General features: G+C 43.0%; 1 protein-coding gene across 1 annotated transcript; it reads left to right on the top strand.

Annotated features, from left to right (window-relative positions):
* Window positions 1–73,489: 73,489 nt before the first annotated feature.
* LOC132899078 (mucin-5AC-like) lies at window positions 73,490–132,153 on the top strand. Its single transcript, XM_060940715.1, has 48 exons — window positions 73,490–73,577; window positions 75,423–75,684; window positions 75,825–75,939; window positions 78,225–78,315; window positions 78,850–78,956; window positions 79,048–79,264; window positions 79,418–79,546; window positions 79,625–79,742; window positions 80,371–80,509; window positions 83,161–83,271; window positions 83,552–83,621; window positions 83,740–83,877; window positions 84,116–84,280; window positions 85,748–85,842; window positions 85,922–86,048; window positions 86,143–86,398; window positions 86,499–86,551; window positions 87,567–87,667; window positions 88,255–88,406; window positions 88,635–88,773; window positions 90,047–90,157; window positions 90,407–90,586; window positions 90,688–90,927; window positions 91,022–91,178; window positions 91,287–91,415; window positions 92,222–92,369; window positions 92,445–92,488; window positions 92,649–92,834; window positions 93,423–93,790; window positions 94,064–94,141; window positions 94,198–94,355; window positions 94,866–95,042; window positions 96,619–97,270; window positions 97,652–98,920; window positions 99,134–101,427; window positions 101,773–104,897; window positions 106,027–106,274; window positions 106,669–106,852; window positions 109,564–109,652; window positions 109,890–110,031; window positions 110,118–110,187; window positions 110,296–110,407; window positions 111,134–111,302; window positions 111,761–111,801; window positions 113,295–113,679; window positions 119,982–119,998; window positions 120,179–120,274; window positions 131,998–132,153. Exons 1-48 carry the CDS (start codon window positions 73,490–73,492, stop codon window positions 132,151–132,153), a joined length of 13,698 nt encoding a protein of 4,565 aa, XP_060796698.1.
* Window positions 132,154–144,179: the final 12,026 nt, after the last annotated feature.

Here is a 144,179-nt window from a genome sequence, read left to right as displayed (position 1 = left end):
GATGGACGCGTGGGAGCGGTGGCGGGTCGTGTGCCTGGCGATTCTTTCTGTGGAGGACATTGAAGATATCTACCTATTCAGAAGCATGATTACAGGACTTTTGCTGATTGGATTAGGCATTGCCCTAGTATATCGAGGAAATCAGACAATGGTGACAGCTGTTCAAAGCCCCACAAAGCTGCCCGATATGATTGGAGTGGTGGGCAAAGCTGTTGGCACTCAGACTGTGGACATTCAGAACTTGACCCACAATATGGTTGTTATCTTGGAGAAGCTTTCAGCTTTGCAAGGAATACGTTTTTCGGAGACCAATTTGAATTTGAATAGAATGGACAGAATGGACAGATATGGACGAGCGGTGTGGACGTGCAAAGACTGTGTCTGGAAAGACCAAACAATTTATATCTTATCGACATTCGGCTCCCTGAGACAGCACCGGCCTCGGTTCAGGCCGTTGCTGAGGAAACATTTCCCCCAAAGGTCACTGCCGGGAGACACTCTCGCATTCCTCGTATTCCTTCTCTAACTTTCAGCGGTCGCCATTTTTACCCCCAGTGTGACAAGCGGGTGCATGACCAGCGCCTTCATGGCTGCAGGAGTGTACGGCTGCTTGCTTGCGATGGATTACCTCCTCCCCTCAAGTCCCGTGTTTAAAGTGTACTTGTGTTATTGTGTGCTTATGTGCAAAGGTTTTTTAAATGTTCCCACACTGTACTCCTGACAGGAGCATAGTGGGGGGGGGGGGGGTGTTCTTTTTTTTCCTTCTCTCTCCTCATGTTGTGTTTCCTTTTATCTTCATCCCTGTCTTCCTGTCCTGTCTACCCTATGTCAATTGTATGTTGTACATGTACGGACAGGTTGACGGCTAATTTCGCTGGTACATGTGACTAGTGACAATAAAGGGCTTATCATTATCATCATATATATATAGCACAAATTGCACATTGGCCAAGAATAGTTCTATTGCACATTTGAGTTTAAAGCCATGATTGCTTTGGGATAAAAACTGTTTTTAAGGCGGTTTGTCCTGGTTTTCATTGCTCTGTATCTTTTGCCTTATGGCAAAAGCTAGAAGAGACAATGACCAGGGTGTGAAGAGTCTTTTGAAATGTCCATTGCTTTCCTGCAGCATCTGGAGGTGTAAATCTGTTCCAAGGTGGGGAGGGGGCAGCCTATTGTTTTCTCTGCTGCCCTAATGACCCTGTGGAGTGCCTTCTTCTCTGAGGATGTGCAGCTGCCATACCATACACACAGTCCGTACATGAGCACACTCTCTATGGAGCAGTGATAGAAGGCCCGGAACAGATCTTGGGGGAGACAGGTCTTTCTGAGGATTCTCATAAAGTACAGTCTCTGCTGCACCTTATTCAGCAGCTCCTTGGTGTTGGCACTCCAGGTTAGGTCATTCTCCAGTTCAATGCCGAGAAACCTGAACACCGGGACCCTCTCCACACAGACCCCATTGATGATGAGTGGCTGGATGTCAGCTTTGTTTTTCCTAAAGTCAATAACCAGCTCCTTTGTTTTGGTGGTATTGAGGAGCAGATTGTTGACTTTGTACCACTCTGACATCCGCTCCACCTCGTCCCTGTATGCTAGCTCACCCGCCTCGCCCGAGATGAGTCCAACCATGGTCGTGTCATCTGCAAACATTACAATCTTGTTGCTAAGGTGGGTGGAGACACAGTCATACATGTAGAGGGTGTAAAGGAGTGGGCTAAGTACACAATCCTGTGGCTAGCCGGTGTTCAGGCTGAGAGCAGTGGAGGTGTGGGAACCCAGCTTGACCCACTGGGAGCGGCCTGACAGAAAGTCCAATATCCAGTTGCAGGTGTGTGGTGGAACCCCAAGGTCCGCCAGCTTGGACACCAGTCATTGTGGAAGGATGGTGTTAAACGCCAAGCTGAAGTCCACAGAGAGCATTCTGGTGTAGCTCCCCTGCTGCTCCAAGTGAGTCAGTGCAGTGTGAAGTGCTGTGCATACAGCATCCTCTATGGATCTCTTTGCTTTGTAAGCAAATTAAAGAGGGTCCAGCTCAGCAGGCAGGCAGGCAAGGATATGACTCCGCACCAGTTTCTCAAAGCACTTCATGATGACAGGTGTAAGTGCCACTGGGCGGTAGTCATTCAGGGTGTTGATGTTAGGTATTTTTGGCAGTGGTACAATGGTTGAGGACTTAAGGCAGGATGGGACAATGGCCTGAGACAGGGACTGATTAAAAATCCTTGTGAGGACTCCAGCCAGTTGAACTGCACAGTCTTTCAGCACCCATCCCGTCACACCGTCGGGTCCTGCAGCCTTCCTTGGGTTCACCTTCCTCATCACCCACCTCACCTCACACTCCTCTACCGTGAGTGTGAGGCTGCTGTGGACAGGTGGCTGTGATGGAGCTGCTGTTGATGTCACCTCAAAGTGGGCAAAGAAGATATTCAGCTCCTCTACCAGAGAAGAGTCTCCCTCCATGGGTGGGGGGTTGCTGGATCTGTAACTTGTGATGTGCTGGACACCCTGCCACACCTGCCTGGTGTTGTTGCTCCTGAGCTGGTCCTCTATCCTCCTTCTATATGTTGCCTTGGCCTCATGGATGCCTCTTTTCAGGTTGGCTCTAGCTGCACTGTAGAGTGCCTTATCCCCCAACCTGAAAGCAGTGTTCCTGGCTTTCACCAGGCTCTGGACCTCCTTTGTCATCCAGGGCTTCCTGTTGGGATAAATCCTTATACATTTGTCCCTGGTGACATTGTCTGTGCAGAACCTGATGTAATCCAGGACTGCTGTAGTGTGGTTTTCCAGGTCCTGGTGAACAAAAATCTCCCAGTCGGTTCTTTGGAAGCAGTCCTGTAGCTGGAGGGAGGCATCCTCAGGCCATGTGCTAACAGTCTGGGTTGTAATGGGAGCTTGTTTCCAGAGGGGGGTGTATGCAGGGATCAGAAGCAGGGACATGTGATCAGACTGGCCAAGGTTTGCTAGGGGTTTAGCCCTGTAGGCCCATCTGATGTTTGTGTACAACTTGTCCAGTGTTTTTTCTCCCCTGGTTGTACACTTTGTGTTGATGGAATTTGGGGAGGACTGCTTTCAGATCAGAATGATTAAAGTCCCCAGAAATGATGTGAGCAGCCTCGGCATACTTGTTCTGTTTGTTGCTGATGGTGTCGTGCAAAAGCCCCAGAGCCAAGCTAGCATTAGCATCTGGTGCTATATACACAGCAGTGAATAGTACAGCATTAATCTCACGGGGGAGGTACAAGGGTCTGCATTTAATTGTCATGAACTCCACATCCAGAGAGCAGTGTCTAGCTCAAATGGGAGATTGTTCCAGTTTGAGGGCAGCAGCGATAAAGGAACTGTCACTTGTATTCGAGTCATGACTGTGGTACCGAGAGATTAGTAATTGAGGATGAGCCAAGTGACCTGCGAGCAGAGTATGGTTTAAGCAGATCAGAAATCTACTATGGGGTTAGACCACTGAATGCTTTAAAACAAACAAAAAAAAGAATGTTTTTAAAATATCAACTCTGTACTTCACTGGTAGCCAGTACAGCTGAGGCAGGATGGGAGTGATGTGCTGTCTTTTCTTAGTTCTGGTTAATAGTCTAGTTGCTGCATTTGGGACCATTTGTAGTCATAAAAGTTGAATGGTTCAACCCCAGACACAGAGTATTAAAGTAGTCCAGCCGAGAAGTTTTAAAAGCATGGATTACTGTTTCCAGGTCTTTTGGGGATAAGTGACTTTACTTTTGCAATATTTTAAGATGGTAAAAACTGCCTTTAACAACATTACTCAATTGTTTATTGAAATTCAACAAGCTGTCTGTAAAAACACAGATTTTTAACCTCATTATGCAAATTAGCAGACAGAGGACCAAGAGTAAAGCTGAGCTGGAAGGTCCAAAAATTATCACTTCAATTTTCTTATTCAACTGAATGAAATTTCTTGCCATCCAGCATTTGATAATTTGATTATGCCATGATAAGGGATACATTTATTAGGGATAAAATTAACTTGTATGTTAAGTCTTTAATTTTCTGTAAAGCTGTTTTGAGACAATTTCAGTTGTCAAAAGCGCTATACAAATAAACAGATTTGACTATACAAGCTGTTGATGACTTCATTTGATGTCCTCCACACAGCTAAACAGGTTCATAATAGAACATGTACTGTCAGATGAAACTGGTAGGTAAAACTGTTGTCTGCATAGCAATAATATGAGCTGTTATATTTTTCAACAATTAAGCCAAGAAGAAGCCTGTACAGTTAAAATAGGAGAGGTCCCAAAATGAAGCCTTGGGGGATGCCACATTTATTAGGAGCAGAGGCAGACAAGTAATTTCCATTTTGACCGAGAAGCTTCCCTCTCTTAAATAAGAGTTAAACCATTTTAAAACCATTTAACCCTTCAGACCAACTTCATCCTCTAGGTGTCTTATGAGGAGGTCATGGTTAATTATGTTGAAAGCTGCGCTGAGATCAAGTAGGACTAAAAATTTCACAGGAAGTAGAGTTGACAGTGAGGAGGATATCATGGTGTACTCTTAAAAGAACAGATTCTGTGCTATGCATGGCTCTAAAACCAGATTGGAACTTGTCAAATTTTAAAAGGGTATTCAAATAAGATGACATTTGGATGAGGACAACTTTTCAAGAGTTTATGAAATAAAAGGTAGCTAAGAGATGGGTCTGTAATTTTTGTGGTCATTAAGACCAAAGCTAGGTTTCTATAAGAATGGCTGCACAATAGCATGTTTAAAACTGGCAGGAACAATTCCATTCAATAAATAAATAACTGTTTAATGGCTAGGATAAGGGGGCAGAGTGTAGAAAAACCTTCTTAAAAAGCCACAAAGGTAGACTGTCTAGGAGCAATAAGTAGGCTTCATATGCAAGACCACCTCTGATAGCTGTGAGGATGGTACAGAGCAGAACTGTTGGAGATGGCAGGTTGAAGGATGAATCTCTATGGGCCCAGAAATGGGGAGAAATGCTTGCTCTTATCTGGTCTATTTTATCAATGAAGAAGTCCTTGCAGGATTCATTAGAGATAGAGACAGTGACACAAGCAGTGGCAACAGGATTTAAGATTGAATTGATAGTATTGAACAGTATTTTAGGTCTGTGTGCATTTGCATTAATTAGTTTAGCTTAATGTTCCTTGGCTTTCTTCACAGAGCTTTGATATATTTTTTAAACAGTCTCTAAAAATCTTAAGACACTCGCAGTTTGCCTTTCTTCCAGTTCTGCTCAGCTCTTCTACAGGCTTGTCTTAGGGAGCGGGTGGAGTCATTCAGCCAAGGGTTAGGCGCAGCAGTTTTCTTAGTTTTTTTTTTTTACATTACATTACATTACATGACATTTAGCAGACATGCTTATCCAGAGTGACATATGAGTGCAAAAGTCAGGTACGTGAATTGCTGAACTTCTAGACAAGAAAGTTCTAGTGCCAACTGAACAAGTGACAGCAATACCTAGTGTAATATGCTGTTGAAGTACCAATACTTAAACAGCCAAGGAAACAAACCAACCCCATAAAGTACAACTAAATAGAGAATTTAAAAACAGCTAACCCCAGGCAAGATAGTACACAGCCTGGGTTGGTCTAGACCAAAACACAGTTACACAGTGGGCAGGGAAGAAGGGGGGAGGTGCAGCCTGAAGAGGTGAGTCTGCAGTCTGTACTTGAAGGTGGTCAGGGAGTCAGCAGTTCTGACCTCAATGGGAAGGTCATTCTACCAACAGGGAACCAGGACAGGCAACAGTCTAGAGTGGGCTGGGCAGGAGCAGAGAGGAGGGGTCAGGCAACCAGTAGTAGCAGAGCATAGGGATCTGGCTGGCATATAGGGGTGGATCAGACTCTAGAGGTATGCTGGCCCTAACCCCTTGAGAGCATGGTAAGCTAGTATCAATGTCTTAAATTTGATGCAAGCTGCAATAGGTAGCCAGTGCAGGTTGGCAAGCAGAGAGGTGACATGGGAAGAATGATGGAGGTTGTAGGTGAGCTGCAGCATTCTGGATGAGCTGCAGAGGTCTGATGGCAGAAGCTGGAAGGCCAGCAACAAGAGAGTTACAGTAGTCCAAGCGGGAGAGGATCAGTGCTTGGACCAGGAGCTGAGTCAAATAGGTGGTAAGAAAAGGGCGGCTCCTTCAGATGTTGTAGAGGAGGAATCTTCACATCCAGGTCACTGCAGTGATCGCTGAGAAGAGAGTTAGTCAAACACAATCCCCCAGTTCTTTGCACTGGGTGAAAGAGATGTACCCCAGGGAGATGAAAATGTCCAGGGGTGGAGAAAATGGGGCAGGAATGTAGATTACCTCTGTCTTGCCTGTGTTGAGCTTCAGGTAATGGTTGTCTTTCCAGTTCTGGATGTCACGCAGGCAAGCAGAGATGTGAACAGAAATCTGTGTGTCAGAAGGCAGAAAAGAGAGAGAAACAGTTGGGTGTCATCAGCATAGCAGTGGCAGGATAGACCACGAGCAGAGATAATCAGGCTGAGAGACTGAGTGTAGATGGAGAAGAGAAGCAGAGCAAGGACCGAACCTTGAGGGACACCAGTGGCAAGTGGGCATGGTGCTGATACAGTATCGGACCAGGTAACCAAGGAGTGATCAGAGAGGTAGGACTTGAACCAGTCTCAGGCTGTCCCACAGATCCCTAGAGCTGATAAAGATGACAAGAGGATGGGGTGATCAGCAGTGTCAAATGCAGCAGAAAGATCAAGGAGAATCTGAGGAGAGGGAGACAGCATGTGCTGCATGAAGTGCCTCACTAATGGAGAGAAACACAGTCTCAGAAGCCAGACTGGTGAGGATACAGGAGGTTGTTCTATAAGAGAGGGAGGGGTGTGGAGAAAGAGGAGAGTTGGTTAACAGCACATTCAAATGTGTTTGACAGGAAGGGGAAAAGAGAAACAGGGTGGTAGTTCTGGATTACAGAGGGGTCTAAGCTGTTTTTTTTAAAGTAGAGGAGTGATGTGGGCCCATCTGGAGGATGAGGAAGAGTTAACCACAGAAGTGATAAATAGGAAGATGTCAGGAGTGATGGTCTGGAAGAGAGATGAGGGGCTAAGGTAACTTTATTTGTACTCGAAGGTAGATTTGGTTGCAGGCAAAAGTAGCAAAAGCTTACACAGACAACAAAATACTGACCCACAGCAAACTTATACCAACAGCCCAGTACTGGACAGTGACAGCGGACAATAACAAAACAAAACAAGAACAACAAAAGCACAAACGTGACAAACAGACAAGTGCTCCAAGCAAAGATATGAAGAAGGACAAATAAACAATAAATATATAAATATGTGTAAAAATCACAGGGGGAAAACCTTAAAATATTGGACTCATGTGCTATTCAATGTGTTAATAGCAGAGGGGATAAAACTGCATCTATACCTCTTAGTTTTGCAGGCTGGCATTAGGAACCTACGACCTGAGGGGAGAGGCTGAAATTCACCATATAGTGGGTGGGATGTATCGTTTAAGATAGACCCCGCTAGTCTCTGCAACTGCCTACTGTAGAGAGACTCCATGTTGAGCTGTGGTTCTCCAATTAACTTACCAGCCCACTTCACAATCTGATTCAGGGAATTTCTGTTTTTGAGGGGTAGGTTACTGAACCATGACACAAGGCTAAAAGACAGAATTGACTCAATAAAACATCTGTAAAACATGGATAGCAGCTTTTTATCTATGTTAAAGGATGACAACTTTCTTAGGCAATGTAGGCGCTGGTTCGCCTTTTTATAACCAGATTCACAATGTGCCACAAAGGTGAATTTACTATCAATTGTGGTCCCAAGATATTTATAATTGTCTACACATTCCACTACCTGACCTTTTATGGTAATTGGTTCTTTATCAGTGGTGTGTCTCCTAAAGTCCACATACATGTTTTTTGTTTTAGAGATGTTCAGTTGTAGAAAAGACTGATCGCACCAATCTACAAACTCCTGAACAATTGGACCATGACCCGTGTCCTTGTCCTTTAACAGACTGACAATAACTGAGTCGTCTGCATATTTCAGAATATATCGGTCCTCCCGACTACTGCGACACATATTGGTGTACAGGATAAACAATAGGGGGGACAGAACACAGCCTTGAGGCGAGCCCGTGGAGGTAGAAATCTGGTCAGATAGCACTCCATTGACCCGCACTCTTTGTGTCCTGTTAATTAAAAAGTGCAGCACCCAGCCCAAAAGGTTCCTGCTCAGTTGGAATTGCTCCAGAAGTCTTTCGATTAAAACATGGGGCTGAATAGTATTGAAGGCAGAGGAGAAATCAATAAATAATAATTGGGCGTGTGCTCCCTTGCCTTCTAAATGCTTTAAAATCAAATTCATCAGGGATACAGTTGCATCCTCAACGCCTCTGTAGGGCCTATATGCAAACTGAAATGGGTCAAGATCGGACTGGATATTCATTAAAATAACATTTCTTACCAATTTTTCAAACGCTTTCATTACCAGTGAGGTCAAAGCAATTGGCCTAAAATCGTTTTGGGCTTTGGGACACCTAATCTTGGGAACAGGAACAATTATTGCATCTTTCCAACATTTAGGGACATGTCGATTTTTTAAGGACTTATTAAAAATGTAATTAAAAACTGTACACAATTCGTTAGAACATAGCCTAAGCACCCTACCACAGATATTGTCAGGACCACAGCTTTTGTTTGGGTTAGTAAAACGTAGGGCCTTTTCAACTGAGCCCTTATTTATTTCATAATGATGATCCTGATCTGTTAAATTATGGAAAAGTTCCTGTTGTTCTTTACTAAAATCATAAGTATCAAAACGACAGAAAAATGTATTAAGGCCATTGGCAAGATCAGCTTCAGAGTCAAAATCTTCTAGAATAACAGTGTTTACATTCTTTGGGTTGCTAATACCTGCAATGGATTTCATGCTTGACCAGGCTGAACCCAAATTGTTAGCAACCATTTTATTTTCCACCATTGTTTTGTAATTGCTTTTAGCTCTCAAGATTTCAATTTTCAAGTCCTTGGTGGCTGTGTGCAGTTCCAAAGCAGTCCCATATTTGAAAGCATATTTTTTAGCCTGTATGTTTTTAGGCTAGGGTCAAAGGCACAGGTGGTCAGACAGGTGAGAGAGCAGGAGCTAGGAGATATCTGAGGTGGAAAGAGGTGAAAAAGCAGAGAGCAAGGGGGAAGAGACAAGGAGGGTGGGGGGGAAGAGACAAGGAGGGTGGGGAGGCAGGTATGGTGAAAGTTGTGGATGGCCATGATCTTTTCCTCAAAGAAGACTGCAAAGTCCTCTGCAGTGATGCATGGCTGAGGTTCAGCTGGTGGGGAGTTGAGGAGAGAAGACAAAACAGTTGATGGTTGAAGATGGAGGTGTGAATTTGAGTGCTAAAATTTTATCTTGGCCAATTTGAGCAAGGCTGTGAACTGTGCAAGGAGGGACTAGTAGCAGAACAGGTCAACAAGGGCCCTGGATTTTCTCCACTTCTCTGCTGCACATAGACTGATTCTGTTGGAGTGAAGGTGTTTCAGACATCCAGGGACTAGGAGGGGAAGATCTTACTGGCCTGGAGACAAGAGGAGATAATGGTGTCCAATGATGAGGAGAGCAGGGAGGATGCAGCAGATTCAATGGTGAGACTGGCAAAGGATTCAAGTGGGGGGAGGGAGGCAGTGACAGAGGAGGCAAGAGAGAAAGGAGAGAGGGAGCAGAGGCTACAATGGACTGTAACAGTGGAGATAGGAGGAGAGGGATGATGGATAGAGGAAGGAGGAGATGAAGTGGTGGTCAGACAGATGGAGGGGGTAATTGAGGCAGAGCAGTTTCTGAGGAAGACCAGATCAAGAAGGTTGCCAAATTTATGGGTTGGAGGAGAGTGGAGCAGGGAGAGATCAAAAGAGTGGAGTAGGGGAAGGAGGACAGCAGAGTGGGAAGCTTCAAGGTGGAGGTTGAAGTCTCCCAGAAGCATCAGTGGGGTGCCAACTTCTGGCAAGGAGCCGAGTAGGATGTCCAGTTCATCACAGAAACATCCCACAGGGCTGGGAGGGCAATGGACAAAAATGACAAAAGGTTAACAGGAGAAGAGACTGAAATGGAATGAAATTCAAAAGGAGGAGAGAGAGTGGAAAAGGTGAGAACCACCATGACAGAGGTCAACAAACCAGTGCCACCACCATGATGACCAGATGGGCAAGGGATGTGAGAGGTGTTGTCAGGTGAAATCCAGGTCTGTCAGTACAAGGATATGGAAGGACCGGAGGGAGGCATAGGCAGTGTTAGGACTGGGACTATTTTGGCCTCTAGAGGACGCTGTTATTTCCATCTTGTCATGTTTGTTTTGGCCTCTAGAGGCCACCACTGTGTTTTTGTGTTTGTCTTCATTGCCTGTTTCCTGCCCCGCCCTGTTCCTTAATTAGTGTGTGTATAAATACCCCTCTGTTTGTTCCCTTGTCACGGAGTCTTTTTCCTATGCTATGCCTGTTAGTGCTAGTTCCCTCTGTTCCATGTTCCTTGCCTGTGTCTTTGTGGTTTTTGTACTTTGCTTTCTTTTTGGACCTTTTTGAATTTTGTTTGTACCATTTTTGAGATCTTCTGAGCGTTTGCATTTTTGCCTTTTCTTTTCTTATTTTTGGACTTTGAACTTTTGGATATTTTTTATTTTCCCTTTATCTTCTGAGCTTTTGGATTACTTTTGTTTTTTGCCATAGATTGTACATTATGTAAATAAACTTTTTGATACTTTTCTACTTCCGCCTCACGCCTCTGCACTTGAGTCATCCCCCTGGTGGCCCAGTGGGGGTTTGCTGGATTATCACACCAGCAAACCAGGTTCGAATCCCAGCAAAACCCTAACAGAAAGACTCCATCATGACCGACTCAGCAGAGGCTTCTTCATCTGTCTACCCGGCCAACCTTCAGGGAATGATGGCTGTGTTAACACGCCTCGGATCCACCATGGACACTCATGGACGGACTCTCGCAAGCCAACATGAGGCCCTTGCTCACCACGAGGTACTGCTTCAGCAGATTGGGAAAACCTTGGCACAGCTGACTTCTCTGCTCCCATCTCTTCTGCCTGCTCCTGCTCCACCATCCGCTCCTGCTCCAGTGCCTCCTGCCATGCTGCCTTCTTCACCTCGTGAACCCAGCCTTCCTGCACCACAGAGATATGACGGCAAGCACAGTGAGTGTCGAGAGTTCCTTACCCAGTGCCAACTCACCTTTGAGCTTCAGCCTACCACCTACACTACGGATCGCCGCAAGATTGCCTTTGTGATAACCTTGTTAGCTGGTAAGGCGTGGGCCTGGGCCACTGCTATCTGGCAGAGACAGGGACCCGAGTGCTCTGATTTCCAGCTGTTTACTGAGGAGATGCTTCGTGTCTTCGATCAAGCAGACATCAGTAAAGACGCAGCCAGAAAGCTCATGTCCATCCGGCAAGGGGGAAGCGTCGCAGACTACGCCATCTCGTTCAGGACGCTTGCAGCAGTAAGTGGATGGAATGAGACTGCCCTGGTGTCAGCCTTCCACCATGGTCTGTCTGACCCCATGAAAGACGGTCTGGCTTCTATCGGATGCCCTAGTGAGCTCGAAACACTGATCTCACATTCTACTCATCTGGACAACAGGATGAGAGAACGCAGCCAAGTCCTGAGCCTCCCTGGCCTCCCTGCCTCTACCTGGAGCCCGTCTACCTCCTCCAGTGACTGTCCAGAACCTATGCAAGTGGGTCATACTCGCCTCTCCGCATCTGAGAGGGAGCGCAGAAAGAGGGACAAGTGCTGCATCTACTGTGGCAAGCCTGGTCACTTCCGAGCATCATGTCCCGAACTCTCGGGAAAAGGACCGCCCCGTCCAGCCGAGGGAGGGTTGTGACGGGGCCTACCCTCTCTCCTGAACTTCCTGGCCAAGGAGTTTACATCCCGGTCTCCATCTCCTGAGGTGAGTCCATCCACTCTTGTCAAGCCTTGTTAGACTCCGGGGTGGCTGGAAACTTTATGGATGTTCACTTCGCCCAAAGTATCAATGTCCCGACTGCACCTCTTGAAGTCCCACTGTCTGTGTCTGCCCTGGATGGCCAAGCCTTAGGTGACGGAAGTGTCACCCAAGTAACTTCTCCAGTCTTCCTCCAGTCTCAAGGTCACAAGGAAGAAATATCCCTGCACCTGATTCATTCACCTGAGTTCCCAGTGATTCTAGGCCTTCCTTGGCTTACCTGCCACAACCCTCGCATAGACTGGGTAACAAGCCAGGTTGTGGAATGGGGCCCTGCGTGCCATGCCTCTTGTCTGCTCTCTAGCTCTCCTGTGTCTCCTGCCGAGCCCCCTGATCTCACCGAGCTATCTCAAGTTCCCACAGAGTACTAGGATTTGAAGGAGGTATTCAGCAAAAGCAGGGCCGCCGTTCTTCCTCCGCACCGGGCCTACGACTGTGCCATCGACTTACTCCCTGGGACTACCCCTCCTCGTGGCAGACTGTTTTCCCTCTCTCAGCCAGAACGCAAGGCCATGGAGGAATACCTCAAAGACGCCCTGGTCTCTGGGTTCATTTGACCCTCCACCTCACCTGCTGGTGCCGGCTTCTTCTTTGTCGGCAAGAAGGATGGGGGGCTCCGACCATGTATTGACTACAGGGGCCTGAACAAGATCACTGTGCGCAACCGATATCCCCTTCCGCTGATGTCCACAGCATTCGACCTGCTCCAAGGTGCCACCGTCTTCACCAAGTGGACCTACGGAACACATACCACCTCATCCATATCCGACAGGGAGACGAGTGGAAGACTGCCTTTAACACCCCATCTGGGCACTACGAATACCAGGTGATGCCCTTCGGACTCACCAATGCACCAGCTGTTTTTCAGGCCCTAATCAACAACGTCTTGAGGGACATGATTAATCTGTACGTTTTTTTCTACCTCGACGACATCCTTATCTTTTCCAAGACCGTGCAGGAGCACCGCCACCATGTCCGCCAGGTTCTCCAGAGGCTGCTACAGAACAATCTGTTCGCCAAGGCCCAGAGATGCGAATTTCATGTTCCTGAGGTCTCTTTTCTGGGTTTTATTGTACGGACAGGCCAACTCCAAATGGACCCAGCCAAGACCCTGGCCGTCCAGGACTGGCCCACTCCCAAGTCCATCAAAGAGGTTCAGCGGTTCTTAGGATTTGCTAACTTCTACCGCAAGTTTATCAGGAACTTTAGTTCTGTAGCAGCACCCATGTTGGACCTCACCAAAGGGACAGGTGGATCTTATGTCTGGTCTCCTCAGGCGGAAAAGGCATTCAAAGACCTCAAGCACCGCTTCTGCACAGCACCCATTCTGGTCCTCCCGGACACCTCCCAACCATTCATCGTGGAGGTGGACGCCTCGGACAGTGGTGTCGGCGCGGTGCTCTCTCAGTGTTCGGAAGGAAAGCTGCACCCCTGCGCATACTTCTCCCACCGCCTGAGTCCTGCGGAGTCCCGGTACAATGTGGGGGATCGAGAACTGCTAGCGGTCAAATTGGCCCTTGAGGAGTGGAGGCACTGGCTGGAGGGAGCGCAACATCCATTCCTGGTTTGGACGGACCACAAGAACCTGGAGTACCTCCAGCAAGCCAAGAGACTGAACCCACGACAGGCTAGGTGGGCCCTGTTTTTCAGTCGGTTTGACTTCACCCTATCGTACCGCCCCGGCTCCAAGAACACCAAACCTGACGCTCTGTCCAGGCTGTTCTCTGCCACTAACAGGGAGAGTGAAGTCGGGCCTATTATCCCTATGTCCCAGATTGTGGCCCCTGTCTGCTGGGGTATTGAGGAGGCCGTCCAACAAGCCCAATGCCAGGACCCCAGTCCTGGGACGGGGCCACCGGGCCTCTTGTACGTCCCACATCAAGCCCGGGCCAAGGTTCTCCAGTGGGGTCACTTGTCCCCTCTCACCGCCCACCCGGGAGCTTGAAAGACCCTGGACTTTTTGAGAAGGTGCTTCTGGTGGCCTAGCTTGGAGAAGGAAGTGAGGTCATTCTTCCTTTCCTGCGAAGTGTGCACCAGAAGCAAGAACCCATGACAGCACCCCCAGGGTCTCCTGCATCCTCTGACCATTCCCCGGCGTCCCTGGTCCCACATGGCAGTTGACTTCATCACGGGTCTCCCCGAGTCACAAGGTAACACTGTCATATTGGTCATTGTTGACAGATTCTCCAAGGCCTGCCGCTTTTTACCACTGTGTAAGCTCCCTTCTGCTCTTGAAACTGCTAAGCTATTATTCACTCATGTCTTCCGAGTCTTTGGTCTCCCGCAGGACATTGTCTCAGACTGAGGGCTCCAGTTCTCCTCCCGAGTGTGGCACGGGTTCTGCAAGGTCATCGGAGCCACTGCCAGCCTCTCCTCTGGGTTTCACCCACAGTCCAATGGCCAGACGGAGAGGCTCAACCAGGACCTGGAAGCCACCCTACGAGGCCTGGCTATGGATAACCCGACATTGTGGAGCACCTGGCTGCCATGGGCAGAGTACGACCACAACACCCTGCAGTCATCGGCCACCAAGCTGTCACCATTCCAGTGCCAATTCAGGTTCCAGCCACCTCTGTTCCCGGACCAGGAGGAGGATGCGGGGGTGCCCTCGGTCAACCAATATGTGAGACGGTGTCGCAAGACCTGGAGCAAGGTCAGGAAGACCCTCATCCAGACCTCCAGAACCAACCAGACTCAGGCCAACCACCATAGAAGACCTGCCCACGCTTTCCACCCTGGTCAGCGTGTTTGGCTGTCCACTAAGGACCTTCCGCTGTGGGTGGAGAACCGCAAGCTTGCTCCTCGCTACATTGGCCCCTTCAAGGTGGTGCGCAGGGTGAACCCTGTCGCCTACCGGCTCCAGTTGCCCCGGACTCTGAGGATCAACCCCACATTCCATGTTTCCCTGTTGCGGCCCATACTGACATCCACGTATGCCCCTGCCCCTAGGAACCCCCCACCCCCCCGCATCTTCCAGGGTCAGACTGTGTTCACCGTGCATCGCCTGCTTGACTCCCGCCGGGTCCGCGGCGGGCTTCAATATCTAGTAGATTGGTAGGGCTATGGCCCTGAGGAATGCTGTTGGGTCCCCGCCCGGGACATTCTAGATAAAGGACTATGCCGGGACTTCCATTCGGCCCATCCGGATCGCCCTGGGAACGTCAGGAGATGCTCCTGGGGGGGGGGGGGGGTCCTGTTAGGACTGGAACTGTTTTGGCCTCTAGAGGCCACTGTTATTTCCATCTTGTCATGTTTGTTTTGGCCTCTAGAGGCCGCCACTGTGTTTTTGTGTTTTTGTGTTTGTCTTCATTGCCTGTTTCCTGCCCCGCCCTGTTCCTTAATTAGTGTGTGTATAAATACCCCTCTGTTTGTTCCCTTGTCACGGAGTCTTTTTCCTATGCTATGCCTGTTAGTGCTAGTTCCCTCTGTTCCATGTTCCTTGCCTGTGTCTTTGTGGTTTTTGTACTTTGCTTTCTTTTTGGACCTTTTTGAATTTTGTTTGTACCATTTTTGAAATCTTCTGAACATTTGCATTTTTGCCTTTTCTTTTCTTATTTTTGGACTTTGAACTTTTGGATATTTTTTATTTTCCCTTTATTTTCTGAGCTTTTGGATTACTTTTGTTTTTTGCCATAGATTGTACATTATGTAAATAAACTTTTTGATACTTTTCTACTTCCACCTCACGCCTCTGCACTTGAGTCATCCCCCTGGTGGCCTAGTGGGGGTTTGCTGGATTATCACACCAACGAACCAGGTTCGAATTCCAGCAAAACCCTAACAGGCAGAGATGAAATCAGCCTTCCACATGGCAGACTGGCAGTTCCATAGTCCAGCAGTGATCCAGAAGGTGTCAATGGAGGTAGCTGGAGGGTAGATGAGGTTGGAGAGGCATCGTCCTTACATGGGACCATAATGACAGAAGTGCCTCTTGTGGGTGAGACCACAAACAAGAATGTTGTGAAGACACATGGCGAGCAGGTTATGGGAGATGTAGGAGAGAAGTAGAGATTTTGGGAAGGGGTGACAAACCACACTAAAAGCCCAGCTAATTAGCAAATGAAAAACAGCTGATTGCTTGTGCAATCTAAACTGATGGGCAAATCCCATCTCATAGCAAAGCAGATGTAAACACAAGGAGAAGCATGTGCCTAACAAACAGTAGATAAGCAGAGTTTTCAACAGGTGCAAGCAGCATGTCATCTGGGTTCCTGCTCATGTAGGGGTAGAAGGAAATGAGGGCATAGACATATTGGCAAAGCAATCAGTGAAATCACAAACAATTCATCTGCAAATTCCATTATGTAAAGCTCAGGATAAAACCATCATTAAGAATCATACAGAAAAAGTATGGCAGGAGTATTGGGACATCAGTGATACAGGAAGACATCTCTACAATATACTAAAGCATGTGGGTGTTGGGAGAAAGGTGGGGAGAAACAGAAGCGAGGAAACCATCATCACCTGTCTAGGAATAGGCCATACAGCACTCAAAAAGACACTTCATGTAATAGGAAAACATCTGACTGGGTTATGCAGACATTGTAATCAGCCAGAATCAGTGCAGCATGTGGTAGTGGAGTGTGACTTCTATAAGGAAGAGAGAAAGAAACTAAGTGAAGCACTTAAAGAAATAAAGCTTAACCTCACACTAGAGAATATCTTCAGTAAGGCATTATGACATATATATGGCCAACTAATAACATTTTTAAAAGAAACCAGTGTAATAGAGAATTTAGGTTTTTTTTATTTCTTTTCCTGACAATCTTCTGTTCCACACTCCAGTCCAGTAGGTGGCAGTTAAGCTGGCTTGCCAATTGCCATTAAACCCAAAAGAAGAAGAAGAAGGTACAAGCGGCAGAAAAACAGTGTTCCAATCGCAAAAAACAATTGGCAAAACACAGAAAACTTTGCCTGCTCTAAAAGTAATCTGAAGCTCCAGTAGCCAACTATGAATGCACTCAACTTAATTTTAAAGGGACTACACAGTTCAAGATATCAGAACAGAAGGCATTAAACAGGGTAATTAACTCTTCATTGTCAGTACAGGAGGGAAGGGCGGTCAAGATGCGAGCTAACTGAGTAAGTATGAATGTGTTGGAGAAATATGTGGCTGTGGCTGGGTTTATACAATGGGCCAGGGAGTGAGGCTGGGATGAGGTGGGAGTAGGATGGGACAATGAAGATTCAAACACAATCATAAGATGATCAGAGACACCAATATCAACAAATTCAAAGTTGAACACAGAGAAACCAGAAGATAAACAAGGTCTAGTGTGTGGTCCTTCTGATACATTGAACAAGAAACTGATTGAGAGATTAAAATAATCTGAGCTCTAAAAATTCATTGACCATGGGTTTTGATGGACAACAGACATGAATGTTAAAATCCCCTAATATTAAAAGTTTATCAGAATGAGAGACCATGAATGATAAAAGATCAGATAACTTTTGAATAAAATTACTGTTTGTTTTAGGTGGTCTGGACACTAATGCACATAACATAGGAATAGTGGCATGGGTCTTTAGGAGTTGCACCTCAAAAATAGAGTAGACACCTGTGGGTACAGATCTGCATTTAAAACAGTTATTAAAAACAGTGGCTAATCCACCACCATGAGCAGTCATCCTTGGTGAATTCAGGAAGCTACAATTGGGAGGGCAAAGATCACAAAAAAGGGATCACCAGCAATTAGCCAGGTCTCAGCTACAAATAAAAAGTCCAGCATATGAGATGAAAAGATGTAATTTAAAATGAATGTCTTATTTGATAGTGATCTAGTGTTGAATAGAGCAAATTTGAAGTGGGGGAAATCCAGTTCTTGTATAGTCCACACTGACGATGTATCCTTGCAGAATGTTAATGAATGCAGATTTGCACTGCTAACTCCGCTGCTCAAAACTCTATTTGCAGGGAGAGAGCAAGGAAATCAGTGGACTGGGATTTGGTCTGCAGATGGCAAAGGAGCAGAGTTTGGGCTCAGGGATAAAAGATTGCCAGCATTTATGCCTCCAGTTCTGTATTTTCTAGTCGAGGGTAGAGTGGGCACAGTAGACCATATAGTGGGGATGATGCCATCAACTGATTTTGTCTATTGACAAAATTTGCAGTGAGAGCCTCTGTGTATGTAACGAGGATGGCGAGTGATGCCTAGATTGACACACAGTTTGTAAATGTCAGCAGATAAATGGAGAGATGACAAGCTAATTTTAATAGATCGACTGCAGAGTAGGAGAAACCCATTGTCACATGTTGTGTTATAAACAATCCACAAGTGCAGATAATCCACAGCATTTGACAAATGATGAAGAGATTGAGGCTATCCCAGCCTATGCTACAAAGACACATTTTGAACTTCCCAGAGATCACCAGGCTAGTTGACTAACATGTAACTACATTAAACCTCGATAGGCCAGCAGTCGATGGACACACAAAGACTAGCAATAGTCAAAGAAGGCAGGGGTAACTACCAGCTCTGGGCACAACACTATACCTAGCATGAACATGAGAAAGGGGAAATTTACACATGTATACAGGGCAGCCTGTGGTGTCAGTGGCTGAGAAGGCTTGAGTTTGGCTGGTGTAAGCCTTAGCATCACCCGCAGGAGATAAAACAAATCCAGTTTATGGGTTGTAATCCAATATTTAATTCAAATTAGAAATCCAGTAATGACAGTCCTTAATTTAGGTGAAGTCCATGAAAATAAATTATTTCAAATAATCCCTAGGCAGAAAGTTAGAAAACTAAAAAGGTAGAGCTTAGTTCCAGTGAGCAGCAGCAGACAGAAACACCAGCTTACATTCCCAGAAGTCCAGAAACCAGTATCAAGCAAAAATTCAATACACTGCTTCAAATGTTATCTCAAACAGTATACAATCACTTTTCTTGAATGTAAATCAGGGTCCAAGTGCTCCCTCACAAGCAGCACCCCTACTGCACAATGTGTGAGGGTACAAAAGGTCTACTGGATCCACTGTACATCCACAGAGGGTACCTACTGTACCTAATATACATCTATAGAATGTTCCTACTGTACATCTACAGATGGTACATAATGTACCTACTGTACATCTGCAGAGGGTACCTACTGTACATCTATAATGTACCTATTGTACATCTGCAGAGGGTACCTACTGTGCCTACAGTACATCTGCAGAGGGTACAATACCTACTGTAGCAAATATACACCTAGAGTGTACCTACTGTATATCTATAGATGGTATGTACTGTATCAACTGTACATCCAAAGAGGGTATGTACTGTATCTAAATCAAATCAAATCAAGTTTATTTGTACAGCGCTTTTAACAATAAACATTGTCGCAAAGCAGCTTTACAGAATTTGAACGACTTAAAACATGAGCTAATTTTATCCCTAATCTATCCCCAATGAGCAAGCCTGTGGTGACGGTGGCAAGGAAAAACTCCCTCAGACGACATGAGGAAGAAACCTCGAGAGGAACCAGACTCAAAAGGGAACCCATCCTCATTTGGGCAACAACAGACAGCCTGACTATAATATTAACAGTTTTAACAGGTATAACCCTCAACTGTCCTCATGGGGCCGTCCTTCACAGGAGTGGGGCGATAAAACTCCAACTAGACACAGGGCACTAGGATGGATCAAGCAGGTCCGAGGGGCAGAAGAGGCCAGCATCTCAATCCTAGGATCAACATGTAACTCAGAGGGACAGATGGGGGGGGGGGAAGAGAGAGAGAAAGAAAACACGTTGTTAGGTATGCCCTAAAAATGACAAGTATTAAATCTGTGTGGTAGGCTCGCAGAGACGAGAGTCTTTACATCAGGCATAACACACAATGGCATGTTAATATGGTAAAATATATGTAGTGAAAATTCATTATGTCTGATAATTATAACCATTCTTTTAAGTTCGTTTCTTAAGACACGTATTTTTAAGTATGTTACCTCGCTTGTTGACGGTTTCGGCGAACACTTCCGCCTTCTTCAAAACAGTGTCTTAAGAAACGAACTTAAAAGAATGGTAAAATATATCATGACCTGCTCTGGCTGGATGCTTGATTGGGTGATGGGAGCACACTCCTCAGCAATGATGAGATGCAGATGGGACCCTTAGGGCTGGCCAAGACAATTCAGTTACATTTCACCGGGTCTGGGACATGTGACAGAATGTCTGACGGCCGATTCCCTGCAGGCTACGATAGCCAGTCGAGGTCTCCACCGTCTCCACCAAAAGATTTCCTGTTGACTCCATGTAACTCAGAGGGACAGATTTGGATTTGGGGTGGGGGGGGAGGGAAAGAAAACACAGGTGGTTAGGTATGCCCAATGTCACCTGAATAAGTAGGAACAGTATACATATTGCACCGAGTACAAGCAGGGACTCCGGCAACTAACTATGACAGCATAACTAAAAGGAGAGAGCCAGAAGGTAACACAGGCATGAGGGAGCCCCGGGACATAAAGCAGCCAGCCACTACACCATCAACAAACTCGAGTGAGCAAGTGAGTGGGGACTGACAGCATCCATACATCCCAGTTTACCAAAACACTCTATGTCTGAGGACCCTCCAGATCTACTCCTTTACCTCATAAACACCATTAACAAAAGGCTTGACTAAACAGATATGTTTTCAGCCTAGACTTAAATGCTGAGACTGTGTCTGATTCCCGAACATTACTTGGAAGGCTGTTCCATAACAGTGGGGCTTTGTAAGAAAAGGCTCTGCCCCCTGATGTAGCCTTCACTATATGAGGTACCAGCAGATAGCCTGCACCTTTTGATCTAAGTAGGCATGGCGGGTCATAGAGGAGCAGAAGTTCACTCAGGTACTGTGGTGCGAGACCATTTAGTGCTTTAAAGGTCAATAGTAGTATTTTATAATCAATACGAAATTTGATTGGGATCCAATGCAGTGTGGATAAGACAGGGGTGATGTGGTCATATTTTCTAGTTCTAGTAAGGACTCTTGCTGCTGCATTTTGAACTAACTGGAGCTTGTTTATGCACTTATTGGAACATCCATACAGTAAGGCATTACAATAATCCAACCTGGAGGTAATGAAAGCATGGACTAGTTTTTCTGCATCATGCAATGACATTAAATTTCTTATCTTTGCAATATTTCTGAGATGAAAGAAAGCTATCTGGGTGATGTTATCAATGTGAGTTTCGAATGAAAGACTGGGGTCAATAATCACTCCGAGGTCTTTTACTGCTGCATGTGAAGAAACAGAAAGGCCATCCAGAGTCACTGTGTAATCAGAAAACTTACTTCTAGCTGTATGTGGTCCTAGTACAAGCACTTCAGTCTTGTCAGAGTTATCTACTGTACATTTGCAGAGAGTCTTCTTCTTCTTTTGGCTGCTCCCGATTAGGGGTTGTCACAACAGATCTTTTGTCTCCATTGCTCCCTGTCTTCTGCATCCTTCTCTACCATGCCTGCCACTTTCATGTCCTCTCTCACCACATCCATGTATCTCCTCTTTGGCCTTCCTCGTTTTCGTGTGCCTGGCAGCTCCATCCTCAACATTCTCCTTCCAACATGCTCTGCATCTCTTCTCAGGATGTGCCCATACCATCTCAGTCTCATCTCTCTTAGCTTAATTTCCAAGCTCTCCACTTGTGCTGTCCGTCTGATGTGCTCATTCCTTATCCTGTACAACCTTGTCACTCCGATCGCAAACCTTAACATCCTCAACTCCACCACCTCCAACTTTGCCTCCTGTCTATTCATTAAGGGTACGGTCTCCAATCCATACATCACAGCTGGTCTCACTACTGTCTAGAATGTACAGTAGGTACCCTCTATAGATGTACAGTAGTTAAACTCTATAGAGTTACAGTAGGTACCTCTGCAGAGGGTACCTACTGTAAATCTATAGAGTAACTACTGTACATCTACATAGGGTACCTAATGTACATCTATAGATGGGATATACTGTATCAACTGTACATCCAAACAGGGTATGCACTGTATGTACTGTACATCTGCAAAGGGTACCTACTGTAAATCTATAGAGTTTAACTACCGTAAATCTACAGAGGGTACCTACTGTACCTAATGTACATTTACAGAGGGTATTTTATGTACATCTACAAAGGGTATTGTGGCAGTGGGGGCAAAGTAGAGCATCGGCTGTGAATGGCGAGGAGGCAGGTTGAACCAGCAGGTAACGTGATGAGGTGCACCTGTGTAAAATTACTGGCTGTCTATTAACCTGTGTCTCTGTGTGTCTTTTAGGCAGTCAGGAATGAGAGAGAGTGAGCTGTGACACCCTGTTGGGTGTGTTTGCTTGGTGAAGTGTCATTGAAAAGTGTACTAAAATAAAAGAACTCATTTGTTCTGAAGCCTGCTTCCCGGTCCTCTGTTTTCCAAAGCTAGAAAGTTGTTACACTGGTGCTGAAACCTGGGATTGAGGAATTAATGCTGCCATGGGATCCGACCCAGTCCAAGAACTCCTCAAAACACTTGCTGACGACGTCCAGTGCCAGCAGCACACCCTCGTCGCACTTTCCATTGACCTGGACCGGCACCTCCGGGATCTGCTTGAAGCCCAGGCAGAGGACCAGCAAGTGATACGGAGCTGGGTCCAGGCTGCGAGTGCTCCAGCTGGCGTTCCTGCACCCAGCATGCCTGTCCAGCTGATGAAGATAGGGCCACAGGACGACCCCAACACCTTCATCGAGCTGTTTGAGCATGTTGTGGAGATGAGCTCTTGGCCAACCTCTCAGTGGGCAGCTTGTCTTCTGCCGCTCCTATGGGGGAGGCCCAGCTTGCGGCTCGACAGCTCCCAGCATCCAGCATGATGGAGTACCCCTACCTGAAGCGAGCCATCCTACAGCGGGTCAGATGCAGCCCAGAAGAGCAGTGTCAGCGTTTCTGCATGCTGGCTTATGGCAAAGTGGGCCAGCCATTCACCTTCACCCAACAGCTCCGGGATGCCTGCCGACAGTGGCTTCTTGCTGGCGAGTGTGACGTCGAAGCCATCATCGAGTGAGTGACACTGAAGCAGTTTGTTGCTCAGCTGCAGAGTGGATCATCAGCATGGCTCCAGTGTCTCCTAGTGATGTCGCTGAAGGAAGCAGCCCGACTGGCTGAGGATCATCTGATGGCATATCTGGAAGCAGGCTCTGTGACAACTCTCTCAATCACTTTCACTTTCTTCTTCCCCCTCTCTCTCTCCTTGCCTCTCCTATATCCCAGCCCTGCAGAAATGGGGGCCAACTCCCCCAAAACCCACTCTCTGCACCTGTGTCTATCCCTGTTTTTCCACTCTCCCTTCTCCTTCTGTGTCTGTGCCACCATTAACCCCCTCTCTCTCTCCACAGATGAACTACTCCATGCCCAACAGAACTGCGAGCCAGCCCAGGCAGGTCTGTGAGTGCGGAGGGAAGGGGAATCAGCACTTCCACAAGTAAGCAGGACTACTGGTTCACATCCCTGATGCACTTTAGGCTTCTCCTGATCGAACGGGGGTGTACCAGATAACTGTGAGTATTCAAGGGGGTACACATCAGGCTTTGGTGGATTCAGGTCATAATCAGACCTCCATACATCAAAGCCTGACTCAATGCAGGGCACGAGGAAATACACATGGTGAAGGTTAAATGTGTGCATGATGATATACACAAATATCCGCTGATGCCCGTCATTATCCATTTCCAGGGAGAAAAGCATAGTGTAGAGACTGTGGTTAGTACAAGTCTCTCTCACCCATGGATCCTGGGGAACAATTGGCCCGGGTTTAAAACATGAATGAAAAAAATGGTAGTGGGTGAGTCCTGCAGGAGCATATCACAAGGGAATCCCACTGCAATGTTGGCTGGGGAGGGGGTCTTGGGCTCATCTGCATCAGCTCCGTGTCATGATGACACAGAGAATGGGGAAAGTTCTCCTCCCTCTCTGGGGAATCCCTTAGGGGACTTCCCATTGGAGCAGGTGTGTGTCAAGTCTCTGAGACACGCCTTTGACCAAGTGAAAGTAATTGATGGCCAAATGCTCCAGCCTAATGTTGCGCTTTCCTTCCCGTATTTTTCTATTATGAAGGATAGGCTGTATAGAGTGATGCAGGACACTCAAACTAAAGAAAAGATGACACAGTTGTTGGTCCCAAAGAGCTGCAGGGAACTTTTATTCTATGTGGCTCATTATAATCCTTTGGCTGGGCATTTAGGGCAGAATAAAACACTAAATCGTCTCATGGCCCATTTCTATTGGCCAGGGATTCGCACCGATGTGCGCATGGTGGTGTGTGGCTTGTCACAAATGCCAGCTGGTAAATCCAGCAGCCACACCAAAAGTGCCATTGCACCCATTTCCACTGATCAAGATCCCCTTTGAAAGAATTGGTATGGATCTCACAGGGCCATTATATTGATCTGCATGCATGTATCACTTTGTATTAGTCATTGTGGATGATACAACACAATATCTGGAAAGAGTGCCTCTCTGCAATGTCTCAGCACACAGTGCTGCGGAGGCACTCTTTCACATTATCTCCCAAGTTGGGATTCTGAAAGAAATTCTGACTGATCAAGGCACTACGTTTATGTCACACACACTGCACGAATTATACACATTATTGGGGATTAAATCAATTCGTACTAGTGTTTGTCATCCGCAAACTGACAGGCTGGTCAAACGATTTAATCAAACACTTAAGAACATGATTCATAAGTTCGTTCATGGGGATGTTAAAAATTGGGACCTGTGGCTCGACCCTCTGTTGTTTGCAGTGCGTGAGGTCCCACAAGCCTCCATCAGGTTTTCCCCATTTGAATTGCTGTATGGGCTTGGGGCAGTTCTTGTGTATGGGCAGAGCACAGAAGATGGCACGACAGAGCTCAGGTTGATAAACCGTTTTATTGCCACACTTTTCAGTCATAACTTAGTTTGAAAACACAGACACACAACCGGCGTCTGGTTCCGGGGAAGCTCCTCTGCTCTCTGCTCTCCCTCTTTAAATAGGGCGTGGTCACTGGGAAGACACACACAAACACAGGTTAATTGACGTCAGGTGTAGTGATTCTGCCACTTATCTTCCCTGACTCCGCCCTCCTGTCACAGACCGGCACTTGACCACGCCCCCACTGCCACATACCCCCACCGCCCGACTCAGGCTGGGCGACCGTCTGGCCTGCAGCCGACTCCCCCCCCCCCGATGGGAGAGGAAGTCCACCACGACCATCTGCGCCCCCGGCCTGTGGACCACCTTGAAATTAAAGGGTTGGAGTGCCAGATACCAATGGGTGATCCGTGCGTTGGCATCCTTCATGCGGTGAACCACTGGAGGGGCGCGTGGTCCGAACAGAGGGTGAAAGGGAGCCCCAGCAGGTAGTACCGGAGGGCGAGGACCCTCACACACCGACAGCTTCCTGTTGATGTACAGGACGGGGCGATCCTCCCCCTCCACCTCCTGGGACAAAACCGCCCTCTGTCCGACGCATCAGTCTGCAACATAAGGGGGAGAGAAAAGTCAGGGGAGTGTAAAAGTGGCCCCCCACACAGTGCAGCCTTTACCTCAGAAAAAGCCCGCTGGCATTGCTCCGTCCACTGGACCGGATCTGGTGCCCCCTTTTTAGTCAGATCAGTCAGCGGGCTGGTGACGTCCAAATAATTAGGTATAAACCTATGATAATAGCCAGCCAGCCCCAGGAACTGTCTCACCCCCTTTTTGGTCTTGGGCCTCGGGCAGGCCGCAATTGCTGCAGTCTTGTTAATTTGGGGACGCACCTGCCTGTTGCCCAAGTGGAAGCCCAGATACCGTACTTCCACCCGTCCAATTGCACACTTTTTTGGGTTGGCTGTGAAGCCCGCTCGCCTCAGCGACCTAAGGACGGCCCTTAGATGTTCGAGGTGCCTCGGCCAGTCATTACTATAGACGATGATGTCGTCGAGATAGGCAGCCGCATAGGTAGCATGGGGGCAGAAGACCCTGCCCATCAGCCGCTGAAATGTAGCGGGCACCCCAAACAGCCCAAACGGAAGTATGACGAATTGGTGTAAACCAAACAGTGTGGAAAAGGCCGTTTTTTCTTGGGATAGTGGAGTCAAGGGGATCTGCCAATATCCCTTCGTCAAATCCAGTGTCGAATAAAAGCGAGCAGTGCCAAGTTGATCGAGCAACTCATCAATACGAGGCATTGGGTACGCGTCAAATTTAGTCACCGTGTTGACTTTTCTATAGTCCACACAGAACCGGACCGACCCATCAGCCTTGGGTACCAAGACCACTGGGCTGCTCCAGTCACTGTGGGACTCCTCGACGATGCCATTTTGAGCATGGTCTCAAGTTCTTCCTAAACCACCTTTTTTTGTGTTTGGGTAGCCTGTAAGGGCGGCTACGCACTACCACCCCCGGGGGCATCTCTATGTGGTGCTCTATGAAGTTAGTGCGACCGGGCAGGGGCGAGAACACATCCGAAAACTCGGTCTGCAACTGGGCGACCTCCGTGAGTTGGGTCAGGGAGAGGTGGTCTCCACAGGGGACCAGAGAGGTACGTGATGCCAATGCCCCTTTTTGAACCTCCGGTCCCAGCTCCACCTTCTCCAGAACCACCGACACCAACACCACGGGGACCTCCTCATTCCAGAGTTTAAGCAGATTGAGGTGGTAAATCTGTAGCCCCCCCCCCCCCCCCCCCCCCGTCCATTCACCTGGGCATGGACCAGGTCAGCGAATGGGGAAGACTCCATGGGGCGGTTCAGCGTTGGTGCTCCAGTCCCGGGTTTCGGCACCACTGTGGCAGTTCTTGTGTATGGGCGGAGCACAGAAGATGGCAGGACAGAGCTCAGGTTGATAAACCGTTTTATTGTCACACTTTTCAGTCGTAACACAGTTCTGTCTGTGTTCGAAAACACAGACAGACACACACACAACCGGTGTCTGGTTCCGGGGAAGCTCCTCTGCTCTCTGATCTCCCTTTTTAAATTGGGCGCGGTCACTGCGAGGACACACACAAACACAGGTTAATTGACGTCAGGTGTAGTGATTCTGCCACTTACCTTCCCTGACTCCGCCCTCCTGTCACAGACCGGCACTTGACCACGCCCCTGCTGCCACAGGGTGCAAGCCCCATGGTGTCTTAGACATCATGAAAGAAAATTGGGAGGAGGGGCCTTCTCAAAGTAAAAATGAAATTCAATACACTCCTGACCTGAGAGCAAAACTCCATGCACTGAGTCACATAACCCAGGAGAATTTGCTACAGGTGCAAGAACGTCCATCCTGCCTGTACAACAGAGGGACACGGCTAAGGAAATTTGCACCAGGAGATAAAGTTCTCATTTTACTGTCCACCTCAAGCTCAAAATTACTCACCAAGTGGCAAGGGCCCTTAGAGGTCACACAGACAATTGGGGAGGTCAAATGGCCAGATGGGGTGACACATGTCAAATTTACCACCTCATTCTCCTGAAACCGTGGAGAGAGGAGGTTCCTGTGTCTCTGGTGATGGTAGTTCCAAGAGGGTGGAGCTGGGACCGGAGGCAAGTCCAAAAAGCGTGGCCCAATTCACCCCGGTCCCCTGTGGAGACCGCCTCTCACCATCCCAGAGAGAACAGGTAATTAGGTTGCAGGAGGAATTCTCCGATGTGTTCTCGCCCCTCCCTGGTCGCACTAACCTCATAGAACACCACATTGAGACCCCCTCAGGGGTGGTGGTGCACAGCTGCCTGTATCGGCTCCCTGTCCACAAGAAAAATGTGGTTCGGGATGACCTTCAGGCTATGCTTGAGAAGGGTGTAATTGAGGAGTTGCACAGCAACTGGAGCAGCCTGGTGGTCTTGGTTCCCAAGACTGACGGGTCGGTCCAGTGCTGTGTGGAATATAGAAAAGTCAATGCAGTGTCAACGCATATCCGATGCCCTGCATTGATGAACTGCTCAATCGGTTAGGCATAGCTCGCTTTATTTGACAAAGGGATATTGCCAGATCCCCTTGACTCCATTATCCCGTGAGAAAATGGCCTTTTCCACTCCATTTGGTTTACACCAATTTGTCACCCTTCCTTTTGGGTTGTTTGGGGCCCCTGCAATGTTGCAGCATCTCATGGACCGCATATTTTCCATCCCCACAATGCATATGCGACGGCCTACTTAGATGATATAATAATTTATAGTAATGATTGGGAGCAGCACTTACAATATCTGATGGCGGTTCTGAGGTCGCTGAGGTGCTCTGGGCTCACAGCAAACCCGAAGAAGTGTACAATTGGGTGGGTGGAAGTGTGGTATCTGGGCTTCCACTTGGGTCATGGGCAAGTGCATCCCCAAATTGATAAGACTGTAGTGATTGCGGCCTGCCCACAACCTAAGACCAAAAAGGGGGTGAGGCAGTTCCTGGGGCTGGCTGGCTATTATAGGCGGTTCATGCCTAACTTTTCGGATGTCACCAGCCCGCTGACTGACCTCACTAAAAAGGGGCATCAGATCCAGTCCAGTGGATGGAGCCATGTAAATGGGCTTTTGCTCAGGTAAAAGTGGTTTTGTGGGGGAGCCTGCTGTTGCATTCTCCTGACTTTCCTCTCCCTTTTGTTTTACAGACTGACATGTTGGACAGAGGGCTGGGGGCTGTTTTGTCCCAGGTGGTGGAGGGGGAGGAGCATCCAGTGCTGTACATCAGCCGCAAGCTCTCAATGCGAGAGTCAAAGTACAGCACCATAGAAAAGGAGTGTCTGGCCATCAAGTGGACGGTCCTCAATTTCTGCTACTACCTGCTAGGACACCCATTCACCCTCTGTTCTGACTATGCCCTGCTACAGTGGCTCCACTGCATGAAGGATGGCAATGTGCAGATCACTCATTGGTATCTGGCCCTTCATCCCTTTAAATTTGAAGTGGTCCACAGGCCAGGGGCACAGATGGTGGTGGCAGATTACCTTTCCTGCCGGGGGGTGGGTGGTGGTGTATGTGGCAGCTGGGGCATGGTCAAGCATTGGCTGTGAATGGTGAGGAGGCAGATTGAACCAGCAGGTAACATTTGATGAGGTGCACCTGTGTCAAATTACTGGCTGTCTATTAACCTGTATCTCTGTGTGTCTTTTAGGCAGTCAGGAATGAGAGAGAGAGAGAGAGCTGTGACACCCTGTCGTGTGTGTGTTTGGTGAAGTGTCACTGAAAAGTGTACTAAAATAAAATAACTCACTTGTTCTGAAGCCTGCTTCCCATTCCTCTGTTTCCCAAAGCTTGAAAGTTGTTCCAGATACCTACTATACCTAATGTAAAGCTACAGTGTACTGACTGTGGATCTAGAGAGGGTACCAACTGTACATCTACAGAGGGAACCTACCTTACCTACTGTACATCTACAGAGGGTACCTACTGTATATGTAAAGATGGTACATACATTACGTGCTGTACATCTATAGAGGGTATCTAATATACTGACTGTACATCTACAGAGGGTACCTACTGTATATCTACAGATGGTACATACATTATGTGCTGTACATCTATAGAGGGTATCTAATATACTGACTGTACATCTCCAGAGGGTACCTACTGTACCTAATGCACATCTATAGTGTACCTACTGTATATCTACAAATGGAATGTACTGTATCTACTGTACATTAAAGAGAGTATGTATTCTATCTACTGTACACCTGCAGAGTGTACCTACTTTATAGAGTGTACCTACTGTACACCTACAGAGGGTATCTACTGTACTTAATGTATATCTACAGAGTGTACCTACTATATATCTACAGAAAGTATGTACTGTACTTTCTATAAATTTGAGGTTATGTATTCTATCTAATGAACATCAACAGGGGGTACCAACTGTACATATACAAAAGGTTCTGACTGTGCCTTCTGTACATCTAGAGGGTACCTACTGTACATCTACAGTGAGTACCTAATGTATTTATTGAACATCAAGATGGTACCTACTGTACCTAATGTATATTTAGTGTACCTACTATACCTAATGCACATTTAGAGAAACTACAGTACATCAATAGTGTACCTACTGTACATCAAGAGGATACCTACTGTACCTAATGCACAGCTATAGTGTACCTTCTGTACATTTAGAGGGTACCTAATGTACTTATTTAACATCTATAGGGTACCTACTGTACCTAATGTATATTTAGTGTACCTACCGTATCTAATGTACATTTACAGAGAGAAACTACAATACATTTATAGTGTACCTACTGTACATTGATAGTGTACCTAATGTACAGCTAGAGTCTACCTTCTATACATCTACAGAGGGTACCAACTGTACATCTATAGAGTACATCTTCAGAGGGTACCAACTGTACATCTACAGAGGGTACATTCTGTACATCTAGAGAGGGTACTTACTGAACATCTAGAGTGTACCTACTGTACCTAATGTACATCTATAGAGGGTATGTTCTGGATCTACTGTACATCTGTAGAGAGTATCAACTTTACATCTATAGAAGGCACCTATTGTACCTACTGGCAATTTTTCCTGGGACATAATTCCTATCTTTGAATTGTTTGCCCCGAGTCTTTTTTCATGTCAGCATTTAATCTACAATCTTTTTCATCGTTTCACAAAATGTCCCACTATCATTTTATTTTTATTGTATTTTTTACATTACCTTCTGCTGCATTTTCATTTTTCTCAAAGAACGCCAAAGACAGCGAGTTTTTCCTGTGCAAAGACAGCAAGCGGAGGCCATCCACATTGGATCAGCTTTAATATCAACAAATCTTCAAATAACGTACCTAACCCATCGATCATGGAACACAATCAGTTTGTTCAGTGTGTTGAATGCAGGATGTTTAGTCATTCTTCCTCCATCATCAGTAATAGCTTTATTTGTGATAAGTGTATATCAGTTAGCTCTCTGACAGAGAAGATTGCAACTTTATAGGTTTGCATCCAGACTATACTGTGGGTGGTAAAAGAGAGCAACTGGACTTGCTTGAAGATTCTTGAAGACGTTTCACCTCTCATCCGAAAGGCTTCTTCAGTTCTGTCTGACTGGTAGGGAGCATCAGGTATTTATCCTCTCATGGATGAAAAGCTCATCTAAGGTGTCATTCAGTGCGTTTACATGCACATAGAAAAAATCTAATTTCTGCTGTTGCTCGACTGAATTCGAAGTTCTAAATGCCATGGAAACACCTTAGCTAGGCTGAAATTGAACCGAACTTGATTTCTCGTAATCGAGCTACACAACCTAGATTATGCGATTTTTGCCAAGCTACTTAGTGCATGTATACCCTATCGAGCTACGTAGTCAAGCTACTTACTTCAGCACTGCCCCTTCCGGGAGTGACGAGACCACAAGCGGGAAACACGACAACCTCGGTCGGCATGACAACAGTAGTAGCGAGCAGCAGAAGAGGTCAGGAGGAACAAACGAAGAAGAGAAAGTGGCGAGCAGAAACGTGCACTTCTGGAGCAATGAGGAGACAGAGTTCATGCTCATTCAGCTTAAGGAGTTGAATATATTAAAATTCATGGATGGGAGAAAAACGCGCAATGGAAAACACGGAACTGATAACTTTGTTTACACTCTTGAATAGCTCTTCTTCATGACGACAACCGGAAGTGTACCAACACGATGGGGCGTGTAGCGTCACCTGTGGCTCGGGTGCACAATGTACCTCACACAATAGCTCGATTTCCTTGTGTGCATGTAGGATTGGATTTCTCTGGCACCCCTGCTGGGACCCTTTGCTCAATTACTGACAGCAGCTCGATTTGGATGTGCATGTGAACATACTGACTGAGTCATGCTGTTGGTGTGGGTCACTGGGGGCTGGTTGTGAATGGCCTCGAGAGTCGTTAGGATGATCAATGGATTGCCCGTTAGGGTGATCAATGGAATGCTGATTCTCTGTTCTCATGTGAGTCACTGAAAACATCTGGGTTTTGGTGTGTATTCAGTTGTCTGGGAAGTGTGCCAAGGACTGCATTGTAGGTGGCTGATAAATGATGTCTTAGACCCCCACCTCTGTTCAGTGATGTCCTTTTTCTCCTCAAGAGCAGAAAAAGGAACCCACTGGAACACAAATTGGAACAGTAAAGTTGCAGACCTCAAACTAGACTCAGATGAAACCATGGTTTCCTACGATGTCATTTCTCTGTTCACCTGCATTCCCACCACAGAAGCAGTTGAATCTGTTAAAAAATGACTCCTTCGAGACAGCACCTTATTGGATAGAATGAACCTCACCACGGACAAGGAGGATAACAGGAACAAATGCAAGAACATTGTCATTCCCTACATTTCTGGTCTATCTGAGAAACTCAGGAGAATCTTCTACAAACACAACATTCCGGTACATTTCAGACCCAGTAACACCCTGAAGCAGAAACTGGTCCACCCTAAGGACAGATTACCCAGACACAAACAGGACAACGTAGTGTATGCCATTCAGTGCAGTGAGGAATGCACGTATATTGGGGAAACTAAACAACCGCTTCACAGGCACATGGCTCAACACAGGAGAGCCAGTTCCTCAGGCCAGGACTCTGCTGTCTACCTTCATCTTAACAACAAAGGACACTCATTACAGGATTGCAACGTGCGCATTTTAGCCAGAGAGGATCATTGGTATGCGCAAGGAGTTAAAGAAGCCATTTTTGTCAACCTGGAATGGCCATCACTGAACAGAGGTGGGGGTCTAAGACATCATTTATCAGCCACCTACAATGCAGTCCTTGGCACACTTCCCAGACAACTGAATGCACACCAAAACCCAGCTGTTTTCAGTGACTCACATGAGGACAGAGAATCAGCATTCCATTGATCACCCTAACGGGTAATCCACTGATCATCCTAACGACTCTTGAGGCCGTTCACAACCAGCCCCCAGTGACCCACACCAACAGGATGACTCAATGACACCTTAGATGAGCTTAGATGAGAGGATAAATACCTGATGCTCCCTACCAGTCAGACAGAACTGAAGAAGCCTTTCGGATGAGAGGTGAAACATCTTCAAGAATCTTCAAGCAAGTCCAGTTGCTCTCTTTTACCACCCACAGTTTACTATGACCTGGATGACTGAGAATCTTCACAGACATCCATCCAGACTATAGAGAGGATAAGTGAAAACAAGAGCATTGTAGTTGCTGTAGGGGAAATTCAAGAGGAAGAGTGTCAGGGTGTTGCCGGTGGAAATCAGAGATGAGGGTTGGGTCCAAGATGAACCTGGCAGGCACCCAACTTCTCTCCTCGGGACTGTAACCTTCCCAGTCCACCAGGTACTGGAGTCCTCTGCCTCACCGCCACACCTTCAGCAGTTTCTTGACTGTGTAGGCCTTGCCGCCATCGATGAGCCTGGAAGGAGGAGGGGGTTTGGAGGGTGGGAGCAAAGACCAAGAGACCAGAGGTTGCATGGTGAGTGGTAGTGCCAGTCTGATGGAACATGGGTTGATTACCTTTTTGATGAGGAAGGGTCTTAGGTACCTGGGAGCCAGCTTGCGGGAGACGGTTCTGAGTGGTAGATGGCATGTGGCGAGCATGACTTGTTGCCCCACCCGGTAAGTGGGCACCTTAGAGCGGCATTTGTTGGCCTGCCTCTTGGATGCTAGGGTGGAGTGAATGAGTTTTCTCTGGGCCAATGCCCATGTCCTCCTGCAGTGGCATATGAAGTTCTGTGCTGAGGGTATGGTGACCTCCTCCTCTTGGTTGGGGAAGAGTGGTGGTTGGTAACCTAGGGAGCACTGGAAGGGTGAGAGACCTGTGGCAGATGAAGGAAGAGTGTTATGAGCGTACTCGATCCAGGGTAGGTACTTACTCCAAGAACTGGCATCCCTGGATGCCATGCACCTGAGTGCAACCTACAAAGCCTGGTTTGCCCGTTCTGCCTGGCTATTGGTCTGTGGGTGGAAGCTTGAGGAGAGACTACAGGTGGCCCCAATGAGTTTGCAGAAGGCCCTCCAGAACTGTGCAGTGAACTGAGGACCCTGGTCAGAAATGATGTCGGTGGGTAGTCCATGTAGGCAGAAGATGTGGTGGACAAGTAATTCTGCGATTTCTTTGGCTGAGGGGAGCTTGGGCAGAAGGATGAAATGGACAGTCTTGGAGAAATGGTCAATGACAGAGAGGATGCACGTGTTGCCACCTGAGTTGGGGAGTCCTGTGACGAAGTCCAGGGCGATGTGAGACCAAGGTTGATGTGGAGTTGGGAGGGGTCTTAGCAAGCCAGCAGGGGGTCAATTGGTTGTCTTGTTCTGGGAGCATGTGTCACAGGCTGCCATGAACTCCTGGACATCCTCCTTGATGGATGGCCACCAAAAGCGCTGCTGGATGAGTGCCAGAGTTCGGGCGGCTCCTGGATGACAGGCCAGCTTGGAGCCATGACCCCACTGCAGTACCTGGGTTTGCACAGGACAAGAAACAAACAGATGGTTAGGAGGAATGTTGTTGGGGTTACCTTCATTGGGGTCCTGCTCCAGGGCCTTCTGCATGAGTGTCTCAACCTCTAGAATGGCGGCTCCCACCAGGCAGCATGGAGGAAGGATGATCTTGGGTGGCTTAGACTCCTCTTGGTGTGAGGAAAACATCCTGGACAGGGCATCGGGTTTGATGTTCTTGGAGCCTGGATGGTAGGAGAGCGTGAAGTTGAACCAGGAGAAGAAGAGAGACCAACGGGCTTGACAGGAATTAAGGCGTTTGGCGGAATTGAGATACTCCTGATTCTTATGGTCGGTCCAGACTAGGAAGGGGAGCTCCAACCCCTTGAGCCAGTGCCTCCACTCCTTCAAGGCTAGTTTAACAGCCAGTAGTTCTCGGTCGCCAATGTTGTAATTCCGTTCGGCTGGGGATAGCTGGTGGGAGAAGAAGGAGCCTGGGTGGACCTTGTCGTCACTGGCCCTCTGGGATAGTATAGCTCTGACCCCTGACTCAGAAGTGTCGACCTCGACAATAAACTGCTTGGTAGGATCGGGTATGGTAAGAATGGGTGCCATGGTAAACCTGTGCTTGAGCGTGGAAAAGGCTTTCTCTGCTTCCTCCCCCCACTTGAATTGAATTGGTCAAGGTCAGGGCTGAGAGCGGTCCGGCTGATGTGTTGAAGTTTCAAATGAAGCACCTGTAGAAGTTGGCGAATCCTAGGAAGCGCTGGAGTGCTCGTCTTGAAGATAGGATAGACCAATCAGCAACTGCCTCGAGCTTGAGAGGGTCCATTTGGATCCTTGCTGGGGAGATGATGAATCCCAGAAATGAGACAGAGCTCTGGTGAAATTTGCTCTTTTCCACCTTGATGAACAACTTGTTCTCTAGCAGGTGCTGGAGCACCTGCCGGACGTGACCCTGATGTTCCTCCAGGGAGTGGGAGAAGATCAGCATGTCATCCAGGTACACGAAGATGTTTAGGAAGTCCCTTAAGACATCGTTAATGAGTGCCTGGAAGACTGCGGGGGCGTTAGTCAGGCCGAAAGGGACCACAAAGTACTCGTAGTGACCAGTGGTGGTGTTAAAGGCCGTCTTCCACTCATCCCCCTCCCTGATCCTGACAAGATGGTATGCATTGCATAGATCTAGCTTGGTGAATACCTCCCTGGAGTAGTTCAAAGACCGTAGTCATGAGCAGTAGTGGGTAGTGGTTCTTGACCATGATGGCATTGAGACCCCAATAGTCAATGCAGGGGTGGAGCAACTTGTCCTTTTCCACAAAGAAGAATCCCGCCCCTGCTGGGGAAGAGGAAGGATGGATGATCCCAGCTGCCAAAGATTAGGAGATGTACTTCTCCATGGCTTGCCTTTTGATGGAAGAGAGAGAGTAGAGTCGTCCTTTGGGTGGTGCTGTCCCAGGTAGGAGGTCGATTCCACAGTCATAGGGTCTGTGAGGAGGGAGGGACACTGCTTGGGTCTTGCTGAAAACAAGTTTGAGATCCAGATATTCCAAAGGCACGTGAGAGAGGTCGGGAAACTCGCTGGCTGAAGGTTTGGCAGGAGGCAGAGCAGAGTTCAGACAGGAAGCTAGGCAGGACTGGCTCCAGCCTAGGATGGTGTTGTCAGCCCAGTTAAAGTGGGGGTTGTGCTGCATTAACCATGGTAATCCTAGGATGATGGGTACATGGGGGTTGTTCATGACGTGAAGCTGGATGGTTTCTGAGTAGTTACTGGAAATCCTTAGGGTGGGCGGGATGGTAAGGTGGGTAATGCCAGTGCCATTGAGTGTCAGGACAGTGAGAAGGATGTCAAGAGCAAGTAGCGGGATTCCCAGATGCTTGGCAGTGGCGGAGCAGATCAGGTTCCTGTCCGCCCCTGAGTCGACGAGGGCCTGGAGGTGGTGATGCTGGTTGTCATGGATAATGATGACAGGAAGTAATGGATGATTAGCGGGGGACTGGTTCTGAGCATTGCCCACCAGGGCCCCTTGATTCACTGGTGGGCTCGTCCATTTAGCGGGCAGGCTCGGCAGATATGTCCCAGCTGACCGCAGTAGAAGCAGGCCCCCATGCTCCGCTGGTGATGTCATTCCTCTGCTGACACCCGAGCCCAGTCTACCTGCATGGGTTCGGCGGATGCAGCGGGAGGTGGAGAGGAGGTGAATCTGGGGTGGTTCTTCTCTCTCCTCCATTGCTGGATCCATCCAAGCGTTGATGCAGTTGGTGAAGTCCATGAGGCTGGAGAGGTCTGATGGCAGTTCCCAAGATACCAATTCGTCCTTGATGGCGTCGGACAAGCCGTGCAGGAATGCGTCGGTCTGGGCATTCTTATTCCAACCGCATGAAGCTGCCACCGTCTGGAACTCGATGGCATAATCTGAGGTAGACCGGGACCCCTGCCACAGCTCCATGAGCTCTCTGGCCACCACCCAGCTGGACAGACAGCAGTCGAAAGTTTGCCTCATCTCCTCGGATAAATCCTTGAAACTGGAACAAAAGGGTACATTGGCATCCCAGACCGCAGTTCCCCACTCTCTGGCCTTGCCAGTGAGGAGTGTTATTGTATATGCTACCTGGGAGTGTTCTGTGGGGAAGGCCAGAGATTGCAGTTCTAGGATCAATGAATATTGGGACAAAAACGGTCTGCAAGTACCTGGTTCTCCATTGTCGGACTGAGGTGCTGGAAGTCTCAGTTTGTGGAGAAAGGCGGTGGCAGGAGCTGAAGTAGGAGACAGCTAAGGAGGGTTAGGCATGGCTTGACAGTGCTGCATCTGCGTGGTGAGAAGGTTGAGTGTGTTGGACAGGGTGGCGAGGTTCTGGGTAATTTGTTGTAGGTCTTGTTGGTGGGTCCCGAGAAGAGTCCCTTGCTGCTGGATGGCCGTTCTCAGATGGGTAAGTTCCGCTGGATCCATGTTGGCCAGAATGTACTGTTAGGGCTGGTGGAGGTATGGTGAAGTTAGGATCCAAAAAGAGAACACAGACAGTAATCCAATAAATAAGATGATTTAATACAGGGAAGATAGGGTGTGGCAAAAGACAAACAAACAGGACAAAAAAACAAATAGCAAAAATAGTCCTGGCAAAATGAGAACAAACAACTTGACAAAAACATGAGACAGGCAAAGACAAAAATGGTAGCACAAAAAAAAACATAAACAAGAAAAAACCCATAGTGCAAGAAACCATGAACCAGCAATAACCCTTAGTGCAAACAAACAAGAACCAGAAAAACACTAGTGCAAAAACCATGGACAAGAGAAAATCGCTAGAGAGAAAAACCATGAGGAGCAAGAGAGGCACAGAAACGGCTAGAGAAGCAAACGGGAAATTCTGGCAAAGTCTGAAAATGGCCTTTAAATAAGCAGTAGTGAAAACCAGGAAGTGAGTTCAGGGGAGAAGGAATTCCTGTCCTGGATCCGGATCAGCAGTGGTGTGAGAGATCCGTAATCTCTGGAGTGGATGTCCGGGGTGGAGCATGACACATGGTCTCAGAACAGGCCTAGTTAACTTGTGACAATCCAGAGCCAAGGCCAGGAAGCAGACAAACAAGCTAAACTGACTGTCTGCTAGCTGCACAGAGCTGTCACGCATGTTCCACTATAGTGAGACTGTGTCTGTTCCCTGTGTGAGACAAGAAAGTAGAAGTACTCAGAGTGTTTGTTTTTAGGAATGTAATTAACAGCCATTGCCAGCACCTTTGATCCAAAGGTAGGACTTTTAAATACTAGATCTCTTACATCAAAGCACCAATTGTTCATGAACTTATTACTGATCAGGAGTTTAAGGGACTGTGCTCAACAAAAATGTGAATTAAACCAAATGAGTATGTAGGACTAAATGAAGCTTGTCCTCCTGGTTACAGTTATAGATGTGAACAAATTTATTGGTACCCTTCATTGTCACCACTGCCAAATCCAATCTGGGCTTGAGGCGAACCATGTTTTGTTGACTTGGCCAGAATTGCAGCAGTAGAGTGGCCAGTTCCTTTCTGTGCACTCACATACACATTCACACCTATGGGCAATTCAGAGTAGCCAGTGCATGTCTTTGGACTGTGGGGGAATGACAGTGCTAACCACTACACTACCATCCTGCCCATGTTGATACCCTTACAGCTTGTGTAAACAATGCTTTAGTCTTTCTGAAAAGTAATGAAATTAAAAGCAATTTTCTCATGTATATTTGCATGCCTTTGTTATGTCATAGAGTAAAGCAAAAAAGTGTGAAAAGAAATTATTGTTTATTTTACAAAGATATTCTAATGGACAGATTTGTTGTTACCCCTAGAAAAGATTATAAATAATTGGATTATAGTGATCTTTCAAACTAAGCGTTTAACCTTCATTAGTATCATAGGTGTATTCAATCTTGTAATCAATCATTCAGTCTATTTAAATGGAGAAAAGTCATCACTCTGTCATTTGGTATCGTCATGTGCACCACACTGGACATGTACCAGAGAAAGTAAAGGAGAGAGTTGTTTGAGGAGATCAGAAAGAAAATTATACACAAGCATATTAAAGGCAAAGAGTGAAGCAGGGAAATGTGGAAGGGCAGATGGTGGTGGATTTTGCAAAGAAGATGGAAATGGCTGTGGTGAATACATACTTTAAGAAGAAAGAAAAACAGAGTAACATATAAGAGTGGAGGAAGGTGTTCTCAGGTGGACTATATTTTATGTCGGAGATGCAAGCTGAAAGAGACTGGAGACTGCAAAGCGATAGCAGGGGAGAGTGTAACTAAGCAGCATTGGATAGTGGTTGGGAGGATGATCTTGGAGGTAAAAAAGAGAAAGAAAGAGAAAGCTAAACCAAAAATCAGATGGTGGGAGTTGAAGGAGGAAGCTTGTAAGTCAGAATTTAGCGATATGTTGAGACAGACACTGGGTGAAGAGTTATTGGATGATTGGAAATTTGAGCGTAGCATATTTCTGGCAGGCCATAAAGTCAAGCTCAGCCCTCAATCTCAGCTACATCAGCTGACTGCAGCTGATCTCAAGCCAGCCCACATCAGCTGTCAGCTTAGCTGATTCCCTTCTAAGCATTCTATTGGCAAATCTCTCATATTTATTTCTTATTTAAGCTGCTTTAACCTGCCAACCTTTTACTGCTTCTTCTGCAAGCTATTTTGCAACCCACCTTCACCCCAACTCCTCCCCTTTCATGCTGTCTGGGTTTAATCAATTCTGTATTATTGATGCCGGCTCACAAACCAGTCCAGACCACCTTCTTCCATCGCTCCATGGTCCAGTTCTGTTGCTCATATGCCTATTGTAGGCACTATCCTTGGCAGAAAGGAGTCAGCATGAGTGCCCTAACCAGTCTGCAGTTCTTCAGCCATACAAAGCAAGCTGTGATGCACTATGCATTCTAATACCTTCCATCATAGCCAGCATTAGCTTTTTTTATTTTTATTTTTTTTAGCAGGTGTGCAGGGTGGCACGGTGGTGTAGTGGTTGGCACTGTCGCCTCATAGCAAGAAGGTCAGGGTCCAAGCCCTGTGGCCGGTGAGGGCCTTTCTGTGCAGAGTTTGCATGTTCTCCCCGTGTCCGCGTGGATTTCCTCTGGGTGCTCCGGTTTCCCCCACAGTCCAAAGACATGCAGGTTAGGTTAACTGGTGACTCTAAATTGACCGTAGGTGTGAATGTTAGTGTGAATGGTTGTCTGTGTCAGCCCTGTGATGACCTGACGACTTGTCCAGGGTTTACCCCGCCTTTCGCCCATAGTCAGCTGGGATAAGCTCCAGCTTGCCTGCAACCCTGTAGAACAGGATAAAGCGGCGAGAGATAATGAGATGAGCAGGTATACAGGTGCTCTTCTGTGGTTCTGTCCTTCCTTGGACCACTTTCTATGATGATCACTGCATACTGGGAACACCCCCTGACCTACAATTTTGGAGAGGTGTTGACCCAGTCATCTAACCATTGCACTTGACCCTTTTCAAAGAGGCTAAGATCCTTAATCCATGCATTTTTGTTGCTGCCACCCTCCTGCTTTAGCTGTTCCATGCAGGGAGCTGCTGTCCCTGCCTTGCCGTGCTTTCCAAGTAACCACGTGGAAGAGCAGGGAGGTCCCATATTCCAACCTTAACCAATGTTACAGTGGGGCAAAAAAGTATTTAGTCAGCCACCAATTGTGCAAGGTCTCCCACAATTATTGTAATTTTCATCATAGGTACACTTCAACTATGAGAGACAGAATGGGGGGAAAGAATCCAGGAAATCACATTGTAGGATTTTTAATGAATTAATTGGTAAATTCCTCAGTAAAATAAGTATTTGGTCACCTACAAACAAGCAAGATTTCTGGCTCTCATAGACCTGTAACTTCTTCTTTAAGAGGCTCCTCTGTTCTCCACTCGTTACCTGTATTAATGGCACCTGTTTGAACTCGTTATCAGTATAAAAGACACCTGTCCACAACCTCAAACAGTCACACTCCAAACTCCACTATGGCCAAGACCAAAGAGCTGTCAAAGGACACCAGAAACAAAATTGTAGACCTGCACCAGGCTGGGAAGACTGAATCTGCAATAGGTAAGCAGCTTGGTGTGAAGAAATCAACTGTGGGAGCAATTATTAAAAAATGGAAGACATACAAGACCACTGATAATCTCCCTCGATCTGGGGCTCCATGCAAGATCTCACACCGTGGGGTCAAAATGATCACAAGAACGGTGAGCAAAAATCCCAGAATCACACGGGGGGGACCTAGTGAATGACCTGCAGAGAGCTGGGACCAAAGTAACAAAGGCTACCATCAGTAAGACACTACGCCACCAGGGACTCAAATCCTGCAGTGCCAGATGTGTCCCCCTGCTTAAGCCAGTACATGTCCAGGCCTGTCTGAAGTTTGTTAGAGAGCATTTGGATGATCCAGAAGAGGATTGGGAGAATGTCATATGGTCAGATGAAACCAAAATAGAACTTTTTGGTAAAAACTCAACTTGTCGTGTTTGGAGGAGAAAGAATGCTGAGTTGCATCCAAAGAACACCATACCTACTGTGAAGCATGGGGGTGGAAACATCATGCTTTGGGGCTGTTTTTCTGCAAAGGGACCAGGATGACTGATCCGTGTAAAGGAAAGAATGAATGGGGCCATGTATCGTGAGTTTTTGAGTGAAAACCCCCTTCCATCAGCAAGGGCATTGAAGATGAAACGTGGCTGGGTCTTTCAGCATGACAATGATCCCAAACACACCGCCCAGGCAACAAAGTAGTGGCTTCATAAGAAGCATTTCAAGGTCCTGGAGTGGCCTAGCCAGTCTCCAGATCTCAACCCCATAGAAAATCTTTGGAGGAAGTTGAAAGTCCGTGTTGCCCAGAGACAGCCCCAAAACAACACTGCTGTAGAGATGATCTGCATGGAGGAATGGGCCAAAATACCAGCAACAGTGTGTGAAAACCTTGTGAAGACTTACAGAAAATGTTTGACCTCTGTCATTGCCAACAAAGGGTATATAACAAAGTATTGAGATGAACTTTTGATATTGACCAAATATTATTTTCCACCATAATTTGCAAATAAATTCTTTAAAAATCAGACAATGTGATTTTCTGGATTTTTTTTTCTCATTTTGTCTCTCATAGTTGAGCTATACCTATGATGAAAATTACAGGCCTCTCTCATCTTTTTAAGTGGGAGAACTTGCACAATTGGTCTCATCTCATCTCATTATCTCAAGCCGCTTTATCCTTCTACAGGGTCGCAGGCAAGCTGGAGCCTATCCCAGCTGACTACGGGCGAAAGGCGGGGTACACCCTGGACAAGTCGCCAGGTCATTACAGGGCTGACACATAGACACAGACAACCATTCACACTCACACCTACAGTCAATTTAGAGTCACCAGTTAACCTAACCTGCATGTCTTTGGACTGTGGGGGAAACCAGAGCACCTGGAGGAAACCCACGCGGACACGGGGAGAACATGCAAACTCCACACAGAAAGGCCCTTGCCGGCCCCGGGGCTCGAACCCAGGACCTTCTTGCTGTGAGGCGACAGCGCTAACCACTACACCACCGTGCCGCCCTGCACAATTGGTGACTGATTAAATACTTTTTTGCCCCACTGTATGTCTGTTGTCATTGATGCCTGCTCTGTTCTATACCCTATGGGGGTTTGCTGCAGCTCTCTCTACTTTAGCCTTTCCATGTAGGCACATGGTACGGCAGGGAGGTGTGCTATCCCTGCCCCAAAGCTTTTTATGTATGCACGTGGAAGGGCAGGGAGGTCCCAGAAGAGAGCCCCCCATCAATTACAACTTCTTGTAAATATTGCAATGTAAATAATGTTCCTTGATGAAAATGGTTCTAACAGAACTATGGCAAAAGTGGTGAGGGAGACAGCAAGGAAGGTGCTGGGACTGACATCAGGGCAAAGAAAGGAAGACAAGGAGACTTGGTGGTGGAATGAGAAAGTCCAGGAGAGTATAAGGAGGAAGAAGTTGGGAAAGCAAAACTGGGACAAAAAGAGAGATTAAGGGAGCAGACAAGCATACAAGGAGATGCAAGGGAAAGCAAAGAGAGCAGTGGCAAAGGCAAAAGAAAAGCTGTATGATGAGCTATCTGAAAGATTAGACACTAAGGATGGAGAAAAGGACATGTACCAATTAGCAAGACAACGAGATCAAGCTGGGGAGGATGTGCAGCAGGTTAGGCTGATAAAGCATGCAGATGGAAATATGCTGACAAGTGACGAGTGTTTGTTAAGAAGGTGGATGGAGTACTTTAAGAAAGCTGATGAATGAAGAAAATGAAAGTGAGAGAAGGTTGGGCGAGGTGGAGATAGTGAATCAGGAAGTACAGCAGATTAGCATAGAAGAAGTAAGGAGAGTTATGAAGAGAATGAAAAGTGGTAAGGCGTTGGCCCAGATGATATACCCCCATACCCCAAATGGAGGTATGGAGATGCTTAGGAAAGATGGTAATGGACTTTTTGACTAGATTACCAATATCTTGGAACGTGAGGGGGTGCCTGAGGAGTGGAGAAGTATAGTGGGACCAATATTCAAGAACAAGGGCAATGTTCAGTGCTGCATTAACTACAGAGGCATAAAGTTGACCAGCCACAGCATGAAGTTATGGGAAAGAGTAGTGAAAGCTAGGCTAAAAGGAGAGATGGAGATATGTGAGCAGCAATATGGTTTCATGCCAGGAAAGAGTACTACAGATGCAATATTTGCTTTGAGAATGTTGATGGAAAAGTATAGAGAAGGCCAGAAGGAACTGCATTGTGTGTTTGTGGATTTAGAGAAGGTATATGCCAGGGTACTGACAGAAGAGTTGTGGTACTACATGAGGAAATCAGAAGTGGTGGAGAAGTATGTGAGATTGGTACAGGATATGTATGAGGACAGTGTGACAGCAGTGAGTTGTGCAGTAAGAATGATGAAGGCATTTAAGGTGGATGTTAGATTGCACCAGGGCTTGGCCTTAAGCCCTTTCTTGTTTGCAATGGTAATGCACAGGTTGACAAACAACACCAGGCAAGAGGCCCCATGGACACTGATGTTTTCAGATGATATTGTGTTATGTCATGAGAACAGAGAGCAAGTGGAAGAAAACTTAGAGATCTGGAGGTATGCACTAGAGAGAAGGCGAATGAAAGTCAGTAGGAGCAAGAAAGAGTACATGCACATGAATAAGGGTGAGGACAGTGGAATGGTACAGATACAAGGAATAGAGGTGTTCAAAGCAGATGAGCTCAAATATCTGGGGTTAACTGTACAAAGTAATGGCAAGTATGGAAAAGAAGCGAAGAGAATGCAAGCAGGTTGGAATGGATGGAGGAGAGTGTCAGGAGTGATTTGTGACAGAAGAGTGAAAGGGAAAGTATACAAAACAGTAGTCAGAGCAGCTATGTTGTGTGGTTTGGAGACAGTGGCACTGACAAAAAGACAAGAGGCTGAACTGGAGGTAGCAGAGTTGAAGATGCTGAGATTTTCATTGGGAGTGACAAAGGTAACCAGGATTAGAAATGAGTATTATAGAGGGACAGCACATGTAGGACACCTTGGAGACAAAGAGAGGTGAGATTGAGATGGTATGGACATGTACAAATGAGAGAGCCATGGTATATTGGGAAAAGAATGCTGGAGATGGAGTTGCCAGGTAGAAAGAAAAGAGGAAGCCCAAAGATGAGCTTTATGGATGTGGTGAAGGAGGACATGAGGATGGTTGGTGTGACAGAAAAAGATATGGAGAAGAGGAGGGGATGGAGGAACATTATCCATTGCGGTGACTCCTAATGGAAACAGCCAGAAGAAGTTAAAGGCAAAGACTATAAGACCATCTCCAAGCAGCTTGATGTTCCTGTGACTACAGTTGCAAATACTATTAAGAAGTTTAAGTTCCATGGGACTGTAGCCAACCTTCCTGGCCATGGCTGCAAGAGGAAAATTGACCACAGACTGAACAGAAGGATGGTGCCAATGGTAGACATCTTTGTTGGCCAAGGACAACTTCATACATCAATGTCTGATTGCACCATCTGTCACTTTTTGAGTGACAGTGGGCTCAATGGAAGGACTTCATTGTTGAAAGAAAAAAAAAAGCCAAACTGGAATTCACTAAAATGCATATTGACAAGCCACAATGCTTCTGGGGGCATGTTCTTTGGACATATGAGACAAAATTCAAGCTTATTGGCAAGTTATATCAGCTTGATGTCCACAGTAGAAAAAAAATGAAGCTTTCAAAGAAAAGAACACCATGTTTACTGTGAAATGGCTTGTTATGATTTGGGGCTGCTTTGGTGCATCTGGCATGGGGTGCCTTGAATCTGTGCCAGGTACAATGAGATCTCAAGACTCTCAAGGCATTCTGAAGTGAAACGTACTACCTGGTGTCAGAAAGCTCTGTCTCAGTCACAGGTCATGGGTCCTCCAACAGGATAAAGACCCAAAACACACAGCTAAACACACTCAAGAATGTCAAAGAACAAAACACTGGACTATTCTAAAGTGGGCTTCTATGAGCCCTGATTTGAATCCTATTGAACATATCTGGAAAGAGCTGAAACATACAGTGTAGAGAAGGCACCCTTCAAACCTGAGACAGCTAGTGTAGTTTGCTCAGGAAGAGTGGGTCAAACTACCTGTTGGTAGATGCAGAGGTTTCACTGGGAGTTACAGAAATCATTTGCTAGCAGTGACTGCTGCTAAGAGTTGTGCAACAAAATATTAAGTGAATGGTACCATCATTTTTTTCCATGCCATTTTCATTTACTTTATGTAAAATATTCAGTTGAATCAAGAATCAAGAATCAAAACTGTAAAGTTCTTGAATTAAACACTAAGACAAAGGAAATTCTGTAAATGAATATTTCTTTACTTCACTCTCTCGAACACATTACAGATTATGTTCCCCGCCTTCTGGCTTCTTCCTCTCTCGCTCCTTCCGCTTCCCACCTTTCTAGCTTACCCCCAAACAGTAAACCTAGTGCCCCCTTGTGGACTGAATTAAACAATGAACATAACATCATTGTGAATCATGAACATTACAACACTTTTTTTTTTAAAGTTCAAATTGTGAAATGAAATTATCCACATTATTCAAAGTCAGCAAGATATGATGGGGGCCCTCTGTTCATCCTGACTGGGTATCTGCGGCCAGGTGACTGTGACCCTGGAGGGTCAGGGGGTAAGGGCTCTGGAGTTTGTCCAGGAAGGATTTCAGTCCAGTCCATGACGTCTTGTTGACCACTCATGGCTCTTGGATCATGTGACTGGGCAGAGAGATTTCCATTTGCTGTTATGGGTTTGAAGTGGGATGAGTTTCTGGTGATGACATGATTGTTGTTTTTGGCTGTCACCATAGAACCTTTTATGGCAACAATTTTGTATGGGTGGGGGTTGTAGGCAGGGCATAGCTTCCCATCTTTCTTTTGACGACACAGGATGAAGTCACCCACCCTCAATGTCAATGGAGTAACATGGCGCATCCTGTCCGCATGTCGTTTCATCCGTTTCTTTGCCAGGGCATCTGCCTGTTGTATTGGTACAGCAGTTGGACACCTGATGGCGACAGGAGGATCAGGTAACTTGATCTGAAGGGGCCTCCCAAATAACACATCAGCAGGAGCCAGGCCAGTTGAGCAGTGAGGTGTGGCACGATAATTGCGAAGGAAAGCGTACAAAGTCTGTTTCCATGGGCGGCGTTCCACATGTGTTGCATGTATGGCCTTTTCAAGAGTGCGCATGAAACGTTCGGCCTCTGCATTAGCCTGCAGCCAAAGTAGAGTTATTTTCCTATGTCTGAAACCTAGGTAAGTTGCAAACTCTGAGCTTTGGAAGGGTGGGCCATTATCGGTTTTGACTTCTAGAGGGATCCCCAATGTTGAGAATATTTTGTCAAGTTTGGGAATGGTGGCCCTGGCTGATGTAGATTGCAGAATCTCTACTTCTGGATACCTCGAGTATTCATCAGTGACCACCAAAGGGTAATCACCAAAGGGGAATGGACCACAGAAGTCAACACCAACTTTTTCCCATGGTGATGATGGCAACTCAGACATGCAGAGTGGTTCTCGTGTGTGAGTGACTACAACCGCCTGACATGGGATGCAGCCAGCCATCATGGTTTCCACCTGTCTGTCAATGCCAGGGAACCAAACCTTCTCCCTGATCAGTTTCTTTGTTTTGACCAGTCCCTGATGGCCTTCATGTGCAAGTGATATTGCTCTGGACTGTAGAGAGTGGGGTATAACAATTTTCGTGCCCCATAGTACAGTGTCATCAGTGGCTGTCACGGTCAGATCATCTTTGACTTTGTGGAATGACTTCAGGGCAGCAACGTCGACCCCATCAGCAAAGTCTTGTGTTGTAGACAGCGAGTCCCATGCATTTTGTTTGATAATGTTGATTACTGTGCCTAGTGTGGGGTCAGCCTTTGTTGCCTCCTGAATTTTTGTGAGTGTCATTGCTTTGGGGACAGCATTCACAGTGACAAAATTGACATATTCTTCCACTTGTTGTTCAGCATTTGAGGCACCCAGAGAGATATGTGACACGTGTGCAGGGTGGCGTGACATGTAATCTGCTGGGTTGTCTTTGCCAGCCTTGTAACGGACTCTGTAGTGGTAAGGTTGGAGACGTAGGCTCCAGCGTTCAATACGAGCAGGCGGCTTAGATTTGGGGTTGTTGAAAATCCATTCCAAAGGTTTGTGGTCACTGACAAGGGTAAATGGTGCCCCATAAAGATGCATGTGAAAATGTTCACAGCCCCACACAATAGCAAGGGCCTCGCGTTCCGTTTGTGAGTATTTTTGTTCGATGGGTAACAAAGCTCTGCTTGCATAGCTCACCACCCTGGCTGGTTCATGTGGGCTACGTCTCTGCGCCAACACAGCTCCAAGGCCCACGGGACTTGCATCCACCACTAGTTCAGTCAGTTTGTATGGGTCAAAATATGTCATGACTGCATCATTTGACAGGCTTTGTTTCAACTTATCGAGAGATTTTTGGTGTTCCTCTGTCCAAGTCCAGCATATATTCTTTTTTGTAAGCTCTCTCAATGGCTGTGTTATGGTGGCGAAATCTTTGACGAAACGGGCACTGTAATTTGCCATGCCAAGAAGACTGCAAACCTCGCCAGCATTGGTTGGTGCAGCAGCATCATGTAGTGCCTGAACTTTTTTTGGATCAGGAGAGAAACCTCCATCTGAGAATGTGTATCCAAAGAAGTCCAGAGTAGTTTGTGCATAGGAGCATTTGGCCTTGTTTAGAGTTAGGTTTTTTTCTTTCAGGCGTTGAAGCGTTGCTCTTAGGGCTGTGTCATGGCCAGCCTTCGTTGTGCCGAGCACTAAAATATCATCACAGATTGATGACTCCTGGGATACCATCTAGGGCTTGCTGAACAGCATTTTGAAATACTTCAGCTGCTGATGACACTCCAAAACTCAGTCTTTTGTATCGTCTCAGTCCTACGTGAGTGGAGAATGTTGTGATGTATCGCGATGATGGCTCCAGCTCCAACTGATGATAGCCGCAATTTAAGTCCAATTTTGAGAAGAATCGAGCTCCATTGAGTGCTTGTATTACATCGTCTACTGTAGGTGTAATATGTCTTTCTCGTTCAATGGCTTGATTTGGTATCCTCATATCTACGCAAATGTGCACTGCTTCTGGGTCTTTTGGCTTTGGAACAGGAACAATGGGAGAAACCCAAGGAGTGGGCCCGTCCACCTTCTCAATGATGTCAAGTGCCTCTAAACGTTCTAATTCGGCTTCAATTCGCTTCCTGACATGAAATGGCACTCTTTTGTGAGGTTGCGTGACTGGAGGAACATCTTTCTTTATATGTAGCTTGACTTGAAAGTCCTTTAATTTTCCTATCCCATGGAAAAGGTCAGCATACTTGGTGAGGAGATCTTCCACTGTATTTGGCTTTGTATGGTGAGAAGTTTCTGTGAGTTGCACTGATTGCTGTGGCGTAAGGAGTGTGTTGGCGATTTTGATCAGTCCCAACTGACTGGCAGTGTCATAGCCAAGTAAGCTACCATTGTTGCCTCAGAGTACATGGAAAGTGGCAGTTGTGAACTTTGACTTGGATTCTATTAGTGAAGTAAATTTCCCTAAGGTAGGTAGGGGTTTGCATGAACCGTAGGGAAAAATAGGAACTGTACATTTGGTGAGTGGGGGTTGATGTCTCAGTGTTCAGTAAGTTGCTTCATCAATGATATTCACAGTTGCCCCAGAATCAAGCATTACTCTTACATTGCAGTCACTAATTTTTACTTTTGCATGTGGGAGATTTGTTTTTGATCGACCAACTGTGTACACATACTCCTCAGAGGACTCTATGTCTGCATTGCCTGCTGCTTGAGGTGTGGTGTTGCCATCTTCACCGGTGTGCACGTATTGCACTCTCTGTCTCCCTCTGGTGTTGTTTGTTGGACGTGTAGAGCGACAGCATTTGCTAAAATGTCCTTGCTTCCCACACGCGTTGCATGTTTTTCCCCGTGCTGGGCACACCGTGCCCTCCCGGTGAGGAAAGGGGCCAGAACAGTTGTAGCATCTTTTCTTTTCCTGCCCTCTTCTCATTTCTATAGCCATAACGTCGTCTCGTGATTGTTCTGCTGTTCCCTGTCGTGTTTGTTCCATGCCTGATGCTTGGATTTCAACAAGTTCCATGGTCCTGCCGAGTAACAGCAGTTCCTTCAATTTCAGCTCTGGTTTCTGTAGTGCTTGACGCCGCAATTTATTGCTCATGCACGTCTGAATTATCAGGGTTTTGATCTCTCTTTCAATATCAGGAACATTGCGGGTTGCTACTAAGTGCCGTAGTCTCACATGATAGGAGTCAAGTGTTTCTCCTGTTAGTTGTTTAGCCTGTCTGAATTTGTATGTCTTGTACTCAATGTTGATTTGAGGAGAGAAGTACTCACTGAGTGCTTTCGTCGCTTTTTCGTAGTCCTTCGCCTCTCCGGTGTCTGTAGGGTTGCCACCTGTGTCTGACAAAAATCCTGGACATTTCAACCATCCAATCGACCTTTTTGCTTGTAAGCAATGGCGCCCTTCGCACATCTAACCCAAGACAAAAATCGCCCTTCTACGCTGAAATTGTATTGCTCTAATTAGTAAAAATGATGCCTTTGCTAGTTATTTGTTTAGTTAATTGCTTTACATAATATAGCAGGTCTTCATTATTTTGGTTTATTTCCAACAGTTTTTGGTTGTGGACACCTGGGGCCAGTAGTGGGCACAGGTAAAAGGGGAATACATAATTAAGTTCTGTTTGTTTGCTTATGTGGAATAAAAATAAATAATCTAATTTTTCATTGTATCTAAGAATACCTGAATGTAACAATGTAAGGTGTAGTGTCAAACAGCTTACCTGATTGCTTAGAGTGTGGTGTGTGCTTTGCTTGTGCTTGCCTGTGCCTCTGCTGCTTGCTGCTCTTGGCTAAACAAATACATAGGAGGACATGTAACTGATATAACTGGGCACATACAGTACATACAGGAGTATGTACTACACTATTTCATTTAATTCACCAAAACCTTACCTAATCTTCCATTTATATTTGGTGTTTTTCTTTGCTGCTGCTATGAGTCCTGGCTGATTTTCAATGAATGTCTTGAACTCAGTACAGGACAACTGAAAGTTTAGCCTGACTTGAAGCTCAGCCTTCACCATTACAACAGAGAGTCTGTTTCTTTTATCAGTCCAAGCATCCTCCATGTGCCCCTTTTCCACCAAAGCAGTTCCAGGGCTGGTTCGGGGCCAGTGATTAGTTTGGAACTGGGTTTTCTGTTTCCACTGACAAAGAACTGGCTCTGGGGCCAGAAAAACCGGTTCCAGGCTAGCACCAACTCTCTGCTGGGCCAGAGGAAAGAACCGCTTACGTCAGTGGGGGGCGGAGTTGTTAAGACCAACAACAATAACAAGACCACGAAAGATCGCCATTTTTAAGCGACGAGAAGCAGCAGCTGTACAAACGCGAAGTCATCCATTATTATTATTAATGCTGTTGTTGTTGCTGCTTCTTCCGTGTTGTTTTTGCTTCGATATTCGCACCAAGGTTTATGTAAACGTAGCGGCATAACTGACGTATACAGCGACGTAAGTGACGTATACAGCGACGTAATGATGTATTCAGCTACATAATGACGTGGCTCCGCTTAGCACGGCGAGCTATGGAAAAGCAAACTGGTTCTCAGCTGGCTCGCAAGTTGAAATACACATTTTGCCCATCATGTACAAAAAACCGGGACATTCAGTGTCCCGGATTTTTTTTTTTTTCCGGGACAGACCATGAAAATCCGGGACAATCAGGAAAAACCGGGACAGGTGGCAACACTAGGTGTCTGTGAGTGTGTCAAAGATGTCCTGTACTCTCTCTCCGGCATAATGCAAAAGCATTGCATGTTTCCGTGTATCATCCTTTATATCCAGTGCAATTAGAAAGTTTTCAAATCGCTGCAGCCACTTCTTCCATCGGATGGATGAATTTTGTTCCTCATCTACGTCAAAACTAGGGAAAGGTGGTAATGCTTCAGCCATGTTTCATCTTTTGTATCTTCGTCGCCAGTGTAAAGTTCTTGAATTAAACACTAAGACAAAGGAAATTCTGTAAATGAATATTTCTTTACTTCACTCTCTCGAACACATTACAGATTATGTTCCCCGCCTTCTGGCTTCTTCCTCTCTTGCTCCTTCTGCTTCCCATCTTTCTAGCTTACCCCCAAACAGTAAACCTAGCGCCCCCTTGTGGACTGAATTAAACAATGAACATAACATTATTGTGAATCATGAACATTACAAAAAGCAACATTTGATTTGTGTTAAATATCGAATAAGCTATAATGGATGCCACTAACGTTTGTCAATTTCAAGTTCTTTCAGAGATAGTTGTGGGTTATTTTTTTCATGGAAGAGTACCAATAAAATTGTCCATGTCTGTATATACATCAGCCTCATTTAACTAGAGGAGGAGGCATTGCAGTTATTTATAATGATTCTCAAGGTATCACACAAAAACCTGGTCATAAATTCAATGTATTGCTGTCATGTTTCACCCCGGACTTCCACTCTGGAGATTTATTATCTCCCAGTTCAGCGCTAATCTGGATCTGGGATGGGACTTTCATCTTGCCAGCATTCGCTTCCTGATTTGCTCTGCTGTGTATAAAAAGGCCGTTCTCAGAAGGGGACCTTGCTAGAACATCTCATTGTTTTTTCATGTCATCTCTGTGCCATTATTGCTTCTTGGATTTTTGCTCTCTGTTTTGCCTGTTTCTTGTCAGATTTTGCACTACGTTTTTGTCTTTTTTCATGTTTGTTGTGTTATATTTTTGTCTCAAGTTTTTTTGTCTGGACTATTTTGTATGCTAGCGTTTTTTTCCTTGCCTGCCTTGTTTTTTTTTGTCCCTAGTTTTTTCTGGATTATTTTTGGTTTATTTTTTACTCCTATTAAATCTTTTTTTATTATTGGATTTACTGGTCTGTGTTCTGCTCTTGGATCCTACTCACCACCCTTAACAGTACGTTCTGGCCAACATGGATCCAGCGGAACTGAACCATCTGAGAACGGCTATGCAGCAGCAAGGAGCCCTCCTCGGGACCCACCAACAGGAACTCAAGCAGATCACCCAGAACCTGGCCACCCTGTCCAACTCACTCAACCTTCTAGCCACATAACTCCAGCACTCCCAAGCCATGCCTACCCCTGCCCAGCCACCTCCTTCTTCACCTCCTGCCACCGCCACTCGCCATGAACCAAGAGTTCCTTCACCTCAGCCCTACAGTGGGGAACCAGGTACCTGCAGATCTTTTCTGTCTCAGTGTTCACTGATCTTGGAGCTACAACCTATGGCTTTCCCCACAGAACGCTCCCAGGTAGCTTATGTCATCATGCTCCTCACTGGCAAGGCCAGGGAATGGGGAACAGTGGTCTGGCACGCCGACGCGTCCTTTTGTTCCAGCTTCTAGGAGTTCTCTGAGGAAATGAGGTGAACATTTGACCACTCTCTGTCTGATCGGGAAGCAGCTAGGGAGCTGATGGAGCTGCAGCAGGGGCCCCGATCTACCTCGGACTATGCCATCGAGTTCCGGACATTGGTGGCATCATGCGACTGGAACAAGAGTGCCCAGGTCGACGCGTTCCTACATGGCTTGTCTGATGTCATCGAGAACAAAATGGTATCTCGGGAACTGCTGTCGGACCTCGCCACTCTCATAGACCTTGCCAATTGTATCGATGCTCAGGTCCGACAATGGAGGAGAGAGAAGAGCCACCTCAGTTTCAACTTCTCTCCACCTCCCGCCTCGTCCGTCAAACCCATGCAGGTAGATCGGTTACAGGTGTCAGCTGAGGAAAGACTGCGCCGGCAGAATATGGGGGCCTGCTTCTACTGTGGTCAGCAAGGACACGGGGCCTGCTTCTAATGTGGCCAGCAAGGTAAGGTATTAGGCAGAGACCCGTCCACCCGTAAATTTGACGGGCGATTGCCGATTTCAACGGGCAAGTATACACACAGACGGATACTGAAACGGACGATAATGCCGAAAATTTTCGCACATGAATACTCCCACATGTCATCCGATAAATCCAGTTATGTTCCGCCCACACACGGACTGGCCATCGGGAGTAGCGGGAGTTTTCCCGGTGGGCTGGTGGTTCAGCGTGGGCCGGCGGAGAAAAAAAAAAAAAAACAGTTGCGCGCTGGCCTTTAATATGATAAGCAATGTTAACAGTTTCTTTAACAAACTGTTAACATTGCTTATTACAGTTGCGCGCTGGCCTTTAATATGATAAGCAATGTTAACAGTTTGTTAAAGAAACTGTTAACATTGCTTATCATATTAAAGGCCAGCGCGCAACTGTTTTTTTTTTTTTTCTCCGCTGGCCCACACTGAACCACCGGCCCACTGGGAAAACTCCCGCTACTCCCGATGGCCAGTCCGTGTGTGGTTCCGCCATCATTTACAAATCGTAAGAAACACAGTTTAATACGAAAAATACTGAAAACTTGAAATGAAAAATCAGAATATTTCATCGTTTCCGCCATTTTGGCCCGCACTGAATCTTGTAACATGCGGACTGAATAAATCGCGAATTCTGATTGGTCGAAAATTGCCAAACACCCTGCGTTGTAGTTTCCTCTTTCTTGGCGGGAGAACCGCATTTTTTTTTTGCTGACTCACTCTTCTGGATCAAGATGAATCCCAACAAACGCCCCAAATTGAATGTGACAAAAACTGATTCGTTTTTCCACAAAAAGACAGAAAAGGTATGTGTGATACATTGATTAACAAGGGGGTTTCATTGGGGTATGGTAAAATAGAATACTGTTGGGTTTTTTTTTTTATTAAATACTGTAACTAGATCAAAAGATTATATACAATTCATTGTTGTTTATTTTCTTTTCACTTTTGTTACCAAATCAGACACCATACATACATCTGATACATTCAGGAGTGAAACTGAAAAAAATACAAAGTAAAAATATGCAATATTTCTGATCAAAAATTACACGCCATTTCACCCTGAAAATGTCCTAGAATGCAGGAAATGAAGTCTAAATTTCAAAAATTTTCTGGGGGGGTATGCCCCCAGACCCCCCTAGAGGGACTTCGCGCCTGCGGCGCTCGTCTTCGCACCTGCGGCGCTTATCAGGATTATATAAAATATTATTTTTGACTGGTAAATTTCTTTTTCTGCCTAATACCCTACAGCAAGGACACATCTGCCAAGCCTGCCCGCTAAAAAGGACAAGTCCACCAGTTAATCAAGGGGCCCTGGTGGGCAATGTTCAGAACCAGTCCCCTGCTGACCGACCGTTGCTCCCCATTATCACATGCAACAACCGGCATCACCATCTTCAGGCATTCATCGACTCGGGGGTGGACAGGAACCTGATCTGCCCCGCCACCGCCAAGGATCTCGGAATCCCGTTACTCACCCTCGAGGTCCCGCTCACCATCCTGACACTCAATGGCACTGGCTTGACCACCATCACTCACCTCACCACCCCGCTTACCCTAAGGATTTCAGGCAATCACTCCGAAACGATACAACTTCATGTCATGAAAAACCCTCACGTTCCCATTATTCTTGGACTACTCTTGTTGATGCAGCACAACCCCCACTTAAACTGGACTGATCACACCATCTTAAGCTGGAGTCCTTCCTGGCTGGCCTCCTGCCTGAACTCCACTCTGCCTCCTGCCAAATTACCACAGCCCTCAGCCAGTGAGTTTCCCAACCTCTCTCACGTGCCTCCGGAATATCTGGACCTCAAGCCAGTTTTTAGTAAAACTCGAGCAGTGTCCCTCCCTCCTCACAGGCCTTACGATTGTGGGATTGACCTCCTGCCCGGGACGTGTCTACTCTCTCTCACCTGCTGAACGATAGGCCATGGAAAAGTACATCACGGCGTCACTGGCAGGGGGGATCATCTGCCCTTCCTCCTCCCCAGCAGGGGTGGGGTTCTTCTTCATCAAAAAGGACAAATCACTCCGTCCCTGCATTGACTATCGAGGTCTCAACACCATCATGGTCAAGAACCGCTACCCACTACTGCTCATGACCACAGCCTTCGAACTACTCCAGGGAGCTAAGGTGTTCGCTAAACTGGACTTATGCAATGCCTATCACCTAGTTAGGATCAGGGAAGGGGACGAGTGGAAGACGGCCTTCAACACCACCACAGGCCACTATGAGTACCTCGTAGTCCCTTTCGACCTGACTAACATGCTCGCAGTATTCCAGGCATTTGTTAACAATGTCTTGAGAGACTTTCTTAAGACCTTGTTGTCTTCATTTACCTGGACAACATCTTGATTTTCTCTCACTCCCTGGAGGAACATCGGAGTCATGTCCGGCATATTCTTCAATGCCTGCTAGAGAAAAAGTTGTTAGTTAAGGCGGAGAAGAGTGAGTTCCACCAAGGCTCTGTCTTGTTCCTGGGGTTCATCATCTCTTCAGCAAAGATCCAAATGGACCCCCTCAAGCTGGAGGCAGTTGCTGACTGGCCCACCCCATCTTCGAGACGAGAGCTCCAACGCTTCCTGGGGTTTGCCAACTTCTACAGGCGCTTCATCCACGACTTCAGCACAGTGGCCGGACCTCTCTCAGACCTGACCTCGACCAAGATCAAGTTCAAGTGGGAGGAGGAAGCAGATAAAGCCTTTTCCAGGCTCAAGCACAGATTTACCACAGCACCCATTCTCACCATACCCAATCCAACCAAGCAGTTTATTGTCGAGGTCGACGCTTCCAAGTCAGGGGTCAGAGCTATACTATCCCAGAGGGCCAGTGACAAGGTCCACCCATGCTCCTTCTTCTCCCACTGGCTATCCCCAGCCGAACGGAATTACAACATTGGCGACCGAGAACTACTGGCTGTTAAACTAGCCTTGGAGGAGTGGAGGCACTGGCTCGAGGGGTCAGAGCTCCCCTTCCTAGTCTGGACCAACCATAAGAATCTGGAGTATCTCAAGGCCACCAAATGCCTTAATTCCCGTCAAGCCCGTTGGTCTCTCTTCTTCTCCTGGTTCAACTTCACGCTGGCCTACCACCCAGGCTCCAAGAATGGCAAACCCGACACCCTGTCCAGGATGTTCTCTTCCCACCAAGAGGAGTCTCAGCCACCCAAGACCATCCTTCCTCCACGCTGCCTGGTGGGAGTTGCCATTCTAGAGGATGAGACACTCGTGCAGAAGGCCCTGGAGCAGGACCCCAGTGAAGGTAACCCCAACAACACTCCTCCTAACCATCTGTTTGTTCCCTGTCTTGTGCAAACCCAGGTGCTGCAGTGGGGTCATGGCTCCAAGCTGGCCTGTCATCCAGGAGCCGCCCAAACCCTGGTACTCATCCAGCAGTGCTTTTAGTGGCCATCCATCAAGGAGAACATCCAGGAGTTCATGGCAGTCTGCGACACATGCTCCCAGAACAAGACAGCCAATCGACCCCCTGCCGGCTTGCTAAGACCCCTCCTGACTCCTCATCGACCTTGATCTCACATCACCCTGGACTTCATCACATGACTCCCCAACTCAGGTGGCAACACATGCATCCTCACTGGTATTGACCGTTTTTCTAAGACCATCCATTTCATTCCTCTGCCCAAGCTCCCCTCAGCCAAAGAGACCGCAGAACTACTTGTCCACCACATTTTCCACCTACATGGTCTGCCTACCGACATTGTTTCTGACTGGGGTCCTCAGTTCACTGCACAGTTCTGGAGAGCCTTCTGCAAACTCATCGGGGCCACCTGTAGTCTCTCCTCAGGCTTCCACCCATAGACCAATGGCCAGGCAGAACAGGCTAACCAGGCTTTGGAGGTTGCACTCAGGTGCATGCCGTCCAAGGATGCCAGTTCTTGGAGCAAGTACCTACCCTGGATTGAATATGCCCATAACACTCTCCCTTCCTCTGCCACAGGTCTCTCTCCATTCCAGTGCTCACTAGGTTACCAACCACCACTGTTCCCCAGCCAAGAGGAGGAGGTCACCATACCCTCAGCTCATCTTTTTATACACTGCTGCAGAAGGATGTGGGCATTGGCCTGGAGAAGACTCATTCGCTCTGCACTTGCATCCAAGAGGCAGGCCAACAAACGTCACTCCAAGGCACCCACCTACCAAGTGGGTCAATGAGTTATGCTCTCCACGCACCACCTGCAACTTAGGACCATCTCTCGCAAGCTAGCGCCCAGGTTCCTTGGACCCTTCCTCATCAAGAAGGTAATCAACCCATGTTCTGTTAGACTGGCATTACCACTCACTGTGCAACGTGTTCACCCTACCTTTCATGTATCTCAGCTCAAACCTCTGGTCTCCAGTCCTTAGGGTTGTTATCAGCATACAGTTCAAAAGTCAGCATCTGTGATGGTATGAGTGTGCATTAGTGCACATGACATGGGTAGCTTGTACATCTGGGAAGGCATCATTAATGCTGAATGATTATATAAATGTTTCAGAGCAATATGCTGCCATCCAGACAAAATATTTTTCAGGGAAGGCCTTCCTTCTTTCAGCAAGATAATGCCAAACTGCTTTCTACACATATTAAAACTGCATGGCTCCATAGTAAGAGTTTGGGTGCTAAACTGGCCTTCCTGCAGTCTAGACCTGTCTCCCATTTAAAACACTTGGTGCATGATGAAATGCAAAATATGACAAAGGAGACCCCAAACTGTTGAAGAACCGGACAACATTTCTCTTTCATAGCTACAGCAATTGGTCTCCTCAGTTCCCAAATTTTACAGAGTGTTGTTAAAAGTAGAGGTGATGCAACACAGTGCTAAACATGCCCCCTTCCCAACTTTTTTGAAACCTGTTGCTGATATCAAATTCAAAATGAATATGAGTGATTCCACGCTTATGGGTACTGAAATGGGGACATGAACTTATTTTTAAAAATTCACCTAAAACCATTTCTTTTTTTTACCATCAGGTCACAAAACATGTAATCTTTAATGAATGATATGTTAAAAGATCATTTTAATTTTCTGAGATGTAATAAAAACATATTTATATGCCAAAGTCAGAACGTAACAGAAGTGTTGTGGACATATATATTCTCAATTTTAACAATGTAGAATTACTTTTTGAAACATAGGAAGGTGATGTTTTAGCAAATATAATTAATAAACATGTGTAGTAGAATAAACATACACATTCTTTCAATAAGATTAACATGGTATATAGCTAGATTGTAATTAATTTGTAACAGACGCGAGATGGACAATCGTAACAGAAGTAATGTAACAGACATCATTTTGGAACTCATAGGCTTGACTTTGGCATATAAATGTTTTTATTACATCTCAGAAAATTAAAGTTATCTTTTAACATATCATTCATTAAAGATTACATGTTTTGTGACCTGATGGTAAAAAAGAAATGGTTTTAGGTGAATAAGTTCATGTCCCCATTTCAGTACCCATAAGCGTGGAATCACTCATATATATTTTCAAAAAACAATAACATTTCTGTTTCAACATTTGATATGTTGTCTTTGTACTATTTTCAATGAAATATAGGGTTTCCATGATTTGCAAATTATCGCATTCTGTTTTTATTTACAGTTTTTACACAGCGTCCCAACTTTTCTGGAATTGGGGTTGTACCATTCTCCTTGATAGACTAGAAAATGTTGAGGGAGTAAAGGGAATGGCCAAGAGGGTAGGTACAGTGGGTACCCCCTGTTGATGTACATCTCCCTTCTATAGTCTGAAGATTCATTACATTTTTGGAGAAGTTAATTTTTTTTCTCATATATTATAATTCATTTTAAGGAATTATAATTTAGGTGGCACAGTGGTGTAGTGGTTAGCACTGTTGCCTCACAGCAAGAAGGTTCTGGGTTTGAGCCTAGTGCCTGACGGGGGGCCTTTCTGTGTGGAGTTTGCATGTTCTCCCCATGTCTGCATGGATTTCCTCCAGGTGCTCTGGTTTCCCCCACAGTCCAAAGACATGCAGGTTAGGCTAATTGGTGGCTCTAAATTGACCGTAGGTGTGAATGTGAGTGTGAATGGTTGTTTGTCTCTGTGCCAGCCCTGCAATGACCTGGCGGCTTGTCCAGGGTATACCCTGCCTCTCACCCATAGTCAGCTGGGATAGGCTCCAGCTTGCCTGCTACCCTGCACAGGATAAGCACTTATGGATAATGGATGGATGGATAATACAACCCCGATTCCAAAAAAGTTGGGACAAAGTACAAATTGTAAATAAAAACGGAATGCAATAATTTACAAATCTCAAAAACTGATATTGTATTCACAATAGAACATAGACAACATATCAAATGTCTAAAGTGAGACATTTTGAAATTTCATGCCAAATATTGGCTCATTTGAAATTTCATGACAGCAACACATCTCAAAAAAGTTGGGACAGGGGCAATAAGAGGCTGGAAAAGTTAAAGGTACAAAAAAGGAACAGCTGGAGGACCAAATTGCAACTCATTAGGTCAATTGGCAATAGGTCATTAACATGACTGGGTATAAAAAGAGCATCTTGGAGTGGCAGCGGCTCTCAGAAGTAAAGATGGGAAGAGGATCACCAATCCCCCTAATTCTGCGCCGACAAATAGTGGAGCAATATCAGAAAGGAGTTTGACAGTGTAAAATTGCAAAGAGTTTGAACATATCATCATCATCTACAGTGCATAATATCATCAAAAGATTCAGAGAATCTGGAAGAATCTCTGTGCGTAAGGGTCAAGGCTGGAAAACCATACTGGGTGCCCGTGATCTTCGGGCCCTTAGACGGCACTGCATCACATACAGGCATGCTTCTGTATTGGAAATCACAAAATGGGCTCAGGAATATTTCCAGAGAACATTATCTGTGAACACAATTCACTGTGCCATCCGCCGTTGCCAGCTAAAACTCTATAGTTCAAAGAAGAAGCCGTATCTAAACATGATCCAGAAGCGCAGACGTCTTCTCTGGGCCAAGGCTCATTTAAAATGGACTGTGGCAAAGTGGAAAACTGTTCTGTGGTCAGACGAATCAAAATTTGAAGTTCTTTATGGAAATCAGGGACACCGTGTCATTCGGACTAAAGAGGAGAAGGACGACCCAAGTTGTTATCAGCGCTCAGTTCAGAAGCCTGCATCTCTGATGGTATGGGGTTGCATTAGTGCATGTGGCATGGGCAGCTTACACATCTGGAAAGACACCATCAATGCTGAAAGGTATATCCAGGTTCTAGAGCAACATATGCTCCCATCCAGACGACGTCTCTTTCAGGGAAGACCTTGCATTTTCCAACATGACAATGCCAAACCACATACTGCATCAATTACAGCATCATGGCTGCGTAGAAGAAGGGTCCGGGTACTGAACTGGCCAGCCTGCAGTCCAGATCTTTCACCCATAGAAAACATTTGGCGCATCATAAAACGGAAGATACGACAAAAAAGACCTAAGACAGTTGAGCAACTAGAATCCTACATTAGACAAGAATGGGTTAACATTCCTATCCCTAAACTTGAGCAACTTGTCTCCTCAGTCCCCAGACGTTTACAGACTGTTGTAAAGAGAAAAGGGGATGTCTCACAGTGGTAAACATGGCCTTGTCCCAACTTTTTTGAGATGCGTTGTTGTCATGAAATTTAAAATCACCTAATTTTTCTCTTTAAATGATACATTTTCTCAGTTTAAACATTTGATATGTCATCTATGCTCTATTCTGAATAAAATATGGAATTTTGAAACTTCCACATCATTGCATTCCGTTTTTATTTACAATTTGTACTTTGTCCCAACTTTTTTGGAATCGGGGTTGTATAAGATAATATAATATAAAACAAGTGTACTAAACTAGTAAGTTATACAAATACTGCATATCATGGCAAATAAAATAAAATAAAAGATCCAAAAGCTATGTCTAAACCAGGTTAAACAAGTAAGTTTAAAATTTCAAGTTAATACACTGTGGAAGAGAAACAACTTGTGATCACTGGTAGGTTCAGCTGGGATGGGCTATACTGTTTCAACTGTTCAGCAACATATGCTGAGGCTAAACCATTCATAAATGTAAATTTCGTAAACAGGAAACTGTAGTCAACAGGAGTCTTAATCAACAGCTTATATAGTCAAGACAAGTCAAGTCAGTTTATTTGTATAGAGTACTTTTAACCACATTCTCGCAAAGCAGCTTGACAGAAAAATAAAGATTTTAAACATATGAACTAATTTTATCCCTAATAAATGTACCTCTAATGAGCAAGCCTGTTGTGACAGTGGTGAGGAAAAAACTCTCTCGGATGATATGAGGAAAAAACCTTGAGAGGATCCGGACTCATAAAGGAACCTATCCTCATCTGGGCAATAACATGATTATAAATAACTTGCTTTTATAACTTTGTTCTATTTGGTCAAAAAGTCCAATTGTGTTACTCGTAAATTCATTATAGCTTTAACATGGAGTCTGTTTTGGTGAACTTATCAACTGTTCATTGATGGAGACTTGAGTGCAAAACTGATCATGACAACTGCAGCCCGAATGTTATCATGGTGACTGTAGTCCTAAACCATCATAGTAAAACTGTAAGTGTCCAGAGCCATCTTCTAAGTGTATCTTTAAACTGTTCATATGAGGCCATCCTCCACAGGAGCAAAGTGATGAGACTCCAACCAGAAATAAAGCATCAGGATGGATCAGGTAGGTCTGATATAGCTTAAATTAAACTGTAAGGAAACCCAGTGCAAAGCATGACTCAATACTGCTGCAGTATGTGCTTGCAAGAGGTCCGCCATTTTTAATTTACTCATTTGTTAGCCACCTCCACACAGACAGTAACCTGAGCTCAGGATTGAACCAGGGACCCTGGAGATGTGAGGTGGCAAAGCTACCTGCCACTGCAATGTGCCATCAATTTTTAATTTCCTGCCATTTTTGCTGTTAAAAAGCTTGGATTTAAAATTATAGAAACAACTGTGTTATGATGTATGTAATAATTAATCCAAGAAACCAGTGTTACAAGAAGTATCTGATATGAAACATATGCTGATATGCCACATATTGCAAAGTTTTTGTCCCACAAATTGTAATTAAAGTGTATTCCATTCTTTTGTTAATCTTACTTTCCACTTTTTTGCATTTGCATCAAATATGTCTGCAACGCTGAAGAAATACACTGTTCTGCTTATGGGTTCACCCAGAAGGTCAAGCCAAAGAACCCTTAAGAGTGTAGAACCACTATAGACCTGAAGTTATTTGGGTGGTGGATTATTTTCAGTGCAGCACTTGGTAGAGTAAATGGAGCTGGTATGAAAGTATACTTGCGGTAATGTGGTCTAGTTCAATTCTATTCCTTTTTATTATTTATTATGATCGCACAGTGTTGCTGGGGCAGCACCAGTGTTAGAGCGAACTGTCAGCTTAGCTTTATGATAGAATATAGGGGTGTAACACACTGACGTTATCTGTATATGTATTTGTTTAGTGCTCCAAACATCTGTATCTGTATGCATATACAGATTTAAACCAGAAGCTATCATGGGCATACTACTGGAGCCAACCACTGATTTAAAAAAAAAAAAAAGGAAATCAACATGGTCTTTGTCCCCCCATGAGCAGGTTTGCTAGGGTCATTGTTTAGGGGTTTAAAAAGGGGAATTATATAGATACAGAGAGTGTCTCTACTGGGGACAGAAGAGTTTCTGTTTTAAGATACATTGCAAAGATTGGGAGAGGGAAATGGGGTTTAGCCAGTGGATAATGTCCACATATTGCAGAATAGAATAAAACATGGAGTGAAAACATCCCTCTCTCCTTTTAAATTGCCCAAGCTGTAACCTTGACACAACCATCATATTCACCATATGTATATTTAGCTTTTATTTAGTTTCAGTTCAAATACTTGCCAAGGATAGATATTGGGTGGGGATGGTATCACTGAAGGGTTGTTTCCATGTTATTCAACAGCTGGTCCCAGGAGGAGTTCTTTTATATACACTTACTGGCCACTTGATTAGGTACACCCATCCACCTGCTGTTTTATGCCATTATCTAATCAGTCAATCCTTTGACAGCAGCACAATGCATAAGCGCATGCAGATACAAATTAAAAGCTTCAATTAATGTTCACTTCAAACATCAGAATGGGAAAAATTGTGATCTCAAAGTATGACTTTCACTGTGGCATGGATGTTGGTGCCAGATGCACTGGTTTGAGTATTTCAGAAACTGCTGATCTCCTGGGGTTTTCAGACACAATAGTCTCTAGAGTTTACACAGAATGGTGCCAAAAACAAAAAACAGAGTGAGCAACAATTCTGTGGTTGGAAACGCCTTGTTGATAAGACAGGTCAGAGGAAAATTGCCAGATCAGTTCGAGCTGCCAGGAAGGATATATTAACTCATATAATCACTCTTTACAACCATGGTGATCAGAAAAAAAACATCTAACCATGCAACAACAGAAGACAACTTTGGGTTCCACTCCTGCAGCCAAGAACAGGAATCTTAGAATCAAGAACAAGTCCCTATTAAAGTGGCCAATGAGTGTACAATGTGTCATGTATTTCTCTTGAAGGAAACACTAAACTATCATATTCTAATTTCTTGGACTGAACCATATATGCTGAACTCCTCTGAAAAATAAATAAAATTAGTGGGAGACATTTTTGATGTCCTGCCCACTTCGAGTGAAGCATCACTGCAAACCCAATCAAAGTTATTCTCTCCTTTATCCCATGATGAAACATTTCAATCCTGATTGGAGTGCTTTCATCCAAAATGGCAAAACCCCTATCCACAGGGTATGAGGGCATACTGAATTATTTGATGAGTAGAAAAATGATGTAAATTTTATGCTGTGGCTTTCACATGCACCAGAACTCCACCACTGGACACCAATGAGAGATTTTTGAAAGATGTGTTAGACAGCACCACCATAATCAAAACATCAACTGAGGGAATGATAATTTGGAAAGAATGTTGTTCATCCATTCAGGAGAGTTCCAGACACTTGTATAATGTCTACAAAGGTGCATTGAAGCTTTTATGGTGATCCAACATCAGCTAAACACTTTCTGTTCATCTTTCCCTTTGTCATTTCTCATTCCCTTGTCATTATTTTTGTAATGTAATATGGGCAGTGGTGATTCAGTGGCCATTTGTGTAGTTTTGCTTCTTATAGATAAGATAGATAAGGAACACAAAAGCGTGATTGGGAGGTGAAGGAGCATGATCGATATTTAATCTTTGGTACACTGGTCCACGCCTGCAGAGGCATGAGTGTGTGGCATATGAGTCAAGATATATTAGTCAAATACAACAAAATTGTCATGGAAACCTATGAAAATGTGAATATTTAAATATTCATAGTATTCAGTAGAGAAATATAAGAAATGTGAAATGATGATGATGATGTCAGATCAAAATCAAATCAAAAACATGTTGAAGTATTGACTTTTATGCATGCATGAATGCTTTAGTAAGGTGTAATATTAATTAAAGCATTGCTTCTTTTTTTATAAGTAAATGAATATATGTATACTTGGGTAAAAAGCAACCATAAATCGTAAGCCTGAATGCCACTGAAATTATGATTAAATAAAGGCCTGGCTAAACAGAATAATGTTGATAAAGGACCAGGCCTTGGCCCCACCTTGGCTGACACACAGTAGCAGGTAGTATAAAAGCTAATGGTAAGGTAAAAACTTCTCTCACAAACATCTGTGGGCCATCACGGTTTCCACAGTACAGCTATGGGGAAGTACAAAGACAATCCAAAATACTGGACTCTCAGCTGGATCATCCTCGTAATTGGAATAAGCTCCACTCAATCAGGTACAACACACACACACACACACACACACACACACACACACACACACACACACACACACACAATGGAATCCTTAAGCATTGGAATGAGGTTTGAGCATTGGAAACTTTCATTGAGGTGACATAAAGGTTTTCTGTGACTGTATTTAAGGTTAATAAATTGTGCATAACGACATCTATATTTAATTGTGCAACAAATATGTTTAGGTTGTCAGACTCATATACTGTATTTCAATGCAAATATAGGGGCACTTCTGAAATATTATAAAGCACTGTATGAGTTTTTTTTTTTTTTTTGTGTGTGTGTGTGTGTGTGTGTGTGTGTGTGTGTGAAGGGGGTGCTGGGGCAGCACTGAAGGGAGGGGTTCACCCAGAACACTTTACAAGCTAGAATGAACACTGTTTCCATCAACATTAATTATCATTCATGATTTTCATCAGATGAAGATATTCTACTTTATTTGGGATTTTTAAAATAAAAGTTCATTAATGTTGTTCTAAAACCTGAAGCGGCATCCCCCACTGTGACACAATGTGGCTATGGAAAGCCATTTCTGCTGCTTTTATAGCAAACACCTGAAGCAGAATATAATTAAAACATATTTAGGGCCTGAGAACCCGTAAAGAATCCATAAGGATTTTTTTTTAAATTCAAGGCTTGACCATTTTTAAGGCAGTTCCCATGGGCAAAAACTCATGAAATTTGGCACACATATCATTGCTTGTTGCAGTTACAAATGGCCCTTTTCCACTACCCTTTTTCAGCTCACTTCAGCTCGCTTCAGCTCGCTTCAGCCCGACACGGCTCGCGTTTCGACTACCAAAAACCAGCACGACTCAGCTCGCTTCAGCCCTGCTTAGCCCCTAAAACTCGCACCGTTTTGGAGTGGGGCTGAAGCGAGCCAAGCCGTGCCGAGTGAGGTTGGGGGCGTGAGCAGACACTCCCCTGTGCACTGATTGGTGAGGAGGAGTGTCCTCACATGCCCACACACGCCCCGCGAGCGCGCTGGGATCTGTAAACACCGCAAACCCGGAAGGAGAATAATTACGAATTACGAGAATTTCTGAAGCCTTATGCGCCTCGCCTCATCTATACGCTCTTGCCAGTATCTGTTGGCGTTGTCGGTGACAACAAGCCACAGCACCAAGACCAGCAACACTAACGACTCCATGTCCTCCATGTTTATTGTTTACTATTCGGGTCGTGAGACTACCGCTTAAAAGCTCACTGAATCAGTGACATACAGAGCATCGTGGACGAGTTCGCAGAGCGCAAGGCTCGTCATATGCCCTTCAAATAATGCGCGCAGTAGGCTATTGATGTTTTATTATGAGCCATGTACAGTATGTCGCCTAATGTTTTTTTGTTTCTGAGTTACATGTTCGTTTGAAGGACTTAATGTACAAAATAACATAGTTGCACCCCGTAGTGTTGAAATTGGTAAACACAGTGCATTCAGTGAGGTTTGCACCGCCCTCCTTTTATTTCTGACTCTTCCTGTCACCGTTGCAACCTCTGAGCGCTCATTCGTATGCCCTTCAAATAATGTGCGCAGTATAGGCTATTGATGTTTTATTATGAGCCATGTACAGTATCCTAATGTTTTTTGTTTCTGAGTTACATGTTCGTTTGAAGGACTTGATGTACTAAATAACATAGTTGCACCCGGTAGTGTTGAAATTGGTAAACACCGCAGTTGCGGACATTTTGTAGCCTAAAATGATGTTATGATAAGCTTTAATAAAGGGCCCGGTCATTTGCCCCGCCCCCGGCCCGGCTCTGACTTGTTCCGCCACTGTCACTGATGTCACTGTTTGCGCTGCTTAACGACATCACGTGACGTCCACCCACTTTCGCTAACTCCACCCAATGTGTCCACCCACTTCCAGCCAGCACGGTTCAGCGCGGTTGTAGTAGAAATGCAACTCCAACAGCCCCGCTCAGCCCGACTCAGCTCGACTCGGCACGGCACGGCTCAGCCGCGTTTGTAGTGGAAAAGCGGCATAAGGGACAAATCTTTGGCCCTGAGAGTGGCCCAGTAACTCTATCGTGCTACCATTTGTAATTGATTCTTGTGCCTGACATATAGTTTCACATACAGTACACACACCAAATTTGGTACATATGCGAGTCTCCCTAAGACAAACACATTTGTAATATACATTGGTTTAGCCATGCCCAACAGGAAGTTAGTTGGATTTTGTGCATTTTGACACTTGTTACATTTTGAAAGAGTCCTCCTGGGTGGTTCACTGGATTCATGTCAGATTTGGTATACATGATGTCAAGAGCTTGCTGATGTTAAATTCTGAAGAGATTTCTGATATCTTGTAAGGTGTTGAAATCTCAGCACAATGAATTTATATGTTTTACCAGGCAAACAGGAAGCGCCTCATAAATTTTCCATGATTCTCCATTTGAGCTTGATATGACTCAGACTTCACAGGTTATTGGTTCTGATGATATCCACACCCCAGAGTGACACCCTGGTATAGCGCCACCATTGTGACAACAGAAAGAGTGGCTTTTTCACCCAACTCTATAAGTGTACACCCCTAGACGGGTCTCCTGATTTTATATTGTGAAGGGACCTTTGATATGTTGAATAGCATCGTGCATCTGTAACAGTTTATATATGAAATCATCGATATTCTTAACAAGTAGGATAATCGTGCATCACAAGTCAGCTCATGAAGTTTAAGCTGCCCAAAATATTTAGACAGTGAGCATTATGGCTTACATAGCAAAAACTGAGTTCTGCCAATATAACACTGTCCTCTAGACACAAAAACTGATAATTTTAATGTTTAAAAACTCATTACTTTTACCACACTCATCTAAAGTAACCACACATGCAAAACTAGATCATTTATCACATGCATACAGAATTTAATCTGCATGATGGGAGTATGGTTGAGAATCTAAGTCCTTGTTAGGCAAAATAATGTAATTAATGTAATATTATGTGTCACATAGAGGGGTGTAAGTTCATTACACATTCATGAATGTTAAATTGCACAAAATGTTTAGAATTTGAGCAACATGATTGACATTACATTAATGACATTTAGCAGATGCTCTTATCCAGAGCGATGGGGAGCATACCCAACATACCCAGTGTGGGGAGCAGTTGGGGGTTAGTTGCCTTGCTCAAGGGCACTTCAGCCATTCTTCCTGGCCCACGGAATTGAACCGGCAACCTTCAGGCCATGGCTTCCCACCTAACTTTCCACCTATTTACACCTAAACTGTGTCCTTTTAGTTGATAAAAGATGATACTTCCACTGTTTTAAACTCTTGACTTTTTTGCGCACACACACATAAAGGTCGCCATGTTGGGTTATGTGGGTAGAACACGTTAGCAGTGTTGTTAATTCACTGATGTCAGGAGGCAAAATCAGAACTCTTTTATTTAATCTGGTGAGAGCACTGGAGGTGAGAGGACCCTTAATTGTCATTTGTGGTTATATTTTAAATTAAGATTTATTAAAAATATATACCTGAGACCAACACACTGACTCTCCCTTCTCATCAACAGCAGATGGACCAGTCAACATCCCACCACTGACCAAGACCATCTCCGGTGAGTTGCACATCTACAGCCAGTGGTAAATGATGGGATTTAAGCAGATGTGTAACTAACAAATGCATGTTCAGAGAAATAAAAATAAGTGTTAGCTGTAGATATTGTTTAAAAAAGTATGTATTGTTGAAACATACCTTTAAGGATATGTGCTCGGCGCCTTTAGCATAAATCTTTTACTTGAGAAAATTAAGTAGTTTTCCTTTTAAAATGATTTGAAAATAAAGGTTCTGATCCAACTCAGGAAGAGAGAAAATGTGAAAAATCTTCTAGCCAGTGCTTTCCCCAAATTGGAGCCAGGAAACCCATGATTTCAAGAAAATAGGTTTCTAATCTGTAATTATGCACTTCTAATAGGTTTTATAGATACACTACATTTCCTTTCCTTGGGTAAAGGTGTATACACAGGATGTAAAATACAGGCCTCTTTACACATACAATTCAAACACATATGGGGCATGGCACTACAAAACTAGTCCAGTGTCGCAAAGATCATTTTGAAATGTAGTGATGTAAAACAAGAGTTCGTTTGGCATCCTTTCGTCTCCAGAGACAATGGTGTAGCATCATGGGATGATGTACATTTCCTAGAGTGGCTATAGAGTCCCACTCTGGAATGGCAGTCCTTTGCACACTTGTCACACATGAAATAGGTTGGCACATGGGTAGTGGCAGCTCTGACTTTTCTTCTGGCTCTCTTGTCATCAAGCTGTTTGTTCCTGATGTTCTTGGCCCTCTGCATGCTATCCTTGACAGCTGCTCTCCAGGTTGCATGATTGTCTGGAATTCTCTCCCACATGTTGTTGTTGTTGATATCTGACAGTTTCAAGTCATGCTTACAGATGTCTTTGAAGCGAATCTGTGGTCAACCAACTGGACAAGAGTCCCCACAAAGCTCACCATACAGCATGCCCTTTGGGATGCATCCAGATTCCATTCATTGCATGCGGCCAAGCCACCTGAGGCGTCTCTGGCAGAGGAGAGCAGGCAAGCTGGGGATGCCGGCATATTGGACTACCTCTGTGTTAGTCACTCTGTTCTGCCACTTGATGAACAGGATGCATCTGAGACAGTGGGGGTGGAAGCTGTTGAGCCTTCTCTCTTGTCTGGCATATGTAATCCAGGACTCGCTGCCATACAGAAGGGTGCTGAGTACACAAGCCTGGTAGATGCATAGCTTGGTGTTTTTAATCAGCTGGCTGTTATACCACACTCGCTTGTTCAGTCTGGCCAACATAGCTGCAGCTTTGGCAATCCTCATTCCCACTTCTGCATCCAGAGAGAGGGAGCTTGACACAGTGGACCTGAAGTAGGTGATGGTATCTACAACTTCAGGATGGGTGTTATCAATGACGATGTCTGGGGCAGAATCAGCACCCTGAGCCATGATGTTGGTGGTCTTCAGGCTGATGGTTAAGCCAAACTCCTTTCAGGAATGGGACAAACAGCCAATTAACTGCTGCAGCCCAGCTTTGCTATGTGACATCAATGCGGTGTCATCTGCGAACAGCATCTTTCATATGAGAACCTCCCTAACCTTGGTTCTGGAACGCAATCTGGTGATGGTAAAGAGATTTCCATCAGCTCTGGTTTGGAGGTAGATTCCTTCAGTGCAGTCTGCAAAGACATACTGCAAGAGCATGGAGAAGAAGATTCTATAGAGGGTTGGTGCCATGACACAACCTTGCTTCACACCACTGCTCACAGGGAAGGCCTTTGAGGTTGCACCGTTGAAACAGACAGTACTGCACATGTCCTCATGGAAGGAAGTAACCATGCAGAGCAACATGGGAGGATAGCCAATCTTCTGCAGGAGACTGAAGAACCTGCTTCTGCTTACCAGGTCAAATGTTTTTGTCAAGTCTATAAAGGAATTGTATAGTGTTTTTTGCTGCTTGCGACACTTCTCCTGCAGTTGGTGTAGTCAGAAGATCATATCCACTATAGATATGCCAGCCCTGAAGCCACATTGCAACTCTGGGTATACTCTCGATGCGAGGCTCTGCAGGCGATCCAAGATGATGCTGGTGAAAGCTTTACCAACTATGCTGAGGAGGGAAATGCTGTGGTAGTTGTTGCAATCGCTGCGATCTCCCTTGATCTTGTATAGGGTGATGTTGGCATCACTGATGTCTTGAGGGCCATAGCCTTTCTCCCAGCAGAGACACAGGAGCTCATACAGATGCTGCATGAGTACAGGCTTCCCACTCTTCAAGACCTCTGGTGGGATGACATCTTTTCTAGGAGTCTTCCTGGAAGTGAGGCAGTCAGTGTCTTTACTGATCTCTTCCATGGTAGGCATGTTGTCTAGCTCCTCCATAACGGGAAGACTGGGTAGGGCTTCCAGGGCAGTGTCAGTCACCACATTCTGGGTTGCATACAGCTCTAGGTAGTGTTCCACCCAGCATTCTCACGGCTTGGTCTGATCAGTGATGACTTCCCCTGCCTTGGTCTTAAGTGGTGCAGTCTTAGTTGGTGTGGGACCTGTGGCAGTTGTAATGTCATTGTACATACCTCTAGCACACTTGCTGTCTGTGGCTGTCTGGATCCTGCTGCACAGGTTCAGCCAGTAGTCGTTGGCACACTGGCGGGCTGTCTGCTGGGCCTTGTTTTGTGCAGCTCATGTACTGGAGCCGGGGTTTTGCTTGTAAGCCAGCACTGCATTCCTTTTGGCTTCTGTGACTGGCCGCATCTCCATCCATTGTGCTTTGTATCAGTCTGCATTCCTGCACTCCTTCTTTCCAAATGCAGTTACTGTTGAGGAGTAGATGGCGTCACAAAGTTGGGACCACTTATAGTGGTGCTTGAAAGTTTGTGAACCCTTTAGAATTTTCTAAATTTCTGCATAAATATGACCTAAAACATTATCAAATTTTCACACAAGTTCTAAAAGTAGATAAAGAGAACCCAGTTAAACAAATGAGACAAAAATATTATACTTATTTACTGAGGGAAATGATCCAATATTACATATCTGTGAGTGGCAAAAGTATGTGAACTTTTGCTTTCAGTATCTGGTGTGACCCCTTTGTGCAGCAATAACTGCAACTAAACACTTCTGGTAACTGTTGATCAGTTCTACACACTGGCTTGGAGGAATTTTAGCCCATTCCTCCATAGAGAACAACTTCAACTCTGGGATGTTGGTGGGTTTCCTCACATGAACTGCTCGCTTCAGGTCCTTCCACAACATTTCCATTGGATTAAGGTCAGGACTTTGACTTGGCCATTCCAAAACATTAACTTTATTCTTCTTTAAACATTCTTTGGTAGAATGACTTGTGTCTTTAGGGTCATTGTCTTGCTGCATGACCCACCTTCTCTTGAGATTCAGTTCATGGACAGATGTCCTGACATTTTCCTTTATAATTTTCTGGTATAATTCAGAATTCATTGTTCCATCAATGATGGCAAGCCATCCTGACCCAGATGCAACAAAACAGGCCCCAACCATGATACTACCACCACCATGTTTCACAGATGGGATAAGGTTCTTATGCTGGAATGCAGTGTTTTCCTTTCTCCAAACATAACGCTTCTCATTTAAACCAAAAAGTTCTATTTTGGTCTCATCCATCATCCACCCACGAAACATTTTTCAAATAGCCTTCTGGCTTGTCCACATGATCTTTAGCAAACTGCAGATGAGCAGCAGTTTTTCTTTTTGGAGAGCAGTGGCTTTCTCCTTGCAACCCTGCCATGCACACCATTGTTGTTCAGTGTTCTTCTGATGGTGATCTTTTGGATCTTTTTTGGATCTTCTCACTTTGTTGCCAATGAGGGAATGGTCTGTGTTGCAGTTGGCGCTGTGGTAACTTTGAGTGTGGAGGACACTACTCAGGTCTGCAAGCCTGGTGATGACTAGGTCTAGTTGGTTCCCGTGGTGAGACCAGGGATTTTTCCAGGAGACTTTGTGGAGTTCCTTGCACTTGAAGTATGTGTTGGTGACATACAGACCATGATGGCAACACAGTTCTAGCAGCCTCTGTCCATTTTCATTCAACCTGCTGATGCCATGGTGTCCTAGGCAGGAGGGCCAGACTTTGAAATCAGCTCCAACTCTAGCATTGAAGTCTCCCAAAAGGTACAGACCTTCATTGCTGGGAACCCTGTATATTACCTCATCCAGTGCCTCATAGAACTGATCTTTCACTTCTGGAGTGGAGCAAAGGGTTGGCACATAGACACTAAGAATGTTGATGATGCCAAATGATGTTGACATTTGGAGGGTGAGAATTCTCTCTGTCCCACCTGTTGATGTTTTAATCACTGCAATGAGTGAATTCTTCACAGCAAAGCCAACACCATACTGCTTTAGATCGTCCTGTGACACACTCTGCCAAAAGAAGGTGTAGTCAGGCTCTCTGATGGAGCTGCTATCAGCCAGGCAGGTCTCCTGTAGACAAGTGATGGCAATGTTCAGTCTAGCCAGCTCCTTGTTGATAACTGCTGTCTTGGGTGCATTGTTGATCTGTTGAAGGTCGTCGTCAAGTCCAGGGCACATGGTCCGGATGGTCCAACTTGATAACCAAAGAGCTGGAGTCTTCATATTCTTTTTGTTACTTCTGCCAGGTGCAGGATGTGCAGCTTGCTTGTCAAGGTCGGGATGACTTTTTAAGCCTCACGTACCCAGTGGGGCAGACAAGCTGTGGCGGGACAGCACCTAACTGGCTGGGGGCTGCCCAGCTTGAGGCAGATGGTAACTGTCCAGTGAGACGCAATGATCTCTCCTACCGTCAGAAGTGACACCAGGTACTCCTTCCTACACCAACCGGATGGAGCTTTTCACTAGTAACCGCCACTTCCTATGTTGTGTTGATGTCTTACGACAACACTAGAGTGACCTCTCCAGGGCGCTATGAGCCTGGGCTGGATATATGGAGACCTTGAGCTGCCCAAAACTCAGGATCCCCTTCTCAGCATAGCTGGTAGAATCCAGAGGAATGGTTAGACCAATATGGTTTGGTGCCAGCGCAGCTGCAGAAGTTGCCAGGAGGTGATGCTGTGCATCATCCTACCACCTACGGGGCTCCACTCCAGATTTGTCCTCAGCTTTTACTCCCGAAGCCTTTCCCATGACCAGGTATGCCACAAGGCAGCGGAGGTTTGAAATCGGAGTTTACCTTCTCCTAGGTGAACTGCCTTCCTGGGTTGACGAGTTTGACCTACCCGAAAAAACAAGAGTACATCCAAAAAAATAGACCCATATATCATTTTTCTAATTTTCCTGTAAATACTTTCCTTAATCTAGGTGTGTGTCACCAAGATATTATATTGTAAAACAACTTATATGACTTTGTAGGCCAAAGAAATATGTGTTATGTCTTTCTTTCAATTTATACATTGCAAGTTTACAGCTGATTTTCTCCAAACTTGATTTTCTATTAAGATGATGAGACTGTCAACATTTTCACTAATTACTCTGGATTGACTGCACCAAATTTAACAAATGACCAATAACCTATAAAATAACTATAACCCTTATTTTAATGATAATTAACTGTAGCTTTAGAATATCCAATCAAACAACTTGTAGTCTTTGACCAACTGGACTCATTTTGTGGTGACATGCCCCACATGGAAAAAACATAGTAGTAATGAAAAATTGCTGAGACTAATTAAGTACCACAGCAACAGGTTAATGAGAACAGGAAATATTGACCATATAAGGAAAGGGGTAGGGGCCAAGCAAATGGAGCACAGAGTATAAAGGATCAAGGGGCTTACAATTTGGCCATATATGACAGAAGATATTAAAGGGAATTGGTACAGTGTAGGCTTTGATAAGAACAGAATGCATGCAGTAATAACAGAAACACCATGGCACTGTCAAAGAACACTGCAAAAAAAAATTACATCTTAGCAAGTGAAAATATATTGAACTGACTATTTCCTATTATATGATTACAATATACCAAATATAAGATTATTCGATCTATTTCGAGATTTTTTTTGCTAATTTCAGCTTCAAATTTCAATTATTCTATCAGCAGATAATTTTACTTCTTTCCAGAAATAAATACTTAAAATTAGCAAAATTATCTGCCAGCAGAAGACTATTATGTGTGCAGTTAGTAAAGATGTATAGATGTATTATAGGTTTAATAATATGTGGTTATCTTTGATTTATTGTAATCTTATAATAAGAAATATTAAATAAATGGAACTATATTCAAGATATTTTCACTTGCTAAGATGTTATTTTTTCACAGTGAATCAACAGAAGTCACTATAACCCATCAGAGCAAGCCTGTCTGTGTATATTACTAAAGCTGAATTAGATTTTAACTGCAATTTATTATAATTATATATATATATATTATATTTTCATTTTGTACATTTTAAATAAAATTTGATGTTATTTCATTATGTTTATGTGAGATGAATGAACTTGATCATTCAAGACCAAACATTCAGTTAATTACCAAAGTGCTGAACTTAAACCTAACAAAGCTGAATGAATGTAATATATTTTCTCTCTGTCATGCCTTGTTTGTTTATTATTAATCAGATTTAGGTTGTCCCTATGTAATTTGGTTAAGTAAAACATTCATTTCTTTGGTAACTTCCATCTAACCAATAATAACTTAGTTTTATGTATACCGTACATTAATAGAGTGTCTGATTGGATCAGTATTAAGCACTTAAGTACATCAAGATCAGAATTCCTTTATTTGTCAAATGTAAAATACACAAGAATTTAACTAGACAAAGGAGATGGTTATATTTTATATAGGTCAGCTCATACAACGGTCATTTTGTATTATGTTTCTTTTGCCTCTAATCAACAGGACTGAGTCCGGCTCATAACGAACGAGTCTGCAGCACATGGGGCAATTTCAACTTCAAAACCTATGATGGAGACTTTTTCCAGCTCCTGTCTACATGTAACTACATCCTGACGTCACAGTGTTCAAACAGCTATGAGGACTTCAATATTCAGCTGAGGCGGCAGGTCGTCAGTGGCGAGCCCCTGATCAGCAAAATCACCATGAAGCTGGAAGGCACAGTGGTGGAACTTTCCAAAGGCTCCATCAGTGTGGACGGAAACAAGTGAGTGACCTTTAGCCCTGAAAGAAACAGACTGGGTGCTTGAAAAGGAATTTGATAATTGTATTGTTATGAAATCTAAGCAGATGGGATAAAATCCTGGGATAAAACATTGCTAAATAGTGAATTTTTGTTTCCCATAGCGTCACTCTGCCTTTCAGCCATTCTGGTGTCCTCATTGAGAAAAACCCGGCTTACATCAAAGTCGTCGCTAAGCTAGGACTCGTGGCCATGTGGAATGGAAAAGATGCTTTCATGGTGAGTCCATATTAAATATACAGTTCCTCAAAATTTAAAAGAGCTTATTAAGTTTGTTTCACTTTTAATTTAGGTGAATGTACAGGTAACAGGTAAGACAAGCCTGATAACTTGTATGCCTATATTAATACATAATACCTCATATAGTATAGTATAGTACAGTATAGTATAGTAGTGCAAGCAGTAACAATTAAAATAGCAAACGATGTTAATAGTTCACACACAGGAACCTCATATTAGACAAAATTACAAATGAGGAAGTCCTAGACAGAGCCGGCCTTCCCACTATGGAAAAAAAAAATACTCATTCACAGAAACCTCCGATGGCTCGGTCATGTCCACTGCATGGACCAAGAGTGTCTGCCCAGACAACTCCTCTACTCCCAGCTCTTACTCAGAAGCCAAGGCAAGGGTAGACCAATACTATGGTATAAAGATGCTGTAAAACAGAACCTCAAGCATCTACAAATAAATCTTGAATCCTGGCCCTCCTTAGCGGCCGACCGTTCATCATGGAGACGTTGTACTTCAGACTTCTTCCACACAGATTAAGCAGTCTTCATTGGTCACCAATGGAAAACATTATTTAGATGTATATGACGGTAAATTAGGGTGTGTTGTACAGTGGTGCTTGAAAGTTTGTGAACCCTTTAGAATTTTCTATATTTCTGCATAAATATGACCTAAAACATCATCAGATTTTCACACAAGTCCTAAAAGTAGATAAAGAGAACCCAGTTAAACAAATGAGACAAAAATATTATCCTTGGTCATTTATTTATTGAGGAAAATTAGCCAATATTTCATATCTGTGAGTGGCAAAAGTATGTGAACCTTTGCTTTCAGTATCTGGTGTGACCCCCTTGTGCAGCAATAACTGCAACTAAATGTTTCCTGTAACTGTTGATCAGTCCTGCACACTGGCTTGGAGGAATTTTAGCCCATTCCTCCGTACAGAACAGCTTCAACTCTGGGATGTTGGTGGGTTTCCTCACATGAACTGCTTGCTTCAGGTCCTTCCACAACATTTCCATTGGATTAAGGTCAGGACTTTGACTTGGCCATTCCAAAACATTAACTTTATTCTTCTTGAACCATTCTTTGGTAGAACGACTTGTGTGCTTAGTGTCATTGTTTTGCTGCATGACCCACCTTCTCTTGAGATTCAGTTCATGGACAGATGTCCTGACATTTTCCTTTAGAATTCACTGGTATAATTCAGAATTCATTGTTCCATCAATGACAGCAAGCTGTCCTGGCCAGGATGCAGCAAAACAGGCCCAAACCATGATACTACCATCACCATGTTTCACAGATGGGATAAGGTTCTTATGCTGGAATGCAGTGTTTTCCTTTCTCCAAACGTAACGCTTCTCATTTAAACCAGAAAGTTCTATTTTGGTCTCATCTGTCCACAAAACATTTTTCCAATAGCCTTCTGGCTTGTCCATGTGATCTTTAACAAACTGCAGACGAGCAGCAATGTTCTTTTTGGAGAGCCGTGGCTTTCTCCTTGCAACCCTGCCATGCACACCATTACACAGCTTGCTCTTGGAGCGATCTTTGTTGGTCGACCACTCCTGGGGAGGGTAACAATGGTCTTGAATTTCCTCCATTTGTACACAATCTGTCTGACTGTGGATTGGTGGAGTCCAAACTCTTTCGAGATGGTTTTGTAACCTCTTCCAGCCTGATGAGCATCAACAACGCTTTTTCTGAGGTCCTCAGAAATCTCCTTTGTTCGTACCATGATACACTTCCACAAACATGTGTTGTGAAGATCAGACTTTGATAGATCCCTGTTCTTTAAATAAAACAGGGTGCCCACTCACACCTGATTGTCATCCCACTGATTGAAAACACCTGACTCTAATTTTATCTTCAAATTAACTGCTAATCCTAGAGGGTCACATACTTTTGCTACTCACAGATATGTAATATTGGATTATTTTCCTCAATAAATAAATGACCAAGTGTAATATTTTTGTCTCATTTGTTTAACTGTGTTCTCTTTATCTACTTTTAGGACTTGTGTGAAAATCTGATGATGTTTTAGGTCATATTTATGCAGAAATATAGAAAATTCTAAAGGGTTCACAAACTTTCATGCACTACTGTATATTATTTCAGGTGACCAAATCTGTCCTATTTCTATGTAATTTCCATGAAGGAGGTTCATTATACGCTGCATTTTATATATGCAGGACACTTCATTCATGATCTCCCCCCCCCAAAAAAAAAAATCATAACTCTTTTTTTTCTGCTTGGTTCAATCTGGTCTACAGGTGGAATTGGACAACAAGTATAAAAATCAGACTTGTGGACTGTGTGGTGACTTTAATGGAGTCCAGCTTTACAATGAGTTCATCAAAAATGGTTTGTTTTTATGGTTTTATAATGGATCACTATGTTTTTATGCCTTTGGATGATAAGAAGCATCTATTTGTTTGTTTCTTTGTTTGTTTCTTTATTACAGAATGTGCATACATTATCTGACATTTAGCACACAAAACTATATTCCCCTATGCGACACTATGGGCACTGATATAACATCTAAAACATTATGAATGCTTTCTGTAGGAACTTCAGTGCTAATGATCATCAATGATCAAATATTACAATGTACAAATACTGCCTGGACTATAACCATGAACAGAATCAGGTTTACTGCCAAAAACTTACATGAAATTTGTCTTGGCATTTACTCACAACAGCACAAGCAAAAATGAAGAGGAGTATGATGTTAAATTATGCATGTATAACATATTAGGCAAGGAAAGAAACATGATGGAGCATGAAACATAATTACTAGTTGATTAATGATAAATTTTGGATGGAAGATTTCAAAGTTTTGCAGTCATTGATTTACAGTCAAATAACTGTGTTGTGTTTTTCCTCCATAAATAAAAGGGGCTGAGATTTCTCCATCAGACTACAGCCAGTTTGCAAAGATGGACGATCCAACTGAGAGCTGCAGTGAATCACCTCCTCCAACAGATGACACCTGCATGAAACTGGTTAGACCTGTAATAATAATAATAATAATAATAATAATTATTATTATTATTGCCTGTCTAATTATGAGCACATATTTTGTTTCCTCTACAGACATCAGTGTGTGAGCAATTGCTCTCAGGTCCAGCTTTCAGTGACTGTAAAAACCTCGTCTCTCTCAACTACTTTGTCAAAGCCTGTGAGTTGGACATGTGCCAGTGCAACAGCAACTCCACCAACCTCTGCCTGTGTAGCACCATCTCTGAGTATTCCCGCCAGTGCGTGCACGCTGGAGGAAAGCCGAGCCAGTGGAGGACAGAGCAGTTTTGCCGTACGTCGAAACAATTAAATTAAACAATTGTGCTACATGCAGAATACCCCCAAATAATATATTGCTCGAGAATTTAAAGTGGAACTGAGGGGACACAATATTAAAGTTAATGATAATGATTTATCATGTCATTTTTATGCTTTTGTTATACAGCCAAAACATGCCCTTATCCAAACATGGTGTATCAGGAGTGTGGGAACCCGTGCATTAATACCTGCTCGAATCCTGACCGAGAACAAGTGTGTGAGCAACACTGCATCGATGGCTGTTTCTGCCCTCCAGGTCTCAAATTATGTCAGCTTCTCAATTTCAACTAGAATGAAAATTTTCCACATAAACTAACAAACAAACGTGCTGCAGGTTTGGTCCTGGATGATTTGACAGACCGAGGATGCATTGCTCAGGATCAGTGCTCCTGCGTTTACAACGGCAAAATCTATCACGCTGGTCAGAATTTCACCAGCAACTGTAAAGAATGGTGAGGAAAACTCAGAGTCTTTGACTGTGGAATCTTATGAAATCGTGTGTTTTTACATGAAACATGAATCCTATTTCTTTTCTCGAGTGGTGCAAGTGTTTGCACGATTATCAGGATATCATGAGTTAACATCTTGATGATTCCAAGGAAGCAAACTTGATCATGTTGTCTGGGTTGAAAGAGTGGCATAGTCTCTGTCGATGAGTGACAATTACGCCAATTATGAGGCTCTGTATGTGAGCTCTGTATGTGAAAGAGGGCAGATAGAACTTTCCTCCAAGTGTGTTACACTGCCCTGGGGCACAGCATGAACAGCAGTTCAAAAAGAGGTGTTTGGCTGGCTTCACGTATCTTGGAGGAAGCAAAACATGTGTTAGCCTTCATCCTTCCTATTTCTAAAAAAAAATCCTAATTTTACTATGAGTTCAAAATAATTAATAATAGTGGAATAAGACCCCCAGTTGTCCTGATAAAATTGAGGATTTGAGAGGATTTGAAAATCACTGTTACTGTTGCATATCTAGAAAATCTACATATGACCTTGAGTAATGGAACAGCATAAGTGTTTCCACATTTTGCTTGTTTCACACATTTTGATCATTTTACCTCATATTTTCTCTGTGTTTAGCACATGTACCGCTAACCAATGGAGCTGCATAGAGAAAGATTGCCCTGGTACATGCTCTGTAGAGGGTGGATCTCACATCACCACGTTTGATGGAACAACATACAACTTCCATGGTGACTGTACATACATTCTGGCTGAGGTCAGTATGACAGCAAGATATTTATTATTTTAGATTATTTATTCCTTCCTAACTCTCAGGAAAGACTTTTGTTTTAATCTACCTTCCTGGTTGAAAATTTCCAAAATAATTTGCACTGCTCTTTCAAGATGATCAAAAATTAAGTTCATGTCAAAACCATGAAATTTTGACATGTAACACTGAATGTAATGTCACAGTGGTCGGCTGCATGAGTGGGCAAGTAATTGCCAGCGCCTTCTGTCTCATGTAGTATGTAGTAGACTAGTTCCTGGCAATCCAGTCCATGCCGCAATGTTTTCAAACCAGCATATTGTTGGTCTACCACACCTTGTGTCTCCTTCCACAAGACCTGTCATCAAACTGCATTCAGTGGTGTTTTGTGGTTGTCTTACTACTTGACCAAAGTATCGTAACTTGCAGGATTTGATATGACTGAGCAGTTTGTCATCCAGCTTGTAGACTCACTCATTGGTCATAAGCTTTGTCCATGGTATTCTCATCAACTTTCTGAAGGACTTGCTTTCAAAAGTCTGGATGTGCTTACCTTCATCTTTTTTCAATGTCCAGGCAATGTCTCCGTATTGCGCTATGGATTTTCGTCAGCCACAGTTTGGTGATGGTGGTAATTGACTTATTATTTCCACATATTGTTTAGCTTAATCCTTGACACCATGCTCATGGCCAGTCTCTATCCCATGCTTCTTTCTTCATTACACAAAAGTACTGTACATTCATATTTTCTTTCTCATAAAGCAACAACTAAATACTTTCTCCTGTTTTTTTCTTTAACTCAATTTTATCCTAATTGAGTCATTGCATTATTCAGGTCTTCTCATTTGCACATCAGCTACCAATTTGGAATGGTAATAAATTCAGAGCCAATTATTCTCCTTGGACTTTCCACAATCTCACAATCACAATCAATCTTCTCACAATCTTCTACGACATGACAGGGCAAAACCTTAAATAACTACACCACCGCTTTTCTTTTCTGAAATGGTCCTTCTTTTTCTCATCCATAATGTATTTTATATCAAAGATTTTTTTTCAGTTTCTTTGACCTCTTGCAAATTCATTCTCACCTTCTTTTAACTGTTGTGACTGTTTGCAAATTCTCCCAGATCATATCTAAAATGCTTTTAGCTCAGCAATACATAAATTGTTGTTCTTAATGAGCTTTGCCAGCATTGAAGACCCTTTTTGTGTTTTTTGGTGTTGGACCTATAAAATAATTTCATCATCTTTTACTATTTCATGTACCATTTCCTGTTTCCTTAATTGCCTTTATTAAGTCTTTTTTTAAACCATTTGTAGTAAGTTGATTGGACGCTTACCTTCCTCTCTGTTTTGGATTCAGTTCGACACCATCCTTGTCATCCAGATTTTTTTTCTCGTCATTGACTTTTTGCTGTTCTTGGAAATTTGCATTAATGTCATTCACTTCCGTTTTCTTTACATATTTTACAATATCCTAAAAAGACCATTTACACCACAAACTCTTTCTTTAAGCTCTTGCTGTGAACTTATCCTCAGTTCTACCATCCTTATAAAAGTCAATATTGTGTACAATTTTCACATTTTTTTAAACATAGAACAAGACCTTTTGCTTTTTTTTAATAGATATGTTCAGTGTCATATCTTGTGTTTTAAAAGTATCATATCTACATACACTCACTGGACACTTTAATAGGAACTGATTCTTCATTCTAAGATTCCTGTTCTTGGCTGCAGGAGTGGAACCCAATGTGTTCTTCTGCTGTTGCAGGCTGAGATGCTTTTCTGCTCACCACAGTTGTAAAGAGTTGCTATGAGGTGTTATATCCTTCCTGGCAGCTTGAACCACTCTGGCCATTTTCCTCTGACCCTCTCTTATCAACAAGGCATTTGTTTCCACCCACAGAACTGTCGCTAACTCAATGGGTATTTTTTTCTTTCGCACCATTCTGTGTAAACTCTAGAGACTGTTGTGTGTGAAAACCCCAGGAGATCATCAGTTTCTGAAATACTCAAACCAGTCCATTTGGCTCAAACCAACACCCATACCACAGTGAAAGTCACACTTTGAGATCATAATTTCTCCCATTCTGATGTTTGAAATGAACATGAATCAACTGAAGTTCTTGATTTGTATCTGCATGATTTTATGCATTGTGCTGCTGTCAAGGGATTGGCTGATTAGATAACTGCATAAAACAGCAGGTGGATGGGTGTTCTTAATAAAGTGGCTGGTGAGTGTAGACGCGTTCATATCTCTGTTCCATCTTTTCTTTGACAATCCTGATGGTGTCTAGTGCTGTTGATGTACCAAACACCAGTATGCAGAATCCCACATCTCTCATAACATCCTCTAATTTGTGTTGACTTGGACTTCCACTAATCCATAACAACAATTTGTCTGAATTTGTGTAATGCTTGAGCTTTATACTGTCTGACATTCTTCATGCTAAAGGCTAAGAAATTGTGAGTATAATTTTAAGGAATGTCAGTACTGGGCCCTTCAGACATTATTGTTGTTGTTACTGATGATGTTAAGGCCTTATTTAATTAAAAATTAACCAAAATTAAGCTTAATTACAATTTGCAATTAAAATAAGGAAATCAGTTACATCATCATTATGATTGTTTTTTTTGTTTGTTTGTTTTTTCCTCAGCAAACCAACGGTGCTGAGTTTGTGGTTGTAGGCGATCTGGCGCTTTGTGGTTTGACGACCACTGAAACATGTCTGAAGGCCGTGACCCTGGCTCTGTTTGGCGGAAGCACCGTGAGCAACATTTACACATTTTAATTATTTACTTTTTAATGATCTTTGGTCCACTTCTACTGTGAGTAGCATGTTCACATTGGACAAAGTTGTGACTAGTGGTCTGCTATTAGTTCCTGAGTACTACCAAAATCCAAAGTGTATAATGTAAGAGTGTGGTGCATTTTGAGACTTAGATTTAGCCACCAATGTACTTGTAATCCAGTTGCTTTGATTACTCACGAGCATACAAAAGATGCACAAACATATGCTAATGCATATTGTGTATATTTCCCTTCAGGTGTTTAACATCCAGCCTGACGGAAAGGTCTTCCTCAACCGAATCTATTCTCAGCTTCCTCTTTCTACAGGTGAGTAAATATGCATGAACTGTATAATTATTTGAGAAAAAGATGGATGCCTCCCATTTACAGTTAATACATGTCATGTCATGTTAATATTATGTTCAATCGCTTTACTCAATTGCAGCTGGTGTGAATATTTTTCGTCCCACCACATTTTACATCATTGTCCAGACATCTTTTGGGCTTCAGATGGAGATCCAGCTTGTACCCATCATGCAGGTTTATATCACCGTGGATGTGACTCACAAGCAAAATTTACTTGGTGTGTTAAACCCTTACTGTGCACACAACTGTTTATTAAACTGTTCTATGAACGTTTTATGACAGTAGTATTGTATGATGGTATACCATACATTATAAAAGTATTAGGCAGATGGTGAATACTTTAAACTGATTCATATTATTTTTTATATATAATTAAATACATTGATGTTAATCTACTAGTACGTGTGGAATGGAAAGTGTATAAAACCTGATTTTTTTTGGTCTCTCATGGTTAGGTCTGTGTGGAAACTTTAATGACATACAAAAAGATGATTTCATGACCATGAGTGGAGCTTGCGAAGGAACTGGTGTTGGTTTTGCAAACAGCTGGAAGACAAGAGCTAACTGTCCTGAAGTAAAGAACACTTTTGAGAACCCCTGCAGTCTCAGTGTGGAAAATGGTACTTCTTCATTTTAAACACAATCTGATTTAAAACTAACTTTAAAAAAGGAAAGGTGGGACTCTAAACTTAATTATTCAGAAGTTCATGCACGAACTTGAGAATGAGCTTTTCTACAATCATATACAATCAGAAGAGGGGTTAGTGCTGGTTTTATATTAGAGGTGTGGGTTTATTTTTCTGCACACTTTAGTATTGTGTAATCAAACACACCTCGGAAAAAACACTTCCTTCATGAGATTAAACTGGATTTGTTAAAGTGTGTTCAACCCAATAGTATGCAAATATATTACTTGGGAAAAGTAATACTTTTCCTCAGTGTTATAAATGTACTCAATTACATTACCATGAACAAACTCTTTTTTTTTACTTCCACCATTTTCATTCCCACTTTCCAAGTACTCCTCACAAATCTGCATTTAATATCCAAAAAAATCCATACTAACTCAACTCAGGACAAAAAGAATTTATTTATCACATGTACACTTAAGCACGGCGGCACGGTGGTGTAGTGGTTAGCGCTGTCGCCTCACAGCAAGAAGGTCCTGGGTTCGAGCCCCGGGGCCAGCGAGGGCCTTTCTGTGCGGAGTTTGCATGTTCTCCCCGTGTCCGCGTGGGTTTCCTTCGGGTGCTCCGGTTTCCCCCACAGTCCAAAGACATGCAGGTTAGGTTAACTGGTGACTCTAAATTGAGCATAGGTGTGAATGTGAGTGTGAATGGTTGTCTGTGTCTATGTGTCAGCCCTGTGATGACCTGGCGACTTGTCCAGGGTGTACCCCGCCTTTCACCCGTAGTCAGCTGGGATAGGCTCCAGCTTGCCTGCGACCCTGTAGAAGGATAAAGCGGCTAGAGATAATGAGATGAGATGAGACACTTAAGCACAGTGAAATTCCTCCTCTGCATTTAACCAATCTGAAGCAGTGAACACACACACACACGAGCAATGAGCACACACATATTCAGATCAGTGGGCAGCTATACTACAACATCCAGGGAGCAGTTGGGGGGCTGCCCCATGTTAACTTAACCTGCATGTCTTTGGACTGTGGGGGAAACCGGAGCACCTAGAGGAAACCCACACAGACACGGGGAAAACATGCAAACTCCACACAGCAAGGCCCCTATCGGCCACTGGGCTCGAACCCACAACCTTCCTGCTGTGTGGACAAAGTGCTAACCACTATACCACCGTGCCGCCTATTAAGCACTGCCTATTAGTACTCTTTATAACTACAGTTACTTTATTGAAACAGAACCTGAAATGGACACAATCATTAATATTCAGTATACAGCATTGTGAAGGGTTTTGCAGTCACGAATCTTTGACTGCTTTTTGTGACTGCTAACTAAGAGCCAGATTAAATGCATTTACCCTCCATAATTAACTGACAAAAGAAGGATCCTTTGTCTGAGCTTTTGATGCATAATCCATATTTGTTCTCACTTTGCTTTTTCTTGTTATTCCAGAAAAATATGCTCAGAAATGGTGCTCCCTGCTGTCAGACCCTAATGGCGTCTTTGCTCCATGTCACTCTGAGATCAACCCAGATATCTACCAAAAGGTACCAGTGGTTCATTGGTTAATAAACCACAACATTTTAATATTTAAACATTTAACTGTGTTGCTTTTCCCCCCTAAAGAACTGCATGTATGACACCTGCAACTGTGAGAACAGTGAGAACTGCATGTGTGCGGCTCTGTCATCGTACGTACACATGTGTGCTGCAAAAGGAATCCTTCTCACTGGCTGGAGGAGCGAAGTGTGCAGTGAGTAGGAATGACCAATGTTTCAATATTTTCCCACTTAATATAATAATGTGTTATAATGTCCCATAAATATGCTGTTGTGACCTGTTCACAGTGAAATACGCCACCAGCTGCCCCAGAACCATGGTTTATACCTATGGCATCCGCACAAGCATGCAGTCATGCCGCTGTCACAGTGACCCAGATTTCACCTGTGCTGTGACCTTTGACCCAGTGGATGGGTGCGTTTGTGCTGAAGGAACGTATCTCAATGATAACGGCGAATGTGTTCTGCTGGATAAATGTTCCTGCTACTACAAAGGGTCTGTGATTCCTCCTGCAGAAGTCATCAGCAAGGATGGTGCCATGTGGTACGCCTTATTCACAGAGACTCAAAACAACATGCTTTTATGTTCATCGTGTCTGAATGTCAATAGAAAGTAGATTTTAAATAATAAACATCTGTTTCAGCACCTGTAAGAACGGCAAACTCAGCTGCATTGGATCTTTCACCAGTGAGCCATGTAAGTGCTGTTCATATTATCATTTAGTTATAGACACATCTTAATTTCTTACTCATTCTAATATAAATAAACATTTCAGCTAGATTATCCAAACTTGGTTTGGAACAAATACTGAGATCACGCAAATGAGGATGGGTTCCCTTTTGAGTCTGGTTCCTCTCGAGGTTTCTTCCTCATGTCGTTTGAGGGAGTTTTTCCTTGCCACTGTCGCCACAGGCTTGCTCATTGGGGATAGATTAGGGATAAAATTAGCTCATGGTTCAAGTCATTAAAATTCTGTAAAGCTGCTTTGTGACAATGTCTACTGTTAAAAGTGCTATACAAATAAACTTGACTTGAGATATATGCATCATATATACACACAGTATAAACGTCTGTGAGAGATTCATTAACGCTTACAAACCGGTATGTGAAATTCCTCTACGATGTTCATCTGAAACAACAAAAATAGTGTATGAAGGATTCTCTTTCAAATGAGCAAAATGGTACATTTTTGCACATTTGCCCCAAAGAATATGGAGTTTGGGACACATCTGTTTAAAAGTGAAGCCTCAAATGAATATAATGTGTTCACAATCAAAAGGCACATATTACATTTTCAGAAGGCAGTGTTTAGTTTTTTCATATTAGATATTCACCACACATTTGCACAACATTTAAAATAGAGACATAAAAATGTTTTCATTCACTCATACACTGCCAGTCAAATTCTGTCTGAACATTTTTTTTTTTTTTACAATTTATTGCAATTTTCCTGGAATTAAATAAAGAAAATAGCCAATTAAATAAATGTTCTGTCAAATACACGACACTAGATACTAGACAATGTGATGTATTCTTTTTCAGGCACCAGTTAGTACTCATTACTTGGGATCTTAGTAAATAAAAAAAAAAAGTGTTTCAGCTAATGAACAGTGAGGCAGTATCATTACTAGCGATGTTACTGGCTAATTACTTTAACTTCATTTACAAGTATTGTGGTAATAGTTTTTTCTTCTTTCTCACGTCCTTTCAGCTTGTTCCTCACCGATGGTGTTCTTCAATTGCTCTGATAATGCTGCAGGATCTACAGGCTCAGAGTGTCAAAAAAGCTGTAGCACACTAGACTTGGCCTGTGTGAGTTTATGAAGATATTATAAGCATTAAATATCGGCAAAGTATTAAATCTCACCACGTATACACATAAGCACTTGTTTACATAAAGGCATATCCTTATTTCTCATGAAATTACATCAAGCTACATCTCATCTCATCTCATTATCTCTAGCCGCTTTATCCTTCTACAGGGTCGCAGGCAAGCTGGAGCCTATCCCAGCTGACTACGGGCGAAAGGCGGGGTACACCCTGGACAAGTCGCCAGGTCATCACAGGGCTGACACATAGACACAGACAACCATTCACACTCACATTCACACCTACGGTCAATTTAGAGTCACCAGTTAACCTAACCTGCATGTCTTTGGACTGTGGGGGAAACCGGAGCACCCGGAGGAAACCCACGCGGACACGGGGAGAACATGCAAACTCCGCACAGAAAGGCCCTCGCCGGCCATGGGGCTCGAACCCGGACCTTCTTGCTGTGAGGCGACAGCGCTAACCACTACACCACCGTGCCGCCCTACATCAAGCTACATATTATAGAAATTTCCACAGGTCACAATTATTGAATAGTTAATATTTGTATTCAATATTTGATCTAACAGATCAGCACAGAGTGTGTGTCAGGCTGTGTGTGTCCTGCGGGACTTGTGTCTGATGGGAAAGGAGGCTGCATTGAAGATGCTTTATGTCCTTGCGTTCATAACAGTAAAACTTACCAACCTGGAGAATCCATCAAAGTTGATTGCAATACCTGGTAAGTAAACAAACAAACTTAGTTGTCACTGTAGGTTTTTTTTTTTTACATGAAATGTGGAGAATATTTATTTTTTTTCTCTTTTGCCTGCAGTGTTATAGCCATGTACTTGGTAGTAGTCTGTAGTACTGTTTAAGGTTTTTAATGACTTCACATGAATGTAAAAATGGACCAGCTACTGTGGGAAAGTGGATAAAATTCTGTACTTCTTATCTTCTTTGAACACAGCACATGCAAGGACAGGAAATGGCAGTGCAGCACAGATTTGTGCCACGGAACCTGTACAGTGTATGGCGATGGACATTATATCACATTTGATGGAAAAAGATACACTTTTGATGGAGACTGTGAATACACTCTTGTCAGAGTAAGTACATCTCCCTGATATGATCATAAAAATTCATGTATGATAAGTAAGGAATAACAGAACAGACCCTGCTGTTAAACAAAAATATTACATGATATATGGCCTGACACCTAGCAGAGTCTCATCACACAAAATGGATAATTTCTGTATGATTCCATGGTCCAAAGTGTCTTATTATTCCACAGCTGTTCTTTGGAACCTCTAAGTTAATGAGACCTAAAAATAAAAATGCACCTTGAAGTCCTCTCACCTCTGTTACAAGGTGCTGACACTGAAGACTCCATCCATAAATGTTATATAAACATCTCAAACAGAAGATGTGTTTCATCACATAAAAGATAGAGTACATTTTTCTTTGTTAAACAGCAATAGTTTTGAACATGATGATATTTAGTCATAGGTAATGTAGCGCATCATCTATACACATCACTGTATATGGGCTGTGCACAAAAAGAATGATAAAGTAGTATTAGTGTATTTATTGATTTATTTATTTTAGTCAGAACTGTTGTCAGTCATGCTGTAAGAATATTTATGCACAGCATCTGTTTCAGTCTTATAGTATGAGGTAAGCTTAACTGACTCACACTGTTAATGAAAATGTGCAATTTTTACAACAGAGGTTGAATTTCAGCTCGAGAGATTTTCTTAATATTTTGTCCTCATATTTCAGTGTAATATACAGTTATCTGTTCTCTATGTCTATATCGAGTTATTCTGAGTGAGCTTTGTCTTCCACCTTCTTTTGAATTAATACATTGTAAAAAGCTTACTGTAAATAATTTTGGATTGTAAATAAAAAGACAACCTAATATTATATTAGCTAATAATACACAATGTGACTGAATAAGTTAACTTAAATAATTGCAAAGAATAACAACTGAAAGCTTTAAAATGTCTAATTGGCTTATTTAAGCCTATCAATTCATGTACTAAAATCCCACAGTTAACTTGTGTATATTATCACAGGTCAACACAATGACTTCTTCGAGGCCATGCTCATTGTTAGAACAAGATTTCAAAGTCTGACTACATTTCCCAGCTGATATATTAAAAGCCATGTTAATGCCTGGTAAAATATATTATACTTTTGTTTATAGTGTCTTCTACTTTCAACAAGCAACACAAAAGAGAATATTTAAGACAAATGGAAAACCAAAAGCTGAAGTGGAAATGTAAATGTGTTTGGACCCAAATTGACTGAAGGCAGAAAGTGTGCCAGAGAAATTCATGAACAAACACTGACATTTAGATATTTTTGTGATTGCTTTAGGATCACTGTGGCCACAGTAATACCAGTGGCACTTTCAGAGTCATCACGGAAAACATTCCCTGTGGAACAACTGGCACCACCTGCTCCAAAGCCATTAAACTCTTTCTGGGGGTGAGGGTTTCTCTTATCTCTTTTTGATGTTGTATTTTTTGTCCTTTTTAAATGGCTGATAATAGTGTCTCAGGAGAATTGTTGTAATCTTACAACACAATCAACAATTCTCCAGCTTCACCAATAACAAGGTTTTTTTTTTTAATTAACCACCACACCTTGCATTACTTCTATAAAACTCTAGTTCTACCCCATATAGAGCTATAGAATCAACAGCTATCCATAATGCAAACTCATTTTCTTTTTCAGAGTAATGAGCTCTTACTAACAGATGGAAGATATGAAGTTATTCAACGAGGTACAGGAGATGAAATTCCCTACCAGTTCAGTATTATGGGCATTTACATGGTCATTGAAGCTAATAATGGGCTAATTCTGATGTGGGACCAGAAGACAAGTATATTCATTAAGCTTAGTCCTAATTTCAAGGTAAGTATAAATGCATATAAATTAGTGAATAATTCAGTCATGAATAATTAAACAGAATGAAGTTACAGAATGAACACAACTATGTTGCACTCTCATGACAGGGTGAGGTCTGTGGTCTGTGCGGAAATTATGACGGCAACACAAACACTGACTTTACCTTGAGAAATCAAGGTGTGGTAAACAATGCACTGGATTTTGGAAACAGTTGGAAAGAGTCTTCCAGCTGCCCTGATGCTAGTCAGATCAAAAATCCATGTACCCTTAATCCCTATCGGCAAGCCTGGGCTCAGAAACAGTGCAGCATCATCATGAATGAAGTCTTTGCGGCCTGTCACACTCATGTATGTTTTCTTGCCAATGAGTCCAATAACATTGGTACTTCTTAATTTTGAGAGAGCACTGCTATTGTTAACTGGATGTATTTTTCCTGTGAAGGTTGACCCTACACCATACTATTCTGCATGCGTGAGTGATGCATGTGCTTGTGATACTGGAGGAGATTGTGAGTGTTTCTGTACAGCTGTAGCTGCTTACGCTGAGGCCTGTAACGAGGATGGAGTGTGTGTTGCTTGGAGGACACCAAAAATCTGCCGTGAGTTGCTCTAAATTTCACGATCTAAAAGCTTTCCAAACTTTAATCAAGAAATTGATTACAGAACTGAATTGCTGAACTCTTGGGTTTAAATTTATGCTCATGCAGCACTGTTCTGTGATTACTACAACCCTCCTGATGAGTGTGAGTGGCACTACAAACCTTGTGGAGCGCCGTGTATGAAGACTTGCAGGAATCCTGATGGAGAGTGTTCCAGTCAGATCCCACCACTGGAAGGTATAGAAAAAAGTTTTAGATGAAATGTCCCTTCGAGTTTGAACTGTTCTTTTTCTGGAGAAGAATGATTGTGCAACATACATTTTTAATAGAAAAAAATGCAAGAATCTTATGCACAAGTTTTAATTGAATATGGGTAATTTTGGGAAGCTACGTATCAGCTGTACCATGAGCTGGCCTAGTGGTTAGTATGTCCGCCTCTCGATCAGGAGATCGTGAGTTCTACTCACGGTCGGGTCATACCAAAGACCATCATAAAAATGATACCTACTGCTGTCTGGCAAGGCACACTGCAATGCAGATGTGAGTGGGGAGTCAAACTCTCACAGTTACCAGAGGACTAGCTCCCCACTGTAACCCTAGCTATGTAATAGGCGAGACGCTGAGGGCTACAGAAACAGAGATTGGCGCTGCCCTATGCACCACATGGCATGGGAAGGACTTTGATTTGATGTATTAGCTGTAGTCAATCATGATCACTAACAGGAAGTTAGGAGGCCTTGGGGTTGGCAGGTTAAAAGACCTTTTGAAACTTTCAGGACCACTAAATTAATCATCCAATTGGGCTGTACATAATATATATATTTTTTACTCTATAATTTTGACCCTGTGCCAATTTCAAAAAACCCAAATTAATAAAAAAAATCATTGTCAAAAAGAACAGTTAAAAGAAATCTTTTCCAATATTTCTCTGAAATTCTGTGTGCAATGGCCATTGGCAGTTTAATATTTCAGGAATACAACCATATACCTACAGGCCTATAAAGTTAACTTTGTTGACTTGGGTCTAACACATGCTTCTTCAGGTTGTTACCCAGAATGTCCTGATGATCAGCCATATTTTGATGAGGACACAATGAAATGCGTGGAGAAGGAAAGTTGTGGCTGCTATTACAAAGCAAAACATTACAGCAATGGAGATGAGGTCCCAAGCACAGAAAACTGTCAGAAATGGTAAATTTTACTTTATAAATGCAAATTTTATCACCAATTCACTTTAATTAAAAATAATATGCCTTTTTTTTAAAGCTATTGCAGTTCATCAGAAATCAACTGTGAAACAGATGATGATGGTAAGAGTTAATGCTTACAATTTAGCATACTCCAAATATCTATTACCGCGACCCTGCATAGGATAAGTGGTTATGGATAATGGATAGATAGAAATATCTATTATCAAATGAAACTAAAGGTTGAGTGAAATGAATAACTTTACAAATTCGAACTCTGCAGCTTGTACCTGCCTATATGATGGAAAAATATATCATTATGGTGACACAATCTATAATACTACTGATGGATATGGCTACTGCATCACAGCTAAGTGTGGAAAGGATGGAAAAATAGAAAGGACATCATATGGTTGCTCTACAACCCTACCACCAACAATAAGTGTCTTTGACTTCAGCTCAACAACAGGTTAGTATTGGTTCAACCTGTGAAATACCTAATTCTGTATTCAGTATACAGAAATTTGTCTTGCAGTTCAGAGCTACTTACATTCTAACTAAATACTGTACAAATTACAGTTAATCACCATATTTAATTCCCAAGACATTTTCAGCCTGGTCAGAGATGAGATTCTGAAACAGAGTATTCAGTGACTCATCTGAAAGACAGTAATTAAATACTGGTAAAAGTGATTGGAAAGGGATTTACTTTTAATTCACAGAAAGTGGATAATTTTCACTTAAATGGTATTTGATTGGTATGTATGTTACAGAAAAACACATTTAAAACAAATCAAGCCAAAACAAAGAAGGAAAGAATTCAAAATAAATGTGCGAAACAGTACAGAGCAAAATTAAAATATGAAACGGCTATGTTTATGGCTAAATCATGAAACATAAACAAGAAATTGGGATGAAATCAGGAACCGAAAACAAAATTTCTTGTTGATGTGTGAAACAATATCCTTAATATACATTTTGAAGTCATGAAAATTATTCTTTGAATTTATGAACTTTATTTGTATTTCATTGTCAACTATGCAATCCATTACTCCAGTGTCATCACAACCAACAACTACAAACGGACCAACATCAACTACATGCCAGCAATCATGTGAATGGTCAGAATGGTTTGACACAACATTCCCAACCCCTGGTCCCAGCGGAGGTGACTCTGAAACATACAAAAATATTAGAGCTGCTGGTTACAGGATCTGTGAGCATCCATCCCAAATTCAGTGCCGGGCAGAAAAGTATCCAAATAAAAGCATAAGTGAACTTGGACAGAATGTGGAATGTAACATTGACATAGGTTTGCTATGCAAAAATGAAGAACAATCGGGTGCATTTCGATTATGTTTGAACTACCAAATCCGGGTTTATTGTTGTGAATTACCAAAAGGGTGTACAACAGCCAGCATACCAGTGACTAAAACAACAATTACACCATCAACAACTAGAACAACAAATACAACACCACCACCAACAACCACACCAACGACAACACCAACAACAACACAACCAAAAACAACAACGCCAACTACAACACCAACCATACCTTGCACGGCTGAATGCTCTTGGTCTGACTGGATGGACTTTGGCCCTCCTACAACTGGTCCTAATGGTGGTGAAATTGTACCAATGAAGAGGATAAGTGAAAATTATCCTAATATCTGTTCCACCCCAACAAAAGTTGAATGCAGAGCAAAGCTCTACCCTGGTCTTTTGCTTTCACAGTTGGGTCAGGTAGTGACATGTAATGCCCAAGATGGACTAATTTGCCTCAACCAAAATCAGGGTCTTCAACAGCAGTGCTTTGACTATGAAATTAGAGTGTATTGTTGTGGATTTCCAAAATGGTGTACATCACCACCAACAACAACCACACCAACTACAACACCAACTACCACACCAACAACTACCAAACCACCAACTACAACAACACCAACAACTACAACACAACCAACAATAACACCAACTACAAAACCAAGCACAACAACTACTACTGCAACTACAACACCCCAAACAACTACCACACCAACAACAACACCAACAACAACTAACACACCAACTACAACACCACCAACAACTAACACACCAACTACAACACCACCAACAACTACCACACCAACAACAACAACACAACCAACAACAACGCCCATACCTTGCACGGTTGAATGCTCTTGGTCTGGCTGGATGGACTTTGGCCCTCCTACAACTGGTCCTAATGGTGGTGAAATTGTACCAATGAAGAGGATAAGTGAAAATTATCCTAATGTCTGTTCCACCCCAACAAAAGTTGAATGCAGAGCAAAGCTCTACCCTGGTCTTTTGCTTTCACAGTTGGGTCAGGTAGTGACATGTAATGCCCAAGATGGACTAATTTGTCTCAACCAAAATCAGGGTCTTCAACAGCAGTGCTTTGACTATGAAATTAGAGTGTATTGTTGTGAATTACCAATATGGTGTACGACACGACCACCAACGACCACGCCAACAGAATCTACACCACCAACGACAACTGCTACAACACCATCAACACCACAAACAACTCCAAAAACTACAACACCAACAACAACACCAAAGACACTAATAACAAGTACAACACCACCAACTACATCTACATCATCATCAGTACCAAAAACAACAAAGGAAACCACTCAAACAAGACCACATTGTGAAGTCTGTTACTGGACACCATGGATGAATGTTGATTATCCTGAATATGGACCCAAGGGAGGAGACAATGAAACTATCAAAAATATTATTGCATCAGGGCGCTATAAAGTATGTGATAAACCAACTGAAGTAGAGTGTCAAGCTGTGCGTTATCCAGGTGTGCCATTAGCAGAGTTACACCAAAATGTTACATGCACTAACTCAGGTCTACTTTGTCAAAACAAATATCAAATCCTAATATGTCTTGATTATGAGATAAAGGCAAAATGTTGCCAGCCAACTGAATGTACAATACCATCAACAGCTACAACGGCAACCCCCACTGCAACATCACCAAATACAACACCAACAACAACTACCACACCAACTACAACAACAACAGTTACAAAACCAAGCACAACAACTACGACTACAACTACAACACCCCAAACAACTACCACACCAACTACAACACCAACAACAACTAACACACCAACTATAACATCAACAACTACCACACCAACTACCACACTACCAACAACTACAACAACACCAACAACTACAACACAACCAACACCAACACCAACCACAACAACAACTACAACACCAACTACAAAACCAAGCACAACAACTACTAATGCAACTACAGCACCCCAAACAACTACCACACCAACTTCAACACCAACAACAACGAACACACCAACTACAACAACACCAACAACTACAACACAACCAACAACACCAACTACAACAACTACAAAACTAAGCACAACAACTACTACTGCAACTACAACACCCCAAACAACTACAACAACAACAACTAACACACCAACTACAACACCACCAACAACTAACACACCAACTATAACAACAAGAACTACCACACCAACTACCAGAACAACAACGACCACACCACCAACAACTACCACAACAGCTACAACACAACCAACAACAACAATGCCCATACCTTGCACGGATGAATGCTCTTGGTCTGGCTGGATGGACTTTGGCCCTCCTACAACTGGTCCTAATGGTGGTGAAATTGTACCAATGAAGAGGATAAGTGAAAATGATCCTAATATCTGTTCCACCCCAACAAAAGTTGAATGCAGAGCAAAGCTCTACCCTGGTCTTTTGCTTTCACAGTTGGGTCAGGTAGTGACATGTAATGCCCAAGATGGACTAATTTGCCTCAACCAAAATCAGGGTCCTCAACAGCAGTGCTTTGACTATGAAATTAGAGTGTATTGTTGTGGATTTCCAAAATGGTGTACATCAACAACAACCACACCAACTACCACACCAACAACTACCACACCACCAACAACTACCACACCAACTACCACTCCACCAACAACTAACACACCAACTATAACAACAACAACTACCACACCAACAACGACCACACCACCAACAACTACCACACCAACAACAACAACTACAACACAACCAACAACAACACCAACTACAACAACTACAAAACCAAGCACAACAACTACTACTGCAACTACAACACCCCAAACAACTACAACAACAACAACTAACACACCAACTACAACACCACCAACAACTAACACACCAACTATAACAACAAGAACTACCACACCAACTACCACAACAACAACGACCACACCACCAACAACTACCACACCAACTACAACAACAACAACTACAACACAACCAACAACAACAATGCCCATACCTTGCACGGATAAATGCTCTTGGTCTGGCTGGATGGACTTTGGCCCTCCTACAACTGGTCCTAATGGTGGTGAAATTGTACCAATGAAGAGGATAAGTGAAAATGATCCTAATATCTGTTCCACCCCAACAAAAGTTGAATGCAGAGCAAAGCTCTACCCTGGTCTTTTGCTTTCACAGTTGGGTCAGGTAGTGACATGTAATGCCCAAGATGGACTAATTTGCCTCAACCAAAATCAGGGTCCTCAACAGCAGTGCTTTGACTATGAAATTAGAGTGTATTGTTGTGGATTTCCAAAATGGTGTACATCACCACCAACAACAACCACACCAACTACCACACCAACAACTACCACACCACCAACAACTACCACACCAACTACCACTCCACCAACAACTAACACACCAACTATAACAACAACAACTACCACACCAACAACGACCACACCACCAACAACTTCCACACCAACAACAACAACAACTACAACACAACCAACAACAACACCAACTACAACAACTACAAAACCAAGCACAACAACTACTACTGCAACTACAACACCCCAAACAACTACAACAACAACAACTAACACACCAACTACAACACCACCAACAACTAACACACCAACTATAACAACAAGAACTACCACACCAACTACCACAACAACAACAAACACACCACCAACAACTACCACACCAACTACAACAACAACAACAACTACAACACAACCAACAACAACAATGCCCATACCTTGCACGGATAAATGCTCTTGGTCTGGCTGGATGGACTTTGGCCCTCCTACAACTGGTCCTAATGGTGGTGAAATTGTACCAATGAAGAGGATAAGTGAAAATGATCCTAATATCTGTTCCACCCCAACAAAAGTTGAATGCAGAGCAAAGCTCTACCCTGGTCTTTTGCTTTCACAGTTGGGTCAGGTAGTGACATGTAATGCCCAAGATGGACTAATTTGCCTCAACCAAAATCAGGGTCCTCAACAGCAGTGCTTTGACTATGAAATTAGAGTGTATTGTTGTGGATTTCCAAAATGGTGTACATCAACAACAACCACACCAACTACCACACCAACAACTACCACACCACCAACAACTACCACACCAACTACCACTCCACCAACAACTAACACACCAACTATAACAACAACAACTACCACACCAACAACGACCACACCACCAACAACTACCACACCAACAACAACAACTACAACACAACCAACAACAACACCAACTACAACAACTACAAAACCAAGCACAACAACTACTACTGCAACTACAACACCCCAAACAACTACAACAACAACAACTAACACACCAACTACAACACCACCAACAACTAACACACCAACTATAACAACAAGAACTACCACACCAACTACCACAACAACAACGACCACACCACCAACAACTACCACACCAACTACAACAACAACAACTACAACACAACCAACAACAACAATGCCCATACCTTGCACGGATAAATGCTCTTGGTCTGGCTGGATGGACTTTGGCCCTCCTACAACTGGTCCTAATGGTGGTGAAATTGTACCAATGAAGAGGATAAGTGAAAATGATCCTAATATCTGTTCCACCCCAACAAAAGTTGAATGCAGAGCAAAGCTCTACCCTGGTCTTTTGCTTTCACAGTTGGGTCAGGTAGTGACATGTAATGCCCAAGATGGACTAATTTGCCTCAACCAAAATCAGGGTCCTCAACAGCAGTGCTTTGACTATGAAATTAGAGTGTATTGTTGTGGATTTCCAAAATGGTGTACATCACCACCAACAACAACCACACCAACTACCACACCAACAACTACCACACCACCAACAACTACCACACCAACTACCACTCCACCAACAACTAACACACCAACTATAACAACAACAACTACCACACCAACAACGACCACACCACCAACAACTTCCACACCAACAACAACAACAACTACAACACAACCAACAACAACACCAACTACAACAACTACAAAACCAAGCACAACAACTACTACTGCAACTACAACACCCCAAACAACTACAACAACAACAACTAACACACCAACTACAACACCACCAACAACTAACACACCAACTATAACAACAAGAACTACCACACCAACTACCACAACAACAACAAACACACCACCAACAACTACCACACCAACTACAACAACAACAACAACTACAACACAACCAACAACAACAATGCCCATACCTTGCACGGATAAATGCTCTTGGTCTGGCTGGATGGACTTTGGCCCTCCTACAACTGGTCCTAATGGTGGTGAAATTGTACCAATGAAGAGGATAAGTGAAAATGATCCTAATATCTGTTCCACCCCAACAAAAGTTGAATGCAGAGCAAAGCTCTACCCTGGTCTTTTGCTTTCACAGTTGGGTCAGGTAGTGACATGTAATGCCCAAGATGGACTAATTTGCCTCAACCAAAATCAGGGTCCTCAACAGCAGTGCTTTGACTATGAAATTAGAGTGTATTGTTGTGGATTTCCAAAATGGTGTACATCACCACCAACAACAACCACACCAACTACCACACCAACAACTACCACACCACCAACAACTACCACACCAACTACCACTCCACCAACAACTAACACACCAACTATAACAACAACAACTACCACACCAACTACCACACCAACAACGACCACACTAACAACGACTACCACAACAACAACTACAACACAACCAACAACAACAATGCCCATACCTTGCACGGTTGAATGCTCTTGGTCTGGCTGGATGGACTTTGGCCCTCCTACAACTGGTCCTAATGGTGGTGAAATTGTACCAATGAAGAGGATAAGTGAAAATGATCCTAATATCTGTTCCACCCCAACAAAAGTTGAATGCAGAGCAAAGCTCTACCCTGGTCTTTTGCTTTCACAGTTGGGTCAGGTAGTGACATGTAATGCCCAAGATGGACTAATTTGCCTCAACCAAAATCAGGGTCCTCAACAGCAGTGCTTTGACTATGAAATTAGAGTGTATTGTTGTGGATTTCCAAAATGGTGTACATCAACAACAACCACACCAACTACCACACCAACAACTACCACACCACCAACAACTACCACACCAACTACCACTCCACCAACAACTAACACACCAACTATAACAACAACAACTACCACACCAACAACTACCACACCACCAACAACTACCACACCAACAACAACAACTACAACACAACCAACAACAACACCAACTACAACAACTACAAAACCAAGCACAACAACTACTACTGCAACTACAACACCCCAAACAACTACAACAACAACAACTAACACACCAACTACAACACCACCAACAACTAACACACCAACTATAACAACAAGAACTACCACACCAACTACCACAACAACAACGACCACACCACCAACAACTACCACACCAACTACAACAACAACAACTACAACACAACCAACAACAACAATGCCCATACCTTGCACGGATAAATGCTCTTGGTCTGGCTGGATGGACTTTGGCCCTCCTACAACTGGTCCTAATGGTGGTGAAATTGTACCAATGAAGAGGATAAGTGAAAATGATCCTAATATCTGTTCCACCCCAACAAAAGTTGAATGCAGAGCAAAGCTCTACCCTGGTCTTTTGCTTTCACAGTTGGGTCAGGTAGTGACATGTAATGCCCAAGATGGACTAATTTGCCTCAACCAAAATCAGGGTCCTCAACAGCAGTGCTTTGACTATGAAATTAGAGTGTATTGTTGTGGATTTCCAAAATGGTGTACATCACCACCAACAACAACCACACCAACTACCACACCAACAACTACCACACCACCAACAACTACCACACCAACTACCACTCCACCAACAACTAACACACCAACTATAACAACAACAACTACCACACCAACAACGACCACACCACCAACAACTACCACACCAACAACAACAACAACTACAACACAACCAACAACAACACCAACTACAACAACTACAAAACCAAGCACAACAACTACTACTGCAACTACAACACCCCAAACAACTACAACAACAACAACTAACACACCAACTACAACACCACCAACAACTAACACACCAACTATAACAACAAGAACTACCACACCAACTACCACAACAACAACAAACACACCACCAACAACTACCACACCAACTACAACAACAACAACAACTACAACACAACCAACAACAACAATGCCCATACCTTGCACGGATAAATGCTCTTGGTCTGGCTGGATGGACTTTGGCCCTCCTACAACTGGTCCTAATGGTGGTGAAATTGTACCAATGAAGAGGATAAGTGAAAATGATCCTAATATCTGTTCCACCCCAACAAAAGTTGAATGCAGAGCAAAGCTCTACCCTGGTCTTTTGCTTTCACAGTTGGGTCAGGTAGTGACATGTAATGCCCAAGATGGACTAATTTGCCTCAACCAAAATCAGGGTCCTCAACAGCAGTGCTTTGACTATGAAATTAGAGTGTATTGTTGTGGATTTCCAAAATGGTGTACATCACCACCAACAACAACCACACCAACTACCACACCAACAACTACCACACCACCAACAACTACCACACCAACTACCACTCCACCAACAACTAACACACCAACTATAACAACAACAACTACCACACCAACTACCACACCAACAACGACCACACCAACAACGACTACCACAACAACAACTACAACACAACCAACAACAACAATGCCCATACCTTGCACGGTTGAATGCTCTTGGTCTGGCTGGATGGACTTTGGCCCTCCTACAACTGGTCCTAATGGTGGTGAAATTGTACCAATGAAGAGGATAAGTGAAAATGATCCTAATATCTGTTCCACCCCAACAAAAGTTGAATGCAGAGCAAAGCTCTACCCTGGTCTTTTGCTTTCACAGTTGGGTCAGGTAGTGACATGTAATGCCCAAGATGGACTAATTTGCCTCAACCAAAATCAGGGTCCTCAACAGCAGTGCTTTGACTATGAAATTAGAGTGTATTGTTGTGGATTTCCAAAATGGTGTACATCACCACCAACAACAACCACACCAACTACCACACCAACAACTACCACACCACCAACAACTACCACACCAACTACCACTCCACCAACAACTAACACACCAACTATAACAACAACAACTACCACACCAACAACGACCACACCACCAACAACTACCACACCAACAACAACAACTACAACACAACCAACAACAACACCAACTACAACAACTACAAAACCAAGCACAACAACTACTACTGCAACTACAACACCCCAAACAACTACAACAACAACAACTAACACACCAACTACAACACCACCAACAACTAACACACCAACTATAACAACAAGAACTACCACACCAACTACCACAACAACAACGACCACACCACCAACAACTACCACACCAACTACAACAACAACAACTACAACACAACCAACAACAACAATGCCCATACCTTGCACGGATAAATGCTCTTGGTCTGGCTGGATGGACTTTGGCCCTCCTACAACTGGTCCTAATGGTGGTGAAATTGTACCAATGAAGAGGATAAGTGAAAATGATCCTAATATCTGTTCCACCCCAACAAAAGTTGAATGCAGAGCAAAGCTCTACCCTGGTCTTTTGCTTTCACAGTTGGGTCAGGTAGTGACATGTAATGCCCAAGATGGACTAATTTGCCTCAACCAAAATCAGGGTCCTCAACAGCAGTGCTTTGACTATGAAATTAGAGTGTATTGTTGTGGATTTCCAAAATGGTGTACATCACCACCAACAACAACCACACCAACTACCACACCAACAACTACCACACCACCAACAACTACCACACCAACTACCACTCCACCAACAACTAACACACCAACTATAACAACACCAACTACCACACCAACTACCACACCAACAACGACCACACCAACAACGACTACCACAACAACAACTACAACACAACCAACAACAACAATGCCCATACCTTGCACGGTTGAATGCTCTTGGTCTGGCTGGATGGACTTTGGCCCTCCTACAACTGGTCCTAATGGTGGTGAAATTGTTCCAATGAAGAGGATAAGTGAAAATTATCCTAATGTCTGTTCCACCCCAACAAAAGTTGAATGCAGAGCAACGCTCTATCCTGATCTTTCCCTTTCACAGTTGGGTCAGGTAGTGACATGTAATGCCCAAGATGGACTAATTTGTCTCAACCAAAATCAGGGTCTTCCACAGCAGTGCTTTGACTATGAAATTAGAGTGTATTGTTGTGGATTTCCAAAATGGTGTACATCACCACCAACAACAACCACACCAACTACCACACCAACAACTACCACACCACCAACAACTACCACACCAACAACAACTAACACACCAACTATAACAACAACAACTACCACACCAACAACGACCACACCAACAACGACTACCACAACAACAACTACAACACAACCAACAACAACAATGCCCATACCTTGCACGGTTGAATGCTCTTGGTCTGGCTGGATGGACTTTGGCCCTCCTACAACTGGTCCTAATGGTGGTGAAATTGTACCAATGAAGAGGATAAGTGAAAATGATCCTAATATCTGTTCCACCCCAACAAAAGTTGAATGCAGAGCAAAGCTCTACCCTGGTCTTTTGCTTTCACAGTTGGGTCAGGTAGTGACATGTAATGCCCAAGATGGACTAATTTGCCTCAACCAAAATCAGGGTCCTCAACAGCAGTGCTTTGACTATGAAATTAGAGTGTATTGTTGTGAATTTCCAAAATGGTGTACATCACCACCAACAACAACCACACCAACTACCACACCAACAACTACCACACCACCAACAACTACCACACCAACTACCACTCCACCAACAACTAACACACCAACTATAACAACAACAACTACCACACCAACTACCACACCAACAACGACCACACCACCAACAACTACCACACCAACAACAACAACTACAACACAACCAACAACAACAATGCCCATACCTTGCACGGATGAATGCTCTTGGTCTGGCTGGATGGACTTTGGCCCTCCTACAACTGGTCCTAATGGTGGTGAAATTGTACCAATGAAGAGGATAAGTGAAAATGATCCTAATATCTGTTCCACCCCAACAAAAGTTGAATGCAGAGCAAAGCTCTACCCTGGTCTTTTGCTTTCACAGTTGGGTCAGGTAGTGACATGTAATGCCCAAGATGGACTAATTTGCCTCAACCAAAATCAGGGTCTTCAACAGCAGTGCTTTGACTATGAAATTAGAGTGTATTGTTGTGGATTTCCAAAATGGTGTACATCACCACCAACAACAACCACACCAACTACCACACCAACAACTACCACACCACCAACAACTACCACACCAACTACCACTCCACCAACAACTAACACACCAACTATAACAACAACAACTACCACACCAACTACCACACCAACAACGACCACACCACCAACAACTACCACACCAACTACCACACCACCAACAACTAACACACCAACTATAACAACAACAACTACCACACCAACTACCACACCAACTACCACACCAACTACCACACCAACAACGACCACACCAACAACGACTACCACAACAACAACTACAACACAACCAACAACAACAATGCCCATACCTTGCACGGTTGAATGCTCTTGGTCTGGCTGGTTGGATTTTGGCCCTCCTACAACTGGTCCTAATGGTGGTGAAATTGTACCAATGAAGAGGATAAGTGAAAATTATCCTAATGTCTGTTCCACCCCAACAAAAGTTGAATGCAGAGCAACGCTCTATCCTGATCTTTCCCTTTCACAGTTGGGTCAGGTAGTGACATGTAATGCCCAAGATGGACTAATTTGTCTCAACCAAAATCAGGGTCTTCCACAGCAGTGCTTTGACTATGAAATTAGAGTGTATTGTTGTGGATTTCCAAAAGGGTGTCCAACATCACCACCACCAACACCTACAACACCACCTGCAACATCACCAACAACAATGACTCCAAAATCAACTACACCACTAACTACAGCAACAACGCCTAAAACTGCAACAACAGCATCTCCAACATTTCCTGTCATAACTGCCTCCACATCAAAACCTGTTACAGCCCATCAGTGTCATTGCATTCTTAATGGAACTCTAATCCCACCAGGTATCTCATTAAACCTTTAATTTAATTTTTCACTTATATTATAAAAAAGTATGTTTCAATTTCCTCATTTGTATTTTGCCATAAACCTTTTTCATATACCTGCTACATCCAGGTGTCCAGATTTACAATGTCAGTGACCGTGATGGATGGTGCTATGTTGCAACTTGCAATCAGACAGAGAACAATAATTGTGAAGTTCATGTATATCATTATTCCTGTCATTCAACTACACAAGCACCAACCACAAGCCACATGGTACCCTGTGACAAGCCACCTCTCAAGGTAATTCAGAGAAATTATCCTCCTTCCCTCCCTTTCCATTTTTATTTCAACAAATCATTTAATTAGTTTTCCCAATATTCTAATAGAGCTTTAACTTTGCTACTAATGTCTTATTTCTCCAGTATTTATTTTTAGAGTATATTAAATATTAAATCATTCTTATATTAAATATTTTACTCACAATTTTCACCATCTAAAGACATTTTTTCATAATGTTAATGGTTCAATTCCTATTAACACTGTGTAATCCGCAAAAGCGTTTAAGACTAACTTGTAATAATCTACTCTCATGTTGCACTTTAAACACATTTTATAATGAAACATTCTTATTTACTGCTCTTAATTTTCCTTATAAATTATCCAAATAGGTTTTGTATTATTATTATTATTATTATTGGTGCAAATTTAGTATTTAAAATGTGAAATTGGTCAAGCATCACCTGCTATTTCTGCTCATATTTATTTCTTCTCTTTGGATAGACAATGAATTCAGAACATTATGATTTATGTCTTCTTATTGTCTCCAAGCTTTAACATATTTGCAAGTCTAATCATCATTTATTTTCAGCATGGAGAGACCATACCAGATGGAAAATGCTCCAATATTACATGCAACAATGGAATAATCATACATGAGCATATGAAATGTGAGGATACACCTGTGCCTGTTTGTGTAAACAAACTCCCACCACAGAAAGTCACTGATGAGTCTGGGTGTTGTTCCAAATATGAATGCCAGTGTGAGTAAACTGTGCTGTTTACCTTTTTCATTTACTGCACATCATTTTATATCATAACTCTTCTCAACAGCATTAATAATATATTAGTTATGTTGTACCTTCTTCAGGCATATGCAGTGGCTTTGGAGACCCACATTACATCACTTTTGATGGAAAATACTACCCATTTCAAGGAAATTGCTCCTATGTCCTTGTCAAAGAGATAAATCCAAAATACAACTTCAGTGTCATTATTGACAATGTCTACTGTGACTCTGAAGATGGTCTCTCCTGTCCTAAATCACTAACAGTGTACTACAAATCCTTTGAAATTTTCATGACACAGAAGATTGCTAATGGAACTGTCATGAATCTGGTAACTAATATTATAATTTCTATAGTTCAATAGCATATTGATTTACTAAATAAATCAACTCTAAACATGCATCTAAATAAAACATAGATTTAGGATTAAAAGCATATTCAGAAATTGCACAATGAAACAACCAGTATGACCATTTTGGAGAGACAGTCTTAATGCTGTGTAATCAAACACTAGGCAAAGCTCAGTTCAGACAGTATTTTCCTAACTTTAGTTCCATCAATACCTTTGTTTGTCAAATGTGTCAAGCTTTGCACCTCAACAGTACTGGGGGGTGGCGTGGGGGACCAGCATGCCAAACTAATGATCATAGCTATGCTTAGAGGTCTTTAGTAATGGAAATGTGCTATGGCTAAACCTGGGAAAAACAGATCTTATTTTTGAACAGATTGCCATCAACCACAAGCGAGTCTCTCTACCATATGAGAACGAGTACTTCCGAGTTACAGACAATGGTATTGAATCGCTTGTGGTTATACCAGCAATTGATGCACAGGTCACCTTCACTGGCATGATGTTTTTCATCAACCTCCCATGGCAAAAGTTCCATGGAAACACTGAAGGACAGTGTGGTAAGTTCATATTCTAATTGCTAAATATAATGCTTAAAGGTGAAATATGCAGACTAATTGTGCCTGATCTTTTGTTTCCATACAGTGCGACATGGAAGCTTTTCTGAGCAAACACTCTGCACACATTCTGTGACCATTCATAAATGACAATAATGATTTTATTTGAGAATAAACCATTTTAAAGTATTTAACTACAGTATATTCTATATTTTAAAATTCATTTAAGTAATGGAAAAGCTCTAGTACTAGTAGACAAGTCAAACTAATATATTAGTGAAAGTAATGATAGATAGATACAGTGGTGCTTGAAAGTTTGTGAACCCTTTAGAATTTTCTATATTTCTGCATAAATACGACCTAAAACATCATCAGATTTTCACACAAGTCCTAAAAGTACATAAAGAGAACCCAGTTAAACAAATGAGACAAAAAATATAATACTTGGTCATTTATTTATTGAGGAAAATGATCCAATATTACATATCTGTGAGTGGCATGTGAGTATGTGAGCCTCTAGGATTAGCAGTTACTTTGAAGATGAAATTAGAGTCAGGTGTTTTCAATCAGTGGGATGACAATCAGGTGTGAGTGGGCACCCTGTTTTATTTAAGGAACAGCGATCTATCAAAGTCTGGTCTTCACAACACATGTTTGTGGAAGTGTATAATGGCACGAACAAAGAAGATTTCTGAGGACCTCAGAAAAAGCATTGTTGATGCTCATTAGGCTGGAAAAGGTTACAAAACCATCTCTAAAGTGTTTGGACTCCACCAATCCACAGTCAGACAGATTGTGTACAAATGGAGGAATTTCAAGACCATTGTTACCCTCCCCAGGAGTGGTCGACCAACAAAGATCATTCCAAAAGCAAGGTGTGTAATAGTCAGCGAGGTCACAAAGGACCCCAGGGTAACTTCTAAGCAACTGAAGGCCTCTCTCTCATTGGCTAATGTTAATGTTCATGAGTCCACCATCAGGAGAACACTGAACAACAATGGTGTGCATGGCAGGGTTGCAAGGAGAAAGCCTCTGCTCTCCAAAAAGAACATTGCTGCTCATCTGCAGTTTGCTAAAGATCATGTGGGCAAGCCAGAAGGCTATTGGAAAAATGTTTTGTGGACGGATGAGACCAAAATAGAACTTTTTGGTTTAAATGAGAAGCGTTATGTTTGGAGAAAGGAAAACACTGCATTCCAGCATAATAACCTTATTCCATCTGTGAAACATGGTGGTGGTAGTTTCATGGTTTGGGCCTGTTTTGCTGCATCTGGGCCAGGACGGCTTGCCATCATTGTTGGAACAATGAATTCTGAATTATACCAGCGAATTCTAAAGGAAAATGTCAGGACATCTGTCCATGAACTGCATCTCAAGAGAAGGTGGGTCATGCAGCAAGACAACGACCCTAAGCACACAAGTCGTTCTACCAAAGAATGGTTAAAGAAGAATAAAGTTAATGTTTTGGAATGGCCGAGTCAAAGTCCTGACCTTAATCCAACGGAAATGTTGTGGAAGGACCTGAAGTGAGCAGTTCATGTGAGGAAACCCACCAACATCCCAGAGTTGAAGCTGTTCTGTAAGGAGTAATGGGCTAAAATTCCTCCAAGTCGGTGTGCAGGACTGATCAACAGTTTTCGGTCATATTTATGCAGAAAAATAGAAAATTCTAAAGGGTTCACAAACTTTCAAGCACCACTGTAGATGACGGTTATTCCACAAAATTGAGTCATACATGAGCTGATATGCGACGAGGCGCATAGCACTGAGTTGTCTCTAAGCCATGTACGACAAGATTGAGTGGAATAACTGTTTGATTCTATCCACATTCACTGGATTTTGAGAAGCAGAGCATTTTTAATTTTTGCAAATTCAATAAATAAAATCTTTATACAAAATGTCTGACAAAATCATTTCCACTTAGAATGTAAACAAACCGGTGAAACAACAATAGCAATTTGTGAAAAAATGTTATCATAATAATTCTTGAAAAATAAAAAAAGATAGTATTTGATGGTAAGAACATTTAATTCCATATTTTGTTGCTTTTTTGTATTTTTTTGGGGTTTTCTTCTTCTTTAGGGTTTTTTTGGTGGTTGGCAAACCAACTTAAAGGTGTATTACCGCCACCGACTGGGCTGGAGTGTGGAACAGGAGATATTGGGGGAGACAGGACTATATTCTTTTAGCTATTTCTGTTCCTTTAAAATACTTGATAACAATTTTCCCAGTTTTGTTTTCACGTAGAGTTTTTATTTCGTCCTCAGTTGGTTCAGCAACATGCTCCACCATTTTGTTTTTCTCTACTCCTGGTATAAGAGCTGATTGGCTACTCTACTACTAGCCTATCAGAGCGCACGATTGCTCATATCCAGTGAATGTGGATAGACTAAATTGATATATATGCTGGTATATACAGTAGATGTACTGTATAATCATATTTATAAAATGCAACAAGCAAATAGATAGGGATAAATAGGTGTTTAAAAATAAAATCCCCACAAAGGGCATTCAAATTAAGAATTAAGAATTCAAGCTGCAGAGAAATACGACTGAGATCAAGAGAACAGGTTAAAATAGTATACTAAACTAATGATAATACTAAATGATAACTTTGTTATGAAATTGATATCAAATAAAGTGAGAGTGTTAAATGCTGTTGTGAATTATTCATGTAATTTGTTCTAATAAAGCTGCTTTTTATCCATCTTTAGGAACATGCAGTAATAACCAGACAGAGGATTGTCGCCTACCAAATGGCACCATTATTTCCTCCTGTGAAGCAATGGCTCCATATTGGAATGTCAGTAGTAATGACAGTAGCTGTCCACACACTGTACCACCACCAGTTCCATGCACCCATGCTCCAATCTGTCAAAATATTAGCAAGTAAGTACATTTTGCCTCTTTTCAACATTATCTAACTACCCTAAGTGTTTAATAACAAAAGGACATGATTGCCTGAATTTACTTGCTTTATTCTAACCTGGATCTTTTTAAAAGGCTCTTTAAGGAATGCCATGAGCTTGTCCCATACAAGTATTATGAGGAAGCCTGCAACTATGATGTGTGCCGCATGAACAACCAGACCATCGGTTGTACCAGTTTGCAGGCATATGCTGAACAGTGTGCTCTGGAAGGAATCTGCATCGACTGGAGGCCAGCCACGAATGGCGTGTGTGGTAAGTGGAATTAAAGTGACATAACAATTCATGACATACGGTATCTGCTAATAGCAGTTACAAATATTTGTATTCTCTGTGTGTAGATTTCAAGTGTAATAAGCCCAAAGTGTACAAAGCTTGTGGACCTCAGATTCCACCAACTTGTGATTTAAGGTAAAGTGCCATCTAACACACAGGAACAAAACAATGCTTTATTATTGTTTTTTTTTAAATTATTACAAAAATTACATGACAGTGATATTTTATTGTTTGCCTTTACAGATTTAATACCAAATTTATTAGTACACCCAGTGCATTTAGTGCTTTGGAAAGTATGCTGTGGGAAGGCTGCTACTGTCCAGAAGGCATGATAGAGTTGAGTCCAGATTCAAATGTGTGTGTTAACAAACCATGTGGTAAGTCTTCAATTTTATGACTAAAGTTGAAGCTCCAGACATGATACATTAAAGTTAAAATTGGTTCTATTGTATTGTTTTCTCTGTTATATGACTGTAATTTCTATCCTGATGGGAGTGGTCTCTTCTGGGATAACCCCGCCCCATCCACATAAAATAAAGGCTCACTGAATAATTTGATGAATATGAAAATAACACAATTCAGATACTGTGGCCATCACGGTCACCAGATCTGAATGTTAGACAGCACTCTTCACTAGCATCAACAAAACACCAATAGATGGAAAAAGTTTTGAAAGCATGGGGTTCATCCACTCAGCACAGTTCCCGAATTGTACAATCTATGCCAAGGTGCATTGAAGCTGTTCTGGTGGTTCATGGCATAGGGGCTCAACAATTTATGAAGATACATTATGTTGGCTTTTCCTTTAATTTGTCATCTGTCTGTAGATCTACTGTGTATCTAGTTAAATAGAGTATTGACTTAGATAGTAATTGTATTTATTTTATCTTCAAATAAGGATGCAAGTACCATGGACAAGTGAAAAAGGTAAAAGACAACAAATTCAAATGTTATATTTTAGCCAATTGACAAATGATTGAATTTGTTCCTGAAAGTCTTACCATAATTAAGCCCAACACCTAATTCCCTTAAGGTCAAAGAGTGATAAAAAAATAACAAGCACTTTACTAATTCCTTTAAGGTCAATGAGACTTGGGTCTCAGATTGTTTGAGCTGCACGTGTGAAGAGAGTCTGACAGTGAGCTGTATGCATTTGCCATGTCCTACACATGAGCCTGTTAACTGTGATGCAAATTTAGGACAGATGAAGGTCCAAAAGACTGTGGATTGCTGCCAGTATGACATCTGTGGTGAGTTTACATATTTTAATCACTTATATTTTAACGTATTTCATACCAAAACTCACCTGAAAGAAACACATGCAAAATCTAAAATACAGACTAAAAGACAGTGTGACATTTACATTACAAAGACTGTGTAATGCAGAAATATGCAACATCTTGCATCACACAAGTGCTTTTCTAGTTGCAGCTCATCAATGATATTATAATCTTCAAAGGCTGTTATTATACACATCATTTACATGCTTGAATTATATTATATTTTTCCATAGTGTGTAATGTCAGTCTTTGTCCTGAGAAGATAACTTGCCCTCTTGGATTCAGTCTAAATTATGAACCAAAAGGCTGCTGTTTAAATTACACCTGTGGTGAGTGCAAATTTAAAAAAAAAAAGTATTTTCCCCCATAGAAATGTTTCATACAGTTAGAAATAATGCAATAAAAATCTGTTCTTTCTCTTTTCACAGTGCCTGAACATGTCTGTGTATTTAATGGCACAGTATATAAGGTAAGAAAACTGAGAACATGATCAATGTATGAAATAAATTATGTAAAATTTAGAAGAACATGACACGTACAGATTCATTATACACAAAATTGTACAAAAGGAACAGATTCCCAGTGAAGGTAAATACATATTGAGACGCCAATGTATTTGTTATTTAATATAAGTCCAACACATGTATCCACTTCAAATTTATAGACGTTATGTGTTTTGATTTTGTACATAGAAATATGAACAAAGTGCTGCAAAAAAAGTTCTCTTGCTAACTGCATCTGGTGCAATAATAAAAGATGCGGCCACTGGATGGGATGATTTCACACAAGTAGCAATCATGGTGAATGTGAAGGGGCTTCTGAAAGTTCTTAGAACAACATTGTAAATAACACTCGAATGTAAATGTTAGAGTCATACTGATGATCTTAAACATCCCTGTCAGAACAACAGGTTCAATAATAAGTTGAAAGTTCATGGAACCATAAATAAATGTTCCCTAGGTCAGGTGAACCACACAGATTTCACACCGCACTCTCAGACTAATGATAAGAAAGGGAACAGAGAAACCAACAATCACTTGAAAAATGTTGCAGGATGACCTGAAAACAGCAAGATCAACATTTACACAGAGAACAATATAAAATCTACTGCACCACAATCATCTCCATTCCTACACCACATGCAAAACTCCTCTGTTAAAGAAAAAAAAGCATGGAGATCTGTATCTAAAAGCATTTGGACAAACCACAACTCCTTTAGAGCAATATACCCTGGTCAGACGAAACAAACATAGAGCCCTTTGTTGATGATTCAGCTTGTCATTTTTGAAGAAAGAAGGGTTGTGGGTATGATCCCAAAAACACTATATCCACAGTGAAACACAGAGGGGAGAGCGTCATGATATGGTGGGATTACATATCATTGAAGGAAATATGAATGGAGTGATGTACCAGGACAGTTTAGAGAAGAATTTAATCTTATTGGTCAAGAAACTGAATCTGTATCGAAGATGAACATTTCAACAAGACATTATCCCCAATAATACAGCCACGATAACTCAAGAAGGCCTTGCATGGTCCGGCCAATCTCCTGACTTAAACCCTGTGTCAGATATGCAACAGTAGATGGATGTAAATGCAGGAAGAGTTTTATTTTACAGGTGTGCAATACTGATTACAAAAAAAAATAAAAAATGAAAACAGCTCAGCGTAACAAAAACAAACTAAACCAAAAGCAAACAGAAAACAGTGATTTAACCAGAGACTTAAACATGGCTAGAAACAAATGTGACAATTGTGATAAGGATAATACTTCACAAAGTCACTGCATAAACAGTGTCCTTATATCAGTGTGCTGATTGTGCTCCAAATCAGAAACAGGTGTGTCCACTGATCAAACATCCCAAAGCATGCACAATGCACTTCATCTACGTGGACATGCATGACTGCTTGAGCTGCGCCAGGCTCGAGTGTGTGAAGGCATGACAGAACCCCTCCCCAAAGAGCTCCCTCTGGGAGCTGAAATCCTATGAGAACATGAGTAGGAGGATGGTTGGGGGTTCAGGCATAGACATGGGTTTGGGTGTGGACTCAGACACGGATTCAGTCCTAGATGTGAGATCAGACATAGGCCTGGATATGGGCTCAGGCATGGACGTGAGTGCCAGACTAGACATGGACATGTGCTCAGAAATAGACATGGAGCTGGACTCTGACTCTGGACTAGACATGGACTTGTGTTCCAGACTAGACATGGGTTTGGGATTGGACCCTGCACTGTATATGGATTCAGGCATAGATATGGTTTCAGGCATGACTCTACACTTGAGCATGGGCATGGATCCTGGCCTCAGCATGGGCATGAATTTGAACATGGGCATTGAAACAGGTATGGGCATGGACTCAGGCATGACGCTGGGCTTGAGCATGGGCATGGACCCTGGTGTCAGCATGGGCATGAAGTCGAACATGGGCATGGATTCAGGCATGGACAAGGACTCAGGCATGATGCTGGGCTTGAGCATGGGCATGGACCCTGGCGTGGGCATGGACTCGGGCATGGACTCATGTCTTAGACTCTGACCTTGGCATGGGTACCAGCATTAACATCGGCATGGACTTGGACATGGGCTTGGATCTTGGCATGGTCCCCGGAGTTATGATGACCTCCCTTAAGCTCGGTGGACAGAGCGAAGGGCTTGTCCTCCCTGAAGCCCTGCAGTGGAGCTAAGCGCTCATCCTCTCTGAAGCCTTGTGGCAGAGCAAAGAGCTCATCCTCCCTGAAGTACAAATTACGAAAACAAAACATGAGGCAAGGTCAGAGTAAGAAAAACATAAAAATGTTTGTCTATAAACAAATGTGACAATCGTGATAGGGATAATACTTTGCAAAGTCACTGAGTCAGTGTCCTTATATGAGCATGCATTGATTGCATTCCAAATCAGCAACAGGTGTATCAAAAGATCAAATGCCCCAGGGTGCACACAACGTGCTTCGTGGGTGTGGACATACGTGGCCGCTCTAGCTGTGCCAGGCTTGAGCACACAAAGCCATGACACCCTATTGAAACTTCATGGAGGATTTTAAAATTGTGAGTTCATCAGAGAAACCTTCATAACCTTGAGGAACTGAAGATGATTTGGCAAAAGAAACGGGGAAAAACTGAACCATAAGGCTGCAAAAACCTAATTACTTCTTACTGTTGATATCCCAAAGCTATAAATGCAACAGTTTGCAGAAAAGTATTGTGTTATTAATATGTGGTAGCTGAATATTTTTCCATATCAATTTTGCTTTTTTCAACATATCTTTGTTTATGCTAAGGAATATATAAGGAATACAAGTCAAAAGGCAAAAGATTGTGTACAAATTCATAGTGGTTATATGAACTGGAATTATATCAAATAAATCGAGCATAGGGTAGTTATGGCAGGCCATGAAGTCAAGCTCAGCCCTCAATCCCAGTGACATCAACTGACTGCAGCTGATCGCATGCCAGCCCACATCAGCTGTCAGCTGAGCTGATTCCCTTCTACACATTCTCTCATAGAGCACCTTATTTGAGCTGCTTTAACCTGCCTACCTTTGCTGCTTCCTCTGCAAGCCATTTTACAAGAGAGCACCATTTCTATTTGTCAGAGCTCTCGTTTGGCAAGTAGATGTCTTCTGCTCCCAGGATTAATGAATGGCCTGCACTAGGCTTCTAGAAATCTTGTTAATAAATAGCATTGTGGCTCCACTTGGAGCTTCCCTCAAGGAACTCTTTACATTGTCACGGGGGGCATCTGCATCAAGCCCCAGCTGCAGATCTTTTCAGCTCCTCTGCTCCCAGGGAAGCCGCTGAAAATGAAAACACTGCCATACCTCTTCAAAGTCCCAGCTCCTGCTGCTCCACGGCCCAAGGGAGCGCAAGTCTAAGCCCAGCAGCTACATTTTCAGACCCGACTAACTCCTTGTCAGCTTTGTCCAACATCCAGCATCACTTGCCACCATGAACTCCAGAATCCAAGCTCTGGAGTCTGGTCAACTCCCTCTACAAGTTCATGTTTCTCAGCAACAGTGGGTTTGTTTACATCCTCCATGATCCAAAATTAGCCGTGGGGCCAGAACGATGACATCACCAACCAATTATTTAATCTGACAACTCACATTAACCCTATAGGTATAGCTCCCTGTAAACATTTTGTGGAGAGAGAGAGAGAGAGAGAGAGACCCTAATTATAGCTTTATCTGTTCTTTGTAATGATGAAGCTCAAAGCATCAGTAGTCTCATTCATGTCATGCTTCACACCCTTTGCATTGGTATTTATTTGTCTGAATGGAGAGATAGGATATATTTCTCAGTCAGCCTCACCTTCATTCATCGCAGCAGCCCAAAATATTTGACACCTCATCAGAGGCTCTTTGCTTGTCCCTGCTTAACAACTGTGAACTGCTTTCATGCTTCACGTCATAGATGACTTTTGCTAGAGGACAACTCAGTTCAAACCCAGACTGATGTATCTTAGAGCTTAACATATATTTACAAATTGTGTGGGTATTCCTCTATCTGAAGAGGAAACATCAGGCCCTTTCCAGATTATAGTATTTCTAGGCATCACTTTAGACAGCTGCCTCTCAGAAAAATCAAATCAGTTCAGAGAGGTCATGAGAAGTACAGGAGGCAATAGCTGTTTCAAAAAGGGATTATTTCTATGTTTGGGCATCTTAATTATGCAATGTCTGTTATTCCCTTTTATTTGTATCCAGGCTTCTTGACCTCTCTACTTCTGTAGAGAACTCCATGATAGGATGAGCTTGGATACAGGCTGCAGATCTGAATGCCAGTTCTAGTCTCTTTTTGTTGGGTAAAATGGAATGGTATCTTATTCTTCTATAACAAAAACCTGGAATCTCCATTCGCAGTTAAGTTGTTCACAGATGCAGCCCCTTCCATTGGTGGTGGTGGTGGGGGTGTTCAATAATCAGTGGTTTGCTGATACATGGCCAAAAGAATTGTCATCCTTGTCAGCTAACACTTCTTCCACTGCTCTAATGGAATCTACCCAATCATGTAGCTCTTCTTCTGTGGGTAAACACTGGTCAAGAAAGCAAATCCTGTTTTTGTGGCAGTGAGGCAGCAGCTGTAAACATCATTAGCAAAAGGCACTCCTCAGTTCTGTTATTAATAGATTCGTGATGCACCTCATATGGTTCTCTGCATTGGATAATTTCATCATTTTGAATAGCCCATATTCTAGACTTGGACAACAAAAGGCCAATTCTTGTCCCGCTTTGAATTTCAGCACTTCGTCAACTGTGCCCAGAGGCAGTGCCATCCAGCCTGACCTGCCCCGTTCATTCAAACTGCACTAGATTAAGCAATAAATGTTATTGCATAGCTGTTCAGGCTTGCTGTATAAACTTACTAGCTATGTTACCCCAACTATCAATCTGTGAAGCTTCAACTCACCTCACCATATTTCATCTTTGTTTTACTTGCTTCCTACTTAATAGTTCAGCGAGCTCCTCCTGCTGGCTCTTCAATGAAAGCATGGAAGGCCAGGGAGGTCTGCTTGGTGTGGTAGTTTGGATGGGGGTGGGGGGTTTGCCGTGGCTCTCCCTGCTTTTGCCTTTCCATCTAGGCACATGGTAGGGCAGGGAGGTGTGCTCTCTCTACCCCAAGGCTTTCCACATATGCATGTGGAAGGGCAGGGAGGTCCCAAAACAGAGCCACCCACCAAATACAACTTCTCATCTCATCTCATTATCTCTAGCCACTTTATCCTTCTACAGGGTCGCAGGCAAGCTGGAAACTATCCCAGCTGACTATGGGCGAAACGCGGGGTACACCCTGGACAAGTCGCCAGGTCATCACAGGGCTGACACATAGACACAGACAACCATTCACACTCACACCTACGGTCAATTTAGAGTCACCAGTTAACCTAACCTGCATGTCTTTGGACTGTGGGGGAAACCGGAGCACCCGGAGGAAACCCACGCAGACACGGGGAGAACATGCAAACTCCGCACAGAAAGGCCCTCGCCGGCCCCGGGGCTCGAACCCAGGACCTTCTTGCTGTGAGGCGACAGCGCTAACCACTACACCACCGTGCCGCCCCAAATACAACTTGTTGCAAATATTGCAATGTCAATAAAGTTCCTTGACAAAAGTGGTCCTGAACAGAAATTGAGCTTAGTGTGGTTCTGTCAGGCCATGAAGTCAAGCTCAGCCCTCAATTCCAGCTATATCAGCTGACTGTAGCTGATCTCAAGCCAGCCCACATCAAGCTTTCAGCTCAGCTGATCCCCGTCTACACATTCTATTGGCATATCTCTCATAGAGTGCCTTATTTAAGCTGCTTTAACCTGCCTACCTTTGCTGCTTCCTCTGCAAGCCATTTTGCACCCCAGCTCCACCCCTTTTATGCTGTCTGACGTTAATCAGTGTCATTTCAGTGAGATGCATTGACATATATGTTTTTTTTTTTTTTCGTTTCTGGTTTCCAGTTGAGAGTACGTCATGTGCATTCTGGCTGCCGCTTTTCACCGGAGCTTTTTTATTTTATTTTCTCTCCTTTTTTATTTTAAATTTTTTCCTTTTTTCTGTGTTTTGATGTTTGTTTGAGTGTTTTTGTCCGCCAGTTGTGGTGTAGGTCTGGACCCAGTTTTGGGCATCGGTTCCCTCCAGGCCTTGGTTCGCTGTGGGTGATGGCCGTGCTCCCAGCTATAGACTGCAGTGAGCTCGTTCCTCATTTTAACATCGTGGTTGTCCAGCACTCTGTGCTTTAATGCTTGGCGTGATGTTCCGAGCGATGTTGCTCGGGGACGTCGCAGCAGCTGTGCAGGCGGTTTGGGACACACCACCGCTCTGCATGGCGGTGCTTCTGTGCTTGCTTTGTGGATCCATGGCATGGTGTTCGAGCGATGCTGCTGGTGGCATCACGGCGGCTGTGCTAGAGATGTGGGACTTGTTTTTGTGCGCCTTTTGGTGGGACTGTGGCTGCTACACCACTGGAATGATATCCTGACCTCTATTTGGTGGACGTTTCTTTTTTCTGCCTATTATTGTAAAGCGACCTTGGGTTTTGAGAAAGGCGCTACATAAATTGAACTTTATTATTATTATTATTATTATTATTATTATTATTATTATTATTTCTGTATCATTGATGCCTGCTCACAACCCAGTCCAGGCCACCTTCTTCCATTGCTCCATGGTCCAGTTCTGATGCTCACATGCCTATTGTAGGCATTTTCCTTGGCAGACAGGTGTCAGCATGAGCTTACTGACCAGTCTGCAGCTACTCAGTCCATACAAAGCAAGCTGGGATATGCTGTATGTTCTAACCCCTTTCTAGCATACCCAGCATTAACTTTTTCAGCAAGTTGTGCTACAGGTGCTCTTCTGTGGTTTGCTGATTGCCCTTTCTTGGACCACTTCCTGAGAGATAATAATCACTGCATACCAGAAACACCCCCATGACTGACAATATTGGAGAAGTGTTGACCCAGTCATCTAACCATTGCATTTGGCCCTTGTCAAAGAAGCTAAGATATTTATGCTCGCCAATTTTTCTGCTTCCAACACATCAACTTTGAGAACTGACTATTCACTTATTGTGTAACATATCCAACCCCTTGTTAGGTATCACCATAACAATATGATCAATGTTGTTCACTTCACATCTCAGCGCCTTTATAGTTTGCTGTTTTGAGTCCCGCAAAGGCAGCCATCCTCCATTAAAGACTTGTCGCAGGAATTCAATTTGATCTGTGCTTTTGGATCCATCCACTTTCAGCTGACTTGAAAACCCATCTATTCATCTCCTGGTAAATGGCCTTAAGTGAGAGAAACCACAGGCAATGATGTAGGCCACCCTTTCAATTTCCCAGTTCTTCCTAAATTAATCATATAATTAAGGGGTGGGTGCTTCAGTCTTATACAGATCTTCTAATAAACAGTCTTTGCTGCTGTTATCCCTGCTTCAGCCTTTCCATACAGGCACATGGAAGGGAGGTGTGCTCTCCACGTAGGTACGTGGAAGGGCAGGGAGGTCCCATATTCTGACCTGAATCATGTCATTTCTGTTGTCATTGATGTACCCTCTGTTCTGTACCCTATGTTTTTTTTTTTCTTTCCTGCGGCTCTTCCTGCTTTAGCCTTTCCATGTAGGCACATGGTTGGGCAGGGCGGTGTGCGCTCCCTGTCCCAAGGCTTCCATGTATGCACATGGAAGGGCAGGGAGGTCCCAGAACAGAGCCACCCACCAAATCCAACTGGTTGTGAATATTGCAATGTAAATAAAGTTCCTTGACAAAAGTGGTCCTGACAGAACAAAAACAAAGGTGTCCAATTACTTATTTGCCTTCACTGTACATTATTCTTTTTCCTGAGACTGTTTTAGTCCCTGATAAACAATTGTTTCTTTATGAGGAGTTACAGATTTCCTGTGTTATCTGCAGCATAGGGATGTAATGCTCAGTTTATCCCTTCAGTTTTCAGTCAGATTTCTCTTTGTCTTGTTGCAGCCTGGTGCGTCTGTCCCGAAGGAGAGATGTAATGAGTGTGTATGTTCTGATGAAGTGGATTCTGAAACTAAACTGCACAAAATCATGTGCAGTCCTCTTTCATGTCCCACACAGTGCCCACTGGTGAGTAGGAAGCAATTCACACTGTGACAATGTTTTGTTGTGTGCAATGGTAGCAATCCCATTGTGTAAGGTAAATATCAGTGTATATTGTATGAGATTGTACAATCTTTCTGAAATGCTCTCAAATGATTAAATAAAGTACATTTGCTAATTCAAATATTATTTTAATATTGAGAACTCAAGTATGCGAATACAATTTTCATAGGTAAGCACTTTCATAATTATGTTACTTCCCTGTTATTTTATTTAGGGATATGAGTACCAGCCTGTTCAAGGAAAGTGCTGTGGGAAATGTGTGCAGATTGCCTGTGTGGTAACATCTGGAAATATAACTGAAGTTATCAAGGTGAGATTTTAATGTATGCAAAAGTATAAAATATGACATATACTGATCTCTGTAGCACCAGTGGTGAGGGTGACCCCATGGAAATCCTCAGGATTCAGTAGCATGGACATAGAACATCATTACAGTCAGAATGTAAACAAATCCTAAAAAACTAAAGATTAATCCATCTCATATAAGCAGACACTCATGACAAAGGGTAGGGGGACGTTGATAAAATAAACACTGTGTACATAATTTCAGTTAGCCTCTATCCCACATTATTAACCCCGCCGACAGTAGTCGGAGGGGTTATTATTTTCACCTGCGTCAGTCTGTGTGTGTGTGTGTGTATCTGTCTGTCTGTCTGTCTGTCTGTCTGTCTGTCTGTGTGTCTGCAAGATATCTCAAGAACCAATGGATCGATTTGGACCAAATTTTGCACGTGTTGCCAATCACCCAGGAAGGAAACCATTAAATTTTGGAGGTCAAAGGTCAAGGTCATGGCAGAACTTCGAAATTTTCGCCCAATGTATTTTAATAGGGAAAAGGCGGGGTTTGCACTCGTTAGAGTGTCCCTGTCTAGTTATTATTATTATTATTAGTAGTAGTAGTCATAGTATTACCAGGAACAATGGAGCAAGGCAGAAACATCAACACAGTTAATACTGCTTGAGTGTGTAATGTACAAGAGAAATGGCTTCTAATCACATTATGCGGTCTCATTATTAAATACTATATTGCCATTCAGTGTATGTATGACTATGAACAAACTAATTCAAGAGCCCAGAAACATGCCTCCAGTAAAGTACAGACAGAGCTTGTGTTTAGAACAGGATCAGGATGGCCAAGTATGAGAGAAATCTACTTCACAAGCCTGTTAGTGAATGTGTTAATACTGTACATAATTGTGAAATCTGTAACCTGTAAACCTGTTATTTCAGTTACCAAAATATTTTTTTCACTTCTAGTTGTAGTATTAGATTTCGTTAATTATAATAAAGGTAGACTTTTCCCCGTCACCCAATTATTTTTGTTTAGTGAACCAAAAGCTACTGAATTTGAATCACAGACTTTGAAATTTATTTGGATTTTTAAATAGAGCAATTAATGACTTTATTTACACATGGCCCTAAATTATCTGCTATTTTTTCCTGCTTCACCATGACCCAATTCAAGAGACTACATCATGCATCACATGGTGGGCTTTCCCCATTCACGAAAGGCATTGTGGGATACAAATTTGAAACAGGAGAGAAAAATGGAGGATGTGAGTGTGTGAATGAAACGTGAAAGACAGACTACAGTAACTTTAAAGCAAGAAGAAAAGATGTTACGTTATATATGACGAAAGGAAACACAGGGCCAAACTAATAAATATTGGTGGTCAGCAAGCACCTCAGTGTGATCAGCTGTTCGTTTAGCGACAGAATGATGGAACTGTCAGTGCATGCTCAAAGGTAAACCTGTAGATGGCAGTAATGCAACACTGTGGATGCCAGCTGCCATAAAACCTAAAAAGGAGGGTAAACCTGCGTACCGTATGAGCACACGGACGTCCTCTGTCTGCTTGACTGCGCGAAGCGAGCGATTTCATGCACATTATTTGCACAGAATGGCCTGACATTTTGTGAGATATTACAGAAATAAACATATATCACAATGACCACATTTCAGAAAGAACTAAATTTCACCGATTTTATGAAATCGAAAGGCCGTCTAGCTTTAACCCTGGTGCACACCAGATTCTTTTTTTTTTTTTTTTGACTACCTCAAAACAAATACATAATGTCTTTTAAGTAGCTCTGTACCATAGTGACACACAAAACAGATAGCTGTAGTTCAATTATTTAATCTCAAATGCACATTTCATCTTAATACAGCACTTTTCAAATCCAAGTCAGGTCAAAAGTCCCTAAACTGCTCCTCGGGTATCAGAGGTTGGGGGTCATTTTCAAGTTAGAATGTCCCAGTCAAGTTATGACTTGAACCAGAAGTCAAATAATTTTTTAAATTCATTGAACTTGAGTTCAGTCATAGCCTGGTGCGAACATACAGCAAATTGCCACAATGCTCAGAATTACAACCCACTAAAATGAACATGGTTTTAACAAGTAACATGATTTAGAAATAAATTAGGTACTACTTCATTAAGGGTAATGATATGCAATGATAAACTAGGAGAAGAGAAGAAGAAAACAGGACCTGGGCTGCTTGGGCAGAAGGTGGTATGGTGTCTTTTCCAGTTATAATTTTTTTTTCAGTAATGACGCTTCTGTGTTTCTTTAGCCTGGTGAATCCTGGACTCCACCTAATGACAAGTGTGTGACTTACGACTGTGTGAAAAATGGGATACAGTACAATTCTGTAATGATCCATCATGTTTGTCCACCGTTCTTTGAAGCTGACTGTGTTTCTGTGAGTTCCCACAACCATAAAAAGCACAAGTCACACTGGTATCATCATAAGTAGGGATATAATTAAATATAAATAAACCTAAGAACATTTACCCCTTAATATAATCCTTTTCTTTTTCCTGAAACAGGGAACAATTGTCACTGTTAATTGCTGCCGTACCTGTAAGTGTTCAGTTACATTTATTCAGTTGAAATTGTTTAACATACAAACTGACATACAACTGAGCAAATCCAATCCATGCAATGAATTTGGACTAAAGAAATTGAGTGTGTATTTTTTTTTATTTTATTTTAAGGCGAACTGAAGAATAGGACGTGTAGCCTCACCAGGAGTTCCACTTACTTAGAGAGCAACGGCTGCAAGACTGCAAAACTAGTGGAGCTGACGGCTTGTGAAGGCTCTTGTGTTACATCTTCCCTGTAAGCTTCAGTTTTTTACTTCTATCACATGAAAAGGCAGTGTCCAAGGTACACAAAGTACCTTGGACAATTACTGAGAGATTCAAAATGATTCAAGCAATATTTTTTATTCATAGACTTTTATTATAATCTTCTGTAACATGTCTGTCAGCTTTTAATATTAGGACTTTTACATGGATGATGATTTTGCAAGAACCTCCCATCAGCTTATGACAGCATGAACTGTTTTCATTTCACCAGTACATGGAGACATTTAGCACTGAGATGTGTTTCCTAGTGCCTCAAAATAAAATGATCCACTTTCCCTCTCCACTCCTCAGCTACTCGATGGCAGCCAACACGTTTGAGCACTCATGCTCCTGTTGTCAGGAAGTGAACACTACCAAAAAAGAAGCAGAATTCCTCTGTCCAGATGGATCAACATTCATCAGCACGTACATCTATGTTGAGAAGTGCAGCTGCTATGAGAGAGTTTGCACATTGAAAGAAATACCTTCCATCCAGCAGGAGCAGCGTAGACGTCAGCAATCAAATGGAGAATAGTCTTAATTTTCGCTCATTAATGTTAATCTATTTATGACTCTATTTACACGAATCACCTAAGGAATCAACTAAAGAACTGTGGTGACTGAATAAATTCAGTCTTCAGCCTTTTGTTTCTGTAATTCTTTTCTGATGCTTAAAACCTAATAAACATCAGCAAGCAATGTGCTATATCTCATTTTTGTGAAAATGCACACATATATAAAACGCACACAGAGGTCACTTCAATAAGAACTTGTTCTTGATTCTAAGATCCCTGTTCTTGGCTGTAGGAGGGGAACCCAATGTGTTCTTCTGCTGTTGCATGCTGAGATGCTTTTCTGCTCACCACGGTTGTAAAGAGTGATTATATGAGTTGCTATATCCTTCCTGGCCAAAAAGCTCAAACTAATCTGGCCATTTTCCTCTGACCCTCTCTTATCAACAAGGTGTTTGTTTCCACCTACAGAACCGTCACTCACTCAGTGTTTTTTTTTTTTTTTACCATTCTGTGTAAACTCTAGAGACTGTTGTGTGAAAAACCCAGGTTTCAGGAAATCAGCAGTTTCTGAAATACTCAAACCAGTCCATCTGCTACCAGCACCCATGCCACAGTAAAAGTCACAGAGATCACCATTTTTCCCATTCTGATGTTTGAAGTGAACATTAACTGAAGCTCTTGATTTATATCTGCATGATTTTATGCATTGTGCTGCTGTCAAGGGATTGGCTGATTAGAGGACTGCAGAAAACAGCAAGTGTGTGTGTGTGTGTGTGTAAAAGAGATTATTTGACCTGATGTGCTGATAAGTAAGCTGCAATACAGTTCATGCAAGTTGAATGATTGTTCTTATGCAGCTGATAAAATCTGCATTAGTGCCACCTTTCATTCAGCAAAATGAGGGTTTTTCTTTATATTCAGAGAAAATCTATTTTTCAGATCAAAAACAATATTTATATTTATTGGGAAAGGAAAAAAAAGTAGCATTGTTTTTTTTTTTCCCAGTACAGAGCTCAGGATCAAACCCTGAACCCTGAAGTTGAATTGCACAATCACTGCTCCAAATACTTATTATATTATTATGAGCAAATTACACGCAAAAAACTGTCATCCTGCCTTTATTCACACGTCAACTCATACACTCAACACATAGCAAGAAGCATAAAGGAAAGGCACGTCATGCAATTTATAGCATCAGAAAGTAGAAAAACCCACCACAAATTATCAAATCAGTGATTTCTTCTAATTTTAGCACAGTAAAGTCATCTTCATACTGCTGTTCTATTTAAAGAGTGAAACTGAAATGCAGAGTTGCATTATCTTTTCTAAATGAAATAACTTAAAATATATGAGACGTATTTAGAGTTACACATGTATAAGAGTGCGTTCTTACTAAAATGAATTAACAGACGGATTACATAAGCGGGGGGGGGGGGGGGGGGGTGTCGCAGGCAAGCTGGAACCTATCCCAGCTGACTACGGGCGAAAGGCGGGGTACACCCTGGACATGTCGCCAGGTTATCGCAGGGCTGACATATAGAGACAAACAACCATTCACACTCACACCTATGGTCAATTTAGAGCCACCAATTAGCCTAACCTGCATGCCTTTGGACTGTGGGGTAAACCGGAGCACCTGGAGGAAACCCACGTGGACATGGGGAGAGCATGCAAACTCCACACAGAAAGGCCCTCGTCGGCCACTGGGCTCGAACCCAGGACCTTCTTGCTGTGAGGTGACAGTGCTAACCACTACAACGCCATGCTGCCCCCAACCGTACACATATAGACATAATACTCAGCTATGGATATAAAGTTGACTGGTATAACACTTGTACCATTTATAATTTCGATAGACTTTTTTGTGGTAAATTTGGACAAAGTGACATTTGTTTGCAGCGAATATCAACAAATATAAACAGATTTAAAATAAATATGCTACTTTTATGACCACCTTTATTATGTTGACTGAAAAAGCACTGAAAAAAGGGGAAAATGGGGGTTGTGGAATTTACAAAAATGAAATTAATATACATGACATGATTTCTTTATGCTACCTCTCTGAACATATATAAATCATGTAGAACTGATTGATTTTTGAGGAATGTCAAATCTATGAATTTCAGTCATGCTGGGAGAAAAAAAAAAGTTATGTTTTGCTCAGTAACTCCACCCATTTTGAAGACGTCAGCAGCGGGTGCAGGTGCACGAGCTAGGCAGGGACAGACATTTTCAAGTTCAGTCCACCATAGAGTATTAACTTTAATCCAGCAGGGAAGATATACAAAACCAAGGAAAAAAAACATTTGGCTTCAACAAGTTAGTTATAAATGCTGAGTATGCAAATCAGTCACGTTAATTAAACATGGGATAATTAAATACAGCTAACATAAAAAAATCCTCCATCTTAGCAAATAAAACATGTTTGATTGATAAAACAATATCTTTGTGTTAACATGAATAAATCATGTTTGTTAAACATGACAAAAGTTGGTACATTGAACATGACTAAATTTGGTCAAGTGAACATGATTTTAATGTGTGCAACCGATGTACATGATTTTTTCATTTTAAATCTACAGCCTATTTTTTTTCAGTGTAATTAAAAGGAGCTACAGAAAAGCTCAATAACCTAAAGTAGAATCTGCTACACCATTGGCCTAGAAGTGTTGTCACTAAGAATGCCATGAGATACTGCTTTGAATTACGTTATCTCATCTCATCTCATTATCTCTAGCCGCTTTATCCTTCTACAGGGTCGCAGGCAAGCTGGAGCCTATCCCAGATGACTACGGGCGAAAGGCGGGGTACACCCTGGACAAGTCGCCAGGTCATCACAGGGCTGACACATAGACACAGACAACCATTCACACTCACATTCACACCTACGCTCAATTTAGAGTCACCAGTTAACCTAACCTGCATGTCTCTGGACTGTGGGGGAAACCGGAGCACCCGGAGGAAACCCACGCGGACACGGGGAGAACATGCAAACTCCACACAGAAGGGCCCTTGCCGGCCCCGGGGCTCGAACCCAGGACCTTCTTGCTGTGAGGCGACAGCGCTAACCACTACACCACCGTGCCGCCCTGAATTATGTTATGTAAAAGAAAATAAAAATATAGAAATCTTGGGACCACACAGACACTACACAGACACTCAGGATGGAGGCACCAATAACAACTGGGATGAACTTTAGTCCAAAAGGCTCAGCTGAGCCCCAAGATAACAACAAAGGACCTGGTGAAGGATCTAGAGACATCAGGTACTGGGGTCCATCCAAGAGTGAATCCTACATCATCATGGCCTGAAATACTGTCACACAACAAAGAAGCACCTACTCCAAGACCAGCATTAAAAAAAGCCAGACTGGGGTTTGCAGTCATTTGGAGGAGAGTGTTTTAGTCATATGAGGCTTTTACTCCAAAGATCACTATCTCAACTGTGAAGCGTTTTTATGTACCTGGTTATACCACACCTTTCTGACTCAGTGCTACAGTGTTTATGGTTACAACTAAGTTTCTGTTTTCTGGTTCATATCTTTGTCCCTCACCCAAGTATCATTATTTGTACATTGCCTGACTTCTGTCTGTTTCCTGACATATCCTGACACTGCTTATTATTTTGGATTCGTTTGCCTTTGGTAAAAATGAAGACACTTCGCCTGCCAGTGCCACTGTCTCTTGAAAAATAGGTGTATGTAAACTTTTGGCCTTGATTATATAATTATGTCTCCATACTGCCTACATTGGAGGGTTGCAATGTTTATTTTAATATAAATGAATGAATAGCTGTATCACTGTCTGTTCTTTAAACCACTAATGTTAGATACTGCCAAATAAACATGATCATATGACCATGTTTGACACAGTCATCTGTGTTCACAGAGACAGAAGTGGACAAAGAACCCAACTTCATTACTTAAGTCAAAGTACAGATCCCACTGGTCAAATGTTACTCCAATACAATACAATACAATACAATACAATACAATACAATACAATACAATACAATACACATTGTTGTATTATTGCCACAACGCTTACAAAACCTAATGCCGTTGCTAAAGACAGAAATGTGAATTCATACAATGAACACATGCTGTGGAATCATGGTAGTTTAACGTTAAGCTAGCCAGTCAGTGAAACTCCACCTGACATGCTAGCAAACTATTTTCAAACTCAAAATCATATTGGGTAGCTAACATTACTAGAAAAGGAAGATTTCTACATTTTGTTTATTTGGCAAGATTATGCTGAAACATATTTCTGAAAGGACTTCAGATACAGTGCTGAGCGTAAATGAGTACACCCCCTTTGAAAAGTAACATTTTAAACAATATCTCAATGAACACAAACAATTTCCAAAATGTTGAAAAGACAAAGTTTAATATAACATCTGTTTAACTTATAACGGGAAAGTAAGGTTAATAATATAAACTTAGATTCCATATTTTTCAGTTTTACTCAAATTAGGGTGGTGCAAAAATGAGTACACTCCACAACAAAAACTACTACATCTAGTACTTTGTATGGCCTCCATGATTTTTAATGACAGCACCAAGTCTTCTAGGCATGGAATGAACAAGTTGGCGACATTTTGCAACATCAGTCCTTTTCCATTCTTCAACAATTACCTCTTTTAGTGACTGGATGCTGGATGGAGAGTGATGCTCAACTTGTCTCTCTTCAGAATTCCCCAAAGAAAATAATTTCTTTACACCACAAAGGTGAAGGCTACAAGAAGATCAGCAAAGCTTTACTTATCAGTCAGAATACTGTAGCAAAAGTGATACAAAAATTTAAGAAAGATGGAACTGCAACCATCTCACAGAGATGTCCAGGTCATCCACGAAGTTAACACCTCAACAGGAGCATCTTCTGATGAGAAGGGTTGAAGAAAATCGGCATGCAAGTTCACTGCAGTTATCTAAAGAAGTAGAAAGCCAAACTGGGGTGACTATTTCCTGTGACACAATACGACATACACTGAAGAGGAATGGCATGCATGGATGCTGTCCATGAAAGAAGCCTCTCCTAAAGCCCAGGCACAAAAAAAAGCCTGTCTAGAGTTTGCCAGGGCCAATGCTGACAAAGATGAAGACTACTGGTACTCTATACTCTGGAGTGATGAGACCAAGATAAATGTTTTTGGAACTGATGGCTTCAAAACTGTATGGCGTCGCAAAGGTGAGGAATACAAAGAAAAATGCATGGTGTCTACAGTGAAACATGGTGGTGGCAGTGTCCTTATGTGGGGCTGCATGAGTGCTGCTGGTGTTGGGGAGCTGCATTTCATTGATGGCATCATGAATTCACAGATGTATTGCTCTATACTGAAAGAGAAGATGCTACCATCACTCCATGCCCTTGGTTGTCGTGCACTTTTCCAACATGACTAAACACACATCTAAGGCCACTGTTGGATTTCTGAAGAAGAACAGGGTGAAAGTGATTCAGTGGCCAAGTATGTCTCCTGATCTGAACCCCATCGAACACCTATGGGGAATTCTGAAGAGACAAGTTGAGCATCACTCTCATCCCAGCATCCAGAAGAACTGCCTCCTTCCATTCTGCCATCAACTCATTGTGTTAAATAATGCTTCTGAGAAATCACTGAACTTGATTTTATACAGTCTATGGATGTGACATGACCCTAGTGACTACTGATCTGCTGTCTCAGTGTCACCTACGAAAAAAGCAATCACATTTTAGAAAAAAAAAGAAAAAACATTCACTTTCAAAGCCGCTTCATAGTAATGAGTACCTGGATAGAAATGTAGTGGAGTAAAAAGTATGATATTTGTCTTTCAAATGTAGTGAAGTTAAAGTCATAAGTTTCAAAAAAAAAAAATTAATACTCAAGAAAAGTACAGATACTCAAAAAGTGTACTTAAGTACAGTACTCAAGTAAATGTACTTTGTTAATGTCCATCTCTGCACAGAGAAGATAAACATCTTGGCAGGAATGGCACAAAGACTTCACTCCTACATGAATTTAATTGCTGTTTAGAAACAACAATTTAACAACAGCACTGAACTATGAGAGATTTATTATAGACCTCATCTAGTGAAACTTATCCCATTCAGATGCAGCTTTACCCTGATAAACCTGGCTGTAACTTGATATATTTAAAACTGATTTTCCACAAAATTTGCTTTATACCTTTTATGTGCATTGCAGCCAATGTAAATTTAAATATACATGCACCATAAATAATTTTTTGGGATCTGCTAGAAACTTGGCCAATGCAGTTGGATGTAGGCTAGCGTAAATTTACATTAGGACTAGGGATGTATCCATAGCAATAGCCAATACCACGAGAAAATGAACATTGTACACAAATCTGGATGCATTTCACAATTAAAGTAGTTATTACAGTAGTAAAGTAGTTTCATATCATAGCAGCCTACAGTATTACGGTGCTCAACTATGGAACACTCTACCTCTGAATCAACGAAATATATTACAGCTTAGGACATTTAAACGTAGCATTACCAGTAACACCCATAAATCCACATCATTGTAATTCTTTTATGTTTACATTTGTGTATTTATGGTATTGTAATTGCGATTCATTTTGTAATGATGCTGTTTTATGTTATTATGTAGTGTTAATTGTAGTGTATGATGATCCCAGGACTACCTGAAAAACAGGTCAGTAGTGAAATCTCGTATGTTACTGGTTAAATAAATAAATAAAGTAAAGTAAATGATGAAAGCAGAGCAGACTACACTCTGCTCTGTGCAGCACAGTGGTGCAGTGGTTATCACTGTCACCTCACAGCAAGAAGGTTCCGGATTTGAACCTCATGGCTGATGGGGGCCTTTCTGTGTGGAGTTTGCATGTTCTCCCATGTCCGTGTGGGTTTCCTCTGGGTGCTCCGGTTTCCCCCCCAGTTCAAAGACATACATATTAGGTACAATGGGGCCACTGAAAAAGAAAATTGTACAATTACAGAGGATTTCTATTGAAAAGGAGAACAAGCCACTTGGAAGTAGTTGAGACTAATTGAACCAAGAGGCATAGGCCAAGCAATAATAGTTATAAATTGCAAATTGTAGGAGAATACAGTGAAATCTCATGTTACGACCACTTCAAAATTACGACCACCTCAAAATTACGAACAGTTTTTCACGGTCCCAATTGCTTGCTTATATATTTCATTGGTCGCAGCCTTCAATAATGCGACCACCTCAATATTGCGTATTACGACCATTAATTTCGGTCCCACCCATCGAAAATCAATGTAATTAAACCTCGAAAATATGGGCGCCCCCCGTCGTGTCAAAACACGGGGCACAAGAGCTTTCACGACATCCGGTTTACGTCATGCCGCAAAATTTTTTATGTCATGCCGCAAAATTAAGATCGACTTGTACGACAATGAGTAGAAAACGTAATGAGTTGTCTTTGAAAGAAAAAATTGATCTGATTAACGAAAGTGCGGGTAAAAGTCAGCGTCAGCTAACAGAAAAGTTTGGAATTGGCAAAACGCAGGTAATCTATGCAACGAGGTGTGAAGTGAGCTTTAGTAGATCGATTTAAATAGAAAAAGTTCAAGTTGTTAAAAGTGTCATAATTATGAAAGAGTATTCAGAACGAGATTTCAATTTCTTGTTTCAATGACTTGTGTAAGTTTGCTGTATGGTTTATATTTAAAAATGGTATGATTTTAATTATGATTAATTCTATTACAAGTTTGTCATGTTTACTGTTTTAACACAAGCGCGAGACCACGTACTGAATGCAGGAAAACTTTATTCAACTCCTCATCTGCTCTCTTATCTCATAACCCCCTTGTGTGGCCCACAGCGCCCCCGTGTGTCTCCACTATGCTAGACCTCCCACATCCATTGAATAGACATTATAAAACACATACAATAACACTACATCTCCCTTTTCTAGAGAACCAAGGGTAGACTGCCTTTGTCTCATCAGACATTAGAGGATTATTCTGCCTCTTTTTTTGAAAGGTCTGTTCCTATTTAACTCTTAACAGAACAGTGTGACCATAAGCACTTCAGTGAATACCCACCCTAATGTAATCAGGTAATTACTGTATCTTAAACCACACAGTGTTACTTAAAGTGCTAAAATAACATCCCATGTTACTATAACATTTGTAACATAATATAACATAACATAACTCCATTGTTTTGTTTTCTGTGCTTTGATTTTTCCCTTTTTTTAATCAAAGCATAGTTCTCAGAGTCCCATTTTCTAATTTACAGATTAAGCCTATCAGGTTTGTTGATAGCTCTCCCAGATCTAGTTGTAATAACATGAGTCTGTGTAGGCGAAACTTGGGGAGGTAGCATGGGTGCCTCTGTAGACAATGACTCTGGTGGTTGTTGCTGGAATGAAGAACCATTGTCTTGTGCAGGTGTATGTTGAGGTATCAGGTTCTGATGGTTGCATCTCACAACACCCTGAGGTAACTCCACTAAGTAAGACCTCGGAGCAGAGTGTTTCTGAAGCACTCTTCCTGACGCTCTTGCATCCGTCACCCATACCCACTCTCCTGGTGGCAGACAACTGAGAGCTTGGGCACGGTGCCTCCTGTTGTAGTTTTCAGCATCTGACAGTCCCTTCTCCCTTTCCTTCCGAGCAAATGCGGTGGTGTCAGGCAATGCAGGCTCAAGCTGGGAAGAAAAAGTTGGCACCGTGATACGAAGATGTCGGCCCATCAGGAGCTGCGCTGGGCTGTAACCACTCTGGAGAGGTGCGGCTCTGTAAGCGAGTAGAGACAGATGGGGTCCTCTGCCTTTTTCAGGAGGATTTTCACAGTCTGGACCGCCCGTTCAGCCTCACCATTACTCTGTGGAAATCTTGGGCTGCTGGTGATGTGCCTGAATCCATAGGAAGCTGCAAAGTTGGTGAAAGCTTGTCCAGAAAACTGTGGCCCATTATCTGACATCAGGACCTCCGGGATGCTATGACGGGCAAAAATGGACTTTAAGTGCACAATTACATCAGTGGACCTGGTGGGAGATAATTGTGCCATCTCAACATGCCTGGAGAAGTAATCCACAACAAGCAGGTAGGTTTTGTTCCCCAGGAAGAACAGGTCTGCCCCCAGCTTTTGCCATGGTCTTTTGGGACACACTGATGGTATAAGCGGCTCTTTGTGATTTTGTCGCTCCTGTATGCATGTCCTGCAGTTGAGCACCATGTCATTCACCTGCTGGCTGAGTCCCGGCCACCACACACTCTGACGAGCAGGAGCCTTACACTTGACCACCCCTAGGTGACCTTCGTGTAGCCTGGATAGCACATCGTTCCTCATTGTTGATGGTATTACAAGCTGTGCGTCTTTCAGCAGTAAGCCATCCTTCACTGTGAGTGTGGCTCGCTCTGGCCAGTAGTTTTTCAGCACTGGTTCCTGCCTTGCCTGTGCCGGCCATCCTTCTGTGCACAATACCATGACACGTGAGCATATACTGTCGGCTTTAAGCTGCTTCTTCAGGTTCTCTATGTATGAAGGGCTGACAGGTAGGCTTTCAATGACACAGTCCACATAAATGTTGGTGCTCTCCATCAGCTCTTTTTCTTCTGTGGGCATGCTTGCTTTGACAGGTGATCGTGACAGTGTGTCTGCTGTCCAAAGAGACTTTCCTGGTGCATACATGATGAAGTATGAGTAGCGCATCAGCCTCATCCTGAAGCGCTGGATCCTCGGCGGCAAAAGATCCAGTGCTTGGTCTCCTAGCAGGCTGAGAAGGGGTTTATGATCTGTCTCCAGGCAGAAATGTTTTCCTATGAGGAAATCCCGGAACCTTTCACAGGCCCATGTGAGGCCCAGGGCCTCCTTTTCTACCTGTGCATACCGTTGTTCCATGGGGGTGAGTGACCTTGAGGCGTAAGCCTCAGGCTTCCATTCATCCTTGTACCTCTGGAGAAGAATGCCTCCCAAGCCATAGGATGATGCATCCGCTGACACTTTGGTGTCTTTGTTTGGGTCGTACATGGCCAGCACAGGGGGAGAAGACAGTGCTTCCTTCAGTGTTTTGAATGATGTAGCCTGGTCCACGTCCCAGACCCAGGAGTTTTTCTTTGAGAGAAGATCACGGAGAGGCTTGTCTTTTTCAGCCAGCTGGGGAATGAACCTTCCCAGCTGGTTGACCATCCCAAGAAAACTCCTCAACTCACTCACATTTGTTGGCTCCTTCATCTTTGAGACAGCCTCAGTCTTTCAGGGGTCAGGGCAGATGCCTGCAGTTGTAATGATGTGGCCCAGGAAGGCAACCTCTGTTTTTGAGAGCTCACACTTGTCCACATTTAGAGTTATGCCTGCTCTTTCCAGTCTTTGTAGCACTGCATGGAGTCGAGTGTCGTGCTCTGCCTGGTCCTTCCCCCACACCAACAAGTCATCAATATGGCACATCACACCTTCAAGCCCCTCAGTAACCTCTGCCATCCTGCACTGGAAATGTTCAGGTGCTGAGGTGATGCCAAATGGTAGACGGTTAAAGTGGAACCGCCCAAACGGTGTAATAAACGTGGTGTACTTGGCTGATTCCTTTGTAAGTGGGATCTGCCAAAAGCCCATGTTGGCATCCAGCTTGCTGAACAGATTTGCTCCAGTGAGTGTTCCCAGGCTCTGTTCCACTGATGGCAGAATGTACTTTTCACGGCACACAAACACATTTAGGCCTGTCAGATCCACACACAGCCACACCTTTTTCTGGTCCTTCTTGGGTATGACCACCAGTTGGTTGGCTCCTCCACTCTGCTGATGACGCCCAGTGCTTCCTGTTTACGCATGTTAAATCATGCGAGTTCATAAACAATGTTCTTTTTCACCACAAAGAACGAGTGGAAGGCATCCTTGACTTTATCATATTGGCGCTGGTCTGCATCATTAAGTTTCAGGCCTCTCAAAATGTCATCGGCTTTGTCTCCCATACAGTAAATCAGCATATTCACCTGATTGTCTTTGGAGCTGGCAAATAAGTTGCTTGCTTGGCAGAATCTCTCAAACCGCCGAATCCATTTTATCCACTCATACGGCTTGGAAAAATCAAAGGGTTCCGGTGGCCGAATGCTGAATGTGACGCTAGGTTTGCTAGCCGCTGTGCTAAATCCAGTCTGCCCGCTGTTACTGTCAGTCATTTTGCTTGCTCACCAATCCTTTTCCCTTCTCTTGCAGGTGGACCTTTTCTGTTCCGATTCAGTATCGTGCCACTTCTGACACCATGTCGTGTTTACTGTTTTAACACAAGCGCGAGACCACGTACTGAATGCAGGAAAACTTTATTCAACTCCTCTTCTGCTCTCTTATCTCATAACCCCCTTGTGTGACCCACAGCACCCCCATGTGTCCCCACTATGCTAGACCTCCCACATCCATTGAATAGATATTATAAAACACATACAATAACACCACAAAGTTTATTAAAAGTTTAAATGAAAACTTAAAGTTATATTGTTTTTTATTATGATTTCAGGTACACTCCATTTTGAAAAGGAAGGCTGAGCTTATTGAAGAGTATGAGGGCAACTGTGGCAATGACAGAAAGCATCTGTGTAAGAAATCCCCTTTTGATGAGTTGAACACACTGATGGGTGAATGGTTCCAGCGTGCCATATTCCTGTACAGTATTCACATCTCAGGACCCATGCTGCAAGAAAAAGCCCTTCAGTATGCTTCTGAGCTAGGCATCAGTCAAGAAGAGTTCAAGGCTTCCAATGGTTGGCTTAACTGCTTTAGAAAAAGACACAACATCAACTTTGCTAGTGTTTGTGGGGAAAGTGGTAGTGTTTGTCAAGAGACTAATGACTGGAAAGACAGATTACCTGACATCCTGTGTGGGTATGATCCGAAAGATGTGTTCAACATGGATGAAACAGGACTCTTCTTCAAAGCTTTGCCAGATAAAACATTATCCATCCGTGGGGAACAGTGTAAAGGGGGGAAAAAGTCCAAAGACAGACTTACTGTAGTGCTATGTGTAAATGCGATAGGAGAGTTTGAACGCCCCTTGGTGATTGGTAAAAGTGCAAAACCTAGATGCTTCAAACATATTGATCAGGCCAATCTTCCAGTGAAATAGACATACAATTCTAAAGCATGGATGAACACTTCTCTCTTTTGTGACTGGGTACGGGCACTTGACAAAAAAATGAGAAATGCAAAACGAAATGTCATGCTACTGATAGACAACGCACCATCACACCCACAAGACATTGTGCTGACAAAATGTAAAACTGGTGTTCCTCCCTGCAAACACATCTGAACTACAGCCCTTGGATCAAGGAATAATTAAAAACATGAAACAGTTGTACAGGGCGGCACGGTGGTGTAGTGGTTAGCGCTGTCGCCTCACAGCAAGAAGGTCCTGGGTTCGAGCCCCGGGGCCGGCGAGGGCCTTTCTGTGTGGAGTTTGCATGTTCTCCCCGTGTCCGCGTGGGTTTCCTCCGGGTGCTCCGGTTTCCCCCACAGTCCAAAGACATGCAGGTTAGGTTAACTGGTGACTCTAAATTGACCGTAGGTGTGAATGTGAGTGTGAATGGTTGTCTGTGTCTATGTGTCAGCCCTGTGATGACCTGGCGACTTGTCCAGGGTGTACCCCGCCTTTCGCCCGTAGTCAGCTGGGATAGGCTCCAGCTTGCCTGCGACCCTGTAGAAGGATAAAGCAGCTAGAGATAATGAGATGAGATGAAACAGTTGTACAGGAAACGTCTCATACGGTCAGTTGTTGTCAAAATAGACTCAGAAGAAAAAGTGAGTGCCAATACAGTGTCAAAAAGTGTGTCTGTGCTTGATGCTATTCAGTGGGTGGCCTCAGCGGTGAAAGAAATTAAGCCGGAAACTGTGATAAAGTGCTTTGGAAAGGCTGGAGTGAAGTTTACATCCAACATGTGACAGTGAAGAGGAAGACGATGATGACAATGTGCGCCTTGCAGAGCTTGTGGAACTTATTAGAGTTGCAGCCAGTAAAATCAGATTCGAAAATGCAATGAGTGCTGAGGAGTATGCGACTGTGGATTGTGGCATCCCTGTGAGAGAAGAACTTCAGGAAGACTGGGAAAACCACACAAACCACACACATGCTATACTTTTGTTTAAATTTAGCTTGTTGATTTAATTATTTATCAATGAAATACAATAAACTAGTTCATAAATTTATTACATGTAATACAACAGTATTAAGAACATCATCCATGCACGTTACTATGCAACAGCTCAGCAACTGTCAGTATATCTTGCCAACTCAATATTAAGACCACCTCAATATTAAGACCACTTCGACCTGGTCCCAGTGGTGGTCTTAATATCGAGGTTTCACTGTACATCAATAAAACTTACATGTAAGAAAGTCACCCACCAACAAAATATCAAATACACACATGAAAAGCATAAGGGAAGAAAAAACTAGGAGGGAAATATATAGATTAAAAAATTTAGACATAAAAAAATCAGAGCATTAACTCAAGTGTCAAAGAAGAAAAAGAAGAAAAAGAAGCCTTTATTTGTTACATGCACACTCAAGCACAATGAAATATGTCCTCTGCATTTAACCCATCTGCAGCAGTGAACACACGCATGCACACACAAGTGAGCAATGAGCACACACACACACACACACACACACACACACACACACACACAGCAGTGGGCAGCTATGCTACAACACCCGGGGAACAGTTGGGGGTTAGGTGCCTTGCTCAAGGGCACTTCAGCCGAAGGCTGCCCCATGTTAACCTAACCACATGTCTTTGAACTGTGGGGCAAACTGTAGCACCTGGAGGAAACCCACGCAAACACTGGGAGAACATGCAAACTCCACAGAGAAAGGCCCCCATTGGCCACTGGGCTCAAACCCAGAACCTTCTTTCTGTGAGGTGGCAGTGCTAACCACTACACCACCATGCTGCCAATATCAATATAGCTAACCAAAAGAGAATCAGTTTAGAGTTTCTTGAAGGAAGAACGGGACTTACATTTGAAGTCCTCTTGAGTTGAAATCCAGATTTTAGCACTAAGAAACCGATGCTAAATTTTCCATAATTAGTTCAAATTTTCAGAAGGTAGTACGAGTTCTTACTGGCAAGTTTAATCTTATATTGATGTATTCTCCTTCAAGATGTAAATAAACATTTGAAAACAGGTGGTAAAGTGTTGAAAGGAAAATCATACATAAAGCATTATTTTAAAAAAATAATCTGGAAATTTAAGCAGCCTTAAATCAAAAAACAGTGGCGATGACTGAGCTGTGAATTCAAAAAAAACCAAAATCATTAATCTGACTATTTTCTTCTGAAGATTAATAAGTGGGTTTAAGGTGGTTGTGTCAGTATTGCCCCAAGTCACAACTGCATAGGTTAAAAAAGGATAGATTGGGGAATGATATAGCAAAATAAGAATTGAAATATTGATTTTTGGGTGAATACCTACACATCGATGGGTCTGAGCTAAAATGCACCCAAACATTTACAGACTGGAGGCAATCTGTCTGATGATGCAAGCCTTGACTCGGAAATCCAGCGACGAGTGTGCCACAGTGCAGCTGCGTTTAGTGCACTTCGAACTAGGTGCTTCGACAGAAGGGGGCTTACCCTGTCTACCAAGCTGACTGTATATAAAGCCGTTGTTCTACCCTCACTCCTCTATGGATCCGAAACGTGGCCAACATTAGCACACCACATCCAAAGACTACAAGTATTCCACCAAAGATCGCTTCGGCAAATAATGAATGCCAAATGGTGACAGTGAGTGACAAACTGGGAGATTTTAGAACGTGCCAACTCCACTACCATTGAGACCATGCTTCGTAATAACAGACTTCGCTGGTTGGGCCATGTCTCATGGATGAGTGACTCCAGAATACCCAAACAACTGCTTTGTGAGGAGCTCAAGCTGGGTAAACGTGACGGAGGCACAAGCGAAAACAGCGGAAAGACTGCGTTAAAGGAAGACCTGTGACTTTTTGAGATTGACAGCAAAAACTGGTACAAGACCACACAAGATTGACATGAGTGGAGAAGTGTTCTCCACTCTGGCAAGAAGCTTTGTGAAGACGGCCTCCAATCCCGGGCAGCAGAACGTCACAGGAGGAGGCACCAAAGGGCTAACAAGGGTCCCCCATCATCATGAAGTGACAGGGACCATAAATAAGTAAGTACCTACACAACGTTTGATTTTCTCTGAGATGTGCATTTAATGTTTCCAATTTAAATAAGTATCAATGAAAATTGATGATGGCTGATTCCTTGGGTCCAAGGATCAGTAGGAAGATTGATGTTAGTGACATGATTTCTGGTAGCTATATAGACCAATACTGGACATGCACACACGATGACAAAGTGGACATGGAAATGCTTGTGCAGGAGGGCTCTGGCCCACAGAAGCTTTTCTCCAGATATGTTTGTCTTCAGTGGCAGTTTTCCTAACCAATTCAAAGAGATTGCAGCCTTGTTTTAAGGTTGCTCTCCACCTTGCCTTGTCCCTGGCAATATTCACCCAGTCCTTTTCAGGAAATCCTGGAAGGAGCATACAGCTGACACTTAAGCTGGTCCTTAAAATGCTTATGTGGAGCTCCCCTATCATGCTTACCCTGACTCAGTTCTCCATAAAACACAGTTTTGGGCATTTGAGTGTCATCCATACATGCCAGGTGACCAGCCCACTGAAGCTGTCTTGGCAAGCAAGAGAGTTCTTTATCATGAATCCAACGCCTGATAGTCTGGGATTGTTTTTCTCTTTTCCAGACCAGTAGAGAGTGTACCCAGCTCCATTCTCTTTCAAAGAGCCTTGATCTGCAAATCAAATTTCACTCATAGTTGCTATATCAATGTCAAGTCTGGTGAGTTCCTTTGTCACAAGACTTGTATGTCTGTATGGACAAGCATTATTATCAGAACCCTGTAGTGTTCTAATGTTCCAGCATGCTACCTTCAAAGGTGCAGTTTTCTTTTTACTTCTTCTTTGCTTCTTACCACTTATAAGAGTTGCTCGTTGACCATGGCAAGCCAACCAGGTGGGATGAGACAAGCGTTGTTTAGACACACCTTTTCTAGGTCCTCCTCCATTTGGACCAAGCAGCACCATTCCTAAAAAGGGCTGCTTGGTCACTCAGGGTGCAGCAGAGTGTTGCTGTTCTCTCAGGTTAGCAACAAAATGACCCATACTCCTGAGCCACCTACTTGTAGAGTTAAGACTGCGACTCCCATTATCATCTACTACCTGTCATTTTGCCCTTCATCCATCGCCGTAAGACTTTTTTCCTGCCTGTGCAAAGTTTTTTAAAGTGAGAGGTGGGCCGTGTACTCCAACCACACTCTTTAGGCCCAGGAGACACTCCTCAGTGGCACAGTTAACTGAGATAACTGTGGCGACAACCAGGCTGTAGGTTTTCTCCAGACTTTCCTTGTCTGACACTCATGGAGGGCAGAAGAGTCCATTTTCCCATGCAGGCCATTGGCCTGTCCACTGTCCATATAAAAATACCAAGAAAATACCACCATCAATAAATATACCAAAGGTACTTAATACACTTCTCCTTCTTAATAATCTTATTATTGATAAATAATCTTATAGTAAAATTAGTGGCTTTTTGAGGTGGGTGAAAAAGAATAAAATTTGCCTTGTCAACATTGAGGGAAAGCTTACTGGCAACAAGCCAATTTAATATATGGCATAGGTTTTCATCGATACTTCATTCTCGTGTAAATAAATTACGATGTGAAAAAAATAAATTGCTATCATCAGCAAAGATATGGAAGTCAAAAAAGTTTACTGCATTTATAAAAGTAATTAATGTAAATAAGGAATTGATGGGGGCCGAACACTGACCCCATGGAACCCCATGGGTGATAACTAAGCTGTCAAACTTTATATTACCAATTGAAACAAACTGTCTCCTATTTGAAAAATAGGAGGTAAACCACTGATTTGTGGTACCACATATTCAAGTCAAGTTTATTTTTATAACACATTTAACAATAGACACTACCGCAAAGCAGCTTTACAGAAAATTTAAACATGAGATAATTTTATCCCTAATTTATCCCCAATGAGCAAGCCCGTGGCAAAGGTGGCAAGGAAAAACTCCCTCAGACAACATGAGGAAGAAACCTCGAGAGGAACCAGACTCAAAAGGGAACCCATCCTCATTTGGGTGAAAACAGATAATGTGATTATAAATTACTTACTTCTATAACAGTGTCCTATATAGTCACAGACTATACAGTGGTGCTTGAAAGTTTGTGAACCCTTTAGAATTTTCTATATTTCTGAATAAATATGACCTAAAACGTCATCAGATTTTCACACAAGTCCTAAAAGTAGATAAAGAAAACCCAGTTAAAGAAATGAGACAAAAATATTATACTTGGTCATTTATTTATTGAGGAAAATGATCCAATATTAAATATCTGTGAGTGGCAAAAGTATGTGAACCTTTGCTTTCAGTATCTGGTGTGACCCCCTTGTTCAGCAATAACTACAACTAAACATTTCCAGTAACTGTTGATCAGTCCTGCACACTGGCTTGGAGGAATTTTAGCCCATTCCTCCATACAGAACAGCTTCAACTCTGGGATGTTGGTGGGTTTCCCCACATGAACTGCTCACTTCAGGTCCTTCCACAACATTTCAAATGGATTAAGGTCAGGACTTTGACTTGGAAATTCCAAAACATTAACTTAATTATTCTTTAACCATTCTTGGTTAAAGAACAAAATTGTGGTTCGGGATGAACTTCAGGATGTGCTTGAGATGGGTATAATTGGAATGAAAAATGTGGTTCAGGATGAACTTCAGGCTATGCTTGAGATGGGTGTAATTGAGGAGTCGCACAGTGACTGGAGCAACCCAGTGGTCTTGCTTCCCAAGACTGATGGGTCGGTACAGTTCTATGTGGACTATAGAAAAGTTAATGCGGTGTCAATGCATATCCGATGCCCTGCATTGATGAACTGCTTGATTGGTTAGGCGTGGCTCACTTTTACTCAACACTGGATTTGACAAAAGGATATTGGCAGATCCCCTTGACTCTATTATCCCGCAAGAAAATGACCTTTTCCACTCTATTTGGTTTACACCAATTTGCCACCCTTCCTTTCGGGTTGTTTGGGGCCCCTGCGACGTTTCAGTGTCTCATGGACTGCGTATTCTCCATCCCCACAATGCGTACATGGCCACCTACTTAAATGATATAATCATTTATAGTAATGATTGGGAGCAGCACTTACAACATCTGATGGTGGTTCTGAGGTTCCTGAGGCACACTGGGCTCACAGCAAACCTGAAGAAGTGTACAATTGAGTGGGTGGAAGTGTGGTATCTGGGCTTCCACTTGGGTCATGGGCAGGTGCATCCCCAAATTGATAAGACTGCAGCGATTGTGGCCTGCCCACAATCTAAGACCAAAAAGGGGGTGAAGCAGTTCCTGGGGCTGGCTGGCTATTATAGGCGGTTCGTGCCTAATTTTTCAGACGTCACCAGCCCACTGACTGACCTCACTAAAAAGGGGGCATCAGATCCGGTCCAGTGGATGGAGCCGTGCAAATGGGCTTTTGCTCTGGTAAAGGTGGTTTTATGTGGGGGCCCACTGTTGCATTCTCCTGACTTTCCTCTCCCTTTTGTTTTACAGACCAACACATCGGACAGAGGGCTGGGGGCCATTTTGTCCCAGGTGGTGGAGGGGGAGGAGCATCCTGTGCTGTACATCAGCTGCAAGCTCTCCATGTGAGAATCAAAGTACAGCACCATAGAAAAGGAGTGTCTGGTCATCAAGTGGACGGTCCTCACTCTCCGCTACTACCTGCTAGGATGCCTATTCGTCCTCTGTTCTGACCATGCCCTGCTCCCTTGGCTCCACTGCATGAAGGATGGCAATGTGTGGATCATTCGTTGGTATCTAGCCCTTCATCTGTTTAAATTTGAGGTGGTCCACAGGCCGGGGGCACAGATGGTGGTGGCGGATTACCTCTCCTGCCGGGGGAGTGGTATGTGGCAGCTGGGGCATGGTCGAGCGTTGGCTGTGAACGGCGAGGAGGCAGGTTGAACCAGCAGGAAACATGATGAGGTGCACCTGTGTCAAATTACTGGCTGTCTATCAACCTGTGTCTCTGTGTGTCTTTTAGGCAGTCAGGAATGAGAGAGAGAGAGAGAGAGAGAGAGAGAGAGAGAGAGCTGTGACACCTGTCATGTGTGTTTGTTTGGTGAAGTGTCACTGAAAAGTGTACTAAAATAAAATAACTCACTTGTTCTGAAGCCTGCTTCCCATTCCTCTGTTTCCCAAAGCTAGAAAGTTGTTACATGTACCTACTGTACCTAATGTAAAGCTACAGTGTACCTACTGTGTATCTAGAGAGGGTACCAACTCTACATCTACAGAGGGAACTTACCTTACCTACTGTACATCTACAGAGGGTACCTACTGTAAATACTGAACATCTACAGAGGGTACCTACTGTATATCTACAGATGGTACATACATTACCTGCTGTACATCTATAGAGGGTATCTAATATACCGACTGTACATCTACAGAGGGTACCTACTGTACCTAATGCACATCTACAGTGTACCTACTGTATATCTACAAATGGAATGTACTGTAACTACTGTACATCTAGAGAGTATGTATTCTATCTACTGTACATCTGCAGAGTGTACCTACTTTATATCTATAGAGTGTACCTACTGTACACCTACAGAGGGTACCTACTGTACTTAATGTATATCTACAGAGTGTACCTACTATATATCAACAGATAGTATGTACTGTAGTGTCTGTACATTTAAGAGGGTATGTATTCTATCCAATGAACATCTACAGAGGGTACCAACTGTACATATACAAAGTGCTCCTACTGTACCTAATGTACATCTACAGAGAAACTATAGTACATCTATAGTATACCTACTGTACATCAACAGATGATACCTACTGTACCTAATGTACAGCTATAGTGTACCTTCTGTACATCTAGAGGGTACCTACTGTACTTTCTGAACATCTAGAGGGTACCTACTGTACCTAATGTGTATTTAGTGTACCTACTGTACCTAATGTACATTTACAGAGAGAAACTACAATACTTTTATAGTGTACCTATGCACATTGACCGTGTACCTAATGTACAGTTACAGAATGTACCTTCTATACATCTACAGTGGGTACCTACTGTACCTAATGTATATCTATAGAGGGTATGTCCTGTATCTACTGTACGTCTGTAGAGGGTACCAACTTTACATTTACAGAAGGAATCTATTGTACCTACTGACACAGTTTCCTGGGACATAATTTCTATTTCTGAATTGTTTGCCCCAAGTCTTTTTTCCATGTCAGCATTTAATCTACAATCTTTTTCATCTTTTCACAAAATTTCCCACTATCATTTTATTTTTATTGTATTTTTTACTTTTCCTTCTGCTGCATTTTCATTTTTCTCAAAGAATGCCAAAGACAGCGAGTTTTTCCTGTGCAAAGACAATCAGCGGAGGCCATCCACATTGGATCAGCTTTAATATCAACAAATCTTCAAATAACGTACCTAACCCATCAATCATGGCACACAATCAGCTTGTTCAGTGTGTTGAATGCAGGATGT

This window comes from Neoarius graeffei, chromosome 15 (assembly GCF_027579695.1).
Source record: "Neoarius graeffei isolate fNeoGra1 chromosome 15, fNeoGra1.pri, whole genome shotgun sequence".
Lineage (NCBI taxonomy): Eukaryota > Metazoa > Chordata > Actinopteri > Siluriformes > Ariidae > Neoarius > Neoarius graeffei.
Note: the sequence above shows the minus strand (reverse complement) of the source record. Positions and strands in the feature narration are given on the sequence as shown.

Coding starts and splice junctions, on each gene's coding strand:
- LOC132899078 (XM_060940715.1), top strand. CDS start 73,490: ATGAGCCTGGGCTGGATATATGGAGACCTTGAGCTGCCCAAAACTCAG. Junction 92,370..92,444: donor ACAGAAAACTGTCAGAAATG/GTAAATTTTACT, acceptor TTTTTTTTAAAG/CTATTGCAGTTCATCAGAAA. Junction 94,142..94,197: donor GTAATGCCCAAGATGGACTA/ATTTGCCTCAAC, acceptor CTATGAAATTAG/AGTGTATTGTTGTGGATTTC.